We start from the raw sequence: 121,431 nt of genomic DNA on the forward strand, positions 1-121,431 counted from the left end.
TAGCAAAGATAGGATGGGGGGGGGATTCTCTTGTCTCTGTAGAGGGCAGGGTGCCCTAGAATGGATTTGATCCCCATGATAGGGGCAGGTACCTTGGAAAGCTGCTTGGTTCTGAAGGCACCCAGTGCTCCAGTGCTCAGGAACTCTCAATGGCTCCTGAAAAATCCTAGGGAAAGGATGTAAATCTCCCCTCAAGATCAACGAGATGCAGCAGGTCTCCAAGCCTGTTATGTTGGAACAATGTAGGTTAGTGCATGCTCATGCACAGGGCCACACTGCACGTGTGGAGGTGAGATGGTAGCTTCAAGAGTCTGAGTCCTTGGTCTTGGTCTACTATGTAGGACTTGGGCATCAAACTCAGGTTCTGAGGTTTGGCAACCCAGGACTTTACTCGCCATTTTAAGGAGCCATTAACACAAACTTTGAGTCTGTCTGTCTCTTTGCAAATCTCCAGACTGTCTTGGAAAACACAATAGAGGCCAGACCAGGCTGGAATGGCCAGAAAGAGATTTAACCGAGAACTCTGTAACCTTGGCCCAGGACTATCCTAACTTTCATAGCAGACATGGTAGGACTAGTCCATACATTCAAAGTGGCTCACACTCACCTAGAGTGTACACCACTGCATCTGGACTGCCCTCTTTGAACTGCACGAATCACATACCTGGAACTACACAAAAGAAACTTCATTCTAACACAGGAAGACACCTGTCCCCTTGTCCCACATGACCTATTTATTAATCTACAGGTGTTTCTCTACTTGCCATTAAGTAATTGAAGGAATTAAAATCAAAATTAAAAATAGTTTTGTAGATTATTTTAAATGCTTGAAGGTACAGAATTAGCAAAAAAAAAAAAAAAACCACTCTGTTTTGTGTTTTGGAAAGAACAAAAGATGTTAGTCGGTAATTGTGACAATCTGGTTGGCAGAAGTGAGATTAGAGATGATGATAATCTAAACATGTCATCATAAACGAGGACAGAAACAAAAACTAGACGCTTCAGAAATAGAGGCAAGCCAAGAACCTGGGTGTGTGTGACTGAATACTTACAGAGAATGAGGCAGGAACAGGATCAATGGCTGACTGTGAAACTTTTAATGTCTGTGGGAGACAGCTGAAAGTGCGGATTAGATAGCTTGAAATTACCAAGGGGCTTCCAGATGGTGTGGGTTGTAAGTAGAGACCACCTGAGGTTTATGGTGAGCATAAGATTACTGGAGATGAGGCTTTTACTTATGATAATTATTAACTGGAGGCAGTATCTTACTCTGTTACGCAGGCTGGCCTCGAGCTCATGGTGATCCTTCTGCCTCAGCCTCCCAAGTGTGGGATGATTACAGGCTTGCGCCACCATGTTGGGCAAGCTACTGAGAAAAACCAGTAAGGGCTGAAGAGAGAATTCGGTCAAATACCGACACTTTGAAAGCACATCACAAGAGCAAGAAGAGGCATCCTTAACAGGGTCAAGATACCCCTTAAGAGCGTGCGTGCAAAGAGCATGCAGTGTAAAGTTAATCTGATCAACAGCTCTCCTGCTTCAGCATCTTTGTCCCCCAAATTTAAGAGACTTAGCGATACCGCTGGAGAAAACGGAGCCCGGATAGACAAAAATGTGGCAGAGAGTAGGGGTGACAGTCTTTCCTGTCAGTTTGGGTCCTATTTGCGTCCAACAAGAGCACCCTGGGCCACCTGAAAGGGCTCCTTCAATGAGCCGCGGTGCAGAGGGAGTTAACTCAGCTGTCAGAGGAAGGTAGGCACGCGGCCGAACAAGTTTGGATTTCAAATTGGATTTCAAACTGCGGACACTGGCGGCCTTTCAGTCTGAGCAGCGGATAGGACGACAGCAAAGGAGTGCAGAGGCAACGGGCCAAGCTTGCCTACTGCGCCCCGCCTCCTCGCTTCCGCAACTGGAGGGCGAAGCGGGCAGGGGCGGATCCTGCAAAAGGGACCACGCCCTTCCGCCCGCTCGGGGGAGCCCGACTGGGCGGGGTCTGCGGGGCGGGGCCTGCAGGGTGGGGCCGATGGCGCGGGGTGGGGCTGATGGCGCGGGGCGGGGCCTCGGGGACCGCGACAGCCCGCGCACAGGGCAGGAGTTGCCGCTGCTACTGCCGTCCGCGTCTTCAAGGTCTCAGCGCTTCCTCACCGGAGAACGGACTCCGCCGCCATGTCCGCCGCGGAGGAGGTTGATGGGCTGGGTGTGGTCCGGCCGCACTATGGCTGTGAGTACCGGGGGCTTGGGGTGCGTGGGCGACGGGCTAGGCTCGGGTTTTCCCGGGGGCTCAGCCGGGCGGGTGCGCGGAGTGGCCTGGGACTGCACGGACCCGGAAGAGCAGCCCAGCTGTGTGGTGGCTAGCAGCAAGGTTGGCGCCCGAGCCCTCTAGAGCTCCGGAGGTGGCGGGTAGGAACCTGCAGGCCTCAGCCTTCGCCAGGAGCTGCGGCAGGGGAGCCCCACCCAGCGCCTCCGCCGCTTAGCTCTACTGAGATTGGGGAAGACGGCCTGGGGTGAGGTGGCAGGAGGACTGTGCAGGGCGTGTCCTGGGCACTGGACCCGGGGGTGGTGTGCTGCCCCGATTGCTGCCTGCGAGGGTGAACCAAGGTGTAGACCCGCGTGGCCAGACTAGCTGCGAGGTGCAGTTTTGGGCAAGCCACTTAAACTTCCTCGGGCTGGGTTCTCTAATCAGCATTTCAAAGGTAAAATTAAAAAAACACACACAGACCCAAATAATCACCCCCCCCACTTCCTCATTTTCCGTGGTCATCAGTGAACTAACCAACTGTACGTGGGATAGTTGTTACGAGAGGATCCCTTTGGGCAGGTTCAGATTTTGTTTGATGTTCTGGGAAAAGTGCATTCTTAAGGGTTACTTTAACGTATCCATAGTTATGTGTGAGATAGTGTGCCATGCTTGTGAAATTAGAGATGAATAAGACCATGTAATGCCTTCAAAAACTGTCGGAGACAGGTGTACAAAAGATTGATAATGAGATGAAGGGTTGGGAATTCAATCTAGTGGTAGGGCGCTTGCCTACCAAGTGCAAGGCCTTGGGTTGGGTCCTTAGCTCCAGGGCAGAAAGGTAATACGGGGCAATAAAGATACATGATGCATGAACTAACTAGGTATAAAGAGTAATGGTGGTGAAGAGAGGGACTTAGGGAGGCCATGGGAACACAGACTGGAAAGATGCTGTGTAGGGCATGACATGACTTTGAGAGGCAGACTAAACTAAATATGGTATTGAAGACTACAGGGATAGTCCGTGTGTGGAAGAATCAGAATGGGGTGGTGTGGAGTGGTGGGAATGGAAGGGAAAGAAGGGGAAGAGCTAGAATGGCTTTGATTGCTTTTCTAGGGGGTTAGGAATTCATTTCACACCTTGGGGTGCTTATGGAGGAGGCAGATTGCTTCAAGGTTTAGCCCACAGGCCCTGGAGACAGGTGGATTTGAATGTAGGTCCCTTTATTAGCCCTGAGGCTGAGTTCATGGGGCTTCAATTTCCTCCTCTGTCAAATAGTGGTAACCACAGGATTGTTCTGGGCTGTAGTGAGAGAATGTATGTAAAATGTTTAGTCTCATAGCTGCCCACTTTAGCTCAGAATAAAGAGGGGCGAGAGAGTATGATACCCTTTATTTTAGTTCTGACCAATAAGGACAGACCTTAGTTGGCACCTTCTGAGGCTACAAGAAAATGTAGTAATATACATTTAAAACATTTAAAAATTTGATTCCTTGAGATTTCCATACATATAAAAAAGTAAAATATGATTATACCTATCTCCCATCTCTCCCCTTCAATAATTTATCTGAGACAGGATCTCACTGTATAACTGTAGGTGGCCTAAATTTGTTGCTTAAGACAGTCTGACTTTGGACTCAAGAGATCTGCCTGCCTCTGCCTCCCAAGTGCTGGGATTTCAGGCTTGTGCTGCCACTCCTGGCTCTTTTTCTTTTTTAATTTTTTTTTATGTGTATGGGTGATTTGTTGTCTACGTGTATGATGTCTGTATACCAAGTATGTACCTGATGCCTGCAGATCCCAGAAGAAAATGTCTGATCCCCTGGAACTCCAGTTATAACCTGTTGTAAGCCTTCATGTAGATGTGGGGAATTGAACCCAGGTCCTTTGCAAGAGCAGCCAATCCTCTTAACTGAGGCTGAGCCATCTCTTAAGCCTTTAAAAAAATAATGATAGAAAACCCCCAACTAGGTCCAATTAGTGATGCTCCTATATGTGTGGGTATCGGATTGTCCACTGGAGCTTGGGCAGCTTACCAGTGACCACCTTCCCATATCACACATAATTTTGCATGTATGTATGGTGTCCTTGGAGGTCAGAAACAGGGCATTGGATCCCCTTGAATTAGAATTACAGATGCTTGTGAGCAGCCATGTGGGTGCTAGGAACCCAGGTCTTCAAGAGCAACGAGTGCTCTTAACTGCTGAATCATCTCTGCAGCCCTTTGCCATATATACATATATACATACACACACACACACACACACACACACACACACACGCACGCACGCACACAGGGTATATGAGTATAGTTGAAACCATATGGGTTTGTTTTTAGGAAAGTCATTTGTAGTACACCTGGCTACCCACATATCCACTAGTTAGCCTGCTTTTCTAGGTGACAGGCAGCAATTTGGTGGCTATGGCTGAGGAAAGGTACAGGTCTTGGCCTTTATGCTCTTTCCTTCTCATCTTAGCTGTGCTGGACAATGAGAGGCTCACTGCAGAGGAGATGGATGAAAGGAGACGGCAGAACGTGGCTTACGAGTATCTTTGTCATCTGGAAGAAGCAAAGAGGTAAAGGTGGACTAATGAAGGGAACTGATACGGTTTTTAAGATTTGTTTTTATTTATGTGTTTGTTTTGGTACCCGTGTGTGGATGCCTGCGGAGGTTAGAAGAAGGTGATAAGATATTCCTGGAGCTGGAGTTACAGGCAGTTGAGTCACCTGGTGGGTGCTGGGAGCTCAGCTCTGGTCCTCTCCTAACTGCTGAGTCATCCATCCAGCCTCCAGATGGCTTTCTTTGTGTGTGTTAAATTTTAGGTAACAATGTTGGAGGTTGGTAGCAGAGTGTTTATTCATGGGAACAAGTGGTCCATGGTGGTGAAACACTGTGTTGAATATTTGTGCATACTGAAGAGATTTCTAGATTTGTGTTATCCAGCTTTTGTGTGGATAGTGGTTATTTTGAGTACTGCCAGCTCTCTGTCACAAATAACATTTGAAGAGTTATTTATTTTTATGTGCATTGGTGTTTTTCTCAAATGTTTATCTGTCTGTGTCAGATCCCCTGGAACTGGAGTGAGGGACAGTTGTGAGCTGCCATGTGGATGCTGGGAGTTGAACCTGGTTCCTCTGAAAGAGCAACCAGCACTCTTAACCGCAATCTCCCCAGCCCTGGAAATAACATTTTAAGTTAGGGTTTGATGTTCTTGATCTTAACATTTCTTAATTCTTCACAGGTTTTTGTTTATGTATTTAGCCCTGTACCCTTGTGACTTATAGAGTGGGTACTAGGATTGGGAGGCTGATGAGGGTTAGTGCTATAAGGGGCTGAGGAGGTATCTTAGTTGCATGCCCAAGGTCCTGGGAGACACCCAGTGCCAGAAGAAAACCAGAGAACCTTTTCTAACAAGGATAGTGCTGTAGGTATAGATCCAGCCATGTGGCAGCATTGAGAAACCTTTCAACAATGCATGTGCTCCCATGTGCCCCACCCCCCCACTTTTTTTTAGGAGACAGGGTCTTAGGTAGCCCCATACTGGCCTCAGACTCGTTCTGTTGCTGAGGCCAGTCTGATCTCCTACCACCACCTCCCAAGTGCTGAGATTACAGGCATGCACCACCACACCCATCTTCTTTGCATTCTTTATGAAGTGGATGAACAGCTGCTGTTTATCTTTTCAGGATATCTCAGGACCTTGTGATCTTAATTTTAGGGTGTCAGTTTGTTATCAGTAGTCCCTTTTGTTCTGTTGCTTATATTCCTTTGCAAGATTCCAGAGCAGATAAATACAATTATATATTGTGTACAGTGAGGAATAATGGAAGATACTTGTCATTCAAGTTTACTAAAAATCAAGGATGTTTCAAATGAGGCTGAGAAACCAAGAGTGAAGATTTGACTTTGTGTGTTTTTAAAAATAATTCTAAGAGCATTAAAAGCAATCCGGGAAAGTCAATAGTACATACAATAAGCATCTGTGAGCCCCAGAACTCTAAGCCCTTCAGAGCTTCCCCTTTCTCTAAAAGATGTCAAAAATAGCCTCAGTTAGGGTCCCCTCCTTGGACTCTTTAGGATTCACTTATTATTATTTTTTTATTTAATTTTATATCCCAACCACAGTTCTCTCTGCCATCCCTCCTCCAGCCCACCCCATCTGCTCATCTCAATGGGAAGGACCTCCCATGGGGAGTCAACAGAGCCTGGCACATTAGGTTGAGGCAGAACCAAGCCCCTCCCCGCTGCATTAAGGCTGAGCATGACATCCCACCATAGGGAATGGGCTCCAACAAGCTAGCTCATACACCAGGGATAGATCCTGGTCCTACTGCCAGGGGCCCCTCAGATAGTCCAAACTTCACAACTGTCTCCCACATATGGAGGGCCTAGTTACTTTTTATTTTTAATCTCATGAGCACGTGCTCACAGAGGCCAGAGGCATTAGATTCCCTGGGACTGGGGTGGAAGGAGATTGACTCACCTGACATGAGTGCTAGGGACTAAACTGGGCTCTTAACTCCAGAGCCATCGTTCCTGTCCTCTATTGTGTTTTCTTGAGTCTTGGCTGCTTCTCCACTTTTTAGAAAGTCAGAGAAGGATGTTAGTGATAATTTTGGTGAGGATTAGCAATAATAACACTAGGTTTTTTTTTTTTTTTTTTTTTGGTTTTTTTAGACAGGGTTTCTCTGTGGCTTTGGAGGCTGTCCTGGAACTAGCTCTTGTAGACCAGGCTGGTCTCGAACTCACAGAGATCCGCCTGCCTCTGCCTCCCAAGTGCTGGGATTAAAGGCGTGCGCCACCACCGCCCGACTAGTTTTTTTTTTTGTTTTTTGTGTGTGTGTGTGTTGTGTGTGTTGTCTTTTTTTTTTTTTTTTTTTTTTTTTTGAGACAGGGTTTCTCTGTGTAACCCTGGCTATCCTGGAACTTGCTCTGTAGACCAGGCTAGCCTCGAACTCAGGGATCCTCCTGCTTCTGCCTGACACTAGTCTTCTAAATGGAAGTTTATTATGATGGTTTTGGTAGTGCCAGGGGTGGAGCATAGAGAACATTTGCCTTACCACTGAGCTTCTTTCCCAACTCAATGGTAAACGAAAGTGTAGATACCAAAAGATGAGATATTGTGAGAATGGAAATATTCTCATAAGAAGTTTGTAAGGAGCTGGGTGGTGGTGGCGCACACCTTTAGTCACAGCGCTCCTAAAGCAGAGGCAGAGGGATCTCTGTGAGTTCGAGGCCAGCCTGGTCTACAAAGCAAGTTCCTGGACAAGCCCCAAGGCTACACAGAAAAACCCTGTCTAGAAAAAAGAAAAGGTGTGTAAAGGAATGAAGATCTTAAGTGTTCTGCCACTTAAGTTGTGAACTTCTGTTTTTAGTAGGTCAAGGAATTTGTAAGCTGCTGCTAGTCACAGGCCAGTTTGTGCTCTATGGAGCCATTGGGACTCTGTTAAGGTGTTCCAAGACACCAGATTACTAATTTCCCTCCCTCTCCTACCAGTAGCTATTCTACTGGATTTCTATGGTGACATCGCCATTTTGCAGTGTGACACTGACTACATTTTATATTTCATTTGTAGTGTTTCAGAGCATCTTGCCAATATCCACTGTGATATCACCATGCGGTTACACTAGTCTAGCTCACAGTTTTACTCTTCCCAAAGCACTAGGGATTTGGGCCATGTGGTTGCTAAGTGCTAGGCAAGTACTCCCTACCACCGGGCGACATTCCTAGCACAAGGTCAACTTCTGTCCAAAGCAACCCTCTCATTTCAGTGAGTAAACCCAGGCCTGAGGTTTCTTAATCTACTTGTAGGTTCTGTTTTAGGGCTGGGGACCGTGTAACCTAGGCTAGCCTGGAGCTCACTATGTAGCTGAAGATGACTGAAATCATGAGCCCCATGCTATAGTTGCCTGCCACCACATCTGGCTTCTCATAGTTTCTTGGTTAAGAAATGTTCCTTATTTGTGCAGTGGTCATTAACCAGGTATGTGGTGTATGCATTATTAGACTCTCCTGGGAGAGTTTTTACAGATAATCTGGGTTTTGCTGTTGAACAGTCAGTAAGTGTCCTGCTGCTGAGCTACACCCCAGCTCCATACCCAGATACATTAAATGCCTCTAGTGACTTAGCTGATCCTTTTCACCCCAGGTGAGAAGTAAGATTTTCATACTTTTAACATACTTAAAACATTTTGAATGGTTTTTAGATCATAACCTCTTAGGGAGTTAATGATGTTCTTAACTTTCTTTCCAAGTGCAGCACTGGTAACATTTTCTTTGCAGTATTTCAGAGCCTGTACCTTCTGACAGGAGCAGTCTCCAGTATAGAAAAGCAGCTGGTTAATCTAACCCGTTTAGAGTCCATTAGTCCCTGAAGGGTTCATTTCCAAGCTAGGAAGTGACTTAGTGGAGACATTGTGATAGTAATTTTTTTTTTTCTTTTAAGGCTTTAGACAGAATAGTTGTGCATCATCTTGCCATACCCCTGGCATTGTGGAAATGTTGCCTGTTTTTCCTAGGTAGTAAATGGTATCAAATTTGGATTCAGTACTAGTCTGTCTGCCCCCCACCCCCCAAAAAAAAGCCAACAGCAACCTCTGATTAGAAAATCAGCTATGGAAGTGTCTAAATTGCAACTAGAGAGAGCCAAGAAAACTGGGGGCGTTATGGTAGGACCAGAGGAGTAGACTTTCTACCAATTACTTAATGCAATGCCTGCCAGTCAATCATTCTTAGTCAGGACTTCCTCTCCCTGTCCTGCCCTGTTGCCTCACCTGGGCAACAGGGCTGTGTTTGTATGCTCCTGGGCTCATCTTCCCCTCTAGCAAAAGCCCAGTTTGCCTTTTTGGGTTGACCTGGTCCTGTTTCCTCTCAAGTTGGGAGTATCCCCAAGGCCTAGGGTTTACATCAACTAGGAGGCCAGGAATAAAGATGAGAGAGATCCAGTGAGAAGGCTCCCTCCTCACTTCTATTTATAACTCCTCTGCTCCTGCCGAGCAAGTGAGCAAGCGCTCCACCTTTTAGTACAGAGACACCATTGTCCACCCGCCCCGGGGCTCTCTCTTTCCCCTGGACCTTTAACAGGGTTTGTTCCTGGGGAAAGGGATGCTTGGAAACTGTTGTGCGGTCTGTGTCTCTGTGTTTAGATAGTTTAGAGGATGCTGGGGGAACTGGTTTGGGTTCATAGTTTCCCCCCAAAATTAAGTGAGAACATTAAGTGTGGATTTCATAAAAGTATGTCCTGGGAATGATTGAGAAGTACAGTGTAGAGATTTCTGCTTTATTTAAAATGGCTTCAAGCCGGGCATTGGTGGCTCATGCCTTTAATACCAGCACTGGGAGGCAGAGGTAGGCAGATCTTTGTGAGTTCCAGGCCAATCTGGTCTACAGAGTTCCAGGATAACCTGCAAAGCAATAGAGAGAAACCATCTCGAAAAACCAAAAAAAAAAAAAAAAAAAAAAAAAAAGAAAGGAAAAAAAAGAAAAAGGAAGGAAGAAAAATGGCTTCAGTACGGAAGTTAAGCTGGTGTTCTAATAAAATTTGGGGATGCTAAGGGCTATATAGCAGAACAAAGACTATCAAAGGATGCCTCTTAGTGCATCTATCTGTCTGTCTGTCTGTCTGTCTATCTATCTATCTGTCTGTCTATCATCTGTCTGTCTGTCATCTATCTGTGCCTGTTCTGATTGGGCCTCACATTAAGTAACTGAATGAGAGAGGAATGCCATTTCACCCTTTTTAAGGAGGTGACAATGACATGTAAGGTATGTAGGTACTCAGGACTTGAGACAAGAGAATGTAACAGAGAAGAATCAGAAGGTGGCTTAGGTAAAAGAAAGAAAGAAAGAAAGAAAGAAAGAAAGAAAGAAAGAAAGAGAAAGAAAAGAAAAGAAAAGAAAGAAACCAAGAAAGAATATATTAGGTAGGTCAGAGGAATGGAGAGGGTGTGGTGAGTTTGGAAGTGAAGGAAAATTCAGGTAGGTTAAAGGTCACAAAAAGACAGTTCTAGTACTATCTTGGCTAATCTATTTAGTCTTTCAGGGACTTTTTGGTATATATTTTTGAGTCCTCCCTGGGCCATCTTCTTCCTGAGTGCCCACACACCAGCTTAAGGGTATAGACACTCCCCTGACTACCTTTGTAGAAGGGCAAGTACAGGCTGTGTCTGGATGGAGATTGTCAGAAACTACAGGATGTTAACAAGAGCTTAGTATTCAACAGAAGCACTTTACCTTCAGATGAGGGGAGTTGAAAAAGTATTTTGGAAAGAAAGCAGCACTTGGAAACAGATTGCCTTTTGTGTGTACATCTTTGCTGTTGGCATAGAACGTTTTCTGAGCTGGCCCCTGAATGGTATTAGAATTCCAGGAACATCCGGCTATCTCCAGGCTCAGACTCTGATCTTGAAAACAGACATTAAGATAAATACAAAGCAACCCCCCCCCCATGCATAGTCGAGGTAGCTAGGAAAAATAGCATGCTCACCAGCTTTTAGAGTTCTTAGATGGAGAAATATAGCTTAAAGGTTGAGGGAAGGAGCAGATGTGTTACCCACATAGTAAGAGTGCTGCTCACACAGTAACAGTGCTACAGATAGGAGTTTTCTTTCCTAGTATGGCTGTCAGTCACTTTTTAGCCAGACTCCATTGTAAACTTTACAAATGTGAAGCAGAGGCAGAGTGTGGTTGGCATGGGCCTTCAATCTTAGCAGTAGGGATGCAGAAGGAGATAAAGATAGGCAAATCTTTATGAGTTTGAGGCCTCCCTGGTCCACGTAGTGAAATCCAGGCCAGCCAGGGCAATGGGAGGAGACTCTGTTGCTCCCCTCCCCCCCCCAAAAAAAGTGAAGCTAGGGCTGGGGAATGGCCTAATGGTTATTGGTAAAGATACTTGAGTTCAGATCCTCAGAAACTCATGAAAAATATAGGTGGGTGGAGTTCATCTTTAATTCTGGCCCCAGAAAGCTGTCAAGTAAGACTACCATCTTGGGAGGCTCTGGGTTTGATTGAGAAGCCTGCCTCAGTGAATATGGTGGAAGAGTGATGGAAGAGGATTCCTGTGATAAACTTTAGGCTTCCATGTTCACATGTGCACAGGGACCCATATGTGTGTGCACACGCAAACAAATAAATATGCATACATAAACACACACACACACACATACATACACACATGAAAACTGGGAAAAAAAAAGGGTAGTGGTGGCATCACGCCTTTAATCCCAGTACTTGAGAGACAGAGGCAGAGGCAGGTTTTGCTCTGTGAGTTCAAGACCAGCCTGGTGTACAGAGAAGAGTTCCAGGACAACCAGGACTATACAGAGAGACCCTGTCTTGTTAAATGAAAAAGAAAAGTTTGAAAAAGAAAAAAAAACAAAATAAAAAATGTGAAGCTGTATGGGTGGCTAGAATGGTAATTCCTTCCAGCCTTTGAGAGGTAGCCACACGGAGCATCAGGAGTTCAGAGTCACTGTCATATCATGAGCCACAAGAAACTCAGTCTGAAGACACAAAGAAACAGAGAGCTGGGGTGAAATGTGATCTGAGACAGGAAGATCATGGGTTTGAGGCCAGCCTGAACTGCAAAACAAAAGGCAGGAGTGGTGATGCACTCTTATAATTTCAGGACTCGGAGACGGAGGCAGGAGGATTGAGAATTTTAGACTAGCGTGGGCTTCAAAGTGAGACCTGCCTCAAAAACAAAAACAAAAACCAGGACAAAAGGAAACGATATTAAACGTAGTCTGGTATATAAAGCAGACAAGTCATTAGTAGTTACAATCATTACCAAGAAAAGTCACACAGCTATCCTCATGATTCTTCTTTTTTTTTTTTTTTTTTTTGGTTTTTTGAGACAGGGTTTCTCTGTGGCTTTGGAGCCTGTCCTGGAACTAGCTCTTGTAGACCAGGCTGGTCTCAAACTCACAGAGATCCTCCTGCCTCTGCCTCCCAAGTGCTGGGATTAAAGGCGTGCGCCACCACCGCCCAGCCCCTCATGATTCTTATAACTGAAAAAAGTCTTAAAAAAACAAAACAAAACAAAAAAAAACTCTTGAAAATCTTGACTGTTGAGGTAATTGGGCCATGGAAAAGATTATTGAGATACTTGGTGAAGGGAAAAGAATGGGACTTTGAGTTTGAGCCGGTATCCATTCTGATTCTGGTTTTGCAAGCTGCTTGACCTCAGGCAATGGGCCTGCATTACTCTGTGGAGTAGGAATTCTCTGCATTGTACAGAGTTGTTGTACGGGATAAGTGGTGGCCCAGGGAGATAACAGAAAGCACTCAGTAAGTGCATTCTATTTTATTGAATTTTTATGTTCTTTGGTGTTTTGCCTGAATGGATGAGGATGTCGGATCCCCTGGAACTAGAGTTACAGAGAGTTGTGAGTTACTTTGTAGTTACTGGGAATTGAACCCTGATCCTCAGAAGAGCAGCCAGTGCTCTTAAACTGAGTCATCTCTCCAGCCCCAGTGAAAACATTCTTTATCCTTGTCTGTGGCCAAAGGGGGATTTAAAGATTTAATAAGAACTTGAGGGCTGGAGGGATGGCTCAGAGGTTAAGAGCACTGGCTGCTCTTCCAGAGGACCCTAGTTCAGTTCCCGGCACCCACATGGCAGCTCACAACAGACATAAAATTGGGCAAAACACTAATGTACATAAAATACAAATAGATATTTATTTTAAAAAAAAGAACTTGTGGCAGCGTTAATATACTTTCTGAGTTCTAAGTAAGTTGTACCCAGTATGTGACCTAGGATGCATAGCTACCCATGTGACCCAACACCCTCAACAACCTCAAATCGCAATGCTAGAAGTTAGACACACCTGTAAGGTTGGTGGCCCTAATGTTTCCACTGGATACTTGTATTTTTTTGGAAAGGAAACACAGTAAGGGAGAAAATGGGGGTAGAGGGAGTAAGGAGGAAACTTTTTTTACTGACTACTGTTCCATTGTATCTAAAGTCCTTTTACAAAGAGATAATAAAATCAAAGGGAGGGATTAAGGAATTACCCGTTTAAGTACATAGTTTTAGATAGTTGCATCACAAACATTTAAAAGACCTATTTTATTTCACATGTCTGCCTATTTGTCTGTATGTGGGTAGGTATGTGCATGTAGGACTTTGGGGAGGACACATGAGGGAGTTGGATTTCCTGGAGCTGGAGTTGCAGGCACTTAGGAGCTTCTGACATGGGTGTTGGGAACTGAACTCAGGTCCTCTGCAAGAGCAGATATGATCTTAACCATTGAGCCATATTTCCAGTACCACAAATTCAAATTTTTCTTACTGGTTTCAATATCTACATAATATTTTTTTGAGAGTTATCCAGTGCTGGGATTAAAGTTACATTGCTTTGATTATTGGCCAAGTTGAACATTTTCTCACATTTTTTTGTTTTTTGTTTGTTTGTTTGTTTGTTTTTTGGTTTTTCGAGACAGGGTTTCTCTGTGTAGCTTTGGAGCCTATCCTGGCACTCTCTCTGGAGACCAGGCTGGCCTCGAACTCACAGACATCTGCCTGCCTCTGCCTCCCGAGTGCTGGGATTAAAGGCGTGCGCCACCAATGCCCGGCTTAGTTTTTATTTTCATATCCAGATTTTCTGTTGTTGTCTGCCTCTGTGTGTGTGTGTGTGTGTGTGTGTGTGTGTGTGTGAGAGAGAGAGAGAGAGAGAGAGAGAGAGAGAGAGAGAGAGAGAGAGAGAGAGAGAGAAGATTCTATGTAGCTCAGGCTAGTTTTGAATCTTTGATCTTCCTGCTTTTACTTCCCAAGTTCTGGAATTACAAATGTGTGCAAGTTAGCCAGGGATGGGGCACATGCCTTTAATTCCAGCACTCGGGAGGCAGAGGTAGCTAGGCCTGGTCTACAAAGCTAGTCCCAGGACAGCCAGGGCTGCATAGAGAGACCCTCTCTCCCAAAAACCAAAAACCAAACTAAATCAACAACAATGACAGCAAAACCAAACTACAAGTGTGCAGCTTAAAGCAATCTTATTGTCTGGCAGCAATATGTGTCTAATTTGATAAATATCATGTATATAATCTAGTTTTGGACTTGGCTGTTACGGTGATTATGTGCTTCTCTCTGGATTCACAACACTGCTTTACTCTTTTTTTGCTGAGAAACTGAAGCAGCTTCATGTTGGCTCTTTGACAAATACTGTGATTTGTTTGGTGTTTTCCTTTTATAGAATTTTTGTTCCTTGTACATTGGCATTGTCTTAGCAGTTTTGTCTGTAATTTGAACTCTTTTCAGTGGTGGGGATAGAACCCAGGGCCTCAGGTGTGTGGTGTGAGACACAGGCACTCTATTACCAAGTCAGCCCTCAGTTGAAGAGTCTTCTGGATTTATAGTATATTTTAAGGTTTTTACCCTCCCCTTTTTTCTTTCTTAAAATTATTTTTCAAGTTAGCACACAAAGTAATGTGGGTTACTGTGGCTGTTTCATTTTCATGCATAGGTGGCATATTTTGTTCTTCCCTGTGTCCTCTGCCCTCCCCCTGGCTGGTCCCTTCCTGTAATATCTTTTTGTTTATTTTAGCTCTAGGAAATATCCATTTAACCTCTAATAATTGCCCTGATTCATTAGTTCTGTCTTGAGGGTGAGAGCTGCAGAATCTCCTCATGATGTCTCTTCAGTTCATTGTTTGTGTAAAGTCATAGCAACAGAGATGTATTGTAAACCATCTGCACCTCCATCCTCGGCGTGCACCTCATGTCTGGCTTGATGCTCAGCTCTCTTGGTTTTGTTCTCACTGGTCCTGTTGTCTGACTTCTTAAAGCTTTCATTTTGATCTACTAAGTCTTTTTACTCTTAGTAATAGGTAAGTGGGCCTCCATTAGTTCATGAAGAATAGGGTACATGGCAGTCCCCATGGGAGACGTGGGTTTGACACTTTACAGTTCTCCTTACAGACAGTGATGTGGAGGTGGACGTGACTGCAGACCAGTGCTGACCCAGTGCTGAGTGTACAGACTGTTCAACGGTCAAGACTGAGAAAGTCTTAGAGAGCTAAGCAGCCTGTTTGTTTGACCTAATTTGGCATCTAATACTCCTGGACTTAGAGATCAAAGCAGTAATTGTGCTCATGTATTTTAAACCCCAGTGACAAAATAGTAAAAATGTATTTAAAGTCCTGAGTTAGCTTGTTCTAGGAATTTCATTTTCTGGCCTTGCTTGGTGGCCTGTCCCTGATTCTGTACTATTTTTTCCCCCTGCCTCACTATGTAGCAATTTGGGGATACCTGTTGGTAGGTAGCAGGACCGGTTTTGAGTGTTTTTAAACTATGTGGTATTTGATGGCCTCTGGTTGCTTCTAATTGGGACTGCCTAAATAAAGCCTATGACAAGTATTTGTGTAAAGAAAGTGCTGGTAGACAAAATGAGACCTTCCGGAAGTGATTCATATTACGGCTGCTGTTTGTTTAATTTGGGACTCTGTTGCTTAGAGACCATATCTTTGAGCAAGCTGAGTGTGAAGTACTAGTTAAATGTCAAGGGCCAGGGCCTACCTGATCAAATAAATTGCAGCTCTGCTTCTTCATTTTAATTTTAGGAGGCTCCTGATAATGGCCTGGTGGTGTTTTTTTAATAAAAAGTTTAAACACATAAATGAAAGTTTTGGTTAATGATTTAGTTTGAAAAATAAAAATTTACTTAAGTTTGAATTTTCAGAAAATTTATAATTGTTTCAGAAGACTTAGTTGTTTCAATCAGGTGTTATATTATAGGAAGTGTAATCCTTTGCGTTTAAGAGAGCTAAAAGGAAACAACAAACCCCCCGTGAAACCCCAGGTCCCCAAACCCGCCATTTGCAATGATGGAAATATTCCCTATGTGTCCCAAAGTCAGTGACTTCCTCTTGCTTCATTCCCTCTCCCTTGTGGTCATCGGTACTGTTTCTTCAGCTGCGTGCATGTGTGTGTGTGTGTGTGTGTGTGTGTGTGTGTGTGTGTGTGTGTGTGTGTATCCACAATGTGCTGAGCACTTCACATGTTGATTTAGTTAGCTGTTCTGAATGCCCCATGAGGTGCTTATTATTTATGTTTAGTAAATAAGAAAGCAAAGCCCAGAGAAGCTAATCACTCATGTAGTAGATTTCAAATTTGTCAAGGAGTCCAAAACCCTTGTTCTTAACCACTGTGTCCTCACTACTTCGATGTTACTGGTGTTTGTAAAAATACTGACAGCAGTAGTAACTGTCATTAGTTATTGGATGCTGAAGAAGCTTCAATCGAAGTTACTGTGATGTAGGCATAATTTTTATTCCCAAGAGGAGAAAATGAGTTAATAACACATGTCCCAAGGTCACTTAACTGTCTGCATAAGTCAAGCCTAGGTCTGTGTCACACCAACCTTTGCCAGTGCTCTTGACCTCTGTGGATACAGAAGGGGCAACAGTAAGGCCCAGTGTTAAGACAGCTGGTTGGTGTCCAGCTGCCAAATGTCTGAGGATCGGTGTGTCAGCTGCTTACTGTGGTCTCGTCCACCTCCTAATGTCCAGTTTGTCTTTTAGTTTGTTTCCTATATTGAGAATTGAACTAAGAGTGTCTCACAAGCTGGACAAGTTGCCTGCAGCTAAACCACGTCCCAAACCCTAGTGATTAACCATTTGAAGCAGGGTCCTCCTTAAGCTGTGTAGGCAAGCTTCAGATTTCAGTCGTCCTGCTCTGGTCTCACGAGCGGGTTGGATTTACAGACACAATCCACCACACCCAATTCCGTCATTTATTTTTGTCTTTAACTGGATCATTGGATTATTCCTCATCATTCTGCTTCTAACCTGGTCTCTCTGCCTTTGGACTTAGCTCCTGTCCCACCAGACTGCCATTTGCTAAATAGTGACCTCATGCAGACAGGAGTGGCAAGTTGGATTGGAAATTGCCTTACATCGTTTTGGCAAGAACTGTGTTTGGGGGTTGCGGGTGGAGGAAGGACTTGTCTAAAGGCTTCTATTTCGTCTTTACTGAGAATGCCTTCCTGTTGAGTCATTGGAAATCATAATGAAAAGCAGAAGGAAGACTGAAGAAGCAGCTGCCAACCCAGGGCTTTGCTGGTGCCGGGGCAGATGCCCCAGGGGACTGAGGAGACACTGGGTTCTAAGATTTGTGAGATTTTTTAGAACAGACAAAAGAAGGGAATACTTGTATTAATTGTGAGAGAGTTTTTGTTTGTTTTCGAGACAGGGTTTCTCTGTGTAGCTTTGGAACCTGTCCTGGAACTCTCTGTAGACCAGGCTGGCCTGGAACTCACAATCGCCTGCCTCTGCCTCCCAAGTGCTGGCATTAAAGGTGGGTACCACCACCACCCAGCCATTTTTTTTTTTTTTAAAGTATAGTTGTGACCCAGGTTGAATTCTTTCTTTCTTTCTTTTTTTTTTTTTTTTTTTTTCAAAACCAGAGATACATGTCTATGGTACATAATTCAGAGGGTATGGGAGGATATACAGTAGGAAAAAAAAATGCCCACATGTTTTCCTTGGTCCTGTTTCTCCTGCCCCAGGATCATCTTTTCCAGATTGAAGGCTGTTACGATTGTCCTCTTCCAGGGCCTCTCTGTGGATGGACATGAGTCACTTTCCTTTAGAAGTGGCTGTGCACTACACATTTTGCAACTCTTCCACACAAATGCAACAAAGTGCCTCATTTTTCTTTTTCAGTGACTTTGCTTTTCACTTGTGGTCTTGACCATTGATGAGCATTTCTTGTCCCTCTATTTTTTGGTTTTTCGAGACAGGGTTTTTCTGTGTAGCTTTGGAGCCTATCCTGGCACTCACTCTGTAGACCAGGCTGGCCTCAAACTCACAGAGATCCACCTGCCTCTGCCTCCTGAGTGCTGGGATTATTGCCCTTTAAACTTTTATTTGTGTAAGGTGTTAAGTTTCAAACCTGGGACAAATGACTGAGGTGCCTATTTAATGTATCAAAGCAGGTCTCCAAGGGTTTAAGACTTAACCGTTTAAAAAAAAAACAGCATCTAAAAACATGTTTAAATTTATTAATCTTATTTTTTAGCTCCTGGGGTCTTTGTCTTCAGGCCATTTATATATAGTCTTAATGTAAATGAAATGATATAAAATCATTCTGGGGTTGGAGGGATGTCTAAGCAGTTAAGAGCACCAATTGCTCTTCCAGAGGATCTGGTTTTGCTTTCCAGCACCTATATTGAATGACTTAATTCCAGCTTCGTGGGGATTTGATTCCTTTGTCCTCTTAGGTATGGGTATTCACGCGCACACACGCACACGCACATACACATACACACATCCACATGTTGTACTGATCTCAGGGGTCATACATTCTGTTCCCTCAACAAGCCTGGTCCAGTCACCTTAACCCAATAAGCCAACTAATAGAGCCAAAATAATAGCAAAAGCAGAAAAAAAAGGGATTTCGTCAATGTAGCCACTTTGGGAAGAGGGGCAGAGAGCCAGCATGGTCCCCAAGGTCCACCTTCAGGGGCCTGACCTAAGAGTAGGGTTTGAGTAGGAAGCAAGATACATACAGCTAAGCAGCCCATCAGGGTGTGGTCTGAGGGCATCACAGTCTTGCTCCCTGGCTCCCTGCAAGGTCATCTGACCAGGTGTTTTTCCTGGAAACTAGGATTTCCTGATGTCCCCAGGGCTGCACTGTTTCCTCTCCCAGCAGGAGAGTCCTGGGGAGATTCAGTTTCTTGGGCTCCATTTTTTCAGCAGTCTGACAGCCAAAGAGGGAACATACACATCTCTTTAAGAACATGGCCTGCTAAACAGGCTTGTTACAAACCCACACGTACACATAATTAGAAATTACTAGAAACTAAGTCTTAAAAACATTTGCTTATAGGCTTCTCCCCCTTCAGTGATGGAGATTGAACCCAGGGCCTTGACCATGTTAGGCAAGTATTCTGCTGGGCTTTACCTCCAGGCCATTCCTACCTAATAGTGTTTATGTAAATGATAAAACTGCACATGTATATTTATGTAGAGTTTTAGCATTTTATTTAACTCTTTGGTTCATTTAGAATTTTGGCATGAGGACCTGAGTAGGTATCTTTTTTTTTTTTTTTTTTTTTCTCGAGACGGGGTTTCTCTGTGGCTTTGGAGGCTGTTCTGGAACTAGCTCTTGTAGACCAGGCTGGTCTCAAACTCACCTCAAACTCACAGAGATCCACCTGCCTGCCTCTGCCTCCCGAGGGCTGGGATTAAAGGCGTGCACCACCAACGCCTGGCTTTTTTTTTTTTTCTGAGACAGGGTCTCACTGTGTAGTCCTAACTAACTAACTTACAATTCACTGTGTGAACTAGACTGGCCTCGAACCCAAAGAGATTCATCTGCCTATGCCTCCTATTAAAGGCTGCTGCCACTATATCCAACTAGTTTTTGGATAATATCTTAAATTTTATGTATCTTTAATAGCTGTCTTAATAAATAGGCAGGGAGAGGGGCTGGAGAGATGGCTCAGAGATTAAGAGCACTGACTGCTCTTCCAGAGGTCCTGAGTTCAATTCCCAGCAACCACATGGTGGCTCACAACCATCCATTATGAGATCTGGTCCCCTCTTCTGGTGTGCAGATATACATGGAAGCAGAATGTTGTATACATAATAAATAAAATAAAATCTAAATAAATAAATAAATAGGCAGGGAGAGCCGGGTTTTGGAGGTGCACGCCTTTAATCCCAGCCCTCGGGAGGCAGAGGCAGGCAGGTGGATCTCTGTGAGTTTGAGGTGAGTTTGAGACCAGCCTGGTTTACAAGAGCTGGTTTCAGGACAGTCTCCAAAGCCACAGAGAAACCCTGTCCCGAAAAAAAAAAAAAAAAAAAAGGCGGGGGGTGGGTGGGGGATGTGCTGTACCAGTGCTCTGAGTTCCTCTATCTCTGAGTTTGAGGCCAGCCTGGTCTACAGAGCGAGTGCCAGGATAGACTCTAAAGCTACACAGAGAAACCCTGTCTTGAAGAAAAAAAAACAGAACCTGTGATATATATGGTAATGTCTTTCATATTCTGTGCTTTAAATTCCTCCTTTGTCATTGAGTCCTCATTCCTGGAAGCTGACAGAGTTTAAATTAAAGACTTTCACTAATTGGTTGAGTATAATTGCTAAACTGTTGTCCACGATCTTTAGGACATTGTTTTGTGTTCATTTGTTTTTTGAAATGCTCTCATACAGCCAAGGCTATTCCTGATTTTCTTCCTACCTCTACCTCCTAAGTGTACCATCACACCCGGCTCTCCAAGTTGTTCATTGTAAAGGACAGAACTGTGATTTTTAAGAGTTGGGAATCAAAAGGAAAAAGAAAACATATCATGAATTCTGATCTAGTGAACTAATTTCTGACAGAATGTAGAGATGGCAAAGCCCCAGGGCATATTGTCAGATAGACTGCTTCTGAGGACTGAGAACTGAAGTGATGCTGGGGGCCACCCTGACTCCTCAGTATGGACTCCTTCAGGAGAACCGTGTTGCAGAAACCTCTCCTGAACAGGGTCACCACATTGGTGAGTCAGGAAACCAAGTACTGTCTAGTTTGCATCGAGGCATTTGGAAGAATGTCCTGTGATGCTTTTGCAGAGAGGTTGGATAAATATAAATTAGATTGCAATGTAATTAAGGTGATTTATAGCTGCCTGAGTCAGCCAGATTTTAAAAGGGATGTTAGAGGGGAGTGGCTGTTTGATGGGTGTAGGGCTTCTTTTTGGGTGATGAAAGTGTCTTGGGACTATATTGAAGTAATGATTAGACAACATAATGAATATAACAACAACAACAGCAACAACCAAATTGCTTGCTTTGAAATGGTTAAAGATGGTGAACTTGCAAAGTGTATCTCAGAAAAAGAACTGTTGGGTTTTTTGGGTTTTTTTGAGATGGGGTCTTATGTAGGTCACACACACACTAACCTTCAATGTGTTAACTTTTTACATTGTGGTTAAAAAAAAGTCTAAGCACAGACTAGGAGAGAAGTAGTCTTAGTGGGAAAAGCAAATGAAACTTGAGATATTTGTTAACCATTAAGTCTAGTGACCTGAATTTGACCCCTGGAATCATTGTAAAGGTGGAAGGAGACAATCCACCCTGACTTCCACCTCACATGTGCAGTGTGATCTGGAATACACGGACATACAATAATAATAAATAAATAAAAGAAAAACACAAGATGGACAGCACCTGAAGAATGACTTGTGAGGTTGACTGGGTCTTAACGTGCATGTACAAGCACGTTCATGGGCACCCTTTCCAAGTGCACACACTTGAAGTTGTTGGAGCCACTTTGGAAAAACCACATTGTAGATTTTCAGGCTTTTACTCTGCTCTAACCTATTCTGAAGCTACTTAAAGATTTATTTATTTACCTATCTTATGCATGTGCATGCTTTATCTGTCTGCACACCAGAATAGGGCATCCTCTTAGAGACAGTTGTGAGCCACCATGTAGGTGCTGGGACTTGAACTCAGGACCTTTGGAAGAGCCGCCAGTGCTGACAGCTGAGCCATCTCTCTAGCCCGTTTCTGAAGTTATTTAAAGATAAGTTTTATTTTCATTTCCTGTTTTATTAAACTTTGTTTTGAATGGCTTGATAATATTCTACTGCCCATTTTTCTCTGATGTGGAAAGGGGTTGAGGAAAAAAAAGAGCTTTAATTACTTTAAAACAAATGAAAAGCATTTTCAAAGTCTTCCATTGTTCAGCAAAGTTTGGTTGTAGTACTAGGGAGGGTTTGAAAACGATAAACCAGGCCTGCCATTAGGAGGCTTCCATACAGGGCCTGGAAAGAAGGCTCAGCAGTTAAGAGTGCTGGCAGCCCTTCCAGCTCCATTCCCAGCCACCCATGTGTGTGAAACTCCAGCTGCAGCTCTGGGGACTCTGTGGCCCCTTGGTCTCCTCTGTACCTGCACTTAGGTGTATAGAACTACACACACATAATTAAAAAAAGTCAAATTTTTTAAAGAGGCCTCCATTGGACAGACAAGACATAAGCATTGAAAAGTTACCCAACATGAAAGAATGAAAAGTCTGAATGTCACAAGGCAACATATGGTGGCTAAGGGAATGATGCAAACAGTTACTGTGTAAAAGTTTAGGTGTGGGGGAAGTCATTTGTTGGTTGGGTTTTGCAAGAAAGGCTGAAATTGTGAGGGAGTGAAGGGAAACATGAGGTCCATATTCCTGGTGCCCTCAATTACTTTTTGATACTCAGGGGCACCCCTGACCACAGTGCCCCTCATTAAGTAGGTATTCAGAATCATGACTCATTTCAGAGTATGGCATGTAGGCCAACGCTGTGGTGGGCTAGTGGTATGGTGTCATGAAGTTGCTGTAATTTTCTCGGTTTTGTTAATTTCTTGTTTGTTTAGAATTGAGTCCATGGGTCGTATGTTCCTTAGGCAAGAGCAACCGAGAGATCTTCCAGCAGCTAGAGCACTTTGACCAGACACAAACAAGAGTGCCTTTATGTGCATAATGACTGGTTTCAGTGGGTGAAGAGATAAAGAGACACATGGTATTAGAAGTTTAGGTTGTGATTTCTGATCATGGGGAAAGGTGACTTCCAGTCTTTGTTGGAATTGACAGGGATGGATGGATGAGGCTCATTAGGAAGTGTTGGCAGGCATCTCTAGTTCCCTACATGACATTGGTTTGCTCCTGAAAAGTCCTCAAAATGTGTTGCACCCCAGCAGATCCCATTTCGTTTACTGCACTATCTTGACCTCCTGTCCTGCTGTCCTTCCTTGTCTTTAGGGCCATCACCAGTGTTATTTTCCTAACTATAACACACTCCTCTCTAAGCACACAGACACCAGAAGCCATTTACTGTGCACCTCCGTAGTCCTGACACTCCATCTGATGACTGTCCTTGCTTGTCAGTGAAGAGCTCCTCCGTGTGCTCTCCATGCCATGTTCCGAGGGTGCAGCTGCTGGCCCTTCCTCTCCCTCATTGGTATTTCTTGCTAAGATCAGCAATGACCCCCAAGTCAAGATTTTTTCCCCCCAGATTCTGGATTTTGAACTGTGTGTGAAAAATGTGCTTCCTTTCTAAGAACATGAACTCTGGAAGTTTTTGGACACACTAAGGGAGAGCTGAGCAGAGGGCTCCTCCTCTCGGAGCTTTGCTACAGCTTTTCACACCCCTTCCTCCCCGAAAGATGTTATGAACCTTAGCGGGAGGAGCTGTGTCTTTAGTAATACCCATAGTTAACCACGCTTTAATTTGTTGTTACCAAGTCATAGATTGGAAAATTTATATTTTTGATGTAATTACTATAGTGACCTGACTTCCCAGGGCTCTAGAGAGGATTGCTCTCATAAAGGAGGAAGAACCTGTCTTGTACTTTCTATTTATCCTGTCTCTTCTGTTGAGTTAAGATTTCACACATGCCAAGGCAAGTGTCTTACTACTGAGCCCCTGGCTTACACCTCAGAGTGGGTCACAGCAATCGCTAGGCTAAGCTGCTGAGAAGTAGCTGTTGTCTAGGCTTAATTCAGTTTGTTTTGTTTTCAAGACAGGGCTTATCTGTTTAACTGGCTGTCCTCGAACTCACAGAGATTTGCCTGCCTCTGCCTCCCGAGTACTGGGATTAAAGGCGTGCGCCACCACTGCCCGGCTCTGATTTTTTTAAAAATATTATTTAATATTAAACATTCTGAAAGATGACTCAGTGGGTAAAGGTGCTTGCCCCTAAGCCTGACAGCATGAGTTTAGTCCCTGGAACAACCCACCCCTGCATGAAGTCCTCTGACCTCTGCTAGGTGCCGTGGCACACAAATAAATACATAAATAAATTTAATGAAAAGGTATTTGTAGACTCTAATTTAAATGACAGAAAATTCACTTGTAAGTAGTATTTAGTGAATTTGGTTCTGCCACCCATTTCCAAAGTCTGGTTTTTATCACCCAGTCAGACAGAGGGCCTATTGAAGTAGGATTAGACACCCTTCCCAATTCAACTCTTTTTTGTTGTTTTGTTTTCCAGACAGTGTTTCTCTGAGTAACAACAGCCCTGGCTGTCTTGGAACTCGCTCTGTACACCAGCAGCCTCGAACTCACAGAGGTCTGCCTGCTTCTGCCTCCTTAAAGGCTGTGCCGCCACCACCACCAGGCCTCCAATTCAACTCTTAATAAAATGAATTGCTCAGGGATAGGTCTGTATTAGGTATAAAAAAACACAGAAGTTAAAGATATTACTTAAGGGGGAAAACATTTTCTTCTGTTTCTAACTTATTCCTGTTTTTTTTTTCCCCCAAATTGGTTTAATTTGAACTCAGAAATTCCTTTTAAAACAGATGGTATCAAAATTTCTTGTTTTGCTGGTTTAACCTGGAAACAAGTTTTTAGTGTGTGTGTGTGTGTTTGTGTGTGTGTATGGTGTGTGTGTGTGTGTGTGTGTGTGTGTGTGTGTGTGTGTGTGTGTGTGTGTGTGTATGGTGTGTGTGTGTGTATGGTGTGTGTGTGTGTGTGTGTGTGTGTGTGTGTATGGTGTGTGGTGTGTGTTGGTGTGTGTGTGTATGGTGTGTGTGTGTGTGTGTGTGTGTGTGTGTGTGTGTGTGGTCCCCATTACTGCAGTATTTTCTTTCATTTCATACCTTCTCTCACTGGCCCTTCTCTTTATCCATGCTCAGAAATATGCTCAGAAACATCTTTTAAAATCAAAGTTGTCCCCCTCCCCGTATGTTTTTCTCTGTCTCGTTCTTCTTTTTTTTTTTTTTTTGAGGCCATCTGGCCCCGTTCATGAGGGTGACCTTGGATTCCTGATCTCTGATCTCTGTCTTCCAGTGCTGGGATTACAGGTGTTTGTCACCACACCCAGCTTTAAACCAAATCTTATCCCTTCATTCCTGTTTCAAATCCCCAAAGGGTTTGTCTTTTATTTCTCTCTCTCTCCTTCAGCCTGGTGTGTTCTCTCCTATCACACCCCTTGTCCAGTCCCCTTAGCCCCAAAGTCTTTCAATACCCAAGTTGCACTTTCCCTGGGAAGCGGGAAGACTGCCTGCCCTCCTCCTGCAATACACAATGCTTTCTTATACTTGCTGTTGCTTTTTCTCTGGGCTGCACCTGCCTCACACTGTTGACTTTTTGAGGCCGTTTATACACACACCTAGGTGGTGTGGCTTAATGGAATCCCCAGTGCAGGGCAAGCTGGCCGTATTTGGGAGGTTTTTAGCATAGGGCAATCCTGGCATGGGGTTCCACTGGGCAGGATGGGTGTGGTGGCAGTTTCTGCTCCTGGAGGAACTGAATCTCAGCGGTTGGAGCAGTCAGTTCCGGCATTGGTCGGTTCCCCTTCTGTATTGCACAGAGCTGGGAAACCACTGAAGTCATGTGCTCTGCAGAACTTGTTCAACTGGTTTCCTCTTTACAGACCCCTAATTCAGATTCCCACCCCAATTCTTTTCTGTATGTGCTCTTGGTCCGGGCTTGTTTTAGCCTTACCACAGTAGTGTTCTGGGATAGTCACAGCTTTGTTTCGCTGGTGGCAGAATGGGTAGGGCTGAAAATTGAAAAATGTTATCAGTAGGACCAGGTAGACAGGTATTATGTAATCATTGGATTTGGCCTCTGTAAGATTTATTTCTGGGAATTGAGCTGTTTCTCTCTCTCTCTCTCTCTCTCTCTCTCTCTCTCTCTCTCTCTCTCTCTCTCTTCTCTCTCTCTCTCTCACACACACACACAATAACAATATAGCTACCATCATTTGTTGCCTCCAGTTCTTAGTGTATATGCTCTCTTCTAATCTTCACACAACCTTATATGTTGGTCCCAATCCGTGTTACAGACAGGAAACGGAAGTCCACGGGGGGTCTGTTAGATAACATGTCATTCTTGCTCATTCTTATTTCCTTCCTTTTTTTCTCAAGTAAGGAGTAGAGCGTGTCCTTTCCCAATCTTGCTTTCTTTATTGAATTCTCAAGTTCTCTATCTTTGTTCTTTTTTGTAGGCATACCTATTATCTTCCTCATAAGAAAAAAATGAACACTCCCCTTTTCCTGGATTTACCACCATCTGGGACTAGTCCTCATCCCTTTCTCCAACTTTACTTGGATCCTCCCCCCCCCTTTTCTTTTTGTTAGTTCATGTCTTATCAACTCATACACAATGATTTGTTGAGACAGTGAGTTAGACATTTACTACAGTCGTGTCTGTCAAGGTGGCTGGCTGGCAGCCTTCATTAAAAGGCGATCTCAATGAAGGCAACTGGGTTCTACCTCACAGGGCTGAGGGATGGCCAGTTGAACTTACTCACTCTGTCTGTGGTTCCCCTTTCCCTCGTCTCTCCCCCTCCCCTCCTTTTCCCTCCCTCTTTTCTCTCCTCCCCCAGGGTCTCATTATGTAGCTTGTCTGGACTGGGTCTTGCTGTGTAGACCAGCCTGCCCTTGAACTCACAGAGATCCTCCTACTTCTGCCTTGTTAGTGCTGGGATTAAGCTGCTCTTGTGGTTTAGGATTTGGTATCCTGAAGTCTCCACAGTAGGTGAAGAGTGGACCTTTGAATTCCTGGCTGCAAAGCCCAGCCTTTTGTATTAGGAGGAAGTCCTTATCCTGGGCCTGGGTTTACATTTCTCTTTGTAGAATCTGAGCGATCAGCCTCCTGTGTGATGGTTTTCCATGTTTTTTAAGTGAAAACTTGCATCTTGGCTCTGGTTAGAAAACTCTTGTCTGCTTAAACTTGGAAAATATTTGCTGCCTTGCCACCTTGCCAATGCCACTTCTGGTATTTTTCTACTTGGCTGTCAGATTTTTATGGTTATTGCAAGCTGACTCCTGCTTGCGAATCCCTTTACAGAGGCCACTGAGTTTTTCATTTTTGTTTTTGCCACCCCCTTTCTGCCTAGCCACACCCTTTCTTCTTGCTGTCCCTTTTTGTAGCACTTGAAAGTAGTGAGTGCATCCAGATGCTCGGAGTGCTTTCCTTCTTTACTGACCACCACTTGATTTCCTCTTGATTGCTCCTCTTACCACAGTGACTTCACCTGTGGACGGTTCTGTCCCAGGCACTCTTTCCCCCAGGAGAGCCCCCTCCCTCCCCAGGCATGTGTTTCCAGGCGCCTGCAGGATGTCACTCTCCGTCTGACTCTTTGACATTTCAGGCCAAGCATGTACTTTGCATCCATGTCGTGCGTCATGTCATGTCATGTGTCCTGTTCTTCCCCCCTCCATCTCGTTTGATGGCTTCATCTCCTATTTAGTCATCCATGCCACAGGTCACCAAGTCACTTTTTAAAAATAAAGCCTTTTCTCTTTCCTTTTATAGAAGTTTCTGTAAGTTGCTATAGATGACTTATGGTGCCAGTTTTTTGTTTTTTTTTCTTTTTTTCTGGAGCTGTGTGATAATGTGGGATTTTCCCACAAATCAAATAATAGGTTATTATTTTTACTATTTGGCAGTCCGACAGATGGTGATATTGTTACTTTAATTTGCATTTCATGGATGACTGGTAAGACTGAAAGTTTCATGTGAGTACTGGCTATTTCTATTTTTCCTTTTATGAGTTGCTTGCTTCTGTTTGTAGCCTGTTTTTCTAGGGAAATATTTGTCATTGTATTTTAAGTGTTTAAAATATATATGTATAAATACAGGAAATTGTTATTGGCTCTTATATGTTGCAGTTTTACCTCTTCAGTTTATTTTTGTTGTTGTTGGATTTTTATTTTTTTTCCTGGTCTCAGCTATGTGGGTCTGGCTGGTCTGGAGTCCACCATGTGGACCAGACTAGCCTTGAACTCATAGAGGAAACAGGCATAGGGCACCATGTCTAGTCTTGTTGGATGTTTTGTTGTTGGTGGTTTTTTTGTTTGTTTGTTTGTTTTGTTTTGTTTTTTAAAAAGAGACAAGGTCATGGTATGTAGCCCAGGCTAGCTGGTATTCCTGCCTCAGCCTCCTGAGTGTAGGCTTATAGGCATGTGCCTAGGAACCTCTTGCTTCCCTGTGTCTGAGATTACATGCCAGCATCATTGCATCTGGCTAAATACTTAAAACTATTTTTTTTTTTACACGTATTTGTCTTGTGTGTGTGAGAGTATACACATACCATCTGCTCATGTGGAAACAGCTGGGGGAAGTTGGTTCTCTTCCTCCACCCAGTGGGTTTGGGGGATTGAACTCTGGTCATCACACCTATACCCCTGAGCCATCTCACCACCCCCTAAATACTTTCTATGTAGGCGTTGTATTTATATTCTCCTCTCAGATTTCTGCCTGTGTAGTCTCGTTTTTAAGTTCTTTTTCTCTTTTAATATTATATAACTCTTCATATATATACATATATATATGTATATATATATGTATATATATATGCACACACACATATACATGTGTGCATTCACACATACTTAAATCTCTAGGTCACCTTTGGTATTCATATTATTTGTAAAATGTATGGCCAAAAACTAGCTCCATGTGTTGGACATAGTGACAATCATTTATAATCCCTGTATTTAAGAGACAGAGGTGAGAGGATTGGGAGTTTGAAACTAGCTTGGACTATATAGCAAGACCCTGTCTCAACACACCTCCCCCATAAAGAGTTTCTTTAAAATTATTATGTAATTATACAAGTGCATGGTTTCCTACTAATTGTGTCAACAGCAGACTCCAAGGGTTAGTCCTCTCGAGACTCTTCTTTTAGGGCTTGGTTAGAGCAGAGCCTGTTACTGAGGTCATGAACTGTGCTGCCGAGGAAGGCCAGCTTCCTGAGCTTGGGATGGTTCATGAGTGTTCAATAGGTGGTATCTGTTACTGTCTTTGAAGGAAGGAGTACATTGTCATTATTAGGAGTGTGGACTTTGGGGCTGTAGAGACCCTCAACAGTTAAGAGCACTGGTTGATCTCCCAGAGGACTTGGGTTTGATCCCAGCATTGGCATGGTGGCTCCCCACTGTGAGTAACTCTAGTCCTGAGGATCTGACACCTTCTTAGGGCCTCCATAGGTACTGTAGGCACACAGTGTGCATGACAAACACCATACACATAAAAAAGAAAGGTTTGAAAGAATAGTGTGAGCTTTGGATCATGCCAACCTAGGTTCAAGCATAAGCTGACGAGTGAATGATCTTGGGGTTACTTTCCATCTGTGAAGCAAGGCAACACTACTAACTTTATTGGATTTGATGCAAAGATCACATGAGATAATGCATATATTTAGTTTCATAGCTGCCACAGGAGATTTTTTTTTAATTTTTGTTTATATTGACAACAAGCCTTTTAATCTAATATGCTGTGAAGTAGTTCCAGATCTGATAGAACTTTGACTAATATTTTGCATTTAAGTTTCATGTAAGTAGTAGGAGAAAATGGTGAATGTTTATACCCTTTGTGAGAGGGGGAACTCCACTTTCTATAGAAATAGCAATTTTATCACCAAGCTGTATCTGAATCCTGGTCACATGTAGGGTATTTTTAGATCATCAGTTGGTATGATATTCTCTGAATGCAAAAAAAAAAAAGTTATTTTCTGTTTTGCTTTTTTTTTTTTTTTCTTTTTTGGTTTTTTGAGACAGGGTTTCTCTGTGGCTTTGGAGGCTGTCCTGGAACTAGTTCTTGTCGACCAGGTTGGTTTTGAACTCACAGAGATCTGCCTGCCTCTGCCTCCGAAGTGCTGGGACTAAAGGCGTGTGCCACCAACGCCCAGCTTGCTCTGTTTTTTTAAGCTAAGGTTTTATTTGTAGTCCTAGCTGGCCTGGCACTTACTATATAGACAAGGCTGGCCTTGAACTCACAGAGCTCCTCCTCCCTCTTCCTCCTGAGTACTGCAGTGGATTCCAGGTGTGTGCCACCATGCCTAGAAGGAAGAAGGTATTAGTGTGCAGTTTGAGGTTGCAGTCCACCGTGGTGGGAATCATGGTGACAGGAGTCTGGGGTCACATGGCATTCTCAGTGAGTAGGGCGGTGAATGCTGGTGTTCATTTGGCTTTTTCTGTTTTAGTCAGCCTGGGGCGCAGCCTGTGAAATGCTGCTGTTCACAGTTAGGGTAGGTCTTCTCACCTCAGCCCAGCTGCAAAACTCCCTCATAGACGTGTTCAGAGGTCCGACCCCTGTGACCCTAGATCAGATTGTCAGGGTGATAGTGTTCAGCTGGACCACGGCAGAGATGAGCGAGGGAGATGTCACAGGGCATGAAGAGCAGGTCCCACATATGGTGTTGTCCCACACTCTTGCTAATGCCAGGTGGCATTCTGAGTGGCTTTTCTGTGCCAGGCGATAGTCTTAGCACTTATATATACTGTTTCATCGCCCAGAACATTCTACAGGCACATGCTATTATTATTATTATTTTTCTTTTTTACGAGAATACTTGAAGGAACTGGAATCATTGTACTTAACGGAAGTATCAAGTGTAGAACGTGTGACTCATAGGAGGAAAAGACCACGATATCTTTGAATCATCAGCCAAGCACTGTGCTAGACTCCTTTCGTAATCTTACTGAATTCTTAGCAACAGCACCATTTGGAAGGTTTTGTTACTCTCCCCTGTCAGCAAATGAAGAAATTTCAGACTGTCGAGGCCTGGGTCTCTCTGTAAACCATCATTGACCCTAGCACTGAGGCAGCTGAGACAGCTGAGGAAGGACCACTGAGCGGGACCACAGGTTCAGGCCCAAACTGGCTACACAGTGACGACAAAGAGCAGGGGGACTGGTTAGACGGTTTGCTGTCTTGTTAAGGGCAGTCTTTCTGTGTTCAGGGCCAGTGCTACTCACATGATACCCTCATTTCTGTGTCATCTTGCTGCAGAAAACTGGTGTTGACATCACAAAAGCTTTCTGGCTACCAGTGTCCAGAAATGAAATGGTTTCCCTTGAATGTTTGTGATTTGCCTGTGGCAGTGGTACAGGCTCCCGCTTAATGCTTTGGTAGAGATGTTTTGGGAACATTGTTTGAGGCATCATTGGGGTAAGGAAGAAATTTTTATTGGCTGAAGAATTATCTTTTAAGCAATGATTAATTTTTTGCCATTTATTTATTTTCCATTTATTTATCTATATTTTGCAATGTTGGGGATTGAGGCTAGGGCTGCAAGCATGCTACACAAACACTCAACTGATGGGCTATATCCCTAGCCACAGGTGTTAACTTTTAGATGCATTTATAAAGATAAATTAAAATGCTTAAATTAAAAAATTACATTTATCTAATTATTTATTTGGGGGAGGGGACCATGTGCCACAAATGTGTGTGTGGAGGTCAGTGGGCAGCTTCCCAGAGGGGCTTTGCCACCCCAGAGTCTTAGGGATCAAATTCAGGTTGTCAGGTTTTGTGGCAAAGTGCCTTTACCCACACAGCCATCTTGCCAGCCCTCACTGCTGTATTTTATAAGGGAGTTTTGTGTCTGAGTTGAGAATCATTGGTGGGTTTACTATTAAGCTAAACTGAAACAGTGTTAAGGAGATAGGCCATGAAGAATTCCCAGCCTCTTTTCCCCCCCTTGCACGGGATTTCTGAAACTTCACCCTGATTAGATACCCCTGTGGTGCCCAGTTCTGTTTAAACACCCTGTGGTGCCCAGTTCTTTTGGGGTCTTGGGAGAGTGTAGCAACAGCAACAGTGATACCATGGGAAAGAAGAGTTCCAATCTAAGAGTTTGCCTCTTAGTAGCCATGTCTTTGGGTAAGTCATTCATAATTTGTAAATGAGTGATTGTGCAATTAAGGTACAACCTTAAAGCAGCTTCTTGGGCAATCAAAAACACTTGTAAATGTTTCTATATGTGGGGGCCTGAGAAATGAAATGGCTCAGTGGTTAAGAGCACTTGCTACTCTGGCAGAGGACCCTGCACCCACATGGCAGCTCACACCCATCCATAACTCCAGTTCCCGGGGACCCATCCCCTGCCTTTTTCAGATCTCTGTGGGCATCAGGCACACACATGGTGCTCATATATACATGCAGGCAAAGCACTCATACACATAAAACTATTTAAAAACCAACCATTGCCCATTTCAGTGTTTAAAAAATCTTTTTAAAACGTTAGTGTGTGTAATGTACATATTCCTATTTTATTTTTTGTTTTCTGGGGACTAGACCCTGGACTTTGCACCTTCTGAGTGTGTGTTCTGTCTCAGGGTCTCTCCTCCTCAGGATGAATTCTAGCACTGTGCACAGAGCTACTCTTGCATTATTATTAATGGTTGGAGACACTTATAAATGCCAAAAGGTGACCAAGCCCTTGGTGGAGACTTTATGTAACTTAAAAGTCTTCAGAAACTACATAATAACATGCACAATAGTCATGCGATTTTGAAAAAGATGTTAAATTATTTTCTTTAAAGTTTATTCTATGTTCAAAACCAAACCAAAAGCAAGGCAGTGGTGACATACATCTTTAACCCCAGCACTTGGGGCAGAGACAGGTGGTTGTCTGAGTTTGAGGCCAGCCTGGTCTACACAGAGAGAGTTCCAGGACAGTCAGGGCTACATAGAGAAACCCTGTCTCAAAAAAACAAAAACAAAACAACAACAACAAAAAAACTCAAAGAACAAATCCAAAGGGACTTACACTAAATGCACACTTAGGGTTCTCAGACTTTAAGACTCCAATTTATTGGCAAGAGAGATTTCATGTGAGCTGTAGAGGACTGAAAAGAGGCTTGTTGTTTTCTTAGCAATAGAGTCCAAAGTGCTAACATAAAAGTTACAACAGTGTAGCAAGGTGTGGTGCTATACACCTGCAGCTCCAGTGCATTGGAGGCAAAGACAGGAAGATCCTGTGTTTGAGGCCAGTCTAGAGCCCGGGCTTTGTAGAAATTCTGTTTAGTTAGTCAATCAATCAATCATATTATGAAGGCACTGTACTTAAAATTAATATTCAGCATTGGATTAACACAAGAGTGCTGGCTAATTTTATGTCAATTTGATACAAGTAATGGTCGTTTTGGAAAAGAGAACCACAGTTGAGAAAATGCTCCTACCTGCTTAGCCTGTGGGCAAGCCTGTGGTGCATTTTCCTTTTGGTGATTGATGTGGGTAGGCCCAGGTCACTGTAGGTGGTGCCAACCTTGGGCTGGTGGTCCTAGGGTGCTATAAGAAAATTGGCTATGTAAGTAATGAAGAGCAAGCCAGTAAGCAGCACTCTTCCATGACCTCCGCCCTAGTTCCTGCTTCTAGGTTCCTGTTCTGAGTTCTTGTCCTGACTTCTCTTAGTGATGGTGAAATAAACCCTTTCCTTCCCAGGTTGCATTTGGCTATGTTTTATCACAGCAATAGAAAGCAAACTAAGACACACAAAACCCTGCTTTTCCCAAATCTGATTTATTTTAGTCACAGAAACAATTTTTAGTCACAGAAACAAACCATAGCGGAATAGCTGGTTCAAAGATGAGCCCGAGTGTGGTGGTTGGAAGCAGGACCTGCATTGCCCTTTCTTCCTACTCTAGTCTCTGCCTCTGCTCACCCTGTCACCAGGTCACAGCTGGCTTTTCTACCTCTGGTTTGTGGGTGTTGTGCCTAGTACCCCCCCCCCCCGCCCCGTTTCTGCAGGAAACTTGTCAGCGTAGGCATTAATCAGGTCTGTTTTATAACTGTTGGACCAGGGAAAGCAAAGAAAAGATTGAGGGTGACCTAAGTCCTGTCTTTTATTTTCTGTTAGTCCAGTAACCTCAGAGAGGAGGAAGATCCAACTGCCCATGGGAACTGTCTCTGACCTGGGCAGATTAGTCCACTGTACTTTTATCCACAGTCCACCCTATGATTCAACATCATACTAGCAAAGAAAAAGAATGCTTTTTTTGGTCTCCTGTGCTGTTCCTGGCTTCAGCTGTTGTGAGGTTGTTCCTGTTAACAAGAACCCGAGTTAGAAGGTCCCTTGAGAGTTGGGGTTGCCAGCACCTGCTTGCCAGAGTCGTCATACTCACTTCCTTCTCTCCCCTGTTGGTTTTTGATACAGGGTCTCTCTACATAGCCTTGGCTGGAACTCACTCTGTAGCCCTGAATTCACAGGGGTCCACCTGCCACTACCTCCCAAGTGCCAGGATTAAAGACACGAGCAACCATGCCTGGCCATCTATATCCATCCTAGCAGTAAAATATTAGAAAGAAAATATGTGACACATGTCCTTTGGCTATAGCTCTTTCCACCTGGCAGCTGCCATTCTTTCCCACACTGTTGTCCTGATCTTTAGGATCCAGCAAAGGTATCGTTTGAATTTTGTGGACCTGGCAGATTGATAGCTAATTTAGTTTCCATGGCAACTCTTTTGGGACACTTGCTGCTTTTCTTTATTATAATATTTTAAATGCAGAAGGAAAGCTTGTTGTTATTGTGTTCAGTAGACAAGCAGGTTCTCTGGTCCATCCATGTATCCATCCAGCCTTTACTTTCTGCCTACTGTGTGTCAGACAGTGTGAGGTACAATAAAAGAGAATAGATTTGAAAATAAAACTGACTGCTCTATAGTATTTGATGAGGGAAAAGGAAAATTGTTACTTTTCCTGTTTTTAAAAAGATTAGGAAAATTCTTTACATATATTTAATGTGTGTGTGGGTGCATGAGATTTATTTTATTTTATGTGTATGAGTGTTTGCCTGCATGTATGTATACGTAATACATGTGCCTGGTGTCCATGAGGTCAGATAGGGGTTTTGGATCCCCTAGAACTGGAGTTACAGATGGTTGTGAGCCGCCATGTGGGTGTTAGGAATGGAACCCAGGTTCTCCAGAAGAGCAACCAGTGTTCTTAAGTGCTGAGCTGTTCCTCCTGTCCCACCCTTTTTAATGTTATGGAGATACTGGGCATTGAATTTAGGATTTAGCATTTACTTCGAGGTAAGTGCTGTGCCACCAAACTACATCCTTATCCCTCTTTGGCTTTTAGTGCAAACTTCTATGGGTACAGTCACACTTTAAAAAATTCATTATTCCAGCCTGGCAGTGGTGGTGCATGCCTTTAATCCCAGCACTCTGACTTTAATCCCAGCAGCATTCCAGAAGCAGAGGCAGGCAGATCTCTGATTTGTTTGTTTATTTGTTTGTTTTCAAGACAGGGTTTCTCTGTATAGCCCTGGCTGTCTTGAAGCTCCATAGATCAGGCTCGCCTCAAACTCACAGACATCCACCTGCCTGTGCCTCCCTAGTGCTGGGATCAAAGGCATGTGCCATCACTGCCCTTTGGATCTCTGATTTTGAGGCCTGTCTGGGGGTGGGGCGGTGGAAGGGAAGGGGATGGGGAAGCTTGCTACTTACTTTTTCCTTAGGCATTTCCTCTCTGTGGTATTTTAGCTGATTGACCTAGCAACCTTAGTGCCCTAGCCTAGCAGGTCACTATCCTGAAAAGACCACCAGTGACAAAGACAGTGGCTTCAGTTATAAATGGATTTTCTTGGCCTCATTAAGGGATAGCAAGGACTTAAGAGTAGAGTTTGAGGTTCCTGGAGCAGCCTCACCCTGTGGGTGGCATTGGTCCTCAGCATTTAAGGTGCCAGCTCACGGGTCTAGCTGGGAAGTGTGGCTGTGTGGAAGGTGTTGAAAAGCGTTGTTACAGTTGGTTTAGGAGAATGGGAATTAAGGTCCATAAGGAACTTCTGACCCCCATTTCCTCTTGTGCAGGTGGATGGAAGCATGCCTTGGGGAGGACCTGCCGCCTACCACGGAGCTAGAGGAGGGGCTTAGGAATGGAGTCTACCTTGCCAAACTAGGGAACTTCTTCTCTCCCAAAGTGGTATCCCTGAAAAAAATCTATGATCGAGAGCAGACCAGATACAAGGTGAGTTCTTTGCATAGTGCAGTTCTGTGTGCTTGAGAGGGGTTAGCACACTTGTTTGGTGTTTGTTCCAAGCAAGCCCAGGGTAACGGGGGTAGTGCAGATGTAGATACAGTGGGGATGTAGTCAGCTGTGCATTTCTCGTACTGTGCTCCTGACAGAGCTATTTATTTAGAATTTCTCAGCCCTGGAGGGCTTTTTGGTGTTGTTGTTTTTCATTCTTAGAAAGTAGAGGAAGTAACTGGGGGAATTACCACTGTCAGTCTGACTAGAACTAGGCACTGAAGTACAACTGTAGCAACTTTGGGAAAATTCTTACTGCAATATTGGAGATCAAGATCAAATAGGAAAGAGACTTAATTTTGGAAGGCTTAGGTAAGTGAGTGGACCGATTCCTGTGGCCTTAGCCATGGGAATTACTGTCTGAGAGACGGTGGAGGACTGTATAGCCAGAGTAGTGTAAGGGGTTGACTTTCAGGACTGGGTGAAAAGCCATGTGAGCTAAAGCCATAGACAGTGAAAATGGTTTTTATGCTTTATACTAAAATTCACGTCAAGAAGGTATAGGTTCTCAGCCAAAATCACCATATGTACGAATTTCCTGAAATGAGACAATCAAAGAGGAAAGATTGTACTCTGGTCTGTAGTGTTCCCCAGGTACAGCCTGCAGGTCATGTTGCTCCTGTCTTTCTTGGCTGTGGTAACCATCGTAGTAGGGAATGGAGCAGAGCTCACAAGAAGAAAGGGGCTGGGGGGGGGGTAGAAGAGAAGGGGAAAGAGGAAAAGACAGACTTCAGAGATGTGTCTCCAGTGACCCTCTCCCACCCTACTGGGTCAACCAGCTATGAATTTAATTAGTGGATTAATCATGGGTGAGGTTAGTACACCTCTTTGCAGTGTTAGTTGGGGACTAACCCTGTAACTCAGGATATTGGAGGATTTTCTATCTAGGTACAAACCATGAGATCCTAAACAGAAACAACTTCGACTTCTTGATGTCTGGTTGGCCTGGAGCTCACCATGTAGACCAGGCTAGCGGCAAACTCATAGATCAAACCTATATGTGTCTCCCAACTCTGAATCCCTGTGAGTCTCTATAACATCCCCTCCCTAAGTCAATACTTCTTAAAAATGTAAGATTTAATATTTTGAATTTTAAGTAAATAGTTATGCTAAAGACATCTTTAGAGCCACCTCTTCCCTTTGTAGGGTCTCACTTTGTATCCCTGGCTAATCCAGAACTTGCTATATAGACCAGGCTGGTCTCAAGCTCACAGAAATCTGTGTGCCTCTGCTTCCCAAGTGTTGGGGTTAAATGTACTCACCATCACCCCCAGCCCTGGAGCTGTTCATGTAGACACAATAGCAGCACACTAATGCAGAGTAGAGGTTTTGCTTGTTTTGTGTGACGTAGGGTCTCAGTTTGTAATCCTGGCTGGCCTAAAATTGTGACAATTCTGCTCCTGCCTCTTGAATGACATAGGTGTATGCCATCATGTGCAACCTTATATTAATTTTTAAAAAATGATTTGCATCAATGATTTCTTAAAAAGGACCTATTTATATATCTCTTTGTAGCCGAGCATGGTGGCACACACCTTTGACTCCAGCATTTGGGAAGCAGAGGCAGGTGGATCTCTGAGTTTGAGGCTAGCCTGGTCTACAAAGAGAGTTCCAGGACAGCCAGGGCTACACAGAGAAACATTGTCTCAAAAAACAAAAAAAATCAAAACAAAAAACAGACTCCCTTTGCAAAGTAATCTTGTCCCAAACTAATAGACGTAAGGGCTGGGGCTATAACTCAGGCGTAGAGCTCTTAACTGGTATATGTGAGGCCCTGGGTCTGATACCCAGTACTGTTTAAAAAATAAACAGGTGGGCATTTGCAGGGGATTAGTTCTAAGTATATAATGAAAACCTTCACTGACATATTGTATGATATCTTTTCAAACACTAACCTAAGTGGTTCTGCGTACACTTTCTCTCTCATACAGCCTCACACAGATGTACTAAGTAGATGTACTAAGTCTCAGGCTTCAGGGGTGAATGACTGTCCACTGTCACCAGTAGATGGTGAGAACTGAGTCTTGGATAAGCTGATTCCAGAGACCACACTGTAGAACACACTAGTGAGGGAGGTCCCCCAGGCAGTTCGTAGGTGAGAGGAGAGGAGAGTGTAATTCTTGGTACCGAGTGTAGTGACTTAGGGAGGGGGTGTGGTAGAGTCTCACAGGGGATTCATAAGAAGAGTTTTATACGGTGTTTGCCAGAAGCACCTAACACTCTCATGTTTCTTTCAGGCTACTGGTCTGCACTTCAGACACACGGACAATGTGATCCAGTGGCTCAATGCCATGGATGAGATTGGATTGCCTAAGGTAACTTACCTGCTTTTCATACTATTGGTGGTTTTGGCATAATAACTCTCATTCAGCCTGCAAAATTACTCTCCATAACAACCAGTCATCTGTCTATTCTTCCGTCTATCCCTTCTTCCATCCTTTTTTCCCTCCCTGCCTCTCTCCCTCCCTTTATGCCTTTCTTCATTGTTTTAAGATAGTGGATCAAGCTCAAGCTGTAGCATAAGCTGACTTTGAACTCAAAATCCTCCTGCCTCCACTTCTGGCGTACTGGGATTATAGGTACATAACAACATGCTGGCTAATTTTTTCTGCCTCCTTAATGCTAAGGGCTCCTTTCAGTTTGACTCTGGAAAATAATTTTATTCTTTTTCTTTTATATTTGTTCTGTTTCCTTGTATGACTTTCTCCTTACCCTAGGGAAATTTCTTATAGTGGTATTTATTTTGACTACATCAGTTGCAGGTTTACATTGTTACATGTGATTTGTTTTTGTACTTTTGCTGGAGATCAAACCAAGGGTGTTGCAATACTAGGCCAGCACTCTACCAACTGAGCCGCTACATGCCCAGCTTGGTTCTTTGGATAAGAGCATACTCAGTAGCCCAGCTGGGCCTTGAAGATTCTCCTGCCCAAGCCTTCTGAGTGCTGGGATAGCAGGCATCATCCAACCCATGGCTTTATTCCTGCCTAGTGCACGTTAGGAGTGTCATCCTTCAAAGATGCACTTTATGTATTATAGAGATGCATCATTTTGAAGTGCACAGTAATGTTTTTCACTTATTCACAATGTTGTTGTAGAGATGTCACCTTCTAGCCTCAGAGTATTCAAATCTGCAGGGAGTAGGAAAGCTACTTCACATTTTTAGTTGTTGAGGCAATGTAATGAGGTGTGTGTGGTGGCTGTGGTTTTACTATGGAAGCATGCATCACGAGTGTTTTGTTCAGGAGTATATTTTGTGATGCCCTTAGTAGGTCATCATCTCTCACCGGCTCAGTGGTTACCATTAGTGGATGCTGTGTACCTCCATTTACATAGTCATCATCTTGTTTGTTTTTCTCTTTAAAAAATTTGTTAAGACAAGGTCTCACTATACAGCTCTGGTTGGCTTAGAACTCACTATGTACATAGACCGGCTGGCCTCAAACTCGGCCTGCCTTCTGCATCTAAAAGGCATATACCATCAAGATCAATAAGACATAACCTTCCTTCCTTCCTTCCTTCCTTCCTTCCTTCCTTCCTTCCTTCCTTCCTTCCTTCCTTCCTTCCTTCCTGTTTTTGACATATTTCTACCCCATCCCCCATAATTAAAAAGACACAAGATGATGTATATATAAAGAGTTTTCAGCAGTGCTTATGGCAGGAAAAAAAACTGGGAGCAGACTACATGTTCTAAAAGTAGGGGCGATGCTCATGTCAAAGCTACAAATCCTAGTGCCATTAAAGATTGTCTTTGAAGCCAGGTGGTGGTGGTGCATGACTTTCATTCCAGCACTTGGGAGGCAGTGGCAGGCAGTTCTCTGTGAGTTCAAGGCCAGCCTGGTTTACAGATGAGTGCCAGGACTGTTACACAGAGAAGCCCTGTCTGGAACTCCCTCCACCCCACCCCACCCCACCCCCAGTGTGGGGGGGAGGGATTGTCTTCAAGAGGCCTCAGAGATGGCTCAGCAGTTCTGAGCACTGACTGCTCATCCAGGGAACATGGGTTTGATTCCCAGCACCCACACCGTCTGTAGTTTCAGGAGCTTCCCTGTCCTCTCCTGGCCTGCACAGCTGCCAAGCCTGTACCTGATGTACAAACGTGCAGGCAAAATGTTCATATGCATAAAAATTGAAAAATTGTCTTTGATATTAAGTAAGGGGAAGGACACCAGCTTAAGGTTACAAAAGCTTGTTCCAGCAAAGGTGAGATCACTGTTTTTGTGCAAAAATAAAGTAGGTAGGCTTTGAAAAGGAACCTTGGCAAAGAGAGGCTTTTCGTTCCCATGTGATAGGATTAGGAGGTGGTTTTTATTTTCTTTATACCTCTCCGTGAGGCCCAGGCATTTGTAACTGAGGAAAGAATAAGAATAGAAGTTGTAGAGTGTCATAGAGTGACAAAAGTCCTCCGCGTGGTAACAGCACAGTGCTCAGCTCATCATTGCACATGGGTCTGTTGAGCTGACTCAAGTCCAGATCTGAGTCTTCGCAAGAGACCAGCTTTTGTCCTCACTTCCTCAGAGCAGGGTGCTGAAGCGCTCTTCTTTGTCAAGGGAGTGTTTGCGATTTCCCTCCCACAAATGTCAGGAAATGCATTGCACCAAGTTGCTATGGTTACCTGGGCACCTATACCTTCTGTTCCCGGTTTCTACGATGTAAAATGCACGCTAGTATATAATACTTACCATGTACTTGTGACTTCCTGCCTTTCATATAGTGTTGTCATCCATGGACAGGAGCAATTTAACCTCCTTTGAATGGTATTTGGAGCATGTTTGTTTGCTGTTGCTAGGGGGTTTTGTTGTTTTGTTTTGTTGGGTTTTTGTTTTGTTTTTTTTGTTTTTTTGTTTTTTTTGTGGTGGCACTAGAGACCGACCCCAGGCCTTCATGCATGCTAGGCAAGTACTCTGCTCTTGCATTATATTCTCAGCCTTTATTAGTTTTTATTTTGAGACAGACTCACTAAGTTGTCCAGGCTGCCCTTCAGCTCACTCTGTATCCAGGCACACCTTGAACTTAGGATTCTTCCGACTTAGCCTCTGAAATGTAGATACCCTGGACTCTTCATCCAATCCTTCCCAAACTTTCTTTTATCTGAGATACCTCTTTTGTCTATCCACCATCACAACAACTTTCCAGCCTGGTTCTCCAGCTTTCTCTCCTCACTCCTCAGCACAGCCTGGGCCCTGTCTCCAGCAGTGTCTCCAAAGCTTCCATCCTTTGCTCCTAAGCTAGGGCACAGCTTTGTGTCCCACTCGCCAAGTCTGTCTTTGAACATGATTGCAATAATCTGATTCTGTCCTACATAGCTACCTTGTTTCCTAGAACTTTCTAGAATGTATTATGTGCATTTCAGAAAGCTTTAGACTTTTTCCTCACTCTCACAAACACTGGTATTCTTGCTGTTTCCCCTGAAGATCTTTTGCTGAGGTCTTGTCTGTCTTAATAAAGGTCTTTGTTCTTTTCCAGATTCTTCCACCAATTCACTCAGCCTGCTTCTTTTATTTCTCCCTAGATTTTTTACCCAGAAACCACAGATATCTATGATCGGAAGAACATGCCAAGATGTATCTACTGTATCCATGCTCTCAGGTAACTAGGGCTTCTTGGTAAAACAAGTCATTTAAGGATAACTTCTCAGTCAAGTTGTGTATCTTTTTTGTCTGTGGTGTAAGAAAGAGGTTTTACATCAACTTCAGGATTTTCAAATGGAATAGAAGGCTATTATCCTTACAGAAACACCTGTGTTTTTCTAGGGAGCAGAGAGAAGGGATTTGTTTATACCCATAATATATTATTGTTGCAAAAACATGGTATAATCTTTCACTATTGATCCAATATCTCTCTGCATCTTAATCAGGGTGTGGTCTCCTTTATTCAGTCATCTAGGCCCTTGCCATTGGTAAGCTATTTTTCATTCATTGAATAATTTCATACCACCACAAATATGATAGGAAATAAAAAAAAGTATCATTTTGTGGAAAATGGCCTAATTTCAAGAATCAGCAGGGTACTGAAGAGCAGGAAACAGTGCTGTGTCTGAAGGTAGGGTCGGGGGAGATGAGGCTGTACATGGTAGCTGGGAATGGCAGTATAATATTTTATCAGATTTACTTCATGGCTATAGGACTAAAAGAGAAGGTTGGAGAGGAAGTAAGACATGAAGATGAGATATGTTTGTTTGGTTCCTCTTGCTATATATAGCCTTTTGTATATATGCTTAATCAATGTTAATTTTATGAGTGAAAGGGGATATATAGCATGGGTCTATAAGAAGCCTGTTATCTCACACATGCTAAGCATACATTCTGCCACTGGGTTGACCTGTCTTGGGGATTTCGATGAGACTTCAGCTGGATTCTTGGTATCACCAGTATCACTTTGAGCATGCAGCAGAGTGAACAGCTGACTAGTGCATCTACAGTGTTAAGAATGGAACAAATTCAAATGCATGTGTCTGAGCCAAAACCTGGTCAATTCTCAGCACTGTGATTGGCTTAGTGTGCTGAGGTCTGTCTGTGTTGATAACCTGGTAAAGGCCATGCCTACAATGGCCGGCTGAACTTGGCAGGCATGGAGGAGAAGCTGGCAGAATTCCCCTCTGCTCCTTCTGTAGCCTCTGATGTAGCCTGGGTCCCAGGCCTTCAATGCTTTGAAACACCGACTAAGAATTTACTGTGCCTTTCTAATGATGGAGTCAGGACAAAGGGAGGAAGTGCACTATTGTTCTCCGTTTCTCCTGCTTATGTAGCCTGTGCTTAGAAAGCTCATACAGAGCAGAGTGTTCTGGCTCAGGATTTATGGTTTCTTTCCTCCCATTTGGTGTTTTTCCTGAAAGGTGAGTTGGCAACACTTGATAGTGTGTAGGAAGGGGCTGTTAACTACCCAGGGCCTCAACAGCAGCTCCCAGGGCAGACTCCCACCTCACTGTTGTGGGGGCACCCTCTTCCTTTGTACCAGCAGTCACCCTGGAGCACCCAACTGTCAAGTAGTGCTGGGGGTTCTTACCCACACAGTGCCCATGTTATGGAAGTGCTCTCTCACTGAGAAACGCTCTCCCTTTACAAAGATTTTTAACTGGCATTATTCCAGAGATCACACTTCAGTCATTTTGTAGGTAACATTCCATTCTCTGTTGTTTGTATGTTTTTTTTTTTTTTTTTTTTTTTTTTTGCTTCCTTTCCCCCTAATGTTTTACATTTGGAATTAGAAGGATCAGGCGTTCTACGTCATTCTTGACTACGTAGTGAGTTCTAGGCTGCATAGTAAGGACTATGCATAGTAAGACTCTTCCCCCATCCTCAAAAGCTTTGTGTGTTAAATAGGGCCATAATCTCTCACCTTACGTTAAGAAAAATAGGGTTTGGAGAGACGAGTCAGCATTTAAGAGCACTGACTGCTCTCTTCCAGAGGACCCAGGTTCAATTCCCAGCACCCACGTGGCACCTCACAACTGTCTGTAATTCCAGTTCCAGGGGATCTAATGCCCTCATACAGACTTGAAGGCAAAAACCACCAATGCGGATAAAGTAAAAATAAATAAAATTTTTAAAAGAGGCCAGTGGTAGTGCACATCTTTAATCCCAGCACTTGGGAGGCAGAGGCAGGCAGATCTCTGTGAGTTCAAGGCCAGCCTGATCTCCAGAGTGAGTTCCAGCACAGCGAAGGCTACACAGAGGAACCCTGTACTCAAAAAGCCAAAAAAGAAAAAAAAATCCTTCATGTTTTGAGTTTAGGTTAGTATGAGTTCATTTGTTTGTAAAACTTGGTAAGAATTAATTGAGATTATCTAGATTATTTATCTACAGAGTGTGTTTTAGAAGATACTATGGTTTATAGATTATGTGCAAAACTGTGTATTACCCTGTTGTACTTTTTAAATGATTTAAAAAAACATTTTATTTTGTGTGTATACGATGGCACGAATGTCAAGGTCAGAGCTCACCTTTTAGGAGTCAGTCAGTTTTTCCACCATGTACGTCCTTGGGATCAAACTCAGGTTGTCAGACTTGATGGCAAGTGCCTTTATCTGTTGCACCAAAGTACCAACTCGTCCCGATATGTTTATTTCTTCCTCCTAAGTCTTACTGATGTCAGTGTCTGTAAAGTGCACATCTGATCTCTTGTAATTTGTTAATCTTGATCAGTTTGAGTTTGAGAATCAGCCTTACAACATAAGCTTGTAAAAATTTATCTCTGGAAGATTTCACTGTGAGCTTTCTTGTCCTGCCCTTCATGGAGCTTCGAGTTTAGAGTTTGCTTTGTTGTTTTTAGAGACATGATTTCTTTGTTTAACAGCCCTGGCTGTCCTGGGACTTGCTCTGTAGACCAGGCTGGTTTGGAACTCACAGAGGTCGCTTGCCTCTGCCTCCCCCAAGTGCTGGGATTAAAAGTAGGCACTACCACTGCCTGGCTGAGTCTAGGTTTTTTTTGTTTTGTTTTGTTTTTTATTCTCTGAAGAGGAAACATAAATAACATGTACTTTATTTTAAACTTTTAATTGACCTGGATTAAGCTTCATTGTCAGTAATAAGAATTCCACTGAAGCAAGATTTGCTGTCTGAATCATTTTCCTGAGACTTGTTTAAAAGGTCTTATTACTTAAAACTTACAAACACAAGTGAAAAGACCTCACTACTGCTGACAGAGTATCAGGTATATTAACATCTAATTACACATTAACTCTGCGCCACAAATGGCACTTGAATTTGAATCTAAGGGAAATCTTTCATTATGTTGTGCCACTCACTGGGACAGAAAGTATGCCGAGGTAGATACTGTCACTTCAAGAGAGACTCTCTCTTCAGTGTGTGTGTGTGTGTGTGTGTGTGTGTGTGTGTGTGTGTGTGTGTCCCAGTCTCCCGATTTCACCCTTTCATCTGAGGGCAACAGCTGCTGCAGTGCGAGGCCTCACGCTTTTGCACGTTGGTGTCTTCTAGTTTGTACCTGTTCAAACTGGGCCTGGCTCCTCAGATTCAAGACCTGTATGGAAAGGTTGACTTCACAGGTAAGGAGTTACCGAGGCTTGGCAGCAAATGTATGACTCATGTGGTAATCGCCTGGAAAGTTCAACAATACCTGTCTTAAAGGGGAAGGCTTTAGAAAATACTCCCTGAGGAAGATGACAGGAGTAAGGAAACACCCTTCGGTGTCGTAGGGAGAACATGAGCCTGGGAGTTGCACCTTCTGCTTTTTGATTTATGATGTGGGATGATTGGTGAATTTAGTTCTCTTATACATATTTTTATATGTGAGTATCAGTTATCTGAGAACAGTAACGTATAAAATGGTGGTATGTGGAACTAACATGGAGCTAACAGCTTCCATGCTGTGAAAAAAAGCCTTATAAAATGAAGTCTTTCCCTTCCAGCTGGTACCTGTTGGGTAAAACTAAGGGGAGTGGAGAGTGAGGTGACTCAGAAACAACACTTTATTTTTAATGTTTAAGCTTTTTGGGGGGGTACATATTTCCTGTGTATTGTTAAGTATAACAAAATACCCAATAGAGAAAAGTTTTGGAGACTGGAAATGGAGTCAGACAACCCCATTGGTTTAGCCTCTTGATGAGAGACCTAATGGCCTGGTGGACGCACATACACCAGAGATTGTACTTCAAGACTAGAGCCCGAGAAGTGGGTGGACCCAGGTTTCCTCTGAGAGCTAGCTGTGAGAAGTAAAGATCTATCAGAACCACCTTAATCCTCTCTGAGAACAGAACCTAGGGACCTCCCACTAGACAGGCCTCTTAAAGATCTCAGTACCTCTCACAGCGCCACAGTGTGGACTGAGCCTCTCACATATGGACCCTTGTGGGTAAGCCACATTCCAAGCAGTAGATAGCATTTTGTGTATTTGCTGTAGTCAGGTGCTTGAAGAGATGGAGGCTTGGGAAGGGAATTGGCAAAGGTAACATTGGTTAAGAGTCAGGTTCAGATCTCTCGGTGACTATTTTATCAGCCTTGGAGTTTAAAACTGGTAGTAAAGCTTTTATCTATAATATTTTTTCCTTTCAGGAAAATCATTCACTAGACTCAGGAAAAGGTCAAAGTTTAGTTGTTTTCTTTATCATTTGGCTTTCTGCCTTAGAAAGGAAATGGAGTAACAGCTAGTGATTTGGATTATAAAGACTGAAATAACTGATTGTGACTTAGCTATTAAGTTTCCTTTAAAGCCTCTGTTCATCCATAGATTATTGTAGTAAATGCTATGAGTTTCAGTGTTTAAAAACTTCATCCCCAGTGGCTCACATACCATTAATCTCAGCACTCAGAGGCAGGCAGATCTCTGGTCTACAGAGCAAGTTTCAGGACAGCCATGGCACACAGAGAAATCCATCTGGTCTCAAAATGGATTCTATGTCCACTAGATTTTTCTAGTCTTATAGTTATGTTTGATGCTATTGATAATAGTAATGAGCTGATATTTATTAATGAGTTGTCATCTAGCAGGTATCATACTAAGTGCTTTCATACAGTAGTTTAGTATTTCCTTAATCTTTCATCAGTTAGAGCAGAGGCCATTTTATTCCATCTTAAAGTTGAGGAATCTGACCTTCCTCTGAGTTACGAAAAGGTGGTTAGCTTGCTTGACTGGGTCTTCATTCTTTTCTGTAGAAGAAGAAATCAACAACATGAAGATTGAGCTGGAAAAGTATGGGATCCAGATGCCTGCCTTCAGCAAGATCGGGGGCATCCTAGCCAATGAACTCTCGGTGGATGAAGCTGCGTGTAAGGGAGATTTTTCTGGGCTCACAGTGGCTAATGCTGGGCTGGGGTCTCAGGCATGAGCAGCTTTGCTAGCAAGCTTTGATCTATAAATAGTTTCAGACCCTGCTCTAGTCTATGGTGTGGTTGTTTGGAAATAGATTATCAATTTTTGCTAAAGACACTAGAAAGTGAGTCCTCATTTTAGTGCCTTTTGGGATCTTTTTTTTTATGATGTTAACTACATAATTAAGGATGAACAATTTTTCACAGCAAATATTCTCGGTCAGGTTACCTTAAGAATTTTCAGGCTGTGCCTCTAACCCTGCTTGTTATTTTTCTCCGGGAAAGGAGTCTTTCTCTGTAACAGCTGGCTGCAATATTGTTTGTCTGTATAGTGTACACCCAGTACCGTCTATGATCTCAATGTGCTGAGCTTTGATTTGGTTTGTTTGTTTTTTAGTACATGCTGCTGTTATTGCTATTAATGAAGCTATTGACCGTAGAGTTCCAGCCGACACATTTACAGCTCTGAAAAACCCCAATGCCATGCTTGTCAATCTTGAAGAACCCCTGGCTTCCACTTACCAGGATGTTCTTTACCAGGCCAAGCAGGACAAGACGACAAATGCTAAAAACAGGGTAAAAATGAAGCATTTTTAAATTAACTTATATTCTTCCATGTTTGGTAAATCTGCATTTTAAAAGCCATTTTATTGAGATGTGATTTATGTTTAGTACAGTGTGCCTATTTTGAGTGTGCTGTTGACTTTTGGTAGATGTGTGTGTGCTCATTTAACTGTCCCTGTGCTGCCCTGTGCCATCAGTCTACCTCCCCACCCCAGCTCCAGGCGGCTACCAGTCTTTTTCCTTTATTGTTTTTTGGAGACAGGGTTTCTCTGTGTAGCCATGGCTGGCCTCACTCTGTAGACAAGGCTGGCCTCAAAATCAGAAATCTGCCTGCCTCTGCCTCCCGAGTGCTGGGATTAAAGCTATACGCCACCATGCCCAGCTGGCTTCCAGTCTGTTTTCTCTATCACTACATGTGACCTTTCCTAGAGTTTCCTATAAATGCAATTTCTTAGTTCCTAGTCTTCTAATATTGCACTTTTCCCCTCTCCCATTTCACACTTGTGTGTGGCCATTTCAAATCAATTTGAATAGTTTTCTTTTGAAAGGTGATCTCCAAATATTGATATGGCCCTGGGATGAAATGTATATTTACTGTTGTTCTTTGGGATGAAATGTTTGTTTACTATTGTTATAAGGATGTGGAAGTTAGTTGAACGATTCCGTTAGTAGTTGTAGACCAGCTTGAACCACAGATGAAACCCTGTCTCAAAAACAGAACAGCCGTGGTGCATGCCATTGATCCCAGCACTCGGGCAGAGGCAGGTGGATCTCTATGAGTTTGAGGCCAGCCTGGTCTACAGAGCAAGTCCCAGGCCAGCCAGTGATTCATAGTGAGACTGTCTCAAAGCAAAAACAAGGGCCCTTGAGTTGCTCAGCAAGTAAGCCACAGAAGCCTGAGGACCTAAGTTCAGTCACCAGAACCCATGTTAAAGGTGGAGGCAGAGAACCAGTTCCATAGAGCTGTTCTTTGCTGCATATATGTGCTGCACCTACCCCTCCAGCATATCCACATACAACAACAATAAATGAACAAAAGACTCTACATGTGCTTATTGAGCCTTTTAAGTCAGAGATTGAAATGTTCAATGATAGGTATTCACATGTCAAATTGAAGGTCTGTGTATATATTTTTTATGTTTCTTTATTATAGAGCAGGGAATTTGAAGCCCCAAAGTAGGTGCTGAACATGCTTGCAGGCAGGTGGTGAGGCCATGCCGCTGCCTGAATCACCAGTGAGAGGCTGCAAGCTGGTACCTGCAGAAGCCCTCTGCTCTTGGGCAAGGATGCCAGCTCAGACCACTGCCCTCAGGAGGCAGAGCAGTTCCTCCAGTGCTTCCTTCCTGGCCCAGCTCTGGAGGAACCTCTTGCTGTTAGTACCAGGTGGACCTGGGTTTTGTGTTTTTAGGTAGTCATGTAACTATGTCTTGTACGGACAATCTGAACTCAGGTGTGGGCTCATTCTTGGTTTTGTCATGGTTGGGGAGAAGTATACACATACTTCTCCAGGCTCTTCAGAGACCTGGCTAATCTCTACCCTTGATGTTCATTCTCAGACAGAAAACTCTGACAGAGAAAGGGACGTTTATGAGGAGCTGCTCACACAAGCTGAAATCCAAGGGAATGTAAATAAAGTCAATAGTAAGTATGACTGTGTTAGACACTGAAGAGGTGCCCTAGAGCAGCGGGAGTGCTCAGTTAGGATGTGCATTGTGTAGTCTGTGCTTAGTATAATCTGTGTTCCTATGCCTGTTTCTACTGTTGTCCTCAGGCAGATCTTCATTCACGCATCTGCAGTAGCTTCTGGGGTAGTTTTTTGGCTACAATTTCATACTCTTACCCTGCTGCAAACTTTAAAAATATCTTCTGTCCTGTACACACACACATACACACATTCTCTCTCTCTCTCTCTCTCTCTCTCTCTCTCTCTCTCTGTCTGTCTCTCTCTCTCTGTGTCTGTCTGTCTCTCTCTCTCTGTCTCTTTGTCTCTCTCTGTGTCTGTCTGTCTGTCTGTCTGTCTGTCTCTCTCTCTCTCTCTCTCTCTTTCTCTGAGACAGGGCCAGCAAGATGGCTCAGCAGGTAAATGGTGCTTGCTGCCAAGTCTGATGATTTGAGTTTGACCCTTGGGACTCACATGATGGAGGGAGAGAACTCGTCCCACTGGCTGTTCTCAGACCTCCGCACGCACTCACACCATGGCACAGTCTCTCTCTCTCTCTCTCTCTCTCTCTCTCTCTCTCTCTCTCTCTCTCATACACACACACACACACACATAAATGCACTGGGTTTTGAATGAGCACAGTGGTGACTGACTTGACAGCATTCTCCCATAGAAAGCTGGCTTGAAGTCAGCTAATGCTGAGAACAGTAGAATTGATAGAGACAGGCTCAGCAAGCCCTCAAGTTGACGATCAGCTTGGGCAACACACTGATACAACCCATCCCCAATCACCTATGGGAGGCATTTTCTGATGAATAAAATCTGGGTTCCCCTGTCATAGGCCTTTTAGTCCTGTGACTAAGAGAGAGTATTGAGGGGGGAGACACAGCCCTCTCCTCTTTACCAGTTGGACTGCCTTTGTCCACTTCTGACTGCTGTGTGTTGGGGAGTGGCTTGGGGTTACTATTACTGTAATGAAACACCATAACCAAAGCATAACCAAAGTGTGGGGAGGAAAGGGTTTAGCCTGTACTTCTTACATCATAGTTCCTTAAGTCGATGAAGGCAGTCAGGATAGGAGCTCAAACGGGGCAGGATCCTAGTGGCAGGAGCTAGTGCAGAGGCCATGCAAAGGTGCTGCTTACTGACTTGCTTCCCATGACTTTCTCAGCCTGCTTTCTCATAGAACCCAGGACCACCAGCCCAGGGATGGCACCACTACCTTCCCCCATCAGTCACTTATTAAGGAAATGCCTTACAGCCAGATCTCATGGAGGCATTTTCTCAATGGAGTTGCCCTCCTGTGAGATGACTCTAGCTTGTATCAAGTTGACATAAAACTATCGAGCACAGGGGGACAGTAGGCTAGTGGATTCAAATGCCATGGGAGAAATGGTTGAAGGAACCAAGGCTATTAGTGAGGTATATGCTGTCACAGTAGGGGAGGGTTGGATGAATTCAGTGTGAATTCTGGGGCGAGAACTCCAAAGAGTTTTTAAAAGCAAAATTGTCCAAAGCTGTGAATTGCCGTGGAAGACCCTTTCTTCTGTTTGTGTTCCACATTTTGGAAGCATCATTGGGAAAGACATGACAATTTGAGGATTGTGGGAATTGTATTGGTCGGGTTTGGAGGGCCCATCAAGGTGCCAAGCCATCCACAGCTACAAGCTTTTCAGTAGGCCTGGGATGTGGAGGGATTCTATAGATTGAAAACAGTCTGCTCGAAGGCCCCTAGACTTAATGGCTTTCCGGTTCTCTGACTCTAGACTCTTGAGCTTCTGAGCCTCGGTAGTGCTAGGACTGGGCGGTTTCCACAGTTTGGAGCTGCCATTGTCTGGGCAAAAGGAAGATTCTCTAAGCTGTTGTGTCAGATTCGTTTTAAGCCCTTGCCTTTCCCCTCAGCATTCTCTGCCCTGGCCAACATCAACCTGGCTTTGGAGCAGGGCTGTGCGCTGGCCCTGCTCAAGGCTCTACAGTCACCAGCTCTAGGACTTCGAGGGCTGCAGACCCAGAACAGCGACTGGTACCTGAAGCAGCTCCAGAGCGACCAACAGCAAAAGAGACAGGTGGGCATGCCAGGTGGGGTGGGGGGGCTGCCTGGCCTTCTTGGTTCCATGCTGTCCCCACAGGATGTCTGGCCTTCACTTCTATGTTGTTCTCTCCCCCCCACCCAGGTGTTTCCCCTCACTTTCATGCTGTCTCCCAAATGTCTGTGTCCCTAGCTTCTGTGATGTCCCACCAAGTGTCTGACCCTCACCTCCATGCTGCTCAACTTCAGGACCACCTGTTTACCTTTGCTTCCATACTGTCCCCCCAATTGTCTGGGCTTCACTTCCATGCTGTCTCTCCAGACATTTAGGTAGCCATTCCCTAATGCAACTGTTTTCCTTCAAACAACTTAGGCCTGAGCTGTTTTTAATTTCACTAGAGTACACACTATTTAAAGCCCCATTTAACTTTGAGAACTGTAAATCCTCTTTTAAAATACATAATGTCTCCTCTCTTCATTACCCACTCCTCCAGTCCCCTCCCTCTAAGGAGAATCTTTGTAGGAAAACCTGAAGTTTGTCTATTCTTATTGCCGGAAAAGCCTGTGTCACTAGTTTCCTTCAGCTGACACCGGAGAATACTTCAGGTGCTTCAGGGTGGGTGGATCATGTGGGATTTGACTTGTAGGCTTTTCCTTGAAGAATAAATAGGATAGTTTCCTTCTTTCTTATCTAGATAAAGACAAGTATACATCTTACAAATTCCCAGCATGCATTGGTTGGAATAAGCCATATTACTGCCCTTGTGAGTCCATAAATATTTATTCATAGAACATTTCAGAACATTTCAGTGCTTTACACACACACACACACACACACACACACACACACACGATAATATTCTAGAATATGGAAAGCCACTGTACCCCAGATTTGGCAAGGGCTTGGTTGCTTGAAGCCTGGGGCTGTCTCTTAGGTCTCTGGTTCTCTCTCCCTTGTGACTGCTGTTAAGAGAACTTTCAGGCCTAGACCCATGAACAATCATCTCTTCAATGTCCCCTGCTTTCTCTAGAGTGGCCAGACTGACCCCCTGCAGAAGGAGGAGGTACAGGCCGGAGTGGATGCTGCCAACAGCTCTGCACAGCAATATCAACGAAGTAAGAATCCCTTAGCCCCAGGACACGGAAATGTTCAGGGGGAGGAAAGCTGTGTCTCTGTCATTTAGGGGTCTGAAGTTACGTCACCTCGTACCTGAACCTACTAGTCATGATGAAAAGCCAAATCCTTGGGTGGCAATAGAGTTCTTCTAGTTTTAAAAGCAGAACTGGAGACCGGGCAGATTGACTGTGGTTAATAAACTCTTTGTGGGTAGTTAGGGAAGGACCTGGAGGAGGCGACACTTAGAGGGTAGAGATTTGGGCTGTGGGAGAGGAGAGAACATTCCTACTTGTAGCAGGAAGGAAAGAAAAGGAGTAGGGGCAGACCGAGCCAATGGGGATGGATGAGTTTAGAGCGGTGGCTACTGTGAATGAATTCTTGTACTTGCTGTGGGCCGAGTGGTGAAAGGTGCAGCTGGGAAGCTGGGAAGGACAGCATCATCAGAAGGCTCCTGGGGAAGGAAAAAGAACTGAGCTAGTGAGAGATCGCACACATGATGACTGGTGCAGGGAGTGATAACACACATGGTGACAGGTGCAGTGATGACACACGTGGTGACTGGTGCAGTGACCGCACACGTGATGACTGGTGCAGTGATGGCACACGTGGTGACTGGTGCAGTGATGACACACGTGGTGACTGGTGCAGTGATGGCACACGTGGTGACTGGTGCAGTGATGGCACACGTGGTGACTGGTGCAGTGATGACACACGTGGTGACTGGTGCAGACAGAAAATAGAGGTGAAGAGCGAAGTGGCTGTTGGTTTTTCTAGACCCAAGCTGGGTTTTATTCGGGTGCTAAGTGCAAGCGCATGTCAGGGTAACAGAAGGGAGGACAGAGGCGTAAGCTGTGGCAGACCCCATGCCCATGGTCCTGCCTCTCCTATCAGCCACGGGATGAGTAAACACAACTTACTGCACTCCCTCCCCCACCCCACAGCACGCTTGTCCTGCAGGGCCCCTACCTCTGGGCTGTGTTGTTCCCAGGTCAGGCACCAGAAGCAGGTTTCATCCCTTCTGACAGGAGGAATGCAGGAGAACAAAGGTGCAGTCCAGGACAGGAGGCCCTCTGCTGGAGTGCACTCAGCTGGATGTCCTGCTCCATTCAGGAAGCAGGGCCGGCAAAGGGAGGCTGGGGGGGTGAGGGGAAAGGGGACTGGAGTCAGCCCTGCACAGGGACAGAAGTTCTGGGGAGCTAAAGGTGCAGTCAGCCCTCAAATGAACTAGTTTTCAAAGCCAGGAGTTTGGCCTTCTTGGATCAGGAAGAGGAAGATGGGAGGAACTGCCCCAGCAGTGGGCAGAGTGTTTTCCCTGACTTGGCCCTGCTCTGTGAGTTCTATATGGGTGGCACAGTCTAGCACTTGCAAGAAAAAGGCGTTGTCTGCAAACTGAAAAAGCTCTCATAAAGTGTGGCAGAGGTGCCAGTAGCTCAGTAGATACCCAGGTAGGTAGAGGTAGCCACTGGCATGTAGGTAAGCAGGTCCTTAATGCCTGTAGCATGGAGTACAGAATCAGCCTGCAGGAAACCCAAGAACTGGTGTGAAGACATCCTTGTAAACACATATGACCGTGCTGTCACCTCAGCCTCCTAATGCTGTCCCTCAACTACGGTCCAGACCGGGCTAGCCTGACATAGGTCTGCTTGAAATTAGGTGCCAGGTAAATCAGCCACTTGCCTGAGAGGACATACTGGGTGATAGCCATCTGGCACAAGGAACCAGCATGGTGGGCTGCCTGCTGGACTGCACAGCCTCCCATGCTGCCTGTGGGAGTTAGGGGTGGATCCTTGCTCATGGACTATATAGTCTAGCCCATGGGCTCAGATTTGGGTGAACAAGGGTCCTTATGTTGGGTGACTTGAATATGTGGGTGCTTGGCTCCCCATATCTTGAGCTCAGCCACAGGCTTGGAACAGCCCTTAACACCAGCAAGAGGTCTGTGTCCACTGCCATGGCCTCTGCAGCCAGGTACTCAGTGGTAAAGGCATTCTTTGACCTTCTGCATTCAGAGTGGGCTCAGCCTTGGGCCTGGCTCCATCCCTGCCCAGCATACCCTGCTCTGCTCCCTCTGGGAGTCCATGCCCCTGTTGCTGCCACTGTGCTCCACCCCCATTACTGGGCTGCTACTACCATCTTCAATGAGCTGGTGGTTTTTCAGAGATCAGAGCTCCACTTCAAGCATCATGGCTGATACTGTAGGCATAGAATGAACTTTATTCTATAAGAATTGGTATCTCCTAGCCAGATTTAGTGACCTACTACACCCATAATGCTAACAATTCCCAAGGCAGGAGAATCTTTACAAATAAAGTCAGACTAGAGCTACATAGGGAATTTTTTTTTTTTTTTTTGTAATGGGAGTATAGGGTACTGGAGATGGTTCAACAGGCCAAGCGTTTGCTTTTTGAACATGAGGACCAGGATTCTGATCCCCAGGGTCTATGTAAAAGCTTGGTGGGCTTGGCAGCTGCCTTGCAATCTCAGTGTATGGTAGGCAAGATGGATAGCCAGACTAGCTTGAAACTAGTGGACTCCAGGTTCAGCAGAGACCCTGCCTCAGTGTATAATGTCGAGAGTGATCAAGACACCCAGCATCAACTTAAGGCCTCCACACATGCCTGCCACATATAGACATACACGCCACACAAAATTTAAAGCAGATTGTCGGGTGTTTGGAGGGGTGTGTGCGTGGTGCTACTGACTCAGGAGTTAATTGGACTTACTATTCTGGAGAGGACCAGATTTTGGGGTTTTTGTTGTTGTTGTTTTTGGGGTTTTTGTTTTTTTGGTTTTCGTTTGTTTTTGTTTTGTTTTGTTTTGTTTTTCAAGACAGGGTTTCTCTATGGCTTTGGAGGCTGTCCTGGAACTAGCTCTTGTAGACCAGGGTGGTCTCGAATTCACAGAGATCTGCCTGCTTCTGCCCCCAGAGTGCTGGGACTAAAGGCGTGCACCACCACCGCCCAGCTGAGGACCAGATTTTGTTCCCAGAATTTCCAAGGTGGTTTACAGCCATCTGTAACTCCAGTTCTAGGGGATCTGACACGTACTTCTGGTCTTTGTGGATACCAAGCACACATGCAGTAAACATACTTGTATGCAACCAAAATGTCATGCACATAACATAAAAATATATATAATAAAAGCGGCTGGGCAGGGTAGCATACTCATTTAATCCCAGCACTAGGGAGGCAGAGACAGGCGGATCTCTTTGAGTTCAAGGTCAGAGGAGTTTCAGGGCAGCCGGAGCTACATAGAGAGACCCTGTCTCCAAAACAAAACAAAACAAGGCACTGTTTCTGCACAGGGCTCTGAGCCCACTGCATGTTGACCTGTTTTCTGCCAGGATTGGCAGCAGTAGCAGCAATCAATGCGGCGATCCAGAAGGGCATCGCCGAGAAGACCGTTTTGGAGCTAATGAATCCTGAAGCCCAGCTGCCCCAGGTGTATCCATTTGCAGCCGATCTTTATCAGAAGGAGTTGGCTACTCTGCAGCAACAGAGTCCTGAAGTAAGTTAACCGAGTCTGTTCTTTTTGGGAGCAGAATGGGGTGGAAGTGAATTTAATACCCACATCTCCGTGTGCTTGGGTAGAAGCATTTTCCAGAAACTCAGGTGTTCTCGTAGAACTTCCAATTCCCTTGGTACTGGAGATGACCTTTTCTCACTGGTCCCCCCACTCCCCGTACAGCACAGCCTCACCCATCCTGAGCTCACTGTCGCCGTGGAGATGCTGTCATCCGTGGCCCTCATCAACAGGGCTCTGGAATCAGGAGACATGAACACGGTGTGGAAGCAGCTCAGCAGCACAGTCACGGGCCTCACCAATATTGAGGAGGAAAACTGTCAAAGGTAGGACGTCCATCGCATGAAATAGAGACTAAGTGCTTTCCTCGGGTGTTTACGTCTTAAGGCTGGTTTGCAGTTCCAGAACCTGCCCATGGCTTATATCAAACACTTCCCATCTTCTAGAGACCTTTGTCCCTTGAATAACTCATTCTGAAGGGTCCCCCCCCCCTTTTTTTTTTTAATTTTGTCTGGGACAGGTATCTCGATGAGTTGATGAAGCTGAAAGCTCAGGCACATGCAGAGAATAATGAATTCATTACATGGAACGACATCCAGGCTTGTGTGGACCATGTGAACCTGGTGGTACATGAGGAACATGAGCGTGAGTGGTCATAACGTCCCCTCAGAAAGGGGGCCTGTCAAAGATGCTGTGATTCAGGGATGGGAAGACGGCTCAGTCAGTAAAGTGCCTGTCCACAAGCATGAAGTCATGAGTTTAGATCCCTAGCACCCATGTAAAAATTGGCTGCTGGTGTTCATCTGTAGACCCAGTACTAGGGTGGAGGGAGGCTCCCTGGGTGCTGTTGACCAGCCAACCTAGTGTTTAGGGAAAATACCTGATATCAATCTCTGACCTCTAAATGCATGTCCACTATCTGCACATACACCCACACAGGCCACAGGCACAGATCTATAGTACACACATAAACATGTACATACATCACATTAACTGGTTCCAAATATCACTCCTCCAAGGCTTTTGAATGAAACATTGACTTATATATGTTTATATATTTCACACGCACACATATATATCTCAAATAGCTATGGCTGTTTTCAGTATACCAGTTATAAAATTGGATATGTGTCTTATAAATACATTTTTTTTGGGTGGGAGGTGAATTTACATAGTTATACCAAGTGGTTTTAACATACACTGCCTGCATTGTGTCATCTAACACAGACTAAGGGCACGGTCCCCCACAAGACATCAGCTGAAAGCTCAAGCTAGTTCTTACTTCTGAACAACCAGCTACAAAGTTGAGGCTTAATGGTGTGCTAGAATGGTTCTTAAGAACTTGGAATCTTGCTAGACTTGGGATTACAGTTTGATTACAAAGCCTATAAATCAGTAGGCAAAAGAGGAGAGCCAGGGCCTGTGTCTATAAATCATTAGGCAAAAGAGGAGAGCCAGGGCCTGCATCTGGAAGGGTTCTGACTGCAAAACTGCTGTGGCCTCAGGATGTGTGGTCCTCAAGCTATTGTCACCGAGCAGGGAAGCTCACCTGAACCTTGGCTCCAGAATTGACTTTATTACTTACACACAATTGGCTGAGCTCTTGGCCATGGATCTGGTAATCAGGAGGCCAGGCTGACAGTACATGACTTTAAGCCATGTCTTGTCTCTGGCACAGGCAGCCCCATCCTGACACTATCTTGAGGCCCACCATAGAATGTTTCCTTTGCCACACCTTTAAGTGTGGTGGGAATGCTGCCGTGAAAGACAGGTGCTCTGTCCTTCAGGACATTCCAGGCTTCTTCTCAGAAACCACGGGCAGAAACCAGCCAAACACCGCAGGCCACAGCAGAATTCTCATGTGAGAAACACTCAAGTGATTTGTGGGAAGGCCTGGAATGGGCAGTCCTGGGCTTGGATCTCCCGTCTGCCTCCCATTTGTTGTGTAATTGTAGGGAGGAGGCCCCCACGCTTCTTGTTTCATTCAGTAAAAATGATGAATGATTTTGATTGCACATCTGAATGTTTCTGAAAGCTGTGAAGCTGTTTCGATTGACCCCCATCACTTCCTCAGCTTGTGGTAGAGGCCTGGGCAGGGTAAAGCCAGCCTGGGCTTCATAGTAAGACTATCTGAAACAAAAGCAAAATCCCAACCACTTAAGTTAATGCATTGAAAATGAAACAAAAGGACCCGAGTTTCCTGTAGAAATGGATAGGATGAGGGAGTTTAGATGACATAAAAACTAAATCACTTTTTGAAACAGTGCTGCTCAATTGTAGTTTGAGTCATGATTGCTCTTAGTGAGTTCCTGGAATTAGCACCTCTTCTTGCTGGTCTTGAACTCAGGGCCACATACAGTTCTCTTCTACCAGCCTCCGAGTAGCTGGGACAGTAGGAATGATTGGTTTCTAAATTTCTTAGCTAGAGACTAACTCTTTTCTCTGTGCTTAGGGATTTTGGCCATCGGTTTGATTAATGAAGCCCTGGATGAAGGCGATGCTCAGAAGACCCTGCAGGCCTTGCAGATTCCTGCAGCTAAACTCGAGGGGGTCCTTGCGGAAGTGGCACAGCATTACCAAGACACGCTGATCAGAGCAAAGAGAGAGAAGGCCCAGGTGAGCAGCACAGGCACTGTTCTGATTGGGAGCAAAGGTGGGGATTGCCATGTCACCTTTGTCTCATCATTGGCCACAGGAGAGACTCCTGAGAGACAAACGCTTCGTCTTCTGGGAACCCATGATATTCCTCTCCAGTAGATGTCTCTTTAGTAAAATTATTTTTTAAATTAAATTTAATGTTCTTAATTAGCTTCCAAAGTGGCAGGTTTCTTCATGGCAGTTTCAGAAATGGGTAGTTTCGATTGGCTCTCCCTCCCACTTTGACCCCCCCTTTACCTTTCCTTGCTGACATCTGTTCAGATTAATTGAAATATATGATCCTGAAAAAGGCAAGTCATATGAAGTATCCAGTTGTATAAACTTTTAGAAATGAATGTGCCAGTGTGATCAACGTCCAGATTATATAGCAAGAGTTATCAGCACCCCAAAACTCTCACTCATGTCTCCTTCTGTCCATACCCACCCACTTCCTATTTGGTGGTCCCTACTATCCCAATTTCACACACCACGATTGACTTTTGCCCTGTATTTAAGTGCACCCATACATCGTGTGTGCCTCTGTTTCAGGCTTCTTTTGTCCAGTATGCTAGTGACATCTATCCACATGACCATTGTTGTGTATGATCTTACTGTCTGATTATTTTCTGTTAGTGGGAGTTCCGGATTACTACTTGTTGACTTATTGGAAGGTCCTTCTATGAGAATTCTAATACGTGTCTTTTGGTAAAGGAATGCATGTAGGTGGTGCGCTCCATGGTGGAGTGCTTGCTTAGCATTTATGAAGCCATGCATTTGCTCCCCAGCACCTCAAAAACAAAACAAACCAATAAATTGAGGACAGCCATTAGTGGGTCAGAGGAAGTGCATAGAAGTTAAACTTTAGTGGAGAATGCCATAATTTTGCTTTACAATACTTTCATTGAAGTATAACTCACATACCATATAACTCAGCATTCTAAAATGTGTCAGTGGTTTCCAATATAATCATAGAATTGTGAAACTCTGTCACTTTTAGAATATTCTCATCATCCCCAGAAGAAGCCCTGTATACCTGTTAGTGGTCCCTCATTATCGCTCAGTCTCCCCTGCACTGAGCAGCCATCAGTCTCCTGCTCTATGGATTTTTTATATCCAGAACACTTCATATAAATAGAATCATGTGATATAGTGACTTTTGTGACTGGCTTCATTTAACTTCATTTATCTCGGTTATAGCCTGTACTTGAGTGGAGTTTAAAAAAACATTTCATTTTGCTGTGGAATAACTTTGCAAAGTTCATCAAGGGTTGGAGAAGCCGTGCATTGGTGGCACACGCCTTTAATCCCAGCACTCGGGAGGCAGGCGGATCTCTGTGAGTTCGAGGCCAGCCTGGTCTCCAGAGCGAGTGCCAGGATAGGCTCCAAAGCTACACAGAGAAACCCTGTCTCGAAAAAAAAAAAAAAAAAAAAAAAAAAAAAAAAAAAAAAAAAAAAAAGAGTAGGAGAAAAGGCCAGGTGTGGTGGTGGTGCACGCCTTTAATCCCAGCACTTAGGGTGCAGGCAGATTTCTATGAGTTCATGGCCACCCTGGACTACAAAGCAAGTTCCAGGGCAGCCAGGGCTACACAGAGAAACCCTGTGTCAACCCCGCCCACTCCACTCCCCTCCCCCAGCTGGGGAAAAAAAAAAAAAAAAACCACTATCTGACCAAGTGGGTAAACTGTGCTTCTGGTAGAATTGTCTTTTTTTAGGCATCCGCTTAGCTTCCAAGTCCTACAAGCCATCTAGGGAATAGTTTTAAAAATATAATTATTATAGAATTCTAAATTTAGCAAGCTCAAGATCGTGATTTAAATTTAGTCTGTAGCTGGGTGGGGTGGCACATGCTTGGAATCCCGGCTCTGAGGAGGTGGAAGCAGAATCAGGAACTTGTGGTTGTCCTCAGCTACATGTGAGTTCAAGGCCAGCCCGGGCTACGTGGACACTGTCTCAAAAACAGTCAAAAAACCCACACAAACTATTAGTGTGTAGCCCTCCTGGGGATGTCTTTGTGTCTGTGGTGATCATGGGATTACACTGCCCTACAAACTTAGAAAAGTTTCTAACAGATCAACAAATCCTATAAACACAGGTTTTGTTGTGGTGTATCCCTTGCTTGGTGCCTGCCTGCAAGTATTCCTCTCTGTCAGGGAACCCGGATGGTTAGACACTAACCTGATGGAGTGTTCACATCTTGGGCTTCACCTTCATCCTTTTCTCTTGTTAGTTTTCTGACTAGATCATCAAAACTGACCTGTCTTCAGGTTGACCTTTGCCTCCTTCTACGAACTTGAGTCCGTGTTTCCAATTTCAGTTACCATGGTTTTTTTTTTTTTCAGTTCTGGACTCTCCATTTTGGTGTGTTTAAGAATGTGGTTTCTGTTTGTAGCTGCTGTCTGGTAATGTTCTCATGCTTTAGTTCTAGACAGATCCCCATTAGTTCTTTGAACTTAGATAAAATAGCTGATCTGGATCTTTGTCTTCAAGTCAACATGAGGCTTTTCAGCAATTTGTCTTGTCTTGTGGGGTGTTTGTTGTTGTTGTTGGGGTTTTTTGTTTGTTTTTGTATATGTTCTTTCTAGTCTCTTTGCAGATCTTATTTTTTGTTCTTGCTGTTTTGTTTTGATGATTTTTAATTTTAATGTTCACATTTTAATGATAATGTGGTAAATTTCAGAAATCAGATTCCTCTCTCTCATAAATGACTTGTTTAGGGTTTTAGGGTCTTGCTTCAGTTTCCTGAGGTGCAGCTGGTCAGTGTCTGTAGTGAATTGTGTGAAGTGTCTTTGTTATGTCTATGCACTAAAACTAAAGTCTCCCTAATCAGCTAGTGACTTGCTAACAATTACACAGGGTTCCTTGAATCCTTGGAGCCAGTGAAGCCTCCCCACCCTGCTGAGAGCCCTTTGTGCCCTTTGTGCCCCGCCCATCGGCAGTACACAGCTGTGCACCTTTCACGGAGGGCAGCCCTCTAAGGTGAGGGCTTAGAGCTTTCACAGAGAATGCTATGTTCATCTGTCCAATGCTTGCATTGGAATATAATTTGCATACCATAAAATTCATCATTTTAAAATGTGAGTCAGTGTTTTCCACTATATTCATAGAATTGTGTAACTCTCACAATCACGTTTATAAGTTCAAATCATCCCCACATATACTGTGTGTGGCCTCCTAGATTCCCATCCCAGGAATATGCCACATTTTCAAAGCTTTCGTTAAATATACATTCTCTAGATTTTCCTCCTGGTTAGGGTTGTGTTCTTGTTTTTTGCCCATACTGTTAGCTGTTGTCCTACCACTAGTGATGCTAAACAGCCAGGTAAGCCCCTGGTCAAATGAGGACCAGAGCAAGCACATGTGAGCACAAAGCTCACTCTCAGCTACAAAGTGCACGTTCTCCCTCAGTGAGATTCTGCCTTTGTGCCAGCTCTGATTATTCACCTCATCAGTTTGGAAAAGGTAACTCTTACCAATTTTGGCCAGCGTTTTGTTGCATTTGTGCTAAGGTTTCTCAGAGGTCCCTAGTCTGCCATTTTTATCAGTGCTGATTCTTTCTTCCTTTACCTTAACTAAAAATGAATTAGCAATCCCTGGGTAATAGATTCTAAATGAGGAGATGTGACTCTCGGGAATCATTTTAGTGTTTTGTATATGAGTGACTTTAAAAGCTCTCTTCCCAGCTGGGTGATGGTGGTGCACACCTTTAGTTTCAGCACTCGGGAGGCAGAGGCAGGTCTCTGTGAGTTCAAGACCAGCCTGGTCTACAAGAGCTAGTTCCAGAACAGCCTCCAAAGCCACAGAAAAACCCTGTCTCGAACCCCCCCCCCAAAAAAAAAAAATAGCTCTCTTCCCATCCACACACATGTGCTTGCATGTATGTGTTTCGTGTAGCCACAAGCCTGTGGCTGGCTCATTGTGGCTTCACAATGGAGTTGATATTTAGCATTTCCAGTCTTAGGCTGGGTACTTGGGGGTTGTATGTGATGGTTTTTGTCTTTAGTACATGTGATATGAGAGCAGAAGGAAGGAGTATCTGAGGAGAGATGGAAGACCAGCAAGAAGGGACCAGGGAGGATGGGACAAATAAAACAAAATGATATATGCATTAAATGACATACTGAAACCTTTGTATGTTAGCTTAAAAAATTCAGCTATAACAAGGAAACAAGCCGTTTCTACCCCATTGCCTCTATCACCAGCAGTCAGCTCAGGCTGCGCAGGTTTTGTTGGCTATCTCTTCACCATTTATTATAATGATTTTTTATATGGAAATGTGCTTTTAGTTTCTAGCAACTGATTTAAAATGAAAAGCTTAAGCTGGATGTGGTGGTGCTCGCCTTCAATCCCGGCACTTGGGAGACAGAGGCAGGTGGATCTCTGAGTTTGAGGCCACCCTGGTCTACATAGCAAGTTTCAAGACAGCCAGAGCTATGCAGAGAGACCCTCTCTCAAAAGAATAAAACAAGCAAACAAAAAGAGCAATAACAACCCCCCCTCCCCCAGGAACAGAAAGGTTTAGACATGATCTGGTGACACTTGAGGCTTTAAATCTGAGAATTAAAAGGACAGTCTTGAAAGCTTTAGTCGTGGAGAATTTGAGCTGCCTCTCTGAGTGTCAAGGGCAAAGCAGGCTTTCTGCACTCAATATACGCGCTCTGGCTTTTGTCATACTGTACAAGTCCTTGGACCCCTTCCTGGTGTATCTGTTCCTGTTCCCTCTGCTGCTGTCAGCTTCCTGAACTGCTTGATTCTTCTTCATTCATCCTGGACTTGCATCTGAGCCATTTCCCGTTTAGCTTAGGGCAGGTTTTTTGATGCCTGGCTTTTTCTATTCAGTTAATCCACAACTCATGTGTGGAGCTTCTTCTTCTTCTGTAGTCCTAGAAGGCCCTCATCACATATACCCTGACATCATGGCTCTATTATTGTTTTGCTTTTAATCATATGTAGGAAACCCAGGATGAGTCAGCTGTGTTATGGTTGGATGAAATTCAAGGTGGAGTCTGGCAGTCCAACAAAGACACCCAAGAAGCTCAGAGGTGTACGTATCCATGTGTCTGTTGTTTTGTTTTCATTTGGGTGGGGGTGAGAGTGACAAGCCTTTGGTCTGGTGGGTAGAAGGATAGGGGACTAGTAGATATGGTTGGGTGAGGTCATGTGAATGTAGACCCCTTCTAAACTGCCACATTAATAATCCTCTTGTGAGACAGTTGCTGTAGGAATCTTTGCCATCAATGAAGCTATAGACAGTGGTGATGTTGGCAGAACGCTGAGTGCCCTTCGTTCCCCGGATGTTGGCTTATACGGAGTCATCCCCGAATGTGGGGAAACATACCAGAGTGACCTTGCTGAAGCCAAGAAGAAAAGACTAGCAGCAGGTGAGTTATGGGGGAGTAAATACATCCGGCACGGTATGAGCACGGTAGGAGACAGATGTAGAGGAAAGAGACAAATGTGAGGAAAGATACTTTAGCGTGGATGTACAGTCTGTAGGCTCACTTTTCAGGACATAGTCCTAAGCTCTGAACACTTGCAGACAACTGTGTTAACTAGACTGTTTTATGAGAGTGTGGGAAAGGTGGAGAGACTGACTGACTGCCTTTCCTACCATGCCATAGCTCTGATTATCTGAGGACAGTTGAAAGTTCAGAGCAGAGGCCGTTCTGTGGCTTTCTCCTTCCTGAACTGCAATGCTGAAAGGCTGACACACAGGTGTTAGAGGCCTTGAAAGAAAAGACTGGTATGGCTGATTTTGTGGTGGGGCCTCCTAGGTATTTCCTTTTGTAGTATGACATAGAATTAGACATTACTTAGCTGAGGTTTTGTGGACACGTGAGAGGCCCTTTTACTATCAGACCCAAGGAATGGGTTTTGGAAATGTTTAGGCTGTCACAGCTGACTGGAGTACATCCTCTGGGTTGGCTGTATTGGTACGGGAGTGTGGCTCTGGGTTAACTTCACTTCCCCTCATTTTCTGCCAGGGGACAATAACAGCAAATGGGTGAAGCACTGGGTGAAAGGCGGGTACTACTACTACCACAACCTGGAGACGCAAGGCGGAGGATGGGACGAACCCCTCAACTTTGTGCAGAATTCTGTGCACCTTTCTCGAGAGGAGATCCAGGTGGGCCACCTTTCTTCACATAAGAAGGGTCTGAGAGAAAGTGCTTCCGGCTAGTATTAGTTCAGAGGAGCAACACTGTGGCCAGTAGTCCTGGACTCAAATGCAGGCAGTGTAACTGGTTATTTTGGAGTAACCATGTTGTAGTGGTTTGAGAGATGATGAAGTCTAAATTTGAAAACACCTGAGTTGTACAATCCAGTGAGCTACACTGTATGGTTGTTAAAGAAAACTTGGGTGACCCATTGTCTCTACCCCTTGGCCCTTGAGTGTTGTGGCAACATCAGGCCTGGAACAGAGGCTGTGTGTGCAGGCAGAGACGGGGCTCTAGCACAGTGTGGTCATGGAAATGTTAGGGGAAAGTTTAATTCTGTCCTGGAGGAAGATAGCCTAAGTGACATTTTTAACCAGTGAGTAAGAGAGGAAAGAATGTTCTTGACAGAAAGTATATAGTGGGGAAAGTCACTGAGGATGGAAAACCCAGGACTGTGTGAGGAAAGATCCACATGCTGCTGCCTGACTGACAGGTGCAGCTGGAGCGGCCGCCACAGTGAGGCAGTGAGGGAGGGGCCGGTGCCGGGCTGAGGAATGGAGTCTCCCTAACCTCCATAGACAGAGCCAGGCCGAGACAGTGCTTTGATTGTGGGCCCAGCATCACAAGGGAGTGAGGTTCCCTTACTTTTAGCACATGACCTAATCTCCTTCTCCCACAAAAACTGTGGCTGGCAAGTATGGCTGCTCCTGCACCCGACCGGCTCTGTACTTCTCACCCTCCTGGTTACCCACTTGCTCCTTCAAGTGCCCTCAGGAGGGAAGGCTCTAGAGCTCACTGTCTCTTATTGCCTAATGCCTGTTGCCTTCCTCCCTGGTTCCTTCAAGTCTTGACTCCTCTTCTCATATTTTCCATTATTATACTTGTCTGAATTTAAAGGGCAGGGTGTGGAGATTGATTGATCTGTGTATGGAAGGCAGAGCCCAGGAGTCCTCATTTCTAACCAGTTCCCAGGCGGTATGGTTGCTGCTGCTCTAAGGACTGTGCTTCTAAGTATCGGCCCCCACACAGATCCTGTCTTCCTTACCCCAAAACAAAGAAAAACAGGAAGTAGCCAGCCATGGTGGCACATGCCTTTAATTCATCACTCTGGAGGCAGAAGCAGGTGGAACTCTTGAGTTTGATGCCAGCCTGGTCTACAAAGTGAGTTCTAGAACAGCCAAGCAGACATAGAGAGTCCCCGTCTTTTAAAAAAAAAAAGAGAGAGAGAGAAAGAAAGAAAAAAGGCAAAGCTCATAGGAGTTCTCTAATTTAACCTAACCTACATTCATACCCTGTCTTAAGTGTCTTGAAGGTTAGTCTGCCTCAAATTCATTCTATTTCCATACACTTCTTAGCTCACAGCGAAGTAGCACTTGTTTTGTCTGGCATCTTTAGTGAAAATGCTTCCTTTAGCATCTGGCAGCAGCCTTTGAATTGTCAGGTGCCTGTAGGAAGTCTATGCAAAACCCTCAATTTCATCTCCATGAAGCTCTCTCCAGATCTCCTGCTTCTCATGCCCTTCCATAGTCTCTTGCTGCCTTTCTCTGCTTTTGCCTGGTTCTGCTGTCAGCCCTCCATCACCCCCTCTCCCTATAGGGCTCCTAAGCAATCAAGAGAGGATGGTGTCAGGCAGTCAGTGATGACACAACCAAGACCTGAATCAAGCATGTGGCTCCAACTCCTTCCTTTGAGATGTGACCTGAGATCTGTACCTCCGTATCTTAACCCTTTCCCACACCATCTGGAAACCCAGATATCTCAGACACAGCTTGACAGAGAATAGAAACTGAAATAATGTGTTAAGGGGTTTTGTTGCATTTTGTTTTGTCCCTCTCACACAAGGTAATTCTGGACTTGAGCCATTCAGGGAAGGTGTGGTGACTCCATGACCTCAGAGTTCCAGGAGCCTTCTTCAGTCTTCATGCTCTGTCATTCTTAGAACATTCTCAAGGTCATCCCCCAGAGACAGCTTGGACTGATAACCATCCAAGTAGTGTCCAGGCGGGAAGCAGAGAAAAGAGGAAAAGCAGTAGGGAGGGCATGTTCTCAGCTCTCCCTCGTGAGCTCTCCCAGAGCACTTAGCTCACTGTGTTTTTGGTGTGCGTGTTAGGGTCCAGAAAAAAAACGTCTCTAACGCTAAGGAAAGAAAGAAAGGGCATGTTGATAGGTAATCAGATAGGCAGATATTCTTAAACGTCTCATGGCTGCTGCCTCCATCAAGCCCAGGGCCTCTTACTGGGATCACAGTAGTTGAATTCTAATTCACCTCATTTGCTCTTCCTTCAAAATCCTTTTCCAGTGTGCTGGGGGAGGGGGTGCATGATATACACCTATAACCCCAGCACTTGGGAGTCTGAAGCAGGATGATGTGAGTTAAAGGCCATCTCAGGCTACATACCAAGACAGGGTCTCAAAAACAAAACAAAAGTAACTGGAGGGTAGGGGGTTGTCGGCAGCACAACTCTCCTCTAGTCGTATTAGCTGTTCTGCCAACAGTACCATTGTTTTCTAAAAATAAATCTGGTCATTTTATTCCTCTGTTCAAAAGTTTTCCTATTGTCCATTACCTGTAAGTAATGGTCCAAACTGCTAGGCTGCTGAGCAAAAAAAAACCCTTCACAGTGTGTGTGGTGGGGTGTTCTAGGTTCTTCACTAGCATCGTGTTCCAGTGGAGGCAGAGTCAGGTACAGGAATAAGGAATGAATTAAAGACCTGGCCTTTAATGTTTAATTATTAACAAATCAGCCTGGCCCTGGAAAGCACACAGGAGGTTTTAACTCCCATTATTCAACTGAGGATTGGGTACAATTGAGGGAGAGGGAAGTCCACTTGTGTGTTCTGGGTGATGCTTTGTCCTCTTGTCCCTGAATGTGACCAAATGCTTTTCCAGAGCTCCATCTCTGGAGTGACTGCTGCATATAACCGAGAGCAGCTTTGGCTGGCCAATGAAGGCTTGATCACCAAGCTGCAAGCCTGCTGCCGTGGCTACCTCGTTCGACAGGAATTCCGATCCCGGATGAACTTTCTGAAGAAACAGATCCCCGCCATCACCTGCATTCAGGTACTTCACACAGTGAACAGGCCTCCCAAACAGGAGGAATAAACTGTCGCTATAAAGTTGAATGTGTGTGTGTGTTTCTTGTGATCTCTGTTCTCATCTTTGGCTGGTTACCTCGTGTTTGTGAAATTATAATCATTGTGCTTAATGGTGGTGGCAAGAGGCCTTAGGGAGCACTGCTCATGTTTTCTTTCACTGTGTCTGTGGGCAATATTTGCACCTCTAGAGAAATAATAGTGATGATATTACAGTCACAGTAAATAAAACAATAGTGCTTCAGTGACAATAGCAGGAAAATTTGAAGTAGGAATTTTGGCTCCATTGCTGTGCCATGGGTCTCTTAAGTTTCCTTATCTGTGAAATGGGTATATTAATGTGTATCTCCCTTGCCTGATAACAGGAAGGATGACAAATTGGTGTGACTGTGTTTTAAGATGGTGACAAGTGTGGGCTGGGAATACAGCTCAGTGGTCGAGCACTTACAGAGTGTGTACAAGGCCATAGATTGAGTCCTTCACACCAAAGCCCCAAACAAAGCTATTTGTAGTGTTCCACTGATGCCAGAACAGTAGTGTTCTCCAGGTGGACATATGGTCTGTGCCTTCAGAGGGCCTTCCTCCTACAGCTTCATCAGGAAATCGTGCTTGGAGAATAGCAAGCTGAGGTCATTTCTTTTTTCTTTTTTCTTTTTTTTTTTTTTTTTTAACTTTCACCGATTCTTTAAAAATAATGCCACGTATACTGTGTGATACTTTTAGTCACAGTGGAGAGGATACAAGCAAAAGAAGGCATATCAAGATCGGCTGGCTTACCTGCGCTCCCATAAAGATGAAGTTGTGAAGGTATGGTAGTCCAGCAGGGTTCATCCATGTGGGGTGCAAGTGTGACATGTTGAGAAGGCCTCCTCTAAGTTCTGGAACCCTTTTCCACAGATTCAGTCACTTGCCAGGATGCATCAAGCTAGAAAGCGCTATAGAGATCGCCTGCAGTATTTCCGAGATCACGTGAGTATCCCTACATGCAGCAGGCTGGTCAGGCGGGCTCTTCTGTGTGCCTGGTGGACAAATGAATAAGGAGTCTCCTCTTTGTTCCTTAGATAAATGACATTATCAAAATCCAGGCTTTCATTCGGGCAAACAAAGCTCGTGATGACTACAAGACTCTCAGTGAGTAACCATGGCTCAGCGGTGAAGAGTTGAGGCAGTGCTTGGGAGCCCTCAGGTCCTGGGCACTCTCCACGGAGCTCTTTGGTTGTCCTGAAGGCAAGGCTTGGGGGAAGGGTGCCGCTTGTGATTAAGCCCCTTTGCTAACATGTGGCTAGATGTCTTGATGCTTGCCGACGTAGCCTTTGTGGTAACACAGCAATAACACAACTCAGGAATGGCACTTGGTGGTTGTCTTAGCCGATCTCAAACCTAAGTGTTAATATCCCACGTGTCACTAGAGCTTTAAGACAGTGCTAATCCCTCCTCAGACTTAGAGTGTTTTCTGGTAACTTGGGTCTTTGTCTGATTCATATTTTCTTTGTCAGTCAATGCTGAGGATCCGCCTATGATTGTGGTCCGAAAGTTTGTCCACCTCCTGGACCAAAGTGACCAGGACTTTCAGGAGGAACTTGATCTTATGAAGCTGCGGGAGGAGGTCATCACCCTTATCCGGTCTAACCAGCAGCTGGAGAATGACCTCAATCTCATGGATATCAAAATCGGGCTGCTAGTGAAGAACAAGATCACACTGCAGGTATGGCCTGCTGTCTACGACCAGCATGGGCACCTGTGCTGATCTTGGGTCCTGATTCTCTCTTCCTAACGGAGTATGATGGCCAACCTAGTCTAACAGGAAGTGTGGAGACCAACCCTGTCCAACAGGGAGTATAGAGGTCAATCTAGTCTAACAGGGACTATGGAAGCCACCCTAGTCTAGACAGGGACTATGGAGGCTGACTTTCTTCTCATCTAATCCTCTTCTAATTCTGCCCACTGTCATTTTTGTTCTACATTTTTGTTTGCTTAGAGACTATGACTTTGTCTCTAAATGTTTTGGGTCCATGAGTCACCTCATTTGTCCCTTTATTATTTGATCCGTAAATAACATCCCAGTCAATAGCCAACTATACAGGAAGACTTGTTTTAGGACAAGGTCTCTGTGTAACTGCTATGGTCAAGGTACCATCCTGTTATCATTCACATAGCTAGGACTGTAGACTCATCACTGTGCCTAGCTCACTTGTTTCTAGAATTATGTTTTGAGTTGGGGGGTTATCCTTTAGGGTTTAAACTTTAGGTATTTCAGACTTCAGGCTATTTATTTATTCTTCATTTACTTGGGGGTTGGGCCACGTGTAGAGGTCAGAGGACAAGTTGCAACTTACTTCCTTCTACCATATGGGATCTGGGGATCAAACTCAGTTGCCAGGCTTGGCACTACGTGCTGTTACCTGCTGAGCTGTCTCACAAGAGTCCACCCCTTCCTCCCAGTTTATTTATTGTTTTATACATATGTGTTTTGCCTGCTTATGTATCTATGTGGCACGTGTGTGCCTGGTGTCCTAGAAGGCCTGAAGAAGGTGTCAGATCTCCTGGAACTGGAACTACAGATGGATGGTTGTGAGCTGCTATGTGGGTGTTAGGAATCATACCTTGTTCCTCTGAAAGAGCAGCCAGTGCTCTTAACTGCTGAGCCATCTCTCCAGTCCTCGACAGCCTTTTTTCAAACTTTCTGTTTGTTCGTTTATTCATTTTAGGCAGTATGGGAAACTGAACTAGGGCTTCACACATGCTAGGCCGAGCTATGTGTCCAAATCCCTAACTGTGCCACCCCTACCACCACCAAAATAAAAATTTTTGTAAATTTTATTTTGTGACAATATCTTAATAGATTATCCAGATTGTATTCAACCTTGTAAACTTTGTTTATTTTTCGAGACAGGGTTCCTGTGTAGCCCTGGCTGTCCTGGAACTCAAACTGTAGGCCAGGCTGGTCTCGAACTCAGAATGTTGGGATTAGAGGCTTGTACCACCACCACCCAGCCTCAACCTTGTAACTTTTACCTTGGTATCTTGAGTAATGAGGGTACAGGGGTTAGTTTGTTTATGTGTTTGTCTTGTTATTGTGAAGGTAGAGCTAAATCAGGATGTTAGGCATGCTGGGCAAGTACTCTGCTCTGGAACTTTACCCCTAAGACATGTTTTTAAGACTAGGATGTGTCTTAATTGGTGGCATAATTGAAGCCATGGGTTTTACCTCACATATTGCACTAGGCATGGTGGTGCATGCTTTTAATTCTTGGACTTGGGAAATGGAGCAGGAAGAGCAGAAGTTCAAGGTCATCTTTAGCTACTTAGTAAGTTTAAAGCCAGCCTGAGGTACACAAGATCCTATTTTTCAAAAAGGAGTTTTATCTAGGTGGTGGTAGTACACACCTTTAATCCCAGCACTCAAGGAAGCAGAGGCAGGTGGATCTCTGGGAGTTCGAGGCCGGCCTGGTCTACAGAGCTAGTTCCAGGACAGCCAGGGCTACATAGAGAAACCCTGTCTCGAAAAACAAAACAAAACAAAGAAAAAAAAAAAAAGGAGTTACGATTTTAAGATAAATTCCTAGAAAGTGATTTCCTGATCCCACATGGAGAGAACCACAGCTTGAGTTCTTCGTGCTGAGGTGGCAGTAGGAGACTGAGATACCAAAAACAGAATAAATGGGCCGTTTAGGGGATTGGCCAGTGTGGTGCGTGCAGGTGTATGGGTGCAGTTCAGCCTTTGCTCTGAAGCCTGTTGATCTGTGCGTTTGTTTGTAGGATGTGGTTTCCCATAGTAAAAAACTTACCAAGAAAAATAAGGAGCAGCTGTCTGACATGATGATGATAAACAAGCAGAAGGGAGGCCTCAAGGCCTTGAGCAAGGAGAAGAGGGAGAAGCTGGAAGCCTATCAACATCTCTTTTATTTATTGCAAGTAAGTGGCTCTTGGGATTGTGTGTGTAAAACCTAGTTGATTCCTTTCTCGTGGGGAAACCTTCCCACCGGTCCCCCTGCAAGTCCTGCCTGGTTTCCACTGAGGGATCTGTGAAAAGCTGTCTTGTTTTCCTTCTGTATATTGTAATCCTTGAGGTTTTACACAGCATGAACTTGGGAGAGGAAAGCTTGATAAGCCTCAGGCCCCTAGACAGAGCTACAGGTAATTAAGGAACACTGAGAGCAGGAGAAATAGTCTTCCCAGGGGATGACGCACCAACTGCTTATCCAGGACTAAATGGTCAGCCCCGAAAATACACGTACAAGTAACATTATACAGACTGGACGGGTTATGTTTATTTATCTATATATCAACAATTTAAAGAAAAAGAGGCCATGTGTTTGAGAGAGCAAGGAGGGTAATTGTGGGGAGGAAAAGGGGGAAATGATAGAATTGTAATTTCAAAAAAATGCTTATAAAAAGCATGAATTTTTTCCTCTCTCTCTCTCTCTCTCTCTCTCTCTCTCTCTCTCTCTCTCTCTCTCTCTCTCTCTCTCTCTCTCTCTCCAGATAATGCAAGCATTTGTACTTTCCCTGGGATAGATACACACAAACTATGCAGCCACATTAAGCAAGTTAGGGAAATCTCTTTAATCACAATTCCAGATTCTTAAATTCGATGATTTACAAAGCAGAGTGGTTAAAAAAAAAAAAAAAAGAACAGAATTTTAAAAACTGAAAATGAGCCCTGAATTACTTCAAGAGCATTATGATCTGCAAGGTTTAATTTCCAGTTGCAAGCAGTGTCATTAGTGTCTAGTTGGAACCTCATTTCATTATCACTGTATTCTTTTAATGCTTTGTATTTTTTTTATTAGTTCAAATTAGGAACAAGCTTGTTTCACATGTGGATCCTTCTCCCTCTCTCTCCCCTCACTCCCATCCCTCCTCCCCTACCCCCGACCTGCCCCCCACCCCATCCACTCTCCATTCCCCAGGCAGGGTAGGGCCCTCAACCAGGGCTCCGCAAAGTCCACCACATAATCCTGGGCTGGGCGAGGGCCCTTTCCCATGTGTCCAGGGCAAGAGTGCATCCCTTCACATGGGATGGGCTCTCAAAGTCCCTTCTTACACCAGGGAAAAATACTAATCCACTACCAGGAGCCCCCTGGAATCCAGAGGCCTCCTCAGTGATATCCATGTTCAGGGGTCTGGATCAGTCCTGTACTGGCCTCCCAGACAGCATCTGGGGTCGATGTGCTCCCCCTTGTTCAGGCCAGCTGTTTCTGTGGGTTTCTCCAACCTGGTACAGACCCCTTCGATCTTTATTCCTCCTTCTCTGCAACTAAGTCCCAGAGTTCAGTTCAGAGTATATCTGTGGATGTCTGTCTCTGCTTCCATCAGCCACTGGATGAGGGCTCTAGGATGGCATAAAAAGTAGTCATCAGTCTCATTTTAGGGGAAGGGCGTTTAGTTTATCCTCTCCACCATTGCCTGGATTGTCAGTTCATGTCATCCTTGTAGGTCTCTGGAAATCTCCCAGATCTCTCCTCGGACCTATAATGGCTCCCTCTAATGTGGTATCTCTCATCCTGCTCTCCTCTCTTCTTCCCCCAACTCAATATTTCTGCTCCTCCATTTCCTCTCCACTCCTCTTCTACTGCTCTCAATCTGGCAGCTCCCTCTCCCCTACCCTCATGCTCCCAATTAGCACAGGAGTTCCTGCCTCTTCCCATTCCTGGGGTCCATTCCTTTATCCCTTAGAGTCCTTCATGTTTCCTAGTTTCTTTGGTGAAGAGGATTATAGGCTGATAATCCTTTGCTCTATGTCTAAAATTCATATATGAGTGAATACATACCATGTTTGTCTTTTTGTGACTGGGTTACCTCACTCAGGATGGTTTCCAATTTGGATGTTGCTAAAAAAGCATGAAATTTTAAAAAGTCAGCCTTTATGGTATCTAAAAGTTTCTGATCTGTTGATTTTATTTCAGACCAACCCTACCTATCTGGCCAAGCTGATCTTTCAGATGCCTCAGAACAAGTCCACCAAGTTCATGGACTCTGTCATCTTCACACTGTACAACTACGCATCCAACCAGCGAGAGGAGTACCTACTGCTTCGACTCTTCAAGACTGCGCTCCAGGAGGAGATCAAGTACGGACAGGGTGGGCAGGTGGGGCCCTCCCATCACCAGATGGTTCAGACTCAGATTAACCGTTGTCTTTCCTTGGTTTCAATTTGTGAGAAATTCTCTTTTTAAAAGTATCCACTTTAAAAATAGCTAATGTTAAGCATCAGTGACTGCCTAGCACGGTAGTGCACTCCGGAAATCCCAACATTCTAGAGGCTGGGCTGGAGGTTAATAGTTAATAGAATTAATGCCAAGAGCAGTTCTTCATACCCAGGGCCTGTCAAAGCATACTGTGTCTAGTGTGGCTGCCTGGCCATTCCTGTCTAGTTTACTGTTTATCAAGAGGCGTGGAAGAACTTTTAATTCTGCAACTGAACTAGACAGTAGCTAGTGCTTAGCAGTTATTACTATAGCACAGTTACTATATGAGTGAATTCTTTAGAGGGAGCCAGGTGCTGGCAAGATGGCTCAGTGGGTACAAAGTGCTTGCTGCCAACCCTGATGACCTGAGTTTGATCCTCAGACCCACATTGTAGAGAGAACTGACTCATTCTCTGGCCTATACACACAATCTAAATAAATAACTACACTTTTTTTGTTTGTTTTTTGTGTTTTTGAGACAGGGTTTCTCTGCAGGTTTGGAGACTGTCCTAGAACTCACTTTGAAGACCAGGCTGGCCTCAAACTCACAGAGATCCACCTGCCTCTGCCTCCCTGAGTGCTGGGATTAAAGGCATGAGCCACCACCACCTGGCTCATAATTTTTAAAAGAAAGAAAGAGTAAGTCAGGCATGGTGTCCAACCTGTAATCCCAGCGTTCAGGAGGCAAGAAAATCATAGACCCCATCTCAGACTTTAAAACACAGAAAGTCTTGCCAGGAGGCAGAGGCAGGAAGATTGGGAGTTTGAGGCCAGCCTCGGCTACATAGAGACCTTATCTCAGGGGAAAAAAACAATGTTAATGGTATTGGTCCTAAATGAAGGGTCCAGTCATGACTCCTGCAACTGAGAGAGCAGTTACCAGAAGGTTCTGTGAATATTGGGAAATGCTTACAGAAGAAAACTGACCTTTTTCCAGAAGAACATCTTTAAATTGATAGATTCTGGGATTTAAATTAGTTTAAATTTAATCTGTATTTGACATCTTACAGGTCCAAGGTGGATCAGATTCAAGAAATTGTGACAGGAAATCCTACGGTTATTAAGATGGTTGTAAGTTTCAACCGTGGTGCCCGGGGCCAGAATGCCCTCCGACAGATCTTGGCCCCTGTTGTGAAGGAGATTATAGATGACAAATCGCTCAACATCAAGACTGACCCTGTGGATATTTACAAGTCATGGGTTAATCAAATGGAGTCTCAAACGGGAGAGGCAAGGTATGATGATCATAGCATTTCCTTCCATGTGTTTTTTGTTCTCTGTATCTTTAAAAATGCAGTTGCTTTTGATTTACAATAACAATAGTTTAAATAACTTTTCTTGTCAGGCATGTTTATAATCTGGGTGTTTGGCATCTGGAGGCAGGAAGGTCAGAGGTAGCTACATAGTGAGTTCCAGGCCAGCAAAGACTACACGAGACTCTGTCTCTAAAAAGCAAGCAAACACACACACACACACACAAACACACACACACCTTTTTGTTTGAGAGCTATGCTTCAAGTTAAGTTGATAACTCTGTTATTTAGCAAATATTGAGTGCTTGTTACAGGCCACCACTATTAGATACATGTAGAATAAAACAGTTGTGATGAGGCATGGGTGAGATACTTCAGTGGGTAAAGGTTCTTCCTATGCAGTCCTGGAGAACTGGATTCCATCTCCTTAGTCCATGTAAAGGTAGAGAAAACCAACCCCACAGACTTGCCCTCTGACCGCCACATGTGTTTTGTGGCACACACCTCCCCCCATAATAATAAAAAGAAAAAATAATAAAAAAAAACTATAGGAGTAGATGAAACAGACTAATTCCCTTACCCCTTCATAGTTCATTGGGGAAGAGAGATAACAAACGGATAAATAAAAATTACAGTCAAGGAAAAGTTTTCCAAGTTTTTTGGTAAGGGATTCTACCCGAGTACAGGAGAGCACCAGTGATTAGGGAAACCATCTTTTAGCTGGACCTAAAGGATAAGATGGTAAGTGCTAGGTGCAGTGTGCATGTCTAATGCCCTTTGGTGCTGGGCCCAGGACCTGAAAAGACTCTACTGTAACTGGAGCAGTTGAGTGGAGCAGATTGGGGTGGGAGGAAAGGGTGTGGGATGGATGGTGCCCTGTGCCTGGGTACCGAGAGCTGAGTCAAATGACTGCATGCATTAACGGAGCTGAGACTGCCAGAGTGAACTTTCATGGCCAGAAACAGATCTAAAGCAAAAGCTTGTCTGTCAAATTTGAGTAATGTTGGGCCAGAAAAAAGTTCAGGGAGCCATGTCGCTTTTGGTTTCACCCAGGTGGAGGGAGGACCCAGGGACATGAAGTGAGCAGCTCTGCCTCTGGTTTTTATTTGGGTCAGGCTAGGCGGCAGGAAGCTCAGTGGTACTTGGTGGAATAGCTTTTCACAGCATTGTCATTCAGTCTGCAAGCCGGGCATGGTGGCGCACATCTGTAAAGCCTGCACTTGGGAGGTTGAGGCAGTTATTCAAAGTTAGCTACAGAGTGAGAGCCTATCTCAACAAAACAAAACAAAAATGTATCCCTTTTGACCAGTAACAAAGTCTTCTGTGTGGTTAAGGCATTGATTTTTAGTATTCTGTAAGTCTGTCAGCAGGGTTGCCTGCTTTCTTGGCATCATGAACACTTACCCTTTTCTTTTTTTCTTCTTGTGTTGGGAAAGAGCCACTAAGCTTAGCTCTCGGCTCCTCTGCTCACCTCTGTGCCATCTTTGTCTGGGTACTTGGCCTGTCACCCAGGTCATCTTCGATAGCAGCTCCGTGACCACTGCTCAAGGTTACTAACTTATTTCCTTAGATGATCGATGAGTCAGTCATTTACAAATCAGAATTCTACTGGCCAGTTCAGGGTTTGTTTCTTGTTGGTGTTGGTAAGAAACTGTGTTTTCATCCATTGGAAATTGAGTGTTTTTCAGTACTAGTTCCAATGAGGTGTGAGAAGCCACCCAGCATGTCAGACGTGTCCGTCCCCATGTCCCGTCTGTGTCACACACACCCCCAGGCCTTTCCCTTCTGCTTAATCACCAACACAGAAGACTCAGACCTTATCGCCTCTTAAGAAGAATCATCATCTCTATATTCATAAATTTTCCCTCTCCTCAAGCCAGGTAGCGGTGGCGCACACCTTTAGTTCCAGCATTTGGAAGGCAGAGGCAGGAGGATCTCTGAGTTTGAGGCCAACCTGGTCTACAGAGTGAGTTCCAGGATAGCCAGGACTACACAGAGAAACCCTATCCAGAAAAAAAAAAAAAAAAAAAAAAAAAGTCCCTCTTCTTCTCAGTGTTCTTTTCTCTGGCAATTTTGGTTTCAATTATTTTGCTTATTACAATTTTTGTTTTGTTTATTAACTTTTGTACAATGCTGAGGATGAAACCCAGGACCTTGTACATGGTAGGCCATGCTGTGCCACTAAGCCACTCTCCCTAGCACTACTGCCTTTTGAAAACAAATGTGTAATGTTACAGTGAATTTTACTGATGTTAAAGAGACAACATTAAACACAGTACTTTATGGTAAATTACAAATACTGTACTGAATATCATTCAGTGTGTTATGGCAGTTGTTGGTTTATCATGGTGACTTTAACCAACTCACCACACATCTGTTCCTGGTTTCAATTTCTGATGCCCTTGGCACTGCTTAACTTGTGACTGTATTCTCTGCCTCCCTGGCTACCTCTTCCCTCTCCTGTATACTAAATCTCCCTCTCTCTCTCTTATTAGATCACCTGGTTTATATTTAGGGACCACTTGGATAATCTAAGATGATCACTTTTTTTAAACCTTGAATGTGCCAGAGCCCTTATCCTTGCATTTCTTTTTGTCTCTCAACTCCTGATCTTTATTTCCTTCCTATTAAGTGTAGGCCCATGTTGTAGCACTTCTGTTGTTCTCATGCCAGTCCGTCTTGCTTTTTCTTTTCTTTTGGACAAATCCTTATGCATCCCAGGCTGGCCTTAAATTCACTGTGTAGCTGAAGACGACTTTGAACTCATAATCCCTCTACCTCCACCTCCCGAGCATGCCCTTTAGGCCCTGATATATGTGATGTTGGGGATTGAACCTGGGGTTGATGTGTGCTAGATGTGGCCCACACCCCCAACCTCTCACACCTGCCTCCTCTGACTAAGGGTGTGCTCCTTCTGTCTGCCTCCTCTAACACCCAGAGGTACCAAGTTCTGTTGGCTGTATTGTGTCTCTTCAGTCCTATAGTCTCCACTGTTGCACCTGCATCTTTGTTCATACAAATAGTCTCTGGTTCAACCTGGGACACTGGTTTCCCAAATTTCTCATCTTTAATTCCTGTGGGGAGCCCGGGCAGTCTTTCCTCAAAACTGAGAAGTTTCTTTAAACTGTGTGTGTGTGTGTGTGTGTGTGTGTGTGTGTGTGTGTGTGTGTGTCTGTGTCTGTGTCTCTGTGTCTGTGTCTGTGTCTCTGTCTGTGTGTGTGTGTCTGTGTCTGTGTCTGTGTGCCCATGTTAGGGAATAAGGGGGCATGCGGAGGTCAAGGTCAGAGGACAATTTTGTGAAGTTGGTTCTCTTTCTACCTTTCTGTTGGTTCTGGGGATCAAACTCATGTCTCCAGGCTTGTATGACAAGCACTTCACCTGCTGAGGAATCTCAATTCTCCAAAAACTTTAACTTTTAATGGCTACTTCTGGCTTCTAAGCAAGTCCAGACTTAGCAGTGTGTATAGGGCCCTCGAGGGCCTGACCCCCACTGGCTTTTCTGCTCTTATTTCTCTCCCTCCTGTTCTTCATTTGGATGCAGCTTCCCTTCCCTCCTAGAAGACCCTTCTCCTCCCTTTCCTTGAGCTGAGGTGTCTGTCCTCGGGGTTGGGAGCCTCCTCCCTTTCTTTAATCTGAGTAGATGCTCCCCTGTGGCCCACAGCACATCTATCTCATCAGCTCACTGTTTATAAGCACTGTTTTTCTTCATTGTGGGGAATTAACCCAGGGCCTCGGGTATTCGAGGTAAGTGCAGCATTGCCGAGCTGACCTCTAGTCCACATAGCATGCTTATGATTGCCTGCCTGCATGCCTCTGCTGCTGTGAGGGCCACTCGAGAGAAGATGTGATGTCTTATGTACTTTTGTTGCTAAGTGCTTATCAGAGGGCCCAACACATAAGACAAGACATCCAATTCACAGTTGAAAACCCAAGTTCAAATTTTAGCTCTATCTTTTACCAGCTCTGTGCAGAGGAACAAACTGAAGTTAGCTAAACTTTCCGGGTCTTTCTGTTTATAAAAGATGAGTTTCCTCTCTCAAGCTATCCTGAGGGTTGGTCTGACATTGCTGGGGGTCATTTCTGTCTTCTCAGCAAACTGCCCTATGATGTGACCCCGGAGCAAGCCTTGTCCCATGAAGAAGTGAAGACAAGGCTAGACAACTCCATCAGGAACATGAGGGCCGTGACAGACAAATTCCTCTCAGCAATCATCAGCTCTGTGGACAAGATCCCGTGAGTGCCATCAGTTGTGGCCCCAAATAAAACCTGGCATTGATGTTATACTCTGTGGCCCTGACCTCTCTCTGTTTGTCCACCCCACAGTTACGGGATGCGCTTCATTGCCAAAGTGCTGAAGGATTCGCTGCATGAGAAGTTCCCTGACGCTGGTGAGGATGAGCTGCTGAAGGTAAGAATCTGAAAACTGGTGGTCCCTGCCCTTGTTAGAAACCTAGCCCTGACCGCAGACCAGCAGGAGGTGCCTCAGTGTTAGTTCTGGTGTAGCTCGTCCTTGACTGTGAGCCTCAAAGGGCAGTTGCAAATAGAAGACTGTAGCCCTTCTAATCAAATAGTTTATTCATTTGCAAGGCACACAGTGTGCACTAAGTATAGGAAGTTGGATTTTTTTTCCCCCTAAATCCTCCTTTCTCTGAAGCATTGCTCCCTCTCCTGGTGGCCAGGTGAATAGCAGAAAGCACACAATTGCTCTGCTAAGACTTGGCTGCTGACTTCTTAACTTGGCTGTACTCTTTCTATTTATTTTTTTAATCTGAACGCTTTTCTCTTCTCTCTCCTAGTTCTGTGCTTTCCTACAGTGAGGCCTCGATTCTAGACTTTCTGTTCAGGTGAATTAATTTTATTTTTTTCTGGAACTCTAGGGGAGATGCCATGAATGTCCTTGAGTTCTCCTGTAGAAGAGATGTGTGTTGAGTGACTCTCATTTCAGAGGCATGAACTTGGCCTTTGCAGTCTGCAGCATGTGGGTGGTGGGGTTGGACAGATGGCACTGTGCTAAATAGGTCATCTAAGAATTTACTTTCGTGTGCTCCATAGGTTCACAAAAGCCCACCCGTGAACACCAAAAGCACAGGCGTTGGCAGCAGCCTTAGCTGCTTCTGTCACATGAGTATAAAAGATGTTCTAACGTGTTAGATCACACAGCTTACATGTCACTTATGCATTCTGAGTCCATTTTTTCATTCATCCCTGGTTGTAGTTCTCAGTTCTCTCATTCATACCTTTACACCCCCAGATTTTTTAAAATTTACTTTGAATTCTAGGTCTTGAAGGGAGGCTATGTGCATGTGTGCATGTTGGTGTGAATTTTTGTTTACCATTTCCTCACAGGACTGCATTTCCTCATTTCCATTGCTAGCGACCTCCCGTGTGGCTTCCTCAGCACTGTGGTTTTTAATGCCCATGCTTCTGTTTCAGATTGTTGGTAACTTGCTGTACTACCGATACATGAACCCAGCTACCGTGGCTCCAGATGCCTTTGACATCATTGACCTGTCCGCAGGGGGTCAGCTCACCACAGACCAGCGCAGAAATCTGGGCTCCATTGCAAAGATGCTCCAGCATGCGGCCTCCAATAAGATGTTTCTGGGCGATAATGCCCACCTAAGCATCATTAATGAGTATCTCTCTCAGTCGTACCAGAAATTCAGGTAAGGAGCAAAGTAGATGATATGTAACCCAGACTTTTATGACTTTGGTCTGTGTTTAGTATAAGGGTAATGTTGACCTCACAAATGAGTTGAGAGATGTTCTCTTGTAGGGAAGAGTTGTGCATTTCTTTTTTGTTGTTGTTGTTTTGGTTTGTTTTGTTTCAGTTTCAGTTTTGGTTTTTCAGAGACAGGATATCCTCTGTGTAAAAGCCTTGGCTGTTCTTAAGTTCACTCTGTAGACCAGGCTGGCCTTGAACTCAGGTCTACCTGCCCTGCCTCTGCCTCCTGAATGCTGGGACTAAAGGAGTGCACCACCACCGTCTGGCTAGTTGAGTGATTTTTGTGGGTGGAAATAAAACTAACCAGAGAGGGCTGGAGAGATGGCTCAGTGGTTAAGAGCCCTGACTGCTCTTCCAAAGGTACTGAGTTCAATTCTCAGCAACCACATGGTGGCTCATGACCATCTGTAATGAGATTTGGTGCCCTCTTCTGGCCTGCAGGCATACATGCAGGCAGAACACTCTACACATAATAAATAAATAAATCTTAAAAAAAAAAAAAAACTAACCAGAGAACTGACTAAGGCTGCCAGGCAGGAATTGATCAGCAAACATGTGGCCATTTTTCTAGACTGTCATTGTCTCGGCTGGTTAGTGTCTGAACACAGTATCAGGAAGGCTTGAGTGCCCTTCCCACAGCTGCCAGGCCAATGCCAATGCTAGTGCTTACTTTCAGACGGTTTTTCCAAACTGCTTGCGACGTCCCAGAGCTGCAGGATAAATTTAACGTGGACGAGTATTCTGATCTAGTCACCCTCACCAAGCCGGTTATCTACATTTCCATTGGTGAAATCATCAACACCCACACTGTAAGTGTTTCCCCCTTAATTACTTCATTTCATCACGCTGCCCTTAATTACCTTCCTTGGCATCTGTTTCCTCTCTGATGGCCAGGTATCTCATTTTGCTGTGATCTTGTTTTGTTTCTTCAAGACAGGGTTTCTCTGCACCCTGGTTGTTCTAGAACTCACTCTATAAACCAGGCTAGCCTAGAGCACAGAGATCCGCCTGCCTCCGCCTCCTGAGTGCTGGGATTAAAGGCGTGCACCACCACTGCCTGTACCTTGCTGTGATCTTTATTGACCACAGCTCCTTGTTATTTTTCTCCTTTTTTATTGCTGCTCTTTGGTGCTAGGAATCAAATCCAGAGCCTAGTGTGTGCTCAGTGCTCTGTCAGGTGTAGTGATGTATTTAGTCTGTTCCTGTGGCTTTTGAATTTGACATGGCCAGGAGCTGGAGGGTGCCAGGCCTGGATTCCCTGGTGTTTTACAATGTACACTGTTCCATGAAGTCCAGTGTGCTGCCTGGTCCCTTGTGCTGTTTACTAGGTTAGCTTGTTTGTGCTTCGGATGTGGTGGCTTTGTTGTTCAGCCCCTTTTGTGAAGATACCTGTTGGCCTTGCGGGTGGAGATGGAGGGATGCAGGTCAGTCACTGGATCTCTTTACAGCTCCTGTTGGACCATCAGGACGCCATTGCTCCAGAGCACAACGACCCCATCCACGAGCTGCTGGATGACCTTGGCGAGGTGCCCACCATCGAGTCCCTGATAGGTAATGTTCTTAATGAGCCTCTGAAAAGCTGAGAGGGGACCGCATCAGGGGATTTAGTATCATTGTCTCTCTGATCTTGCGCCATATCAGAGTCTAGATACACAGTGGGGAACAAAACTAATATAGGCCCCACCTTATGAGCACCTGAGTCCAGTGAAATAGCAGATACTTTTAAATACAGAGACAAAAGTAATACAGATAATCAGAAAGTAAGTCTTATAGTTAGATTGTTGACAATTTTTTGAGACAGGGTCTCACTTTGTAGTCCTGTCTAGCTTGGAACTCGATAAGACCAGGCTGGCTTCACACTCCCAAAGATCTACCTCTCTTGGCCTCCTGAAGGCTGGGATTAGAGGTGTGCACCACCGTGCCCAGTGAAACGAGTTTTTCACACTTTTATGAAGTTACTGTGTTATGGACCCTTCTCCTCAACCATTTGCCTCAGTTTCCTTTACTTCTCAGTAACAACTGCTCATCACACTGAAGGGCATTGGTTTATCAAGAGTCATACTGACCTGCATTGTATTTATTTGAATTATTTTCCCTCCAAAGTGTTTTTTTATTACATTGACTCTTTCTACACTTCAAAAACTGCAGGGGAAAGTTGTGGCAATTTAAATGACCCCAACAAGGAGGCACTGGCTAAGACAGAAGTATCTCTCACGTTGACCAACAAGTTTGATGTGCCTGGTGACGAGAATGCAGAGATGGATGCTCGGGCCATCTTACTGAAGTGAGTATTGAAAGGGAGAAGGAAGCGGCTTAGAATCCAGTTCACCTGGAACAACCATCCTGGCCTCTCTTGCCCGTCACAGTGCTCATCACCCTGCATCGTGCTTGGCACAGGACTTACTTTGCTAACATACAATTACAGTCTTGGAACTCCTCCCCTGTACCACCTGCTATAGTTCCCTTGCTCCTTGTGCCAGTAACTGTCCCTCTGGGTGCTGTAGCAAGGCGCTGTGGGGTGACGATGCTTCAGATACTGCTCAGATCCTATGACAAGGAGGTAGAACACACAGCCATGTTCAAACCCATTCCCATCTCATTGCAGCACAAAACGTTTAATTGTGGATGTCATCCGGTTCCAGCCAGGAGACACCTTGACTGAAATCCTGGAGACACCAGCCACCAGTGAACAGGTACACATGAAGGTTTCACACTGGATAAGCTTTTCTATGATAGGTGCATCCCTGGGTGGGGATAGGGGCACAGGGAAGGGATTGGACCCTTGGGTGAGCATGGATCTGGCTATGGAACAGTAGTAAACAGGGCTCATCTGACTGAGAAAGTTGGTGGCTCCTAAATCCAGAAGGTGTTCTTAGGATGAAACATGAGATAGAGAATACAGGATAGATGAGAATTTAATCTGGGACAGAACATGTTGTCTATGTAGTAATTTAATGACTGTCTTATAGTTGTAATTATATGAAGTACCTTGGTTGTGTCTATAAAAGTACAGGGTGTGGCTCCAAACTTTAAGGTCCATTTAGAAAAATTATGATACATGCATCTGAAACCATAAGACCATTAGAAATTAGCTATAGTATTGATTATAAAAATGCCAGGGAACTGGAGACATGGCTTAGTGGTTAAGAGCACTGATTATTCTTCCAGAGGACTCGGTTCAGTTCCCAGCACCCACATGGCAGTTCACAACTGTCTGTAACTCCAAGATCTGACACCCTCACACAGGAATATATGCAGGCAGAACACCAATGCACATAAAACAAAAGTCAAAAAAGATTCCAGAAGTTTCTGGCTATGGTGGGCATGCCTTTGATCCCAAAGATATCTGTGATTTCAAGGCCTGCCTGGTCAACATAGCTAGTTCCAGGCCAGCCAGTGAGACTCTATCTCAAAATAAACAGAAACACAACAACAACAACAAAAAACCCCACAGTTTTTGAGGTGGAGGCCAGTGAGGAACAGTGTATCAGGAAGTCACAACAAAAGAAACAGAACCCAAGCCACACTTAAAGACTGGGAGGATCTGGGTGTGATGGAAAACAAAAGAGCAAATTCTGGGGAAGAGAGCCCACAGGAATAATGGGACCAAGGAGGGAAGAACACAGTGAGATCTGGGGTGAAGATGGGCGGGGTAGTTATGAGAAAAGCAAAGCTGAGGGTGGAATTATCTAAAACTCTAGAGCTCAGACTGGGGTGAGGAGATGGTGATGACAGCCATGGATGATAGCCGTGGATGCCAAAGTCAGAAAAGACGATGAAGTTGTTACAGAATGATCAGTTGGGCTTGGCAGTACTCAATCTCTGCTCAGTTGAGGCAGGAAGATTACCAAGTTCAAGGCCAGCCTGGGCTATCTGGCAAGACCTTGTCTTGGTTGTTTTTTCTTAAAAAGTAAGGGAAAGGGTAAGGAAAGACAGCAGAGTCTAAGGAAGGTTCCTTGATATGACAGTATTTGCAGTGTGCTTGGGAGCAGAGGGCAGCAGGAGCCTGCTCCAGCTCAGGCAGTGTGTCAGGAGCATTAGCAAGATTTCACTGGGCACTGCTATTGGTGTTAATTTGTGTAGTTATGAGCCACATTTTGACTTCAACATCCTAAATTAAGCTGGGAAAAGGTAAAGGATTTCTTAGCTCATAGAATCTAGTTTTCTGGCTACACCTAGTATCAAGAAAGCACAGCATCTGGATTCACAGTTGTACTTTGCTAGGTGAAATGAGGTATCTCACTTTGATGCTGTTCCTTGTCTGGTAGAGAGAAGACATTTACAGCAGACTTGGAGAACTCTGTATTCAATTGCAGATATGCTGTGAGTCCAGGTTTAGGGCTCCTGTGGTGAACTTACCAAAAAGTATTTTTCTTTTCATCTGTAGGAAGCCGAACATCAGAGGGCCATGCAGAGACGGGCTATCCGGGACGCCAAAACCCCCGACAAGATGAAAAAGACAAAACCTGTGAAGGAGGATAACAACCTCAGCCTTCAGGAGAAGAAAGAGAAAATTCAGACTGGCCTAAAGAAGCTAACAGAGCTTGGGACCGTGGACCCAAAGAACAAATACCAGGAACTCATCAACGACATTGCCAAGGTACTGCATGTGGGAACAGTGGTGGCCCGGCCTTGTTTACAGCCGCATCAGGAGCTCATGAACAGACAGTAGCCACTCAGGCCACAGCATAGCTTCTCGTATGCAGAATAGTACAGTCTGACTCTGACATCAGGACTTCAGTAGAGCTTCCAGTGTCTTGAGTTTTTCATTGCCTTTAAAGAATCCTTCAGGGCTTTTTCATAATTGCTATGGAATATATAAAGTTGGTAAAGTTTGTGTGAATCACCCAAACCAGGGTTCTAATTTCACTGGGATAATGCTGTTTGCACCGAGGAACCTGGTTTTTTTTTTTTTTTTCCCTCTCAGGATAGCATGTTTATGAGGTCTAGACCAGCTCTGTAAGTAAAGTATGTAAACAAAATGTGAGCACACAGCTCCCTGTTGCTAGAGGATTTAAGCAGATGAGATCTGAATTTCTTTTAGGTTGCAAACACAGGTCGCTGCCTATTAAGAACAGTCAGCATGTTTGAGTTCAGCCCGGCTGGGTTGTAGAGTTCACGAATGGTGATGGCTCAAGAGATATAGGCTGCCTGTCATCATTTTCCTCATTTTCGTGGTTGTGCCTTAGGATATCCGGAATCAGCGGAGATACCGGCAGAGAAGGAAAGCTGAGCTGGTAAAACTGCAGCAGACGTACTCAGCTCTGAACTCTAAGGCCACCTTCTATGGAGAGCAGGTGGATTACTACAAGAGCTATATCAAAACCTGCTTGGATAACTTGGCCAGCAAGGGCAAGTGAGTCTTCATTTTTAATTATTCCTGGGCAAGATTACAGGGATGGGAAAGATAGAAAGGGGTGTTTTAATTTTTCATTAAATTTACTGGGCTCGAACTCAGATATCTGCCTGCCTCTGTCTCCCAAGTGCTGAAATTAAAGGTGTGCACCAACCACACCTGGCTGACAAAACTTTCTAACTACAGCACTTAGGATCTACTTACTACCTTAGTTCCTTATTTTGCTTCTGATGTCTGCATAATTTCCTGGTTCCATTTAGTAGTGTGATATGGGCTGTTGGGAAGGGGCTTGAGGATGCTTCTTTCCAAACGTTTTATTGTTGTTTTTGTTTGTTTGTTTGTTTTGTTTTTGATTTTTTGAGACAGGATTTCTCTGTGGCTTTGGAGGCTGTCCTGGAACTAGCTCTTGTAGACCAGGCTGGTCTCGAACTCACAGAGATTTCCCCCTGCCTCTGCCTCCCGAGTGCTGGGACTAAACATGTGCACCACCGCTTATTGTTTTTTATTCTTTACTCTTTTTGGCTCTTTGCTCTTGGGGGCCCAACACCTAGCTCCCAAATAAATCCATAGAGTCTTATTCTTTCTTATGAATACCTGGCCTTAGCTTGGCTTGTTTCTTGCCAGCTTTTCTTAACTTAAATTATCCCATCCACCTTTTGCCTCTGGCCTTTTACCTTTCTCTTTCTTTTAGTTTTTTTTTGAGTGAGGGTTTCTCTGTAACCTTGGCTGTCGTGTAACTAGCTGTATAGACTAGGGTGGCTTCACAGAGATCCATCTGCCTCTGCCTCCTGATTGCTGGAATTAAAGGCATGCACCACCATGCCAGCTTTCCTTTCTCTGTTTCTGTATACCTTACTTTCACTCTTATTCCATGGCTGGCTGGGTACCTTACCCTTAGTGTCCTCCTCTCCTCCTTTTCTTGCTCCTTGATCTTCTTGCTTCCTGATCCCTCTTTTTCTCCTCCTATTTATGTCCTCTGCTTGTCAGCCCCTCCTATCCTTTCTCCTGCCTTGCTATTGGCCGTTCAGCTCTTTATGAGACCAATCAGGTGTTTTAGACTGGCACAGTAACAAAGCTTCATGGAGTTAAACAAATGCAACATAAAATAATGCAACACATCGTTGCATCATTAAATAAATGTTCCACAGCATAAACAAATGTAACACATCTTAAAATAATCTTCAACAGCACTTGGTCTGGAATTAGTGACTCATGCAAGGGAACTATCTAACTTGGCTTCCAAATCTCCCACCAAGCATGATGACACACATCTGTAATCCTGGCACATGGGGGTTTGTCCCCCAAACTCACCAACCTCCAAAGGACTTATTGGGCTCCCTGATGTCTGTGGACAGGATCACAGTCTCCAGGGAGAGCTGGGTGCAGCTTTCCCATAATGGCCACAAACCTGAGCCTTCTACTTCTACAGGAAAGAAATTGAAAACTCCTTTTATTTTTTAGAAATTTCAAACCTCACAAAGGTTGAAAGAATAGGACGCCCATGAGCCCTTCCTACAGATACTCTGGAGTTTACATGTGTTCCCTGCATTCCTATCCTATGTCACACTCATCCCTGGAGAGAGGCAGGCTGGTACTGGACAGGTGGTCCCCTAGCCCACCTGGGAGAGCTGACTCCTATACCCTTTTGATATGCCCCTGTCAGCCTTTGTGTGCTCCCTGGCTTTCTGACAGATACAGTGTCTGGCTTATTTTGTAGTTTGCTCTGCCCAGGCCTAGAACGATGCTTTCCCCAAGCTTCCCTGGTTTCATTTAGAAACCGAACTAGTGGCTAGCCATCTAGCCATCCTGGTTACCAGGTTCAACATTCCTAGGTCTTCTAGGCAGACACAGCTAGGTAGGTGTCCACTTTGAATGCCTGCACACTGTTCCAGGAGATAGCTAGAAAAGATGCTTCTAATCAGCTATCCATTGATGAACATTTGTATCTAGTTGTTCACCATAATACAATTCTGTGGGCTAAAGAGATGGCCGGGTGGTTAAGAGCACTTGCTGCTCTTCTGAGGACTGGAATTTGACTCCCAGCACCCACATCAGGCAGCTCATAGCTGTCTGTAACTCCAGGTCCAGCAGATCTGACAGACTTCAAGCCTCCACAAGCATGTACCCAGTTGATACACAAACATAAAAAAATAAAAATTAATCCTTAAAAAAAAAAAACAAGGAAGCCAGAGAGATGGTACAGTAGTAAAAATATGCTTTATAGATGAGCTGGTCAATTCTCAGCACCCACACGGTGGCTCACAACTGTAATTCATGTCCCAGGGAATCCGATGCCCTCTTCTATCCCCCCTGGCACCACACATGCATGTGGTGCACATACACACATAAAATAACAAATAGCAAAGCACCCACACATATAACAACAAATCTATTTTTTTCTTAAAATGCCTGCATCAGCCTCTTAAACATGTGCTGTTTTGCAAATGTAGGCATTTTCCAAAAGTAAACTCCTAGAAGTGAAATGGACGGATGGGTCAGAAGTTCCGAGCAACCATCATTTGCTGTTTTTGGTGACTTTCCTAGGGTCCCCCGCTCACACTCCTGCAGTCACCTCTCCACTTCCCTGACAGTCCTTTGGAGGCCCAGGTCCCTGGATGGGACTCACCTCTTTTCTTCCCATGGTTACTCTTCATAGTGTTTCTGTCTTTAATTTCCCTGTGGACTGTTTCTTTCACCTTCACTCCATTCCTCTATCACTGCTGTGCCTGCTTCAGCTTTTAAAAGCTGTAGTTGTGGCGGGGCCATGGTGGTGCACAGCTTTAATCCCAGCACTCAGGAGGCAGAGGCAGGTGGACCTCCGTGGAATTCGAGAACAATTCTACAAGAGCTAGTTCCAGGACAGGCTCCAAAGCTACACAGAGAAACCCTGTCTCGGAAAACAAACAAACAAACAAATAAATAAAAGTTGTAGTTGTGGAATTCTTTTTCCTACAAGACTGGGGGTTTACAGGGATTTTTTTTATTATTATTATTATTTCATGGTGATGTTTTATTTGCATTTTATATATGTGAGAATGCATATATCTTTTAAAAATTTGTTTCTTTTATATTTTAGTTATACTGACATTTTAAAATTATTATTATTGCTGGGCAGTGGTGGCACACACCTTTAAACCCAGCACTTGGGAGGCAGAGGCAAGTGGATCTCCATGAGTTCGAGGCCAGCCTGGTCTACAGAACAAGTGTCAGGAGAGGCTCTCAAGCTACACAGAGAAACACTGCCTCAAAAACCCTAAATAAATAAATAAATAAATAAAATCATTATTGTTATTTATTTTGGTTTTCAAAACAGGGTTTCTTTGCATAGCTCTAGCTGTCCTGGAACTTGATCTATAGACCAGTCTGGCCTCAAACTCTCAGAGATCCATCTGCCTCTGCCTCCTAAGTGCTGGAATTAAAGGCATGCACCCCTACCGCCCGACCTTAAAAATTATTTTAATTTCATTTTATTTATTTAATTTTTGCAGTAGTTCACTAGGTAGTTCACTAGGCTGGTAAACTCACCGTGTAGCCAAGGCTGGCCTTGAGCACCTGACCCTCCTGACTCCACCAGTATTTTTTTGTGTGTTTGTGTGCATTTGTCTGTTATATACATGTCTGAATACAGCACATGTGTGAGGTCAGACCTTGTTGAGAGCTGGGTCTCTGTTACTGCTCTGCATGCTGCACACTAGCTGGCCAACAGTGTCTGAGGCATGAGCTTGTCTCCACCTCCCATCTCAATGTGGGAGTGCCGAGATTCCAAATGCACACCACATGGGTTCTGGGGATCAAACTTGGATCTTTAGGCTTGTGCAACACATGCTTTTACCCTCTGCCATCTCCTTGCCCCCGCACATGGGCTTCTTAGGGGTATTACCTCACATAAGTGAGGCCGTGTACATTTTATCTTTCATGACTGGCTTGGACATTCACTTAGCATGATGTCCTAGAGATTTAACCACATGACAGGATTTCCTTCGTTTTTAATTTTAAGGCCGAATAATATTCCATTGTCTGTATGTGACATGGACTCACTGGCACACTCTTAGCTTCATGGCCTTGTTTTCCAATATAATTTAAAATCAAGGTGGAAGCGATTAGTAATGTTGCCCCATTTTGCAGAGATGGCTTGGGCGAGTCCTCACGTTTGTCTGCCATTTTAAAATTGATGTGTCCTTATGCTTGTGTGTGAGTTTCTGGCCTCAATTCCATTATGTCTAGGGCTTGTAGTAGATTACTTAACGATCATCATAACCCGGTTTCTATTTCCTTTCACAGGGTCTCCAAAAAGCCTAGGGAAATGAAAGGCAAGAAAAGCAAAAAGATTTCTCTGAAGTACACAGCAGCAAGACTACATGAAAAGGGCGTTCTTCTGGAAATTGAGGATCTCCAAGCAAATCAGTGAGTGTTTCCTTTTTGCGTGCGTGCATTAATGAGTCCGTGCGTGTGTGTGTACATGGAGGCCAGTGGCCAGTGTCAGGTGCTTCCTTCCTCTTCACCCTCCCCCTTATTTTCTGAGGCATGGTCTTTCACTGAATCTGGAGCTCATCAATTCTGCTAGGCTGCTGGCTTGAAAGCCCCTGGGCTCTGCCTGTGTCTCCCACCCCCATCCCCAGCGCTGTCTTCCCGTATTTCCATTTTAACTTTGTGTTAGAACCTTTTTAATTTTGAATTCATACCGATGTTATCTTACTGTTCTTATTTCTCTTTCTATGTGGTTTTTGTGTATATTTTATGCACTTTCTTATAACTATATGTTTTTCATTGCAGAGCTAGGTTTTACAAACAGTTCATTAACGTGGCAATGAAAGAGAATGCATGTTTACAATTATGTTTATTTATATGTGTGCAAATGCACACACCATGGTACATGCATGGAGGTCAGAGGACAACTTGCAGGAGCTGGTTCTCTCCTTCTACCATGCAGATCCCAGAGGCGGAGCTCTTGTAATCGGGCTTGAGGACAGGCACCTTTATTTCTCAAAAGTTTGCCACCTGAGGATGGATTTCTTTTTCTCATTTGTCCCAGGCATGTTGACAGCAGTGTGTGTGTGTGTGTGCATGCCTCATCATAATCTCACCTCTTACAAGCAGGAAGCAGTTCCTTCATTTTCTGTGTCTGACTAAGACATACTGCCTTAGTGACCGTTCTACTGCTCTGACAAAACACCATGACCACAGCAACTTATAAAAGGAAGCATTAGTTTCAGAGCTTTAGTCTATGACCATCATGGCAGGGAAATTGGAAGCAGGCATGGCATAGAGCAGTAGCAAAGAGTTCACATCTGATCCACAAGTAATAAGCAGTCAGAGAGAACAGGACTGGGCCTGGCATAGGCTTTTGACATCTCAAAGCCAATGGCATACCTCTTTCAACAAGGCCACGCTCACTCCAACAAAGCCACGCGTCCTAATCCTTCACAAACAATTCCACTAACTGGGGCCCAAACATTCAGACATGTGAGCCTATGTAAAACCACCATGCATGTCCATGAAAAGTATTTGCTTTGTTCCACATAGGGATCAGCTGCGTCCTTCCCAGGAAGCCCAACTTTCTTTGCCCCTGGACCAGAACAGTTCATGTCTCTGACAGCCCCGGCCTGCATTGTTAGAAAGCACACATTGAGCTTAGACTGCTGACCATCCCATCCTTTGTTCCCGAAGGATCTTAGCTCTGAAATATGTGTGTGCGACCGACCTTTCAAAGTAGGGCAACGCATGAGAGAGAGGCCCCAGGACTCCACAAGCTAGACGGAAACTCTTGAGGTAGTGAACTTCCTTCTGTGCTTTTCTTCAGAGACAGGTAATCTACTTCACTTCCTGAACATAAATTAGGATATCATTTGTTGTCACATATCCAGCTTTTATTGATAACATTGTATTATGAGACATTCTCATACTTTTTGAAAGTATCTTTGAGCTGGACAGTGGTGGTTCATGCCTTTAGACCAGCAGAGGCAGGCAGATCTCCAAGTAACAGGCCAGCCTGATCTACAGAGCACCTTCCAGGACAACCAGAGTTACACAGAGAAATCTTATGTCAAAAAATCAAAAAAAAAAAGAAAAAGAAAAAGAAAGAGAAAGAATCTTTATAATGGCTACACATTTCCTATCTAGACCTACTTTACTACACTTACACTTTTTATTATAAGTGTGTGATAAGACTTATTATGTATCAGCCAGTGCTTGTATTAAGTCACACGAGGGGCCATCTTTTTTGAGATGGTTCCTGGCTATGCTGATCAGACTGATATTGAACTAACAATTCAGTAGTCTTCCCACCTCATTCTTCCGCACGGTTAGGACTACTGGCTCACAGCATCATGTTCAGATTTTGTTTTGTGGTGGTGGTGTCGGGACCTCACTGTAGTAGCCCAAGCACAGCTAGGATTCCAGACATGCACTGCCACTCTGTGTTGTGGAGCATCTTTTTGTACACTGTGAAGAAGTGTTACTCTGGTTTAATAAAAAACTGAACGGCCATAGCTAGGCAGGATTTCCTGGCACAAAGGACGCTGGGAAGAAGGGCTTGAACCTGAGGAGACGTGGAGGAAGCAGGAAAGCAGGATGGAAAGTATGTAGATGAGGTAAAGAAGCCTGGGCAGCACATAGATTAATAGGAATGGGTTAATTTAAGTTATAAGATCTAGCTAAAAACAAGCCTAAGCTGTTGCCCAAGTTTTCATCATTAATAAGAAGTCTCTGTGTCATTATTTGGGAGCTGGCTGGCAGGACAGAAAAAAACCCACTACAACTCTGGGCCATGATTCCCTTTTAAAATAATAGATGCCTACAAATTGAGTTTTGACCAAAGAGTGTTTTTTAAAAACTGTTACAAAAACAGATGACATACAGCTCACATTGTAACCATTTTCGGTGGTGTAGCTCAGTGTTCTCCAGTAGTTCAGCCACATCTCTGGGAGGTTTTCATCTTGCAGGACTCACCCCCTGTGTCTCCCTCTAGCCCGCCTCCGGCAGCCACCATGCTCTTTATGGTCTTTGCACTTGATTGCATTAGTTTACCTCACATAAGTGAGGCCATGTACTTTTTATCTTTCATAACTGGCTTGGACATTCACTTAGCATGATGTCCTAGAGATTTAACCACATGACAGGATTTCCTTCATTTTTAATTTTAAGGCTGAATAATATTCCATTGTCTGTGTGTACCACATTTTGTTTCTCAGTCATGCACTGATGGACAGGAACTGTTTCCACTTCTAAGCTATTGTGAGAGCCATTGCTCTCAAGTCGTGCGGTGTATGCCCAGAAGCGGGATGGAGGACCACTGTAGGGGGCTGCAGTGCTGTTTTCCACTGTGGGTGCAAAGCATACGGATATATTCTTGCCACAGCAGTCCCAGCAGTGCCAGTGCATGTGGGAGCGTGCCCGTGCTGGTCCCTACTATCAGTGAGTAAGGCAGTTAGTTTACAATACCTCTGAAGGGCTGCAGAGAGCTCAGCAGTTAAGAGCACTTGCTGCTCTTGCAAAGAACCTGGGTTCCATTCCCAGCACCCAGGCCAGACAGTTCACAGTCGCCTGTAACTCCTGCTCCAGGAATTCAATGCCTCTTCTGGCCTCCATATGCATACATGCTCACACACAGAGACATAACATACAAACACATACATTTCTTTCTTTTTTTCTTAAATTAACATCAAAAGTGTCTGCTTGAGGTATGTGTTTCTTAGATTTCTGATTGAGGTGCTGTTTTGGTTTGGTTTTGGGTTTTTCAAGACAGGACTTTTCTGTGTACTCCTGGCTGTCCTGGAACTTACTTTGTAGATGAGGCTGGCCTCAAACAAGGTGTTAGGTTTTTGGCAGGTTTGTTTTTGGTGTGATTTGGGTGTGGCTCATCATCTGTTTTTTTTTTTTTTTTTTTTTTTTGCCGAGCCCCCCCCCCCAAGGTTTTTAACTTGGGGCCTTTGTCTTTCTAGTTTTGTGGTAGGTGTTTGGTTTGGTGGCCTGGCACTTTTGCATTTTCCCCAGTCTATGACCTTGTTTGTTTGTTTCTTTCTTTCTTTTAAAAGATATTTATTTATTTATTATATATACAATGTTGTGCCTGCATGTGTGCCTGCAGGCCGGAAGAGGGCACCGGATCTCATTACAGATGGTTGTGAGCCACCATGTGGTTGCTGGGAATTGAACTCAGGACCTCTGGAAGAGCAGTCAGTGCTCTTAACCTCTGAGCCATCTCTCCAGTCCCTATGACCTTGTTTCTTACCTTCTTTCTGTCATTATTTTCTGCTGGTATCCAAGTGCCCCCTCTGTTTGTTTCTCCTCTTTTTGCTGCTGTGGGCTTAGAATCCAGAAGACCCAGGGAGTCCATTCAGATCACTTGAGCAGCTGCCCTTGGGAAGGTCATGCCCCAGTCCAGTAGATGCAAACCAGCCAGTTTCGGAGCACAGATTCTGTGAGCGCACTTATCCTTGGTGCCCTCTTGCACACCCTTGGTGATGCCCTGTTGTATTTATAGGGGGTTCACAGCTCCATGAAGGGGTTCTGGAAATGTGGGGTGATGCACTTTGTGCTCTTAGGGGGCAGCATAATCCTCCTTGTTGCTGGTACTACACAGCTTCCTGTCCTGGGGCAGCATGTACTTGGCATACTTACTACACACACGCTCTGTCCACTGAAACCTCTGCTCTACCCAGTCACCTCTCCCAATCCTCACACATCCATGTGATCAGTCACTCTCCTCCCTCAACTTCAGTCCACTTCCAGTTGTCGTCATCACCCCCCCCAAAAACAAAAACAAAAACAAAAAAAACCAAGGTTCTCTGTGTAACCCTGGCTGCCCTGGAATACTTTCTGTAAACCAGTAAGATCCGCCTGCCTCTGCCTCCTGTGTGCTGGGATTAAAGGCGTGCGCCACCACACCTGGCTCCTTTTTCTGCCTTTATCACTAACTTTCTATAGTACCTTCAGGAAAGACCCCCCTGGCGTCACCCTTTAGGCCATTGTGGCATTCCCCATGGTCCTCTTTAAACAGGCTGTGAGTGCTTCAGGGAGAGGTGCCCATGTCTCTCTCCAGGTCTCAAAGCAGAGTGCATGGCAGGATGTCCTGCCCATGGTGCCTCCCCTGCAGGAGAACTTTGATCCTGTACTTTTTACCAGACACCCCTGATGTCCCCCTCCCCCACCTCAGAGTGTCATCCCCTGAAAGCATGAAGCTCACCCATATGGTGTTGTCTTTCTACAGGTTTAAAAATGTTATCTTTGAAATCAGTCCAACAGAAGAAGTTGGAGACTTTGAAGTGAAAGCCAAGTTCATGGGAGTTCAAATGGAGACTTTCATGCTGCACTATCAGGTGGGTACACACAGGCTTGGACCTGAAGCTCTCTGATGAGGTGGGAGAAGAAGATAAGAGAAGGCCCTTTGGGGAAGGCTGCCAGGGTTCAAAGGGCCCAGCGCCTGGTTGACGGGAGAAGCCAAGAGTTTGGGGAGTTGGGCATGGCCTGTGTCCTGAGAGCTCCCCAAGGTGTGTGAGCTTAGAGTGCATCGGTACCCGAAGCCTCACTCCGGGCGCCCTTGACGGAACTGGTGCCCTTGATGAAAGTGCCTAACTGCAATATTAACAGTTTGAAAGGGTATGCTCCTCAGTACTTGAAATTCTTTTTTCCTCATGGATTTGATATGGATACTTTTGTTAGGTGTATTACTTAAAAAAATGTGGATAAGTTGCATCTTTGTAAATTGGAATCACATTTTAAATTCAAAATGAATTGTGTAGTGATTTATTTTATAACGTAATTATCCCTAATTTTTATTTTTAAGTGTCTTCATTTTTTTTCCCTTGGTGCTCAGGTTTAGTCCTTAGGGAATTGTGCTTGCTAAGCACACAGTTTCCCACTGAGCTCAGTTTCCAACCCCAGGTATCTAAATTTGGAAAGTGGTAGGAATCTCATGTAGCCCAAGCTAGCCTCAAATGCACTATGTAGTTAAGGCTGGCCTTGAACTCCTGACCCAACTGTTTCTCCCCAGAACTGGGATTATAGATATGTGCCACCATGCCTGACCGCCTAAAAATATCTACCCAGTGGGGTGGTGATGCACAACAGTAGTCCTAGCACTCAACACACAGAGGCAAGGGGATTCAGCCTGGGCTTCATGGTGTATTCCAAGCCCAGCTATATAGTGAAAGTCATCTTCAAACTCCAAGGCCAAAAATCATCAGAAAATCAGGAGGATTCATAAGCAGGGACCATACCCTTCTAGCTTTGTGTGTGTGCCACCTAGTAGGCCTCTTAGGTTTTGTTGATTGTTTACATTTTTGCAGTGCTGGGAATTAAACCTAGGCCTCGCACATGCCCTGCCGAGAACTGTGCTCATCCATGTCTTAGCCCTGCCATGCTTCACACTGCTGTGGCCTAGCAGGCCAGGCTCATGCCCTCTGTGAGCACATAGACTTCTGCGCAGGATGTTCTCCCCTCACATAACTGGCTGCCCTTCCTGTCCTCCTACCCGCCTTCTGCCTCCATCAGACAGTGAGCACTAGCACGTGCATTGCCTCTCCTGCAGCCTTTCCCCAGAGCCACATTGGTGGCTCTTCCCTTTGCCTCAGCAGCCCTGAGATACGTCCTCTGTTGATGGTGTGAGCTGATTCATTTCCCAGCCACCCCCAAAACTGTGAACTCTTAAAACAGTATGTCTTAGTCATCTCCATTTGCTTCTCTGTAATCAGTAGTCTCTCAGAGCATATTAGTTAAATAAACGTGAAAGGGTTTCTTCATACACTGGAACTAAGAACTACTACACACAAGCCCATATCCCATGGGTCTCACCATGTTAGTGAGTGAGTTAGTTAGATAAAGAGGTTAGTGAGTCAGGGTTAGATAAAGAGGACACACCATGGTCCCCATCCTCATGACTGTGGTCCCTTCATGCCCTTTGACCCTGGCTTTCTCCACTCTTGTAAGTTTACTGATAGAGACCCTCACAGTGCTTCCATAAGCCTTCAGGACAGCAGAGAGTGCTAAGAAAGCAGCCTGTGTCACATCTCGACCACCCCAAAGCCAGCTCTTTTCAGATGGCCGGGCCACCCAACCCTGTGAGCCTCAACAGCGCATCCTTATAGTTGGGATAATCACACTTCATAGGACTTTTGTGATGACTTGAAAAGATACTGTGTGATGTGCCTTAAACAATGCCTCTCACAGGCTAGGCATCTGATAAATGTGTGGTCCTCCTATTTCGCTTGCCTTTACAATAAAAACCTTTCTCAGGCTGTAGAAGTCTGAGTCTGGTAAGGCTGAGCCTGCATGTCAGAGAGCACACATTCAGTATTCAGAGGCCTGGGTTCCGTCTCCTAAAAAGAAGAGTCCAGTAGCTCATGGAGCTAGAGATATGGCTCTCAGCTGGTAGAATGCTTGTTTGGTATGCACAAAACCCTGGGTTTGAGCCCAGCACTGTAGAACTGAGTGTGGTGGCATATACTCATTATCACAGACACGGGACCAGCCTGTGCCAAATAAGAGTGTCTCAAACGAAAACAAACAAACAAACAAAAAACACCTAGTAGGTATAACCTCATTTTTGGCCATTAGCATGTTTCGCCATGAAATGGGTACTGATACTTTAACCTACAGCTGAAATGCAATGGGAAAATGTCATTGTAACTTCTGAAATAAGATTTAGATGTATTTTAGCTGAACAGACTGCCTCCATGTTTAGAAAATTTTACTATAAATGATTCCCTAAGACCAAGTTAGTCTGAAGATTCCTGACTAACTAGCAAGAACTCCCTGTTGCTGCAGCGCCCAGGGTGACTGTGTGGTGGAAGGCTCTGCACTGGGCCCCGCCCTCTCACACACTGCATTTCCCCTCTGTCACAGAAGGCCTGGCTCACCCCTCCTACCTCCTCCCTTCTCGGGGACCTTCCTTTTCTTGTCCCAGACCTGACCATTAAAATGTTTTGTTTTGTTTTGTTTTAAACAGGACTTGCTGCAGCTACAGTATGAAGGGGTTGCAGTCATGAAGTTATTTGACAGAGCTAAAGTTAATGTCAACCTCCTGATCTTCCTTCTCAACAAAAAGTTCTATGGGAAGTAACTGGTCGTTTGCTGCCAGTCCAGAAGAATTCAAAACGGCAACGCCTCGCTGCTGCCTTTATAGGATCCTCCATTACTCCTTGGAAGTAAAGACCTGGTCCAGCAGTGCCTCAGTCTCACATTCCTGAAGCCCCATGTTTAAGCCCCACCCCCACCCCCCAACCCAGGACATTCAATGCCCTCTTTTAATAGTGAAGTTGTATTTTAGGCTTCCTCTTACACCTGCACCCCCTTACTTCCTTTCATCGTGTAGAGAGAGAATGGATCCCCACCCAACCCCTTTCTGTTATGGTCTCTTAAGTGGTAATTGCTACTTTGTAAACATTGGTGTTTGTTATACTTAGCAGTAAGGATGGTGGGATTCAAACTCTTGTTTAGAAGTGAAGGCTGTCAGGGTAACAGCAAACGTGAGCATCAGACTCATGGTTAAGAGGTGAAGTCTGTGATGTCTTCTATTCTGCTGCCTTTGTAGGCGGAGCTAATTCCAAGTTTCTATTCTCTATTCCAGTGAAACAGCTTCAGGAGAAAAACAACTGCTTTTGAATTCTCCATTAAGTCTGGGCAGCGCTCTTAGTGTAGTGTCCTTCCTGGTGAAGGAGAACCCCACAGCCATAGCCGGCCTTTTAAAGACATTGAGAGTGGATCAAGGCACCCCACTCAGAGCAGTGCACTGAGTTCCATTCAAGGACAGTGTCCGCTCTGTCCCTCCCACAAAGGGATGGCTCACCCGAGCCCAAAATATAATGTTTTCAAAACTATTTGTGTCCAAGAGTGCCTTACTAAAGTAAAATGTGAGTGATAGGAATTTTAAATATTTGTATAATGATTTAGAATACCCTGAGAAAGGGTCGTTTCTAATTGGGTTATCTGTATATCTGAATTCTTGAAGCTTCTCTATGGCCTACATTAGGGTTTATCTACAGAGTCGGTGAGATGTTAGCAACAGCAGCCAACCCATGTCATGTTTGAAGTTTAAATCCATTTCCCACTCTCCTCTCTGCCGCCATATGCTTGTATTCTGAGAAGCCTGGATGGTTGGGCTCCAACTAACAAAGACCGTTCAGTTTCAGGCATTGAATTTGGAAACCTTTGTTCTTGGATTAAAAGTTATAAACTTAAAAAAAAAAATCTGTTTATCCAAAAAGAATAGGTAAATCATGCTACTGAGCCTTCAATTTCTTTGGTTCAATATTCTTGCATAAAACATAAAATTAAACTAATATTACAGAGTTTACTGATGTGTGTATTGAAGGCCAATAAGCTATTTTAATTAGGGACAGATAGCCAGGCGATGGTCGCACACAGCTTAACCCCAGCACTCAGGAGGCAGAGGCAGGTGGATCTCTGTGAGTTTGAGGCAAGCCTGGTCTACAGAGTGAGTTCCAGGACAGCCAGGATTGTTACATAGAGAAACCCTGTCTCAAGCGATAACCCCCCCCACACACACACACACACACACACACAATGGTTAGTGACGGATACGTAGCATGTTCCTATTACAAATGCAAGTCTTGGAGAAATGTCCTTCACTGTGTCCACATGGGCAGGCCATGGTGAGTGGGTACAGGTAGAAGTGGGTGCTGAGGAAGGAGCTGCCACCAGTGACCCCGTTTCTCATTATGTTTTAGAACATAGTTTTCTCAGGAACTATTTTCTTTAGGTTAAAGGAAAACGCTAAAGCGGCTTGTTAGGACCTACTGTAATCCCAGTGCTGAGAGGCTGAGGCAGGGAGATCACTAAGTCAAGGCCAGCCTGGGCTACATAACCTTACCCTGTTTCAGAGAAGAGGGAAGGGGGAGGGAAAGAGGAAGGAGAGGGAGAGAGAGAAAGAGAGAGAGGAGAAGAGATACTGTTACAACCAGTATGGCCTCAGACAGGACCAACACATATGTCCAGTGCCCTTTTTTCTTTCTCTCTGTCTTTTTCTCTTCCACTGAGACAAGAGAGATTCTACTGGAACGCTATGTAGACCAGGCTGTCCTAGAACTCATGGATATCTGCCTGCCTCTGCCTCCCAAGTGCTGGGATTAAAGGCACAAAGCCACTTTGCCTGATTTCAAGTGTGTTTTCTTAAAAAGAATGCCCATCACAAACTTGGTCCTGTCCACCACCTCCAAGACAGTATCAGTACGGTTTGCGGTGCCTTAAGATGTCTCAGTTAACTGTAAGGATGCTCTTTCCTGAATACCAGTTAGAACTGCGCCAAATGCCCTTGGAGACCTTTTCACAGCTGCTGTGGAGTCCCACCCTAAGCAGCACTGAGGTCACCTGGCGAGCCTCGGCTTGGCACACTGATGTCCTGCCACGCTCGTGTTATTTATTAGCTGCAGCCATCTCTGTCTTGGCTCTCTCCTCGTCCTCTGACCTTCTCTCTGACCAGCCATCATGACATTTACTATGAATTTACTTCCTCCCAAGAATTTGGACTGGCCGTCAAATTGTTGCTACACACAATTGCCTTTGTATCTCTGTATGAAATAAAAGGTCATTTGTTCCTGTTTGTGTTTATTTTTCTCAGTTTCATTGTTAGCAGTTCCTGTTAAGCAGTGCTAACTAGAGTAAGATTAAATCACCAATCCCCTTTGTAGTCTTTTTAAAAAGAGCAAATCAAGTCTGCCTTTGAACCACAGAATACCATTTTTAAATTTTACTTAGCGTGTGGGTGTGGAGGTCAGAGCAAAACTTGAGCCACTCTCCTCCCACTATCAAATTCAGCTTGTCAGATTTGGTAGCAGGTGCCTTACCTGCTAAACCATCTCACCATCTCTTGGATTATGGGCTTTCTTTTTCTTTTCTTTTTTTTTTTTTTTTAAAGAATATATAATCTGCATGTAAACCTGCAGGCCAGAAGAGGGCATCAGATCCCATTATAGATGGTTGTGAGCCACCATGTGGTTGCTGGGAATTGAATTCAAGACCTCTGGAGGAGCAACTAGTGCTCTTATCCTCTGAGCCATCTCTCCATCCCCCATTATGGACTATTTTGATACGTATTATGCTTAAGGTAGCCTCAACATAAGAATGTAGTGAGGGACAAACTGTTGCCACTTAACTGTGATAGGCTGAAGCCTGAAGGTTTTTAATTGCCCTTTGTGTTATTTTATGAACAGCACAACAGTTGTTAAGCGTACATGGAGAGTGTGTTGGGGGAGGAGAATCCTGTCATATGCAAGTCACTAGGGTAAGTTGGATATGGAAACAGTAAATCATAGGTTGCAAAAAATAAAAATTAAAAAATGGGAGCAGGGAATGATGCTAGAGAAATGGCTCAATGTGTAAGAAGCATTGTGGCACAGTGTGAGAACCTGAGTTCAAATCCCAGGATTCACATCAAAGTAGGCATAGTAGCACATGTCTGTAATCCAGCGTTCCTGCAGGAGATGGGAAATGGGGACAGGAGAATCTCCAAAAACCGGAAGGCCTGTGAGCTTGGCATGTGAGGCAATAAAGTCAAAGACCCTGTCTCAGGTGGAAGACGGGACTGACCCCTGAGGCCCTCTGGCCTCCACATGAGTGCCAGTGCACTTGCTCGCCAATGCTCACACAGCCTTACGTAAGAATACGAGTCTCTAGTATCTTACCGTGCTTGTGAGTTAGCCAGATGTGCAAAGTCACTGGCAATATGATAGAAACAATAATCCTAAGTAAGTTTAATTGACAAGTTGCAATGGTTTGTGTGAATGGCTGCAGTAGCCCCCTTAGGAAGAATGCCATGGTCCCAACATGGCTTCCCTGACAGGAGACCTTAGAGAAGGAACCCACACAGGATGAGCCACAGGTTTCTTCTTCTGAAATACATGGTGCCATCAGGCAGGCTGGTTTAGTCTGTGCTCTGTACTCTCCTACAGAGAAGCTGGGGTGTCAAAAGGGGACCCTTAAATACAGAGAATTGGGCAGCAATGTGCTCTTTTATTCCTTGCAGTGACCCGGCTAAAAGCAACTGTATAGAGGAAGGTTTATTTTGGCTCATGGTTCAGGGGAGTGCAGTGCACCATGGTAGAGAAGCTATAGCAGCTGTGAGCAGCATGGTTGGTGATGCCAACCAGGAAGAAGGGAACGCCTGTTCAACTGGCTTTCTCCCTTTCCCCTTTTTATTCTGTCCAGGACCACAGCCCAAGGAAAGGTCCCACCAGATCCCAGGCCCAGTCCTCTCAGTTAAATTTCTCTGGAAACTCAAAGATATACTTAGAGAGGTTGGAGAGCTGGCTCCGCATCTAAGGGCACTTGCTGCTCTTGCAAAGGGCCTGTGTTCCCAGCACCCACATGGCAGCTTACAATCAGCTGTAGCTCCAGTTCCAGGGGACCCAACACCCTCTTCTGGCACCACAGGCACCAGACACTCATGGGTATGCAGACATAGATGCAGGCAAAGCACTCATACACATGAAAGAAAGGAACAAAGACACTCAGAGCTCTGTCTCCTGGGTGATTCCAAATAGTCAAATAATTGGCAAGATTAACCACAGGCAAAATCCAGTCAGTAAAGATACCATGGAGCTGTCTCAGACAAAATGAAGGTCATCCCTCAGCTGATAGCCTTTCCAGAAACTCTGGGAGTAACCCCACTCATGCCACTTAACCCGAAAAAGATTTGGGGAAGCTTATATCTTTCACACATTTTCACTTCAAGTTTGACAGGTGGTTTGTTTTCATTGGTTGGCTTTAGATGGTCTCAAGTAGCACATTAGCTATTGCCAAGGACAGTTTGGACTTCAATCATCTGCCCCCACCTCCACAAAGTGATGGGATTACAGATGTGGGCCACCACTCAAACAAAGCTCATTTCCAAGTTCTTTTTTTTTATTATTATTTTATTAGTTCTAGTTAGGGAACAAGCTTATTTCAAGTCCCTTCTCCCTCTCCCTCCCCTCACCCCCAACCCTCCTCCCCCACCCCCAGTCTACCCCCCACCCCATCCACCCACCACTCCCCAGGCAGGGTAGGGCCCTCAACTGGGGCTCTGCAAAGTCCACCAAGTCTTCCTATGCTGGTCCTGGGCCCTTCCCCATGTGTCCAGGGCCAGAGTGTAACCCTTCATATGGGATGGGCTCTCAAAGTCCCTTCTTGCACCAGGGAAAAATACTAATCCACCACCAGAGGCTCCCTGGAGTGCAGAGGCCTCCTTATTGACATCCATGTTCAGGGGTCTGGATCAGTCTTGTATGGGCCTCCCGGACAGCATCTGGGGTCGATGTTCTCTCCCTTGTTCAGGTCAACTGTTCCTGTGGGTTTCTCCAACCTGGTACAGACCCCTTCGTTCTTCATTCCTCCCTCTCTTCAACTAAATTCCCAATTTCGGCTCATTGTATATCTGTGGATGTCTGTCTCTGTTTCCATCAACCACTCATTTCCAAGTTCTTGCATTTAAGTTGCAAAGTGTGGGGGCTGGGGTGTAGCTCAGTGACAGGGCTCTTGCCTAGCATGTATATGACCCTGGGCTCATTGCCCACCACAACTTTATAATTGTTGGTGTGTCATGGACTTTGAGATGACAATTGTTTCATACAGGTATCAAGTGGAACCTACTGTCATCAGGGTTTTGGGGTGGTTGGTTGGTTGTTTTTTGTTATTGTTTTGGTATAGGGTTTCACTGTGGAGTGCATGCTGGCCTAAAACTCACCAAGAGCTGCCTGCCTTTGCCTCACCAAGAACGATCCATCTTACAGTGTGTTCTGCCATAGCTGGCCGCTCGCATCCTTTTGGAAATGCACATATATGAAGCTCTGGGGAGATTTTTTAATCCCTTTTGTTCCTCCCTTAAAACTCCTGGGTTTTGTTTTCTTGTTTGCTAGTACTGGGGCTAGAACTCAGGGCCCTGCACGAGCACTGGGCCGGCTTTCTACCATTAAGTGGTAGCTATGGCTCTAAACTCCTGTTTCCACTCTACATCTCTCTCACACAGCACTTCTTTTCCTAATAAAAATGTTTTTTGGTTTTTTTTTATGATTCTAGAGATTGAACCAGGTCCTAGAGCATGCTAGGCAAACACTCTTACCACATCCCTAGCCCTTTAAAAAAAATCACTTAGCCAGGTGTGATGGCGAAAGCCTTTAATGCCAGGACTTAGAAGGCAGAGGCAGGCAGATTGTTGTGAGTTCAAGGCCAGCCTGGAGTACATAGTGAGTTCCAGGACAGCCAAAGCTACATAGTGAGACCCTGTCACAACCAAATGTGTACACACACACACACACACACACACACACACACACACACACACACGCCAAATATATATATATATATATTATATATATATATATATATATTGCATGTATATAATTTTTATTATTAAAGCAGTTTTTATTTTGAGACAGGATTTCACTAAGTTGCCCATGGTAGCCTTGAACTTGTTCTATGGCCCAGGCAGGCTTTGGACTTAGGATCCACTTGCCTTAGCCACACAAGTAGCTGGGGTTATGTGTCTGCCCATAATGCCTGAATTAAAAACAAGTCTTATTTTTAATTATTCTGTCAGTTACTTGTACCAACAACAAAACAGGGCTGGCAAGATGGCTGAGCTGGTAAAGGCACCTGCCTCCCAGCCTAATGACCTGAGTTTGAGCCCCACATGGTAGAAAAAGAAAACCAACTTCCAAAAGTTGTTCTTCCACCTCCACATGTAAACACACAAGTAAATAAATAAATGGGTTCTTTAAATTAGGGTTTTGTGTTATTAATAAAGTTATTAATCCAGCCAGAAAACTCATTGTATGTCACCATTATTAGTGCATATTTGATCACAGTAACATAACATTTTAAAGGGTTTTACATAGTTATGGCTGAACCAACCAACTCACTCTTGTAAAGCAGATAAAAAGCAAACCAGAGCAAGGAGGTGGTGGTGCAAACCTTTAATCACAGCACTCAGGAAGCAGAGGCAGGCGGATCTCTGAGTTCAAGGCCAGTCTGCTCTACAAAGCTACACAGAGAAACCTGTCTCGAAAAATGAGAGAGAGAGAGAGAGAGAGAGAGAGAGAGAGAGAGAGAGAGAGAGAGAGCAGTTGATTACTGCCCATTGCCCATGACTCAGAATAGCTGAGCAGAGTGAGGGGACTTAGGGACCCCACTGGACTCCCCTCCAGTGTCTTCTTAAAGTTGTATCTGACTTTGTCGCCAACTTTCATCCAAATCCACTGGGAAGTGGCACAATCTTGCTTTTGTTTCTTGGACAGGAAGTACTTGATTCTAAAAGGCTTGGCAAATGTGGCACATGAAACATATTGACCACAATGGCAGTTCTGAAAGCTGTTTGGAACTCACTTCTTGAGACCAGTGAAGGTTCTCTAAGAATCCTTAGTTCTACTTAAAAAAAAAAAAATCGCCAATTGCCAATTGCTTATAACAGAAATAATAATATGATAATATGGTTAGGTTCCACCAGTTTTTAAAGATTGTTTTTTGAAAATATTTTTTGTTGTTGTTTGCTTGTTTTTTCGAGACAGGGTTTCTCTGTGGCTTTGGAGGCTGTCCTGGAACTAGCTTTTCTAGACCAGGCTAGTCTCGAACTCACAGAGATCCACCTGCCTCTGCCTCCCGAGTGTTGGGATTAAAGGCGTGCGCCACCACCGCCCAACTAAAAACATTTTTATTTATATTCATGAGTGTGCAAGTAGCCATGGAGGCCAGAAGATGGTATGGTATCTCCTGTAGCTGCAGTTATCTGCCTGACATGGATGTTGAGACCCAAACTTGGGTCTTCTGCAAGAGTAGCAAGTGTTTTTAGTTAAACCATCCTGTCCAGGCCTCTAGGCTCCACAGTTCCATTGGAAGGGAACATAAAGGCTGACTATTCAGTATACTCAAGGCCCTGGATTCTATCCCCAGCTCTGCCTCCACCATCCCCCAAAAAAACAAAAAGAAAGAAAGAAAAAGCCAAAACAAACAAAACAAAAATGAAAACATTTGATATGAAAGAATATTACCTGATTTGGAAAAGTATTTATTTTCGTTTTGTTTTTCTTTTTAGAGACAGAGTTTCTCTATGTAGCCCTGGCTGTCATGGAACAGAATCTGTAGTTTGTAGCACAAATTCTAATTGGTATTAATAATAAAAACTCAGAGACAGATATTGGGGTTAAAGCTGAAGATCAGAGAAGCAATGCAGTCAGCCACTAGAGAGTTCTCACCTCTACCAATGCTCAGACCAAAAGGGCCATCCCTGTCCTCAGACTGCATCTCCAGATTGCATTGCTCTCCACCAAGCCTTAGACTGCCTCCTGCCTAGACTGCACTGAGCTCCTGTCTCCTGCCTTACATTCCTCTCTCCACCCAACCATATCTCTCCTGTCTCCACCTCTTCCAAGTGCTAGGATCACCTTTGTGTGAGCTCTGTTTCCATTTTAGACTGGATTAATTTCATGTAGTCAGTGTGGCCTTAAACTAACAAAGATCTGTCTGCCTCCATCCCCCCAGTTAAAGGTGTATACCACCACTGCCTGGCCTCTATGGCTAACCAGTATGATAGCTCTGCCCTCTGATGCTCATGCAAGCTTTATTTGTTAGATCATAAACAAAATATCACTACAGTAGTTGGATTTTCTTTCACTCTAGCCCCATGTTGGAATGCAAAATGTGGCTGTTGGTTGTTTTTACTCTTTTACTCTTTGGCTCTTTGTGTTCTTTGGGGGGGGGGGCTGCCACCCTGCTCCCCTCAAAAAAATCACACAGAGAAACGTATTCTTACTTATAAATGCCCAGCCTTAGCTCTTGCCAGCTTTTCTTATCTTAAATTATCCGGTCTACCTTTTGCCTCTGGGCTTTCATCTTTCTCTTCTGTATCTCTTGCTTTCACTCTTACTCCATGGCTGGCTGGGTGGCTGGCCCCTGATGCCCTCCCCTCCTTGTTCTATCTTGCTCCTCCTCCTCCTTTTCTCATTTCTTCCTTTTCCCGAATGGGGGATGTCCTTTTATGTGCTGTGATTATGTTTCTCCTATTGATTGACGAATAAAGCTGTTTTGGCCAATGAACAGGCAGAATTTAGTAGGCGGGAATTCTGAACAAATAGGCAGGGAAAGAAAGAAAAAGGACAGACATCATATAGCAGCCAGGGAGTCAAAAGACCCAGGCATCTCTGGTAAGCGAAGGCCAAATTGAGATACACAGATTAATAGAAACAAGTGAATAATTAAGAGAGAGCTAGCCAGTAAGAAGCCTAAGCCAATGGCTAAACAACTGTAACTGGTATTAAGTCTCAGAGTGGTAATTTCTTAATCGGCTGTGGAACCCAATGGGTTGAGAGAAAACTGGTCTAGTGGGGCCGAGATAGACAGAGAGAATCTTTTACATTTCCCAGATTTCTCCTCTTTATTTTCTCTGCCTGTCAGCCTGCCTCTCTATTGGCCAGTCAGCTCTGCATTAGATCATCAAGTGTTTTATACAGGCAAAGTAACACAGCTTCACAGAGTTAAACAAATACAACATAAAAGAATCTTTGCGTCATTAAAACAAATGTTCTACTGCAGAAACAAATGTAACACACCTTAAAATAATATTCTACAACACCATCTGTAGACCAGGCTAGCCTCTAACTCAGAGATCTGCCTGCCTCTGCCTCCTGAGTGCTGGGACTAAAGGTGTGTACCACTGCCCAGCTGGTGGTCCTGGTTTCTATAAGAAAGCAGGCTGAGCAAGCCATGAGGAGCAAGCCAGTAAGCAGTATGACCTCTGCATCAGTTCCTGTCTCCAGGTCCTGCTTGAGTTCCTGTACCAACTTGACTCCTCCAGTGAGCTGTGACTTGGAAGTGTAAGTCAAATCAACCCTTTTCTCCTCAGCTTGTCATGGTGTTTCATCACAGCAATAGCAACTCTGACCATGACAGTGCTGCATTACAATTTTGAGACTTTTTATTATGGAAAACTTCAAACATACAAGAAGAAACAGCATAGTGAACTCCCACATGTCCACCATCTGGCCTCAAAAACTGTCATTACCCAGTCATGTCAAACTAGTTTCACTTATGCCCCACCCCACCCCTCATCCCCATGGTTATTTTGGCAATCCCTGACAAATAAATATTTAAGATGTGTCTGACATAAATTCTCAATGGGAGCAATTTTAAATTCCAACAGATGTTTTACAAAATCTGAAGATTAACAAGCGGAGTGCTCCTGGTATCTAGTGGGTAGAACCCAAGGATGCTGCTAGCCACCTTAGACTTCAACAGGACAACTCCCCGAAGCAAATGGTTCAGCTGCTCTTACTGATAAGGAAAAGAACAATGAGAGCACACAAGAATCCCTACAGCATTATCAGACCTAAAAATCACTAAAATACCAGACATGGGCTGAGGAGAGGACTCAGTGGGTGAGGTGCCTGCTAAGCAAGCAAGCATGAGGACACAAGTTCAGATCCCTGAAACCAGGTGTCACAGTACGTGCCTGTGACCCCGGACAATGTAGCCGAATCAATGACTTCAAGTTCAGTGAGAGACCTTGTCTCAAAATATAAAATGTGGAGAGCAAATGAGGAAGGAAAGTCACCTTATATCCACTCCCGGTCTCCATGAGCATGCGTGCACACACGCAAGAAAGAGCACGCAGACACACACACACACACACACACACACACACACACACACACACATACACACACACACAATCCATCTTTAAATTTCTTCACTCTTACTCATCTTATAACATCTGAACAGTTTGCATGTTTGCCAAAGAAGACCACACATTACATCTAATTTGATCTGTTTCTGAAATTTCCGCCTCTGGAAATTCTCCGGTTAGGTAGTTTTCTTCCACCTCTGTGTGTCACTCAGTTTCGAGCTTCTGGCAGAATAGTTCGGAATTTCCCCTGGCATATCAGAGGCTTATCTTTTGGTTACGGAATCACTGAGCATTGGATTCAGTGTTTCCAGCTTGACTCATTCATTGTGAAGCTTCTCGGCTGAGTTGGTACAGCCTGCACCTCACTGAAGAGCAACTGTTTGGCCCATCTGAGGCTCTGGGTATGATCCACAGCACCACAAAAAAAAAAAAAAAAAAAAAAAGAGCTTCACATCTGTCCTCATCCTGCTTCATGAGGCCCAAGCAGCCACTGACAAGGACAGACTCAATTTTTCCACATCATCATAGCCAAAAGGCCAAGAAGCAATTGACTGCATAGATTTCTGTTTGCTTTGCATTTGTTTTTGTTTTGCCTTAAGACAGGATCTCACTATGTAGCCCTGGTTGCCCTGGAAAGTGCTTTGTAGACCAGTTAGCCTGATCTCACAGAGATCCGAGTGCCTCTGCCTCCAAGATGCTGAGATTAAAGGCACAACACCAGCTGGCTAGATTTAATATTAGGAGTTCACAGTATCAGGATTCCTATTTTATTTTATGTTTTTAAATAGAGTCTCACTGTGTTACCCTGGCTGGCCATCCACCTGCCTCTGCTACCTTGACCATCCTGGCTTTTTATTTTTATGTATGTATATGTGTGCCTGGAGGATGCCTGAGGACCAAAAGGTGTTAGATCCCCTGGAGCAGGAATTACAGGTGTTTGTGAGTCACTGACACAGATTCTCAGAATCAAACTCAGGTCCTCTTGAGGAATAGCAAACTCTGTTAACTATGGAGCCATCTCTCCAGCCCTTTCCCCATTAGTATCTTTTAACAGTGGAAACAGTGGCTTAGGATTTGATGCCTTCTCTGTCCTCCTCAGGTACCCCCACACTTGTGCACACAGTGCATACACTCATACCCAACGCATAAATAAATAAGTGACTAATGAGCTTTGTGTAAAGTGAAATCATTATGAATGGGGCTGGGATGTAGTTCATTTGGTGCAGGCTTGCCTAGCATGCATGTAACCCCTGGACCTGCATAAACCAGACACCATGCACACATTTGTTGTAATCACAGCATTTGGGAGGTAGAGGCAGCAAAATTGAAGGTTAAAGTAAGAGCCTGTGAGATGGCTCCGTGGGTAAAGGAGTCTGCTGCCACTCTGATAACGAGTTTGATACTTGGGATGCACATGGTAGAAAGAGAGAACTAACTCTTGTCAGCTGACTTCCACATATGTGCTATGACACTTGAGTGCCCCCTGACACTTGTGTATATGCACATTTTGAAAAAATGAATATATGAGGACTAGGATACATGAGGCCCTGTCTCAAAAGCAAACAAACAATGAAAAGACAACAACAACAAATCACTATGAACACATCTGACTACAGCAGCACACTAACAAAGTATACTGTATTCCCAGTCCCAAGAGGCCGAGGCAGAAGGATATATTTGGGGGTGATTATATATATATATATATATTATATATATATATTGTGTGTGTGTGTGTGTGTGTGTGTGTGTGTGTGTGTGTGTGTGTGTGTATTTGGGGGTGGTAAGATGGTCTCCTGTAGCCTAGGCTGGCTGGAACTCATTATGTATTAGAAGAAGACCTTGACCTCCCAGTCTTTTTCAGGCTCCAAGTGGTAAGATTACAGGCATGAGCCAGCACCCACAGCTCTAAGCTTTTCCAGTAGGGGGAAAAAACTTTAAGGAGAAAAACATTTTGTGAGTTCATAACAAACACACAAACAAAACCCATTTTTATATAGATGTAGCTCATGAGAACTCTGAGAAGTCAAGACCCCTGCTGAACTTTGTGCCACCTAGCTTTCCCCAAGTACCTCTGCCTCCACGGTTTCATCTTTCAGACTCTTTCACAACTGGTGTGAACCTTCCCTGCCACTGGTTCCCCTGAGCTTCTGGCCTTGTCTGCTCATCAGTGAATGCCAAGTTGGGAAGACGTGTGGACAATCTCTCCAGAGTTTGTGCTGCGCTGCACCACCGAGTCCTTCTGAGGGCAATGGGGGAGCTAATGATGAATTCAAAGACCAAGAATGGCTCAGAGAGTTATCTCAGAAATTTGAAGGGGTGAAAGTTCAGAGGCTGTCAAGACAGTTTGATCCAGGTGTTTATAGCCCTCAGGAGCCAGTTTCCACCCCCTCTCACCATCCTCGACCCTCTCACCCCACCACTGCTGCCATGCCCTGGGAAGCCACCCTTACAGCTGCACAAGGAGACCTGTCACTTTTCTCGTGGCCTCTGACTGGGCTTGGCTGATGGGAAGCCTCACCATGAGACTGAACAGCACAGGATTTATTCAGCCAGGTCACTGTGAACTGGCTCCTCTTTCTACCCAGGGTCCCCATCAGGCAGCTTTTCCAAACACTCACTTCTCCCCAGGGCAGTAAACAATCTCACCCAAGACCCTTGGGCCTCTGTCTAATGGTCTAACTTCTTGCTGTAACTAGCCCCAGAGGCACTATGTTATCCCTAAGTTCTGCCTGGCTTCTTAATTAACTTCTCTTCAAATCACTCCATTTGAGTATGCCACCTGTTTCCTGCTGGGATGCTGACTGATACACCAGTGGACCAATTAAGGTCTCAATTAGGAAGAGGTTTAGTGTCTTTCACTGGGCGTTAGGATGGGAAGAGGTCGGGGGAGTTCTGGACGTATTTGGGAATTAGAACTATTTGCTGGCAGTTGTAGGAGGAACAATGGGCCCTGGATTCTTGGGCCAACAAGCATTTCTCTCTTCTATTACAGAGCACATTGCGGGAGCACTATGTTCCATCACCCTACACAGAAGATAAATACATAAGAGGCTCTGATTTCTTTAAGAAAGACTTTATTTTTATTTTAATTATGTGTATGCATGTGTATATGTGGGCAGGTGGCAGGCAGGATGTGTGTGCATTTGCGTACAGTTGCCCAAGGAGGTCAGAAAAGAGCACAGGATCCCCTGGAGATGGAGTTGCAGGCAGCTGTCACCTGACCAAGGTGCAAGCCCAGTCAGTATGTGCTCTCAACCACTGAGCCATCCCTGCAGCCCCCAACTTTGATTTTTTTTCTTTTTTTCTGTCTTTTTCTTCTTTGAATGCCTGCCCAAACCCTAAGCACACTTTCTCGCTTTCTCCAAAGACAACCCTATGCCCCCCCCCCCCAGCAGCTGCTTACAGCCCTTCATCACTAACCCGCCAGCTTTCTTGGCCCCTCACTCAAAGGCAGAACTCTCGTCCTCTTCTCCATCACCCTCCTCAAAACAGCTGCCAGGGTTTACAGCCTTCTGGCCTTGCTGTTTTTCTCTCAAACTTGAGTAAAATGGTCCTCTAGCTAAAATAAATAAATACATAAGGAAGAAAAACAACAATAAAAATCCGAGGAAAGCTGAACTCAAACCGTCGTGAAGCCCACTGAAGCCCATGGAGCCCAGCTTTCTACAGATTTTCTGGCCCACAGTCCCAGTTTGCTGACCTTTTTGTTTTTTTTTTTTAAGATTTTATTTATTATGTATATAGTCTTGTGCATGCTTGCCAGCAGAGGGCACCAGATCTCATTCAAGGAGGTTTTGAGCCACCATGTGGTTGCTGTGAATTGAACTCAGGACCTCTGGAAGAACAGCCAGTGTGCTCTTAACTGCTGAGCCATCTCTCCAGCTGACCCTTAACAAGGCCTCCCGGCAGTCAGTGGGACTCATGCTCCAGGACTGCTCTGAAACCCTGTGCAAAAAGAAGCTGCTAGATGTACCATAGGCTATCTGTAAATGGCAAATATTATTAGAAAGCAAAAGGGAAAATTGTGCACTTATATCTTAAATTTGTGTAGAACTTTTGACTTCAGACTGCAATTTCATTATAGTTTTAGTAAGTTTGTTTAAAAAGCTTTTGTTCTTGCTGGCATAACACGCATGAGGGTTCAGTCCCCACTGAGAGTGCACACACGTGTGCACACAAGCAAAACAAGCAGAGCTGGGGGTGTTGCTCAGAAAGTGAGAGAACTCGGTTCAGTCCCACCATAGGGATGAGGGAGGATCTGTAGTTCAAGGTCACCCTCAGAGATGAGTTCCAGCCAAGCCTGGGATAAATGTGACACCTATGGCAAGACGGCTTAGCGCTTAGGAGCATTTGCTCTTGTGGAGGAACCCAGTTCAGTTCTCAGCACCTACACCAAGCAGCTCCACAACCACCTTTAACTCAAGCTGTGGGGAGATCTGATGCCCTCTTCTGGCCTCCTCAGACACTTACATGCACAAACACGCGTGCTCACACACACAGACACACATAATAAAAAGGAAGTATAACTTTTTGGTCTTAAATTTTGTCATTTGTTTCCTAGAAAATTATATATATACATATATACGTATATATCTAATTTGTGGTAGAGTGTTAGCCTACCACAGACAAGGCCTTAGGTGCAATGCCCCTGCACTGGAAAAATAAAATGTATGCTTGATAAACTTACTCAGTCACAGCCAGCCACCGGCCTTTGTTGCAGGAGTGAAACCCATTACTATAGATACACATAGCTCCGAATGGTGGCAGCAAGCTCTGGAGAGGAGTCACCAGACACTCACTAGAAAGGTCAGTGTAATGTGAATTAAAGAATAATGTCTATAGAAGGCCAACTCTGATCTTCAGTTCGACAAAACAGAAGGTGCCCTCACTGCTGACTTCACTGCCAGAGACCAAGTTCTGTTCAGTGAGAAAGGGATGGAGGAGGAAGCTCATTGGTGGCTGCTGGGGGACCTTTGAAAAAAGCACAGACGAGGAAGGCAGATGGTGAAGCTGGGCTTGCTCCCTCCTGGACTGTGACTTTCAGAGGGAGGTGGGAATTTCTCAGAGAACTCACTGTGGGAAAGTGACCTTTCCTTAACCTGAAGCTTTTTTTTTTTTTTTTTTTTTTTTTTTTTTTATTTAGCGTGTGTGCAGGATGTGCCCATGGAGCTCAGAGGACAACTTGGGAGAGTCAGAATGTGGATCCACCATGCAGGTCCCATGGATTAAACTCAGGTTGTCAGGCTTGGTGGCAGTGCCTTCACCCACTGAGCTATCTTGCCAGCCCAGACTCTATGTTTAAGATCGGAGGCTCTGGATCCAAATCAAAGAAATGCTGGGTTGAGGAGGTGGCTCAGTCAATTCAGTGCTTGTAAGACAAGCACAAGAAGCTCAGCTCAATCCTTAACACCTCGTTCAACAGCAGCAACAAGGCTGGGAGTGCCAGCCTGTATTTGTAATCCCAGCTCCAGAGCTGGAAGCAGACACAGGCAGATCCCTGGGGCTGTCTAGCCAGACAGTCTAGCCTAATCAGAAAGTTCAGGTCCCAGTGAGAGACCCTGTCTAAGACAACAAGATCTTTAGATTGAAATATACTCTTAAGCAAACATGCTTTTTTTTTTTTTTTTACTCTTAAGTAAAAATTCTAAGATCCGTATCTTGACTCACAGTAACAAACTTGCAAAGTAACCAAATGAAGATAGGATTGTCTACAGAGAAACAACTATCAAGCGGGGGCGGGGCAGAAGGGATAGGGAATGAAGCTCAGCGCATGGGGTGTTTACCTGGTAAGAAAACACCTGGATTGACCTCTGGCATTCACAGGCACACATACATGTGCACCCACATATACAGGAACCACCATACATATACACACAGAGAAGGAAAATAAAAAAAAAAAAAAGCAGCTGGAGAGATGGCTGGGTAACTAAGAGCACTGGCGGCTCTTGCAGAGAAACCTGATTTGGTTCCCAGCACCCACAAGATTATCTAGCCACCCTCCGTAAATCCAGTCCCAGGAGTTCTAATGCCCCCTTCTGGACTCTGCAGGCACTGCATGTGGGTGGTGCAAATACATGAAAGCAGGAAACACATGAACACACATTAAATAAATGAATGCGTGAATAAGCTGCCTTTTTTTTTTTTTTAAGGAGGTGGGGTAGTAGGAAAAGGGAAGAAGAGAAGGAAGGGAAGGGAAGGGAGACAGAGTATCTTGTCGGGGTCAGGATAACAGACATGGTGGGGTTAATGACTTATTCCAAAGTCCAAAGCTTTGCTAGAGAGCTAGAGAGCAGGCATTTTAAGATAAAACAAAACCCAAACAATTTAGTTGAACCACATCTGTTTTCCCTGTACCAAAAAGAAGATAAGGATTATATACAAAGTAACAACAGTCATCAAACTAAGGTGTGTGGGGGGAACAACCACCCAGAACACTGGGGCCCAGTTAGTAGAGTGTTCCCCTAGCATGCATAAGGTTCTGGGCTGTGCCCCCAGCACCACAAAAATGGGGTGTGTTTGTGCTCACCTGTAATCCCAGCAGTAGAGAGGAGGAGGCAGGAGGATCAGTTCAAGATCATCCTTGGCTACATAGTGAGTTGGAAGCCAGCCTGGGATACTCCAGACACTGTCTCAAAAAACCAATAACAGAGCAATGAGATGGCTCAGTGAGTACAGGAGCCTTGTTGTCAAGACTGACAACCAGAGTTCAACCCTGGGACGTAGGTGGTAGGAGGTGATTTCCAGGAGTTGTTTGATGACCTCTATCATGCACCATGGTACTCCCTATTTCCCCCCAACAGTAAGTATATAAACTTAATAATATAGAGAAAAAATAACAATAAACAATTAAATACATAAAGTCCAGATAGATAGGAGAAGGGAGAAGGATGAGTATATATGGTAAATATACACCAGTCAGAAAATAAAATGTAAGCTGAAATAGTTCGTGTCTGTAATCCCAGTAATCAGAGGTACAGGTGGGAGGATCGGGAGTTCAAGGTAATCCTAAGCCATATAGCCTGGGCTACACCAGACCTTATTTCAAGCAAAAATGAAATATAGATACCTTAGAGATGTGTAAAGTGGAAGATAACATTTCCCAGGACTCTGTATATTTCTGTACCTATGTATTGATGTATGTATAGTAAAAATTCTTCTCTTTAACTATTACAGGCCCTGATTCAGGACCTGGGCTGGTTAACGAAGGCTAAAATAACAGGGTTTTAAACGATCATCTCTAGAACAGTGGTCCTGAAGCTGTGGAGGATGAAAATTCGGTTCCACAGTACCAGGGAGCCTGGCCAGTTCTCTGTCACTCTCAAATCAACCCTTCCATCCAGTGGCCCAAGACAGCTGCTTCCATTCTCATTGGTAAATCCGCATTCCAGACAGTAAGAGGAGAGAGGAAAGGTGAGGAGAAGGGAGGAGACAAGAGGACAGGAGGGAAGAAATGGCCGTTCCTTCTGATTAGATAAGGGCACAGTCCTGAAGCCTCCCATGCTACCCTGCTGGACAGAATACAGTCTAGTGACCATACCTGCTGGAAAGGGAGACTTGTGAGGTGTGGTGTGTGTGTGTGTGTGTGTGTGTGTGTGTGTGTGTGGTGTGGTGTGTGTGTGTGTGTGTGTGTGTGTGTGTGTTGATTTGTGTTTTTTTTTTTTTTTTTTTTTTTTTTTTTTTTTGAGACAGTGTCTCACTATGTAGCCCTGATTGTTCTGGAACTCGAATGTAGTTGAGCATAACCTTGAACTTCTGACCCTCCACTTCCTTGGTTCTGGGATACAGACCTGGCCACCACACTTGGTTTTATGCAGTGCTGGGGATTGAACCTAGGGTTTTATGCATGCCAGGCAAACATTTTACCTATTGTGCTACATCCATCAGCCCAGGAGGCATTATTTTCCCTTGTGAGATTTTAAAAATTAAAAATATATTCAACAATATACCAATTAATAAAATATATAAAAATTTAAAAATGTATATGGGTGTTTTGCCTGGTTATATGTCTGTTCACCACTTGAGGCCAGAAGAGGGTGTCAGAGCTCCTGGGACTAGAGTTACAGATGATTGTGAGCCTCCCTGTGAGTGCTGGGAATTGAACCTGGGTCCTCTAAAGAGCAGTCAGTGCTCTTAATCACTGAGGCATTTTTCCAGTCTCCATGAATATTTTATTTATTTAGTTTTTTCAAGACAGGATTTCTCTGTGTAGCTTTGTAGACCAGGGTGGCCTCCAACTCACAGAGATCCGCCTGCCTCTGCCTCATGGATATTTTTATTAGTTATTTATTTAGTGCATGAGTATGTGTGTGCACCGCACATGTGCAGACCTGAGGACAACTTGCAGTAGTTGGATTTAGGTTGTAAGGCTTATTGGCAGCCCCTTGGGAGGCGATTTTTAACTCTTCCCTGAAATGTATACCAAAGTCTATACGCTGTACACACTTAATGCTGATTTATCAGATGTAATCATTTAGTTGCATTGGAAGAGTGAAAGCAGAGAAAAAATGGTAAAAACTGGACATAAAGCACCCTTTTCAAGACTAGAAAATGAACAATCTGTAAGATCAAGCCCATCACAGACAGCAAGGTTACAGGGTCGTTTTCAGCGGTACTGTCTATCTAAAATTGTAAGCCTCTGTACTTACTCCAAGCAATTCCAAAAACTGCATTTACTGGATTAAAATTGAAGTTTAGGGCTGGGTGGTGTGGTTGAGTGGTAGAGGCTTGCCTGTTGTGTGCAAGATGCTGGGTTCATTGAAAAAAATTAAAACAAGTTAATTACAAGAAGACCTGAAATAGAGCAAATACCTTCCAGATCAGACGGGGAGACAAACGTGGAATTAGGATGCAGCGACAGCCCTGGTGTTGTTCTCAGGCTGACAAAGACAGTTCACTTATCTCCACAGCCATCCCAGTGTCCTTCAGTCCTTTCAGATGGGAAAAGCTGAAGGTTAGAACTACATTTTCCAGGCAACCTTGCAGCTAGGATTCTGGGCACAATTTTGTCTCTTCCCATTTTTTTTTTTCTCCAAGATCAGTAAATAGATATATTGGAAAGATGGCTCAGCAATTAAAAGTACCTGTTGTTTTTCCCAAGGACCTGAGTTCAGTTCCTAGAACTTACAGTCAGGCAGTTGAGCTTCAAGGGATCCAGTGCCCCTTTCTGGCTTCCATGGGAATCTGCTTGTGTTCATATGAGCACACACACATAAGCAAATAAAGTAAAATGCTAAAAAAGAGAAAAGATTGCTGAGCAGAAGTGAAGCAGGTTTGTGTACTGTTTCTGCTGGGAGGGCTGTGGTGGTGGTGTCTGAGTTTCCCACAGTGGTTTCTCACCATGACAATACAGTAGTGGCTCCCTTACAGTGGGATTCCATTCTAGGACCCCCAGTGGTTGCATGGACTACAGACAGGACTGCGTCCTCTGCATATGTTTTCCCTTAGTCATTGGTATCACGGGTCTTAGCAATCTCAACACACTCTTCCCCACCCTTAAGAGCTTTTACCTTTTCATGTTAAAAGGAAAAAAAAGTCAGACACTTGACAACTTCTTTTGGCTTATCTGAATTGCCAGCAGGCTGGGTCCTACCCAGGAACAGGTCTCATGTAGTTCAGACCACTCTCAAACTGGCCCGGTATCTGAGGTTGGCCTTGAACTCCTGATCCTTCTGCCTACACCTCCCAAATGCTGAAATTATAGATGTGTGTCACCGTGACCAGCCAGGGCCTTTTTTCCTTAAAGATTTTATCTTTACATTATGTGCCTAAATGTGTACACAAGAGTGCAGATGCCTGACAAGGTCAGAAGCTTTTGATCCCCCTTGAGCTGGAGTTAAAGCCAATTTCCAGCCGCCTGACTTGGGTGCTGGGAACTAAACTTGGGTCCTCTACAGGAGCAGTACAAGTTCGTAACCACTGAGTCATCTCTGCAGATCTATTCTTAAGATTTCACTGTATTTATTGTGCCCATGTGGAGATCAGAAACCGTCTTCTAGGAGTGGGTCAGTTCTCTAGTTAAGCTTGCACAGAAAGAGCTTTTATCCACTGATTGTAGTAGGTACCTGTCGAGGGCTTCTTTATTAGTATCTTTTACATCGTTAGTGTGTGTGTGTGTGTGTGTGTGTGTGTGTGTGTGTGTGTGTACGTGTGTGTACATGTGCACACGCCATGACACCCATATGAAGGTCAGAGGACAACTTGCCTGAGTTGATTCTCTTTCTACCATGTGGATCCTGGGGACCAAACTCAAGTTGTTAGGTCTGGTGGCAAGTGTCTGCATTACTGAGCCAGCTGGGGCTTTTTATTAGGTAAAATAAAGGTGAACAAAGCATTTCATGGCAGTTGATCTGCTACCTGAGACCCTACTAAGCATCCAGATAGGCGGGTGGTCTATACAGGATGGACATGCTGGGCAAGTGGGCTATACAGCATGGATACGCTTGCTGGGCAGGTGGTCCGTACAGCACGGACATGCTTGCTGAGCAGGTGGATGCCTCCCATTCATTTGTGAGAGGACACAAATTTTCATTGTGCTACTCAGATTGGCAAGCAATGTAAAACTCATGAATTATTAATTTTTGGAATGTTCCACTTAATATTTTTAGACTATGGTTGATGGAGTGTAATTGAAACCTTGGAAAATGAAACTATGGGTGGGGAGTATCCTCCCCTGTGTGTTTTTAGAGCTGCTAAGTGTAGTGACAGCTTTCCCATCCGGTTGGTGGCTTCCTATTTCAGGAGAGGCAATGGTTCCTTTGCTGGCTCATTTCTGCAACCAGACCATCAACACCAGAGTCTGTATCAACCTTCCAAATAGGTTTTTAAGCAATTCCTTTATTACTTGAACTAGGTAGAATGGATTTTTAGCTTATTTGTTTGTGTGTTTATTAAGATGGTGGGGAAAAGGGCCTGGGTCACTATGTGGACCTGGCTGGCCTTGAACTCATAGAGTTCTACCTGCCTCCCGAGTGCTGGATTAAAGGTTTGTGCCACTTCACCTGTTTATATGCTTGTTTTGGAGACAGGGTCTTGGTATACAGCCCTGGCTGGCCTGAAACTCAATATGTAGATCAGGCTGACCTCTAACTCATAGAAATCTTCTTGCTTGTGCCTCGTAAGTGGTTCAATTAAAGGTGTGTGCCACCACACCTGGCTTTTTCTTTTTTAAGATTTATTTTGATTATATTTAATTATGTGTCTGTGTGTCTCTGTGTGGGCATGTATACATGAGTACAGGTGCCTGTGGAAGCCAAGGTGTTAGGTCCCCTGGAGAGGGAGTTACAGGTGGCTGTGAACACCCAATGTTCCGGGGACCAAACAGGTCCTCTGAAAGTGTTTCAAGTGCTCTTACCCACTGAACCATCTATGCAGGCTGTGTGCACTTGCAGCCCAGAATGACTTCTAACCTGTAGTCCTCTTACTCCACTTTCCAAGAGCTGAAATCTCAGGCGTATGACACTATGCCCAGCCTGGCTTCTGTTGTTTGAAACTGAACTCAGTGTGACACAAGGGCAGAAAATGTAAAGAAAAAATGTAAAGAAAAAGCACGGGTGAGGCTGGAGGGATGGCTCAGTGGTTAGGAGTATTTACTGTTTTTGCAGAAGGCCATGGTTCAGTTCCCAGCCCCCACCTGGCAGCTCATGACCAACCATCTGTGACTCCAGTTCCAGAGATACTGATGCCATCTTCCAAGGATTCCTATACACACATTCTGCATATAAACTCATGCAAGTGTACACATACATATAAATTTATAAAAATGCAAAACAAGAAAGAAGCATAGTACATTGGACAGACATACAGATATATAAACCTAATTGTAACAAAATAATCTAGGGGCAGATGAGATGGCTCTGTAAGTAGAGGAGCCTGCCACCAACCTGAGTTAGATGCCTGGGACCCACACAGTGGAAGAACTAACTGCCACAAAGTCAACTTGGCACATGTGAGCACACATGCACAATAAATTTTAAAAAATCAACACATCTCAAAAACATCACGGAAAATAAAAAGTTGCATGTCATGTATATAATTTTGTTTTTGTGACAAGGTCTCATATAAGCCAGGCTGGCTTCAGTCTCACGATGTAGCCAAGGATGACCTTCCTGCCTCTGCCTCTCAGTGCTGGGACTGCAGACATGTGCTATAATACCCAGCCTCATTTTTGTACAAATTTAAAATCTAAATATCACATTGTCACTTCATTAATAAATCATACACAATAAAAGCAGAAAACATGAACAGTAAATCAGCATATGTTAATTTTGAAAATTATAGACACAAGAATGCAGGTGGGGCTTTTTTTTAATATGCTCCAAGCATTTGAAGCAAAAGGACTTTTTAAAAGTGTGTGTGTGTGTGTGAGAGTGTATGTCTGTGTGTGTGTATGTGTGCATGTGAGTGTGAATGTATGTCTGTGTGTGTAGGTGTGCATGTGTGTGTGAGTTTATGTATGTATTTGTGTGTGTGTATGAGTGTGAGTGAGTGTGTGTGAGTGTGTATGTATTTGTGTGTGTATGTGTGTGTATGTGTGTGATGTGTGTATGTATTTGTGTGTGTATGTCTCTCTGTGTGTGAGTGTGTATGTCTCTGTGTGTGTGCACACACATGCACACATGTGCGTGCATAAGCACTTAGGTGTGTGCTTGCTACAGCCTGAATGTGGAGGTCAAAGAACAATTGCAGGACTCAGTTCTGTCCTTCCACATGGGCTTTAGGGATCAAACTCGGGTCATCAAGCTTTTATCCACTGAGTCAGTTAGCTGGCCCCAAAATGCCTT

At 44.5% G+C, this 121,431-nt stretch overlaps 1 protein-coding gene across 3 annotated transcripts; it reads left to right on the top strand.

Annotated features, from left to right (window-relative positions):
• Window positions 1-2,054: 2,054 nt before the first annotated feature.
• Iqgap1 (IQ motif containing GTPase activating protein 1) lies at window positions 2,055-100,603 on the top strand. Of its 3 annotated transcripts, XM_027408265.2 has the most exons (38): window positions 2,055-2,221; window positions 4,715-4,814; window positions 35,762-35,918; window positions 38,216-38,293; window positions 41,491-41,567; window positions 44,915-44,982; window positions 46,589-46,702; window positions 47,142-47,320; window positions 48,865-48,949; window positions 50,871-51,034; window positions 52,029-52,113; window positions 55,458-55,621; window positions 55,802-55,962; window positions 56,157-56,281; window positions 58,089-58,252; window positions 63,224-63,314; window positions 63,484-63,651; window positions 64,255-64,397; window positions 67,319-67,489; window positions 68,245-68,328; window positions 68,419-68,490; window positions 68,583-68,652; window positions 69,018-69,226; window positions 71,281-71,436; window positions 73,431-73,594; window positions 74,723-74,947; window positions 79,058-79,198; window positions 79,289-79,373; window positions 80,399-80,631; window positions 81,367-81,499; window positions 82,139-82,241; window positions 82,839-82,974; window positions 83,296-83,383; window positions 85,078-85,290; window positions 85,880-86,046; window positions 90,328-90,450; window positions 95,255-95,363; window positions 97,991-100,603. In XM_027408265.2, exons 1-38 carry the CDS (start codon window positions 2,167-2,169, stop codon window positions 98,102-98,104), a joined length of 4,974 nt encoding a protein of 1,657 aa, XP_027264066.1. In that variant the 5' UTR covers window positions 2,055-2,166; the 3' UTR covers window positions 98,105-100,603. The 3 variants fall into 3 exon arrangements, with proteins under 3 accessions (XP_027264066.1, XP_027264067.1, XP_027264068.1); XM_027408266.2 differs by lacking the exons at window positions 2,055-2,221; window positions 4,715-4,814 and adding an exon at window positions 27,494-27,676; XM_027408267.2 differs by lacking the exons at window positions 2,055-2,221; window positions 4,715-4,814 and adding an exon at window positions 27,494-27,657.
• Window positions 100,604-121,431: the final 20,828 nt, after the last annotated feature.

This window comes from Cricetulus griseus, chromosome 3 (assembly GCF_003668045.3).
Source record: "Cricetulus griseus strain 17A/GY chromosome 3, alternate assembly CriGri-PICRH-1.0, whole genome shotgun sequence".
NCBI classification, from domain to species: Eukaryota; Metazoa; Chordata; class Mammalia; order Rodentia; family Cricetidae; genus Cricetulus; species Cricetulus griseus.

Coding starts and splice junctions, on each gene's coding strand:
- Iqgap1 (XM_027408265.2), top strand. CDS start 2,167: ATGTCCGCCGCGGAGGAGGTTGATGGGCTGGGTGTGGTCCGGCCGCAC. Junction 38,294..41,490: donor ATGAGATTGGATTGCCTAAG/GTAACTTACCTG, acceptor ATTTCTCCCTAG/ATTTTTTACCCAGAAACCAC. Junction 95,364..97,990: donor CTTTCATGCTGCACTATCAG/GTGGGTACACAC, acceptor TGTTTTAAACAG/GACTTGCTGCAGCTACAGTA.